The following is a 144,179-nucleotide window of genomic DNA, read 5'->3' as shown; positions in this document are numbered from 1 at the left end:
TCTACAACAAACTAACCACATTCAGCTTGGATAAATGACACCCTCCTCCGTTCTCTTGCCAAGCAGCTTAGATTAGACCCCAGAGAAATAACAGCGGATAAAGAAAGCAGAATACACTCCTTACAGCAGTCTATGAAACCAAACGAGAAAATAACAATGGTATTTTTGAAAACACATCCCATTTTGACCTTGAATATATGTTGTTTATTTGCGACAATACGGTTAGATTCACAATGTTGGCTTTAATATATTGACCTCACTGCCCTACATCACACTGTGGTAATGGTTCGACTGTCCTTGAGCTGTGTTTTATTACATCATACATGTCATATCAAAATTCAACACCGCTGCCATTTCCCGTGGGCCTACGCCAGTGGCTAGCTTTCACAGCCTTCACTGCTGAAACAGTAAACCCAAGCAGTGTTGAGTTTGCTTATTTGGCAAGTTCATGTCCACAAGATTGCTCTGAAACGAACAGTCAACAGCCTACTAAAAGCAAAGCAAATAATCGCAGTGGAACAGAAACGATGATCCTTACTTTGCAAACCAATGCAATCAGAGTAAGAAGAGAAAGACATATGGAAACATAATTGTCAATATAAAATCATATTATTCCATCGTATGTACCATAATCGTTATGTAGGGGGGTTGTCTTGTGGTCTTCGGTGAGGGTTTCAGTTCGAAAGACTATTGTTTTGAACAGTATCACCGATGCATTATTTATCTTTATTTTTTGTACCTGATGAACGTTGTTGAATGTTTTCTTTCCCTACTGGAGTTTTTACTTTGTTAATGCATAGTAATTAAAATATATATATATTAAAAAAATATATATATATATATCATTATTATTATTATTTATTTTTTTTTTTTTTATACATTGGTAGTCAAGGCGGGGCCCTATTGTTGTTAAGCCTTAACCATACAGTGCTGGGGGAAACACTGCAACTTCGTCCTGGCAGTAGAGTACTGTCCATTGAATAGATAAATCGCAGAAGTTTGTATTTACACATCTCCATGGCAACATGCATTTGCGGATTGTATCCGTCTCCCTATTTTTCATTCAGAACTAATGCATTCATCCTCATGGAAACTTGTGTGACCTTTGTGCTCAGATAAAAAAATGCACAAGCAACATTCTGCCAAAGAGCTTAAACTCAAGTCCAGGGGGCGAAATGGTGTATTATGTGATCTTAATGAGTCATTCTTCTTGCATTCTTGTACACTTCATTAAGCAAACTTGCAGTTATTTCATAAACTTTCTATGAAATGCTTAATAATGAAATCTGATATACTTGTAAAACCCATAGCAATACCTCAGAATAATATGGAATTATGTATATAACAGTATCAAATTCAATGCTAAGAAAGGCAGTGGCAAAAAACAAGAAGTCTGAGATTTATAAATCTTATAAGGAACCTCATCCTCATGTAATAGACGATCACATCATTTTGAGAGCAGCACTGGCACCTTACAGTCCGGAACAGCCCACCGTAGCTCCTCCTATGGTGTTGGGAAGGGAGGGGTCAGGGGGGGATGAGGGGAAGGGTCGGGGGGAATTCAGTTGGTTGCAATCTGCAACATCACTACTAGATATCACTAAATAATCACTGCACCTTTAAATAGTATTTTATGGATCTATATAATATTTAAACAACATTAGTTTATACAGTAGCCCAGTACAGGCACACTGCTGTATTTTATTTTAATCTACTATCAATTTAAGTTCAAAGTATAAGGACCTCTACTTTTAAAAAGTTAAGTTGGTCACAATCTGCAACCTCACTGCTAGATGCTACTCAATTCTACACATTAGTCCCTTAACTCATCCTGTAAACCACAAAATCCTCCTTCTTGAAACAGGGCCTAGGATCACAGTGAGTTGAGTTGCTATGGTAACTGAACTGAGAGACTAATCTTGGTATCTAAAACTGAAAATTCAGTCTTTCCACAAACTCAGACTTAACATATCCAATTAACCTGGAATCCAGCTGCCTGAAACAGGGCCCAGGAAATTAACTTTGTAGAGAATGTTCCTGATTGGTATCGAGGTCGCTTTCTGACTTCATTACTTTACGGAAATATTGCCAGATGCTCCTTTAACCTACCTTTTACACGTTAATACTTTACTTTTCACACGTACACATACGCCCACCCAACAATGTAAAGACCGGGTGTGTTTTTATATCCATTTTTAGACAATCAATTTGTTACACTTGTGATGCTAGCCTCAGTCTACTAAAACTGCCATAAAAACCAACCAGCCTTTTTATTGATCCATTTATCTCAAATTACAAATAATACATTTAATGAAAAACACCAGTATATAGGACTGCTGTTCATGGAACATAGAGTAGGGAAGCTATGCAATACAACAACTATAGTAAATAGTATATGTATTATTTAGAATTTGACAGCATGGTAGTACAAAACAGCAGTCATCTACTCCTGTTTTAAGTCCTGGCAATATATAATATATAATGATGATTGTTCATTGTTAATTTATCCAGTGACTTTCACAACTGACAGCATGTCAAGCCTCATTATGATATGATGAAAATAATATTGCATGCAGTAAATGTATCTTGCTATGATCGCTATTGGCTCAGCTTAATGGTCCATGCGAAACCATCTAAGGTCTTTTCATTTTTTTTGTTGCTTCGAGTGTGGTACGATGACATATAGATCTATTAACTCATTCTCAATTCTATCTTGGTGAGAACTATTTGGCTTATTAAAAATGAATGAGTTTTAGCAACCTACTAAAAAAGTCCTGTTTTACCATTATGTTTGGTGTGGTGGTCCACCTGAGCGCAGACTGCAATGTTTGGTGTGGGAGGATGTAATTGTTTTGGACAGCCTCCAGCTCTAAGAAAGCTTGAAAAGGGGCTTGGGTACATGCGAGTCCAGCATTGCAGAGGATCAAATGGGAGCCATATTTTCATGGGGTTCCACTTCTATGACAAGAAGTTCTTAGTTAAATAGCCCAGGCTTACCATTATGTTTTGGGGGAATTTAAATGCCAGCTTCATTCAGAAACAGCAAATTGCTTTTCTGTTTGTTCATCAGTCAAAAAAACATACAAAAACATCTGTCAACAGAATACAAACTTTAATAATTGGATGGGCTGGACATTTGAACACTGCCATTACAAGGCCATGCCAGTCTTTAAGGCAATTTGTGGTTCCAGCAAAACGCCCAATCCCTTTTGATACCAATAATCACATTGTCAATATAACAGGCACATTGCCAGAAAATGCCAGTCCAAATGTTAACGTCTAAGCATATACCTGCATGCTCTGTCACTCAAGATGCGATCAGCAAGATTAAACTTGAAGCCAATGGACACGATCAAATTGTTCCTAATCTGACAGGCTCATTCATCATCTACGAGCCAAACACTTCCCGTCGTCACCAGGAACTGGATCTGGTCTGATGTGCTGAACAGATTAAAAAAAGGTGAGTGCTTTAGTGCTTTGTTGTGTTTTCCTCGTCTACTAGCAGTAGTGATGCTGTTCAAACATAATGCACAACCACTTAACCTGCAAGTAGCCTGCATCAGCAAAAATCGAATTCCTAGCAGAATGTGTGTAGATGCAAAGATTTACCTTTTAGCTTTAATCCACTGTGCGATTTATGTCGCCCAAAAAAAGCATTTTTGTGCTTCCTGCAAAGGCCCACATCGTACTTCAGTCTGGCTGGTGTCTAGCTGGCCCCTGCACTGCCATGTCCTAGCAAACAACCATTTAGGAATTAAATGTGTGATATTAAACTAACCCTAGAAGGCCACTGGGTACACGTCCTGACAATTTCTTTACGACAAAGAAAATTAAAATGTCAGCCAGCAGAAATTATCTTTCTGCTCTCTGCAACACAGATTAGTTAGTCAATTGAAATCCAAAACAGATGATGCACAGCTCTGAAAAAAACAATAGTTATCAAATAATTTACTTACCCTTTTTATATCCTAATTAGGCATATTTATTTTGGCAATAATCATTTTCAATTTCACGCCATTTTAACTTGAAGTTAATTAAAACAAGGCTGTTCATTAGCATCGTTCCAGACCCTTCCCCAGACACGGCACCTGCACCATAATACAATGCAAATAGGTAGCACAGGGAAAGCTAAGTGCTTTTTACATTTACTGCATGAGAGTCTCTAAAGAGAATGGCAGAAATTGGTTGGGTGAGAAACAAACTTTTCAACATTGTTTGACAAAATGCAGCAAAAATGCTCACATATCAGTATGTTTGTGTTCATTTGAAATATTTCTGACCACTTCAAGCCATAATGTAATGCAAATACTGACACAATGACTAAACATGAAATGATTTGGGGCCATATTATATCAAGTTGAAATTGGACTTTCAAGAGGGATGTGCTGGTTTGTCGAGCAGAAAATAAAAGATAAGCCTAACAGACGCATGACATGAACATTCAGAAGTAAAGAATGAAACTGAAAAATGGCTGTTTGAAATTGCTATATATATATAAAGTAGGATGCAACTTTAAAACGATATATCAGACAATATAAATTCCATAAAGGGCAACATACCATTACTGCAGCCACTCTTAACTACTGAAGCCATCACTTTTGTTCAAAATTATTTAAAAGACTGCATGTAGGCACTTTCTGCAGTAAAGAAGTTACAAAGTGCACGTTTAAGTGAATACCAAGTCAAACAAACGATCATTAACCTGCTATGCTATAAAAGTAAAAGAAAGAAAGATAATTTAGAAGAGCAAAACTTCAATACAGTGATGATTAAGTACACCTTGTGGTTTAACGTATTTATACTGTTTACTCTGAGGAATAATCTTTAATATTCTCATGTAACTCAATTAAGCGTGATGTCATTCTGAGAGGGTGTATGTTTTGGATTGAGCACAGTTAAGTTGCCTACTTGTACAAATAGTACACCTGTAATCCGTTGTCTTTAAAGGTAAATTTAGTTTAGGCAGAATCCTTTGGAAAAGGCCTACGTCTATATCTGAAGGAACCCGTGTATTTTTCCAACTCAGTAGAGCCATAACTGTGCATAGAGTATAACAGATTGATGAACAATGATCATTTGGCCTCAGGGTCATTTCATTACTGTTTACACACCTCAGGTATGCACACTGCTGGTAATGGCTCGGTTGCATAAAAACTTCTTTGATGTCTGAATAAGAAAAGGTTGTGGCATTAACGTAGACTCAATAGCATGCGCCCCAATTTTCATTTCTCAGAGATTCGGGGTACAACCAAGGATGCACACTGTTTTACATGAGGAGCCCGTTTCAGGCATAAAGACACTGTCGTAGTGGCTTCATTAGCATGTTTTGGGGGAGGGATTGGGGGGGGGGGGGGGTTAACCAAAGGCTTTGCAGGCCACATTCGTTCCTTGATTGATGATTTTATAAGCAAGACCTTGCACTTCCTTCCCCTCAGGGCTGTGCCCATGCTTCCTGGCATCAATCACTCGTCATTTTCATTCCTGCACCATCGCCCGACAGAAATACTGTAAAGGTGATATATGTGTGTATGCGTTAAGTAATTATTAAGTGTCCAGCAGAGCTGATCAATCTTTCCTTCTCTGCCATTCCCGATATATTTTCTTTGACCCCTTTTCTTCCATCTTTGCATTTTCTGCATCCCGCCTCTGCTTCCTGCAGTAATAACAATGATAGAGAACACCCCCACAGAATCGGGTTCCTTTCTTACCCATTCCAACTCCAGCGGGTTTCCAGGGGACTTTTAATTGCTGAGCCGCTGCTGGTGTGAGGGAGTGAGCTGCCAGTCGTGTTGTGTGGAAGCCTTAGGCTCCTGTGGTGTTAATGAGACGGTTGTCATCAATCAAGGGCTGTTGGAGATGACTGTAAATAAGATCCTAGGAGGTGTTCTGGGCGGGAGGGGTTCTGCTCGGCTCCATTCCTTAACACTTGAAAGGTGTGTGTAAACATATGTCAAGATGACAGTGACCAGTCCAACTCAGGACGAGATTAGAATGCGATTGGAAATGTAATAAGTGCAGGGTGGTCCACATTAGCACTGCTGTTATGGCTAGTTGTGGCTTTGGATGAAAAAAGAGCATAACATAAGCTTGACAGAACCTAAGTGTTCAGTCGATCTCTTCACAAATGTCGAGTTTTTGATGTTTAATGCCAAATCATTTATTTCACAGATATCTTGTTGCTGGGCCAAATAGAATCTCGGATCCTGCCGTCCTTTATTATAGCAGATGTTGTTGGGGTAGACAGCTCAGAACCTGGCCCGGAAACGATAAACTGAAAGGGGCAGAGTAACACATTGTTTCCTGCCTCCTTATGGCAATATTATACTGAGATACTGTGAGACACGTGTAAATGAAGCTTTCAGAAGTGTATTTTTTGCAGTTGCAAGTCGTCACAATGATGATTTCAAACCACTTTTTCTAAGAACCACCATGTCTAGACTAGATATTTTAGCCTTGTCTTCCTACTGGGTAAGGTAAATTAATTCACAAATTTCTTTATTATTTACAATCTTGCTTGATGATAATCCAAACATTAAAGGTCTAAAGGCCTGTGAATGAGGCAGCAATTGGCTCTGCTGAAGACAAAGGTACTAAATTGAGCTTCAAGTTGACTATCCACCAGCATGAGGGGTAACATCATAGGGGGTGCACCTGGGACCCAGGGATCAACGTTGAGCCCTCATGAGATGTCATGGGCCTAGCAATTCAACATCTGTGAAACACGTGCCCACCAGATTAAGTGATTACACCCCCCCCCCCCCCCCCAGCAGACACCAGTTTCAAATGATTGGGATTGACAGTTTGAAACGTTGAATCAACATCATATCACGTATTCAGGTGAACCGTGTTAATTTGACCCATCTATCAATAAGGCAAACTAGTAAACAGAGCACAGATCTGCTCGCATTTGAGTATTTTTTGTGAGCATTTACAGAGCTAAATTCCGAGATTAAATGCAAAACCCCTGAATGTATGACTCAAGCCACGAGCCCAGTCATATTCTGATGCAAATGAGGTGGAAAATTACCTCTTTCACACCGAAATATAAAAAAATTAAAGCTTCATAATTGTGTGTTTAAGCAAATTGAAGATAACGCAAACCCTTTGCTATTTTTGTCAAAATGACTAAGGGTAAAGTATATTGGTTCTAGTTAAATTTTAAACCCGAAATATCTCTGTCATACTGATAGTGATAAACTAATACTTGACATAATAAATACCACAAACTGTAAACTAAACGGGAGGGAGGGGTCTTGGATGATATTTGTAACAACTGACATATGTGTACAGTTTAAACTCTAGAAAACTATCATTGTATAGAGCAAATATTGTAAAAACATGGCATTATAAGAGGATAACCAGGCACATCATATATCTTCCACAACTACTACAAGCTGATTTCAACCAACACAGCAGATTTACTGCTAAGTTTCCTACACATAATTATACAAATGGTAAAATATAGAACTAGTGGAGTATGCTTATATTCTTGAGAAAACAACGTCAATACCCAGTACCAATGTGCATAATTCACAAATAAATCTGTGCCATAATATTGATAACAGCCGGATGGAACAAACAATTGATTTGAGCATTTTCAAGTGGTTTCCAGAAGACATCAGAACTCTGCATTATTGCAACTCTACAGAGAACCTCTACTGTCTGTCCTGAAATCAAATAGAACAAGAACGCCAACCCCCTGATGCTCACCGTTCCACAATGTTGCGCTGCCAATTACCAGCCAATGATTTTTTTGGAAAGCTATATCTTGCTATTCTTCTCATGCCATGCATCATGTGACATGACATACTAGGAGGGTCACCGCCTTGTGCTTCATCCCATGAAGGTGGGAAGTGTTTGCAGAGAGTCGGGTGGTTTAAATTCACACAACAGGCTTTGATGCTTCTTCCTGTGGTGCAAGTGTCAGAGATCAGGCCTCTCTCAATACGACGCTGGGTATCTGAGTGGGGCTGCATGGGGCTTTGCGTGCTGAAGTGTGTCGCTCCTTGAGGTGGGGGACCCTGTGCCACCACTGGCTATAATCAGTCTGCATGGAGGATAGAGGGGGGAGGGTCGAGGACCTCCATCACCCGTTGATTCCCATTAACCACTGGTAGACATCGGCACCCCGCACTCACACCGTTACAAGCGTACTGTAGATGTATTGCGGTACAGAAACACTTCTTGCACTGCTCTCCCCTGGGCACTTGTGTTCGGTCATGCCCTTGTTCTTTCCCTATAGTTCCTGCTGTAATCCCCCCCCCCCCCCCCCCCCAACACGCCCACGACACCTTTGTATCTTCTGAGGTTGCACGGGTGAGACAAAGAGACAAAGACAAAGAAACAATGATTTTCTACAGCTTCCGTGTGACAGGTTGATTTAGTAACCCCCTCCTCCTCCTCCTTGCATGAAGTCTGTGATGAAGACTGTCCAGAGCAGGGCTGAATAAATCAACCAGGCTGGTGGGTCCGTTATGCGACCTTGCCCTACCCTCCCCGCCTTGCATCCCGTCTCCACGGCAGCAGTGATAATGACATCAGCGCAGGTAATATTACCCTTCAATATGACAGCCCCCATCCATACAGATAAGAGGGAGATACAGCCGCCGCGCTCCGTTACCGTGATCAGTGTCCTTTCCCACAAATTAGCAGAGCCACACTGTGCCTTATCTGTGATTATAAACATGGCGTAACCCTATATGGGAGAGGTCTGAATCTGCTTGAATGAGATAAGCCCCTACGCCGGGTACTGTGGGGCCATTAAAAACCAGAATGTTTGTTTAATGTTAATAAAGAGTAATCACCCTCCTCTGCCACGCCGACCCATTCACAGCCAGGTCAGGTCTCCCGTTCTCTGTTTACCACTACCACGTTGAGAACAAGACTTTCCCATGGATATGCGACACTGACATTATTGATGCATAGAAAAAAAAGGCTTTCCCACAAACACAGGGATAATATAGCAAAGATACTACGGGTCGAAAGAAAATCGGCAGAAAGCGATATAAGGACGAATGAAAGGAGCCTGATATCACAACGTTCAGATGTGTTATGATTTGCAACATTGCAACGTTTGGTGGTGTGGTCTTACGCAAGAGGAAAGAGGAAAAATAAATTTAAACTGTAAGACTTTATCCCTTCAGCTACTCTCTGCCCTGCTACACATCAACAAAAGCTGTGTAGATGGTGATTTTCCAGTTCAAACACATGAGGAAAAGGGGGGAAGCCTTAGAATTAGACTCGATTCTTCAGCCGTTTAACATGCCGGGCATGCGCTGCAGAAGCATAGAGATGAGAGAGAGGCTCAAAGGGTTTAGTTTGGGTTGCAGAATGAAAAGAGCTGCGCTGGGTGAATGTATATTAATATAAATCTAGAGGATGGCTCTACAATGATTAGTCAAACGATGCTTCAGTGGGTTTGATAAATGTTGTTTTTCAAATCCATTTAGCGTGGCTATAAATGAAACAGCAAGACAGACAATAAGTCATGCAAACTTCATTAGGCTTTCCTATTGTGAGTGTGATTCTCAAGTAGTATCTTCATTTAACCCCGATACCGATTATGTGATAATGGCTTATTAAATGTAAAGTTCACTGTGGTTGTATGAATTAATTCCAAGCAAGGAGGAAAAACATTTGGTTTGTTTAGATATTCCATGCCTATTTAATTGCTTGACAAAAACAATGAATACATTGCATCATAAAACATGGATTACTGTAAGAACTAGAGACTATTTTACTCCATACAAGGAAACACCTCAAATGATTATTGGTTCTCCAGCCAAAGTAAAGGCTTTAACTGTTCCTGACTAGTTCTTGCCAGAGACATCAATCTATATGTGTTGTGAAATTACGATTTTTTGTCTCACTTATAATTAATCATATTTTCAGAAAGCCGGAGTCATCCTATTTGATCAAGGCTTGTGGCTCAATCTATCTGAACCAACTAACTCTTGAATCCAAATATGTAAGAATGAATGAGCAAATAACTCTGATAGGGTAAGTTAAACTATGAATCAATTATATTTAGGGAGATCGTATAACAGAGATCGTAATACCAAACAAAACATTGACAATTATTTTATATATATTGATATATTACTGACAAGATATTCTTAAGGATCAACCAAAGACCAAGATCTAATCACAGAAACAAGCAAGCAACCAATCAATTCTCACATCACGCAATTTGTGTTTCACTGAAATGATTGTAACATCTTACATGAAAAATATCTGAACAAAGAGAGGCACATGCACATCCCAGTTCGGGAACTGGGGACATCGCTTGGATATGAAGATACTGTGTCGGAGGCCTGCCTCTCATCTCTGAACAGCCTCCTGCTTTGAAGTCATCTCATTTGAAATAATTTGATTTGAAACCATCGGATTTAAGGCCATCTGATGAAAAGTGTTTTAGGTATATAGATAGATGTATACCTTATTGATCCCCGGGCGAAATTCAAAAATCCCCAAGGGGAAACAGGTAACAGGTATGCGTAAAACTGGAAACCACCCAACCCTAACTTGACGCTGTCCGATTTGATGCCTTCAGATTTGCTTTAATGTAGGAAATATCCAAATCTTGTTGGCAGTTGTACTGCAGCTTGGGTATCTCTCTGCATTATTGCCACAACAAATATATACATGTTCATATCTCATCTACATATCTCTCTATTAGTATATAGTCTGCCTGTCCCTCTGATAAGCCAGAACACACACACACACACACACACACACACACACACACACACACACACACACACACACACACACACACACACACACACACACACAGGGGTTACAGATGGCTTGTGTTAGTGGCTTTGCTCTACAAACAAGCTTGGGAAGACGACAGCATGCCAAAACAGCTCATTAAACGCTATTAGCTAGTCATTTCAGCTAAGTGAATCCCCTCTCGACTCTTTTGGTAAGCAAACAGCCCTTGGGTCACAGCCACACGAAGAAATAAAAGACAGGCAAATTACGCTGGGGCCACTCACCCTAATGGTGCTTATGGGACAGAGAGGATAATGTGCTACTGGTGGTAACGATCACAGAGCAAGATGTGAATCTAATTATGCACAAAGAAAACCAATGTCTTTCTTGTATGCTTGTATAGACATGTCATTGACGCCTACGCCTTCTCAGGGTCAAAACTCTACTAAACAGGAATACAAATGAAATGTGGACAGTAATGGAGCTAATGGGAAGTTTTGGTTGCAGGCTTCATTGTTAAACAGTACAACAGTTTATCAAATATATGAGTGGACAACTTTGTGTTAAGGTTCATGAAAAATAATTAAATGTATTGTATGCACAATTTTGAGGTAGACCTAAACTTTCCTAAAACAAAAACAAAAAAATGTATGTTATTTCATTGTTTACATGAATTATGTTGTCCCAATTCTGATATTGCCCATGACGAGAATAAAAGCACAGGTAATAATAAGATAATGGTTAACTTTAGATGCCTTTAAAATATGTGTAAAATCTCAGGAAAACCCAGAAGGTCATTTGGATATATTTTTTCACCTGACTTTGCTAAATACAGTGACCATCATCCCCATTCAAATTGTTTTGGAAGGTGTTTTCTCTGCAGTCACCCGAATAAATCAAGCTGGCTCTACGAAGACAGACCATGTCCCAAATGGATGCAAACAAAAGATGAATTCGGCCCACCTTTTTGATAAAGGTACATTTGGTAAAAGTATGCATCTTGTTGAAGCAGTTACCCCCAGTGTCCTGGCTCTAACTGCAGAAGTAGAGCTGCTATGGATACCTGTAGAACAGGAACTGATGGTGCTATTATCCTGTTGCGTGCATGACAATATTTAGAATGTGTTAATTTCCATTTCGCTATATCCTATAGCCCTCACAAACATTCAACTATAACTTGAAGATTTCAATAGACAGTGGTGACATGCTGATTAAAGGGCTGATTGTCTTGGGACACCGAGGCGTCCCAGGACAATCGGTGGGGTCCTGGTCAATATGGGGGGTTGAACAGCAGTTGCGGACTGCAGTATTTAAAATATGCAAAAAGCATATTCAGAAAGCTTTCAGGAATTAGTGCAAATTACACTGTGCGATTCAAAACACACGCCTGCATCATGAACAAAGGCTTTGTCTTAAGTCTGCAGACGGGGACGGATTGGGCTGGACTCACCAGGACCACATGCCCCACAATTCTGGCAACCTTTACAAGAGGCCAACGCAACATTAATGTAAATGCACTGTGACATTGACCCAGATTAGGAAAAGTTAGCCCTTTTTAACACGGTTAACACAGTACCGTATGGGACAACAAAAAGGAAACGAAATCACCACATACAGAAATACAGAAACAAACTAGTCAGAAAAGTAGCAACAGATTTTTGAGATAGAAGCATCATTCAACAGCAAAAATAACCACACTGAAGAGGAAGAACGCCAAAATAATCGTCCTGGAAATGACCCTTGGCACTCAAACTGTGAAGTCCACCTGGGTCTGAAAATGTAAGCAAATGTACGATCCATCACAATAGAAGGTTGTACAACAACAGCCGTGAGATGTTTCTGGTGTCTTTTCTGCATCAGATTCTTCTTAAAAATACGATTTAAGAAGTAGATCTCAGATTTAGTTGGAGAAAGCATACAGCAGTTCTTCCTTTTACACACATTTCACTCTTTTTGAGCAGTGTAACAAACAATGGCAATGCTCGTATTAATTAAATTTTAGACTCAAATTAAGATTAGGTTCAAAGTAAGATCAAAAGAATGTTTCTATGTTGATATAGTGCACAACATGTAAAACAAGGTTCTGTGAGGTCATGGACAGGACGAAGACATAAGATACGTCTAGTTCAATTCAATCAGTATTATGGCTGAACTGAGAAAATATTATTTATCTTTATTCCAGTTTTTATTCTTGACAATCTTAGTGATGTTTCACTGAAAGAATATTATTTGATCTGGACAGAAACTTGGCTTTCACTCAATGCAATGAAATAAGTAGGGTTTCTCTTTCGAGTTTACTTAGGGATTTCTATGGGTGACACAAGCTTAATTTGCTCTTTGTTCAGCAAGCATTGTGTATGCACAGCCAATGGTGTAGGGAAGTCTTAAAGGTTTTCTTGTTGAATTGCTAGAAAAGGCTTAACAGCATTATAATAATATGATATAATAATGTAATTATTAATAAGCATTTTCTACGACAGTAATACAACTACCAGCGGGATGCTTTGCCATTAGACTTAACCATTGAATAGAACCAAACCTTAACATATTTTGCACATGGAAGTTACCATTTTAAAATATGTTCATTAAAAAGCTGTTAACGGTTTGATATATGCATGTATCTGGATGCATTTGCTTCTTCTCTAATTTAATTAATAGAAGGGGCTGATTGTTGATCCAGAAAAGCTGTTGCCATGAATAGTCAAAAGACCAATTATGCTTGCCCGGGTCAGGAGGCTAGAGACCCCCACATCTTGTACATGCATGAGAACATGATGACATGACCCTGCATGCTCTGTCTAATAAGGTCCAGGTAAGTCCAAAGATAGGAAAATCCTAATTGAAATGGAATTCAGGGTCTATACTTGAAAAGAAGAAAACCTGGATAATAAGCATAGGGCAAAATATAGCCGGAATGGGATGAGGCCACACACATGTGACAGGCCATGTGCTAGCTGTAGGTTTACTTATTCGAGGGGGAGCTGAAATATAAGATTGTATATTATTTGAACATATTTACATTTCTGGCACAATATGAGGGGTGAAAAAAGGGTTGTTTTGACACGGTTTTATTCTGAAACCAAACAGGCAGCTATTTGAATGTCAAGCCAAGACCATTTGTTTTCAAGTAGAAACAAGGACGAAGAAGTGGAAAGTAAACACTCACATCTCTGTCACTGGCACAATATTGGTTGTGGCATCGCCAAGATTGGCTAAGATCAATATGATTTGTTGGAAATTAAATTAAATAAATTCTACAATGTATTGACAATCATGACGATAAAGTCTCATCTGGTTTTGAAAAACATCCAAGTGCAGTGACACTGCCTCCTGCACAAACAGGCGTTTAATTAAACTTCCTTAAAGAGTTAAGGATAAAGTCTTCGCTGCTTAATGCCCCGTCAGCTTGCCGTAAATTTGATCACAAGCTGGGGTTATTTACACCAAAGGGGGCAGAGTTAATCTGCCTTGATGCTCTTGGATCTCTAATCAAATAGAGATTGTAAATATTGCAGAATAATCCACCCAACTCCTGCAGTGAGTTAGCTTCCGGACTTCAGCCATGAAAATAGAAAAAGAGACAATACATAATAAATTATTGATTGCTTTTTGATTTCAACCCTGATATTTAATTGGCATGCAGCCAATAAAAAAAAATTAGACCAGCAACCATAACCTAGAAAACCGAGCAGTTATAAGAAAACTCTTATAAAGCTCAGTCCAGAGAAATAATTCCCTGCATATCTGATGCATTGATAATATAACAGTGTCCGTTGTGGTGGGGGCTTTCTAAATATAAAAAGCAAAAGCAAAGCAAAACAAGGATATTTCAGTACAAAGCAATATCATACACCATTTGGGTTCTTTGATGTGAATTGTGTGCCTTTGTAGGTAGAATAATTGGCAGATCTTTTTGGTCCAAAGACCAATGCAATGTTCAATTTGAACGATTACAAATTGATTGGTAGTTTAAATAAAAATAAAATAATCAAATCCCAAAAGTAAAGCTGGTTAAAAAAAGTTCAATGGGTCAATCTTAGAATCTTTCAGTCTCTATGCATATATTTCTGGGTTGATTCACAATGTGCATATACTGAGGAAGCCTTTAGGCCAAAACCTCTGCTGAAAGGATTAAGTTCAAAGGCAGGCAGGAAAATTACTCACAGATTCAAGGTCTTCAACGGCACAGCAGGCCATCTTAAAGTGACACGACTTCAGCAACTTTCACTTGCACTGTGCTGAGCTTTCTTACATCCTTTCCCAGTCGTGGCCACAGCAGGGCTCCCCTTCAATCCCAGTGAGCATTGTAGATCTTGGCGATGTAAGCAATTAAAAAAACACTTCTATGACCTTTTCTTGTGTGTATGAAGTGTTTCATATGCGTCATACACTGTTCACACAGACCCAGAAACAGAAATCAAAACTACGTCGAGCTGTATAAAAAAATAATGAGCAATATGACACAAAATATGGTTCATCCACAGACAATGGGACGCTTGTGATTGTTTGAATGTTTTTTGTACATTCAAATGAATAAAATCAACGTGTATCCATGATCCTGCAGTTAAAACCACCTGGCTAATTACAGGTTACAACAACTGCATAATCATCTGGCAAAACTGCACAAATTGAATCCGGTAATCTTTGTGAAAGAATACTGACGATTCCCGCAACCAAACGTTAGAAAGATGGAGTCTGTTTAGCAGCTAGCGAACCCCCTTCCACCGCCCATATGTGAAGCGTGTGTCCGTGTCCCATGTATCTCAACCCTTAGAGTGAAAATTCACTGGACACTGGCGCACCTCAGTGTATGGTAGTGACCTTACAGTAAGGCCCCCATGGACAAAATGATTGAGGTAGAGTGTTTAACTTAGCTTAAAACGAGTATTGTGTCCGTAGGAATGTTGCATATACATCTTACATAATACATATTGCATATACACTGTTCCACAGACCTGGAACAGTTAATATGCAAAATGAGTTTTATTTAGCAAAAACTACCACAAACAATGTATTTTGTTAAGGTGCTTGTAGAGTATTTTTGAAACCACTGATTTCCAGTGTTACGGCCCATGATCGTTACACCACTATATTGAGCGGCAAAAGACCCTGTATATCTCAAAACTTTGTTTAAGAACAGACTGATTGGCACCATGTTTACCATGTTAACAATGTAATATTATTCACCTCTTCCCATTCTCTTAAATGTTTATTGTATGAAGATTTAAATGAATATATAAGATAGTAGCCTATTTTATTTGACCTAACGCCGGATTGGTAAAAAAAAACAACTTTTTTTTACATCACCTCACTCACACCAATGTAAATCTAAAATAAACCAACAAAAGTAACATTGACAAAATGTGAACACATCCAATTTATTGTCAAGTGTTTATTTATGAATATTTATTAAGACTGGGACTGATTAAAGAAGGAATGAAAGCACATTGATCAAACCATAATGTTTGTGCCATAATGGCAGGGAATTTGAAAGAAATGGAAGTAAGTTTTAGTTTGAAATACCTATGGCAAACCAAAAATCATTAGATTTATAGTGCCTTTGTTGAAGTAAAGCCACACTTGGTAAAATGTTTTTATTGTAAACAATAACAAGTCCTAGGCAAATAAAAGCACATTTTCTGTTTATTTTCTTTCCATTCATTTGGTCCCTTTCTTTTAATTAAAATCGGACACGGGGGGAATAAACCACATCTGAAAAACAGACTTGGGACTTCTAACACACCATCTATCCTATTTTTTGTTACTGACTTAATAAGCAATTCTGAATTTCTGACATACACTAACAAATATATAATGACTGCAAACTTCTTGAAATATAAATTTCCCAGATTTTTGCAATGACAGTTCTATTGAAAATACATTTGTAGAGACGTGACACTTACTGTTCTAATACTAAATATTACGGTTGATTATTGTAAAACCATTAGCTGAAGACAGAATGAGGGAACAATAGAAAGGTATGACAAATTAAATCTTCACAGGGCTCTTAAAGATGGGTTTAATATATCATGTAACCTGCCTCATTTGAGCCGTTGTCTTTTGTGATGGTCATCCATCACATCCCAATGTCACACAGGTCCAGACCATCTGAGCCCTGCTAAGATCATATTGATCCAGCATGTAGGCCTACCTGGATTTCAATTAGCACGTCCACATTCTATTATGCTTTTTTTTTTAAACAAAACCACAGCAGGGCACAGTCTAGAAAACGTTGCACAAAGACAACCAGTTTAATAGAAAATCTGCTCAAACCAGGATGCCCTATATATATATTGTGACTGATCATAATATCTGTGGGAAAAAGATTGATGCTTGAGTTTCTCCTGAAGACAGGACAGTCCATCTTGCGAATTCCAAAAGCTCTAAAATAACGTCTGAGAGTTCAGTTGATAACAATAGGATGTGATACTGCTGACAATTATTTTCTTTTGAGAATGAAATGTTGGTAAAGACTTACAAATAAAGTATATTTTGCCATCTACCCTTGGCAACTTTAGCAAGGACGTAAAAAAAGAAGTTAATCCTGTATGTTATTAAAAGAAAAATAACAACAATTTAACCATTAAAAATTCATTTGATAGAATCTTAAAACAGATAAAATGTACTCAAATCCAAATCAGCCTTCTTTTTCTTGCCAAGTGTCAAAACGCGTTAAACCATGAATAATTATGACATTTCAAATAATATCTATATTGGCAGATAACACAGTTTGCCAAAGTATGTCAGCCACAAGCAAGCTTTCTGACCCGACTACTTGCAGGATTCCCCCGTCATTTTCATGTGATGACTTGAAGCAAATCGTTTTCCAAGAAATAATAAATGAATATTGAGCAGAATATTTTAATCACAGATAACGAATAATAATGTGTTCTTCAAGGCAAGTCTATTTGAACACATTGTAAACAATGTTAATACACAATCCTCAGTGGCATTCTATTGTCTGTTAGCGTAGACAACAGAATAGAATAAATAATGTCTAATCCTCTCATTCTGTTGGTTTATTACTGCTGCATCATGTGTATATTGAAATCGCAGGACAACAATGCATGTTCATTAGACTGATAGTGTTTTCTAATCTCACTCAATTTGAGTTTTCATATTTTCTACAGTGCCTTAAAATTACCATTTAGTGGCTGTGCTGAAACTCTTACGGTTTTAATGTCTTATAGTGGCAGATACAGCGGGGAATTGTTTTTTTATTTTGTAATTAGTTTCACTTAATTGCAACACCCAGATAATTGATATTCCCATGTATAACCAGGTAGTATCAAGTCAATTATAATTTATTCTAATGTTGTTTTAACTGTTTACACATAAATACAAGGTTCAGCATTTGTGAATGGGCTTCCACAAATTTAAATGCATGATTCTTTTCCTCACTACTACAAAAAAGGAGGTGATGCAGAAATATTATGTGGCAGAAGGACATTAACACCAAGCTGCAAAATGTAAGACCAACCTAATCCACTTGACCAGGGCAAGCCATTAAGAATAACAATAACAACATAACCACAGCAAGGGAGATTAAATGGGCCGATGGGTTGAAAGGAGAGGACAGACGTTCAGAGAAGCAGTTCTTGGTTTTATTTCAGTTTTTTTAATCTATTGACAAGATTAATGATCACTATATTTTGATACCCCCGAAAGAACAGTAGAAAACATAACTTCATGGCCTTTCAGACCCCTGGATAAGTGCCCTTATTTGTGAAGAAGAGCAGACAACTATCCTGCTTAGTTACTTAATGCTGCTCGGGTTTTAGGTTATTCAGTCTCATGCAGGTGAACTTCAGGGCTCAACCTAAAGGGGTCACAGAGTCCCAGGTGGTCCTTGTAGCTGAACAATTGCCCGACATCAACAGGACTGAAATGATACAGCCATGCTGTGTCTGCACTGTTCCCAAGTAAGAACACTGTTATATTGATATGGTACAACAATGAACCATTGCATAAAAGAAAGGGTCAATGTCAAATAACTGTACGGCACCAAATTAACTGACTTATTTAGAGGGGAACATTTCATTTTGATAACCTCACTTCTGAATTACTCCTTTGCATAAACAAGACCCAAGCCGAGGTGCAAACACGCACAATAAGCCAACATGTGACTGCCTTCCCTAAGGATAATGTTGAGTTGGCAGACTCATTCTCACACACCATTAATATACACACCACTACTTAGTCTTTATTCAACACTGAACAAAGACATCTGACAAAGAAAGATTAAAAATGTTTGTGCTGGTGCTGAAAGCAAAATCAGCCATAGGGCCTAGTCATTCAGAAGCTTTCTAAATCTATTCCATATCCCTGTGGCAATACTTCTTCCTTGGTTTTCGATGGGAATTCACACGGGCCCTGTTCTCTCACTAATTGCTTCTTTTTTTGCTAGGGCAAAATGATGGCTGATCTCAGGGGGGAACAGATGAAAGATGTAATAAATAAAACTCCAACATCCCTATAAGGCACTGATGAGTGCCACTCAACCTTGAAACTCATTTGACAGCCTTTCTGACTAGTACCAAGGGGACTGTCTGCTCAACTAGCATCATAAAACTATCAACAATCAGGTTTTTCACATTAGGACTAGATCAGATATTAGACAAGATAAGGCTGTCAATGTCTAGCAACTGTATATGAAAGATGTGTTTTATTTAGCAAAATACACATTCATTCATATTAAATAAAATATATATATAGAGTCACACAGATTGCTACACCACTATATTTCGTGGAAAAGCACATTGGTACATCTAAAACATTGCGTAAGAACAGACTAGTAGACATCACTTAATGAACCAGTAGTTGATAACAGGTTCCTGAAAGTCTACCTAATGAGCAATTATTTAAGTATTGCACCTGATTTATGATTTGATTTACTACAAATTGGGTGGTACATGATACATACATTCAATAACCATTTATTTTTATTGCTCTCCATAAGTTATGATTATTGTGTACATAAAGAGGTGCATCATATGTTAGTAGCAATGCATGTGTATAATTCACAATTTTTTTCCTTGGTAAATTATGATCTGAGCATATGAGAATATTAACACACAGAACACACACACTTCTTAAAAACACTTGTTAACGTACCTGCTCCCTTTCCCTTGAGTGCAGTCAGCATGTAAGTTGTTCATCTAAAACCCATCTAATTAATTATTCAAGGGTATTATTTTCTACATTGAATCTATTTCCTGCATCAGCGATGCCAATAATGGCTCCCGGAGGATTCCTGAGGTGCCACACTTTGGTGTTCCTCAATATAAAACGCATCGCCTTCATGATCGTGTTGCAGGCAGCGTCAATACACGTACACACACACCGAGACACATACACACAAAACACCAATGTTGCAAAGGATTGCCGTGTTGGGAAAAGTACACTGCATTGTAAAAGTTCTGGCATTAAAGAAGGTCTCAACTAACATAAATGGCACATGTATGAACTCCAGTCTCTTGTTACTTGTAATGTAACTAATTTACCATTTGGCTTAAATGCACTGCAACTGTAATGGCTTATCTAGAGCAAATTAAAGCATGACCTATTGAGAGATTATCTTAGTATTCATTATGATCATAAAATGAAAGAATTCACCAGGACCTTCGCTGAGTTATCGCTGAAAAGAGAAGGTGAAGGACCACGGTTGACAACAAAAGGGGGTATACCCTGTGTCTGAGTGATAAGCAATCTTTTCCAGGTTTGTTGAATTTTGCACAATTTGTTTTTCGACCATTTGTTTGCCGTTAGTGAGTGTCAGCCACTTCAGGTTGAAAACAATGGTATCAATTCTTGGAGGTGTTCATTGAAAATTTGTTCTGAAAACGGTCAATAAAAGGATGAGGATGTTGACAAATCAGAGGCACCCTAAGGGCTTCCGTGACAAGCAAAATGCCAAACAGAAAACAAGACATGGCTTGCTTTGTCTGTCAATTTCAATGATAAACTGTGTCGATGTGGACGAGAGATTCCTTTCAAAACACTTTCTGGTGTTGCAATACCTTGGTGGAGATGTAGTGTCGTCTGACAAGCCTTGCTGCTACACTGTGGCTGTAATTTTTTATTGTTGCAAGTACTGATATTTCTGATGCTCACCCTTATCCTTGCCCTGCGCCACTGAATACTCTCACAGCTGTGGTTTGTAGTGCCATTTGACATTGTGTGTCAGCAATTTGAACCCTAACCCTAACTAAAAAATGGAAATTGAAGCATCTAAAGCAAAGTACCAAATAACAATAAGAAATATTTTTGTTAAATAAAGATTAGATCATTCTAGAGAGGTGGCCACAGAATATGACCTACTTAAAGACAATAACAAAATACATTTAGTAACATTTTTCTTGGTTAGACTCATACATTATCTAAGACACAAAGAAGAGATACATTCTCTTATATTTCTACAAACCCGGTTGAACATGTAACCATCCAATAGGCATGCTGTTTGATAATTACCATCTTGACTGCCCCTTCAATCCATGTGATGATTATACTTAGAGGTTGTGATACAAGTAATACACGTCAGTGTTTCCCCTATAATTGTACAGACAGGCCCAAGAGGACCCCCCCCAGGCCAAAAATAATTATTAAAAAAGATATGCTATTAAAAAAACGCAGCATTACTATTAACATCAGACGTGATTCGCATATGCAGAAGCTTACTTTAATAGTCGCGCCGGTAAAAAGACGGATGAAGTTCTCAACCGTATATCCTGATGAAGACAAACTTACCCGTCATTTTACCAAAATATCCTATATAACGTTCTTAAATTATACTGTAATTGTTAAAATTTGAAATTCAAGTGTTAAATTGTGTGCGGATAAGTTGGTCTATGAGCAGTGGGAATGTTTTGGAGACGTTAGTTGCCCTGTTCAATAACTGAAATAGGCTAACCCCCTTGAAAGTTGGTATCCAAAACGAAACTGTTGTGATTCAACGGAACACCTTCATATTATCAGCAATCTATATTCACGTACCGCAGTGCAAGTAAACATTGGCTTGTAGCGCCGACCTCCGTCGAGATGAATGATCAATACATATAACAGATGGCGATAATTATAGTTCTATGATTGTGGTTTACCACTATGGATGGTCATACTCTCCTTGTGATCACTCACACTGATCAGTGTTTTAAGTATTGATACACCAAGTGGACAAACATTTGAATGCAAACATAAATTGAAGCCCGTTATAATGATTATTTTGAATATAACATATCCATATAAAATTGATATTGTTTTTACACGCAAGTATATTTTCTATGCCTCGGTAACTATCTTTCTAAAATGAAAAGGCATTCTTGAAAATGCAGGCACAAAATTTAACAATGACTCATGTGAACATAAATTTGTCAATTATCTCTTCCCCAATATAAACTTTGGTAAAGAAAAACTGTGCAATGCCAATTTCTCCCCAATAATGGCTCCCATAAATAGATGCTTGTTTCATTTAAATGAAGGGGACAAATGAATCAAATGTCCCATTATCGTGGGCTGATTATTTCTGAGTGTGCTCTAAACAATGTTTTTCGCGGGAATTGGCACCAGTCTGCATTCCAGAAAATTCCACCACAAGAATTGCATTGTTATCGCCGTAGCACGGAATGAGCAGTTTATTTATAGAAAAATAAATGTTTTGAAAGATCACAACAGAATTACATGCCTGTGTGAAGACAGATGAGTAAGGTGGTAGAGAGTATTGGAGGTGTGTGTGTGTGTGTGTGTGTGTGTGTGTGTGTGTGTGTGTGTGTGTGTGTGTGTGTGTCTAAAGTATAGAGAGGCAGGATTGGGAAAGATGGTGTTTACAATAAAGGAAATGGGAAACGGACAAAGCCAAACCAAAACTTGGTCCAATTTTAATATACAAAAGGTATATTAAAAGTAGCTCTGGTCTATTGTGATTTAAACTGAAGTACTGTTATAGAAATTGGATGATGAAAGTGGTGACCTCAAGACTCACCTGGAGAAGACTACAGCTTTTTATCTCTCCTTCACGCATAAAGACTAATTTGCATCACAGGAGCAACTTTAATGCTAAGAATGTGAAGGTATGAGTAAAATGTGAACATCAAGACACATTTTGGACAGCTGAACTGGAGCCCTATCTGAATACTTGGCAGAGGTCTTGCAACGTAGGCTGTGAATCAGCAATGGAAATGCAGTATTAACACATTAGCATGCAGAACATTTAAAAAACTGCGCTGTTGGTTTTTCTAACTGGAATTCCAAAGCTATATCTTTGAAATTCAACTTCCAGTGCATTGATAAAAATAGTAAATAATTGTATTTAAATCTGCAGGCAGAGAGGAGATTAGATTGTACCTTCTCCTCTATTTAGCTTCAACTTTATGCATCAGTAACCTTAAGAGCTACTAAGAATAAGCTGTATAACATACCCCCAAGCGTGTAGTCTCTTAGTCGACCCCTGGTGAGATGCCAGAGCAGTTAGGGATAAACCATACAGGGATCTGTGCACAAAAACCCATCCATCCACCAAGGAAACAACCCATCCCCTGATTTCTTACTCATCAAAATATTAAAAAGGTGGCCAAAGGCCTCTGCAATTATGCTTAGCACTGCACCTGCCTCAAGCAAAGTGACTCAAGCCCACTGACCCCTCTCAAAGCCTTAAATGGTAGTTTACTTTGAATAAACTGAAAAACAAGACCTGTCTTCTGAGGACAACACACAGCTTACCCTTAAGGAGAATGTACACCGGTTCCCACACGGAAGCAGCACGGCTGGGGCATTGGATCGTTATGGCTCCGGATCGAGCACCTCTTCCATACGGTATCTGGCCTCGATTGGCCTTTACATTGACCAGGCTAAGGTCAACCAAACACAAGAGAGCTCTGTTCAACCACGGTTATTGTCGCGCACACACACACACACACACACACACACACACACACACACACACACACACACACACACACACACACCAAGAGTGCCCTCTGCTGGGGACAAACAAGTCCACCTCCCAATCCACTCAGGTTTAGCAGGAATAGCCTGAGGGCGTTACATCAGAAAACAAGAACCTCGGTAACATTCATTAACAGAATAACTAATTTAAAGTTGAACTGTCCTCTTACCTGGAACTCCTTTGCATCTAACTCAGAGAGAGCAAACTCTTTGAAGTAGGCCATGGCATTCATCAAGAGATCTAGAAGCGATTGGAATTATACAAAAAGATAAAAATGTAAGAAATTCGGTACCATGGATAAGTGAAGAACATAAAACGCTAGGGACCCATAGCAGCAATAGTGGCACCGCCATGCCCAATTGATCTGTCTCTCAAATATATGATCAGTCTCGGTTCGGTCCCGATATGGAGTTTACAGGAAGGAAGACTGATTTGTTAGTTGGACATAACTATAGTTTGACGAGCCATCATGAGTTATGTTATCATGAAGGAATCATGAGGAAGCATTTCGACGGTTGGTGCCAGCTAAGCAAAAACATCCACGCATCCTTTCCCACACACACCCACACCCACCCCCACACACACACACCTTTAATCTTAATCGCGAGCAACCTGAGGTGCTTGGAAATGATGCAAATATTCACGCCGCTACCCCCCATGAATTTGAGATAGTCTTGCATTATGCAATGGCATGGCTACTGCTTCATCTAGTCACCTCCCTGGCTGCGACAGTACTGAGTGATTGTGTGCGTGGCTAATAAATATTGTAGAAGGCTACATTTTTGACCATCTACCCTATTGCATAAATCACGAATCTTTTCCAACCCACATGATCAAGGTTTCAATTGCTACTGACTGCATGGCTGCCTGCCCCATGGATGTATAATAAGAACTGTCCCCTCTTGACTCCTGCAACTTTTAATGTGGTCTGAAGGACAAATGTCTGTTTTCCCTGCTTTGCTCTCAAGAGACCAAAGAGAGAGGAATGTGTTTCAAATGTGTCACTTCAACCTTGAAAGTCGATATGACGCATTTTAAGGAAGTAATGGTCTAGGTTAATGTCAGGCAGGTTAACGTTTGTTATCTTCAAATAAAAGCAATGATGCATACTTAAGGAAAAAAGCAAACAACCAAATTGTCTGCCAGCATAAATTACCTCGTTGTCTTATTGTTTTTAAACAAAACACTGACCAGCGAACACTATGCATATTTTTGCACTTTTTTTCAAGTTGTTATCGCTGACTGACTATCTCGTTCAAGTATGCACCTCATCCTTAACAGATGCCTGTACATCTTGACATGTGGGCGATACAAGATTTGTACAAGAAAATATGAATCTTCCACCCCCGCAAAACGATGACCGCGACGCCAGCAACATGTCACCGTTTATACCCTTATAGCTTTCTACGGTCTTCCCGTCCCTTTAATCAAACTGATCATTACCCACCCGTGTAAACCGACCCGTCGACGGTACGGCGAGGAACAGGTCTTGTTTGCCCCAAGGTTTATTTCCACGTAAGGGATAAATCACCCAATGGAAATGTGGACGTAGGCTCTTCGAAACGTAATCATCCATGCTGAGGGTAGGACTTTTCTGCCATCAGCGATGGGGGAATCTCGGGTCATTGTGGGAGAACTTCTGGCCTTGTGCCTCGAGAGGATTACTATGGAAAATGCATTGGCCACAGAGCTCGGTAAGACACGGTCTGAGGGGAAGGACACGGGGGTTAGCTTCGTTCCTCCGTGGCATAAATATCGATAAAAGGGCTAAATGCCTTAGGACTAATAAAGGCATAAAGGTCCCAGTGCACATTCGTGCATTTTGAAAGTCTCGTGGTTGATGAGTTCTCGTTAAATTAACCCATTGATTATAATCGTGTGCGTAGTACAGAGGGAATGGTTTTAGAAACCCTAGTCGGATGAAGTGCATGCAATACCTTGAAGCGTATTCCTGTCGCCCTTTTTAATTTCAGGGATTTCCTTCTTCCATTGGCGCTGTGTTTCCTCATGGGCGACCGTAGCGTGATTATTGGCGTCAATGCATTGATGATTGAATCGTGTCGACGATTGATAAACATGTTTCATGATCGACACCAGAGTGAACATCACACACCTATTGTTTTCTCACCCCTGTCCAGAGTTTGTTGAAGTTGTCAAAAACTTCGAGTCAACCAGAAAGAAATGGCTTCACACGGAGCTAGAGATGAAGAAGTATAAGGAGCTCCTCGTCAAATCAGATGTCGCCAAGGCGGCTCTGGAGGTCAAATTGAAACACGCGAGAAACCAGGTGGACGTGGAGATAAAGAAGCGGTATAAGATTGAGGCAGACTACCAGTATTTGGTGAGTTGGTTGCAGAGATCAATGGATTTCAGCCTCCAAACTTTCAACTCTGTTGCAATAACTAGTGATGAAAGATCAACAATGCTTAGCAAAACCACATCTCAGAACCGTAGGCCTGTTTAACCATCTTGGGATTTATGTTTGGGTTTTGGTTTTGCTATTGCGGTTAATGAAAGCCAAATAACTTGCATGCATAAAGGGTCAGATTTTCTTCTTATGAGATGTCAACTAAAGAAGGGTGTTTGGTGCTCAGGGCCACAGCTGTTGTGTGGAGTAGGCCCTGCAGCAATGTACAAGGACACTTCTGCCTTTTTGTATTCATTGTCATTGCAGCGTTAAATTATTAGCTTTGTTATTTTTACATGCATCATTCATGTTTGGGAGAGAAATGGGTTTATTTATGTGGTCTTTGTGTGTATTTTGTCTTGGACGCCACTACATGACATGCTGTTGTTATTGCTGTTGTTTCTGTCCAGGAGCGACAGATGCAGCTAATGTGTGACATCCTTGTCCATGACGGCAAGTCCAGCGCATGTCTGAACGATGAGCAGAAATCACTACTGGCCACTTTTGACCACAAGGGAAAGGGATCCAATACCACCCAGCTCAGGGGTGGTAAACGGTAAACCACTTCTGTTTTTCGTGATTGTCTTCTGTTCAAAAACAGAACAGAAACTTCTGACTTGAAATTGATTGCTTAAATGCTCGGTTCTTGTTTTCCTAAAGGTTTTCCATCATCGACGAGTCGTCCTTCCTGTCACACTCCGACATCAGCTATGATAGAACAGACGACGACTTGGTTTGTTCACTGCACTGTTGTGTACATACCTTATTATCTTTTTAAGATATCCGCTTTTTGGTAGCATGTAAAGTAGACAACCTCACAAAGTTATCTAGAATGTAACTCTTGCCATCTGGCTCTGGATCCATCTGCAGGACCTGGACACAACTGTGATCAAGCCCTTGAGGTCCAGAGCCCGGGAAAAGAGGGTAAGCACTGCAGCAATGCACTGTAGGCCAACGCTGGGTTAACCTTAATGACAACGTAAGGTCACACAATTGCACAGTTATGTTTGTAAATCACAGTTAAACAATAGGTTAATTGGAGGATTGTACTTGCCCGTTGGTGTAAAATTGTGATTGCTTAAGTGTCTCCCAACCGATTGTAAACGGGCACAGCTTGATTGGTTGGCTGGATAGTCAAATAGTTTCCAAAGCCTTAACTGTAATACTTGGCCTACACAGTTCTGTGAACCAACTGCTCATCCCTTTTGTATTCCAGACCTGTCGTTGATCTTTGTGGTAAGAGAAAGAAGTTTTCCAGCGTTTTCTTTTCCTTTTTCATTAAGTGACAGAAGGTAGTCAATTGAAAGCTGATTGTACAAAAGTTGATGAAAAACGGAACAACAAACCAACCGACTAAAACTGATTATTGCCTGCTGACAAGTTTATGTCTTGTAAAGTGGTTTCCCCTCTCTTTCTTTCACTCATTTTCACTATGGCCGGTGGTTTAAAAGATTTCCATTTTTTCATCTGTTCCAACGTGTGTTTTAGAGGTCATCCATGGGACCAATGGCAATAGCGGCGTCTATAGGTCATCGAGGGAGACTGGGAAACATCTCTGAGGATGTTCCAGAGAGAAAAGCTTTGGAAAAGGTAAATGGAAATATGCATGCTTGGAAAATTTGTATTTTGTTTTTTTTGCAGCGTTGCTTGCATGCAAAAATAATTGAAAGTACCTGGAATTTTGTTATGATTATCATATTTTTGTAATTTGGTCCACCTTATTTCATTATTTTGAGGCTGGACATATTTTCTGGTGGTTAACCATATGGGGGGAAAAAAAAATTCATATGGTTCACTCTTGGGATTTGTTTGCACTCCTGGAAGGAGTGCAAACAAAATTCAATTTCAGCAAAACTGTTCAGTGAAGAGTTCAGTGTATTTTTATTTTCCGAAAAAGAGATGGTAGGCGAGAGGACCATAGGCTATAGAAGAACAAGGGAGAAATTGCCTACACACCTCAATGGCGGACACCAACTCACACACGCGTGTCTAATATTTCACTGTGGTTAACAAAAGATTAGCATGTCCCTGGTGTGACAAGACCTCACAGTGATTTTAAGAAATGTTATTCCGCCCCCAATGAATTCGGGCACAGCAAGTTGTCTGTTCCTATTTCATGGCTCATCCATCACATCTTGGTCCACTGTTGGTGACACCCTCCCTCTCTGCAGACGAGCACACCTGTGTGCTTGGACAGAAATCCATCTGGACCACAGCCCAAATGCCGGTCTCCCGCCATTGGCAGATTGCCTGTGTACATTCATAAACACGCCTACCGCCCAGTTATTGAACCACGACCACTCTGTTTAATTTTTAAAGTGTCTTCCTGACGTTCCCGAGTTCACCTGCCCGGCTTCCACGCACGCTAGCTCCAGCCGCCTGGCCCCCTGTCAGTCTGTCATCCAGGAGGCGGAGACCCTTGTGAAGGCGTCGCTCACGACCCCTGAGAACGGAGGTCAGGTCCGGATGGTGATCGCCATCACCCAGAAGACCCCAGAGAACGGCTCCAGGACCCTGTCCCAGGAATGCCTGAGCAGTGTCGGAGGTGAGGGTGAAGTTGGGCTGCCGACCGCGGTTTAAGACCAATTAATTTTACGAACCGCCATTGTAATGCCGTCGATGAGACCGCTTTCCCCTGGATGTACACCAGAATGGCCTTCACAGTTTATTGATGTTCCTCCACTTCACCTCAGAGCAAACCTCTGTGTGGGGGCCTAACGATGAGACGGTAGCGGAGCCTGAAACACTCGCAGAGACTAGGGTGACCCAGGCCAACGTTTACCAAGGGCCCATCTACACGCCCACGCTGGAGAGAACCCTGAAGCATGTTTTCCTCTCTAAAACGGTATGAACACAATTGCATGCTACACACACAGAAATAGATTAGAAATAATAAATTTTCCTGATACCAAATGTCTACAGGTTACTGCAAAATCTCGCTTGTGGTAATTTTATTTGGGATTCATTTTGACAGGAAGAACGGCAGTGTTTCTAAACATCTTTGCATTTCATTTTGAATCACAATGTTGCATTTCATTACAAATTATTTATTTTTTAAGAACAAACCCACGTACAATTGGCAGCTCAGTCTCTGAAACGGGTCTGTGATTTGTTGAAATGGTAGCCGGTCGAAGCTGAAAACAAACCCCCACCGTTCTTCCAGGTGATCCGACCAGAGACGTGCGTGCCGTGCGGCAAGAGGATCCGCTTTGGGAAGATGGCGCTGAAGTGCCGGGAGTGCCGCGTGGTGGCCCATCCGGAATGCAAGCTGAAATGCACAGAATGCTGCTCACCTTCCACCACGCCGAGCAAGCAAGCGGTACTGCTGTCTGTTAAACCCCTGGGCCCATGCAACACTGAAGCATTATAGGGTATATTATGGGATACAAATGGGGGGGCGCGATAACATCCAGGACCAATATCAAATCCCCTAATCCCACTGTATCAGAGGATTACGAGATGACCTCAAACTATATCAGAGACCAGTTTTAGTTCTCATTCTTTATCTGATCTTCGTGTCTGTCATTTATTCTTAGTAATCTGAAAACTATTCAATGAGTTGTCTCCATATAAAACAATTTTGACGCAAGATTAAAAATGTTGGGTGTTGTTTCCCAGACCAACATGTTCCAATATTCATTGATACATATTTTTCGGGTTGGATACTGTTTTGGCATTCTACATCACAGCTTTTTCAATATAGGACCTCAGGTGGGCTTGGATTCATGGACTTTTTATTCTTTGTATTCATCCTTTATTTTTAAGGACACTTTGGACGGCTTTGCGCCTGCAACCCACCCGAGGATCCCTCTCTTGGTCATACAGTGTGTGAATGAAATCGAGAGAAGGGGACTACAAGAAGTAAGTTAATTTCATCACTCAATTACAACGAATGTTACTTCTAAGATGTACATGTTGGAACGCTTTCGAGTTTGCTGCCACCTACAGGCTTCAAAACGACCAGTTTAATAACACAGCCTTATCGGGTTTGATGTGCTACTTTAAAGGCCACCTGCCTAATCCCAGATTTGAATAACATTGCCTCATCCACGACCATCCAATCCAACAAGGATGCACCTGCGCTAACACGAACGGCCTAAAGCTATCACAGCTGCAATGTGGCTCATCCTTCTTTCTTTTTAAAGAAAAGGAGACTGTGTTCCCTTCCTTTGACACCTCCCCCTGTCTCGCTCCGCAGAGAGGCATCTACCGTGTGCCAGGGGGCGACCGGCTGGTGAAGGAGCTCAGGGAGAAGTACATCCAGGGGAAAGGCTCCCTGATGCTGCACAAGGTGGGCGAGATCCACGTCGTGTGTGGCCTCCTCAAGGACTTCTTCCGGAAGCTGAAGGAGCCACTAGTCACCCACAAGCTCCACCGGAACTTCATGCAGGCGGCAGGTAGGGTCTGGATCATGGCTGCAGGTCACGGAAAGAGTGGAAATACGTCTGTGAAAGCATCCAAACATCCAGCCAGGCTCTGATTGTTGTATTAATATCATCATTACCCATGACCAAGCGGAGATGAGAGTAGCCTCACGATTTTGTCTCGGTTGAATTTGTACACAAAACGATAAATATCAGGAGCTGTGAAAATGTATCACGGCTCCATAATCAGCCCTGCATTTAGTCATCTTCACGATTGCAGGCTTATCGTATTATCACCAGCCTATTTTCCTGTGATTGTGGTGTCATTTCAGATAATTGATGCAAGCTTTCTAGCGTTCAAGTTCCCAAGATGACAGTCAGTCGACATTATGTTAAGCACTGTAAATGTTTAGATGCACATGAACAGAAGAACGCTTGACTAGAAGTGTTTCGTGTTTATATTCTAAATACATTGTATTTGATGTGCCGTGCCTGGGTATAAGTTAGTTCTTTTGATCTTAATTTCCTTTCTTAACCGAAAACTGCAATACATAGCTCATTACATTGCCTCCCTGCCCCCTGCTGTCCTAGCAGCGTATTCATTTAATCAGGCGCGTCTACGATGTGAACGCCTTTCTGTGCTTTATTATTTATTTATTTTCTACCCACATATGCTTTGTCTAGGTGATGTGTGGTGACACTCTCATAGTTTACTAAACCGAAGTAAAAACTGCCAAGCAGGTTGGCTGTGCGAGCGGGAGACTGTACTTCGTTGTCTATTTGAGGCATTCATCACACAGTAATGGTTGGTGCCTTCTCAAATGCCGGGGTTACATTTGGCTGGGTCGATCCGGGTGACAAATACACTCTGTCCCGGCATACAAAGTGGTGACATAAACAAAACACAGGAGCGGACTTATCTTCTATGGTAGTATCACTTAGATTACCAGAATAAGCACATCCTGCTCTTGGGTGCATTTTCCTATCTAGACATGACGGGACCCAAGCCGGTCCTCCTGTATAATGCTCCTGCAGCATATTTGTGATGGATGTGTGAACGGAGCGTGTGCAAGATGCTTTGGCGCGCAGGGCAAATGAGAACGCTGGCAATGAGTGGCCAGATCTTGGAGTCCTGTATCACGATGAAACTTGCATTGAAGCATCATCATTCATACTTCTTTTTTTTTAACAAGGCAAATACTTTATTCAAAAATGCTTAATGTGTGACGTCCTTTTTGTGTGATATTTTGTGCTATTATTGGAGCTATTTCTTCAATAATGTATGACTTGGCATTCACGGGATGCGGGTGAAGGGAAGGGTTTATACTGCTCCGTTTATATGGTGCTGTATTTGTCATCATGCCAGTCTCTTGTGCTGCAGAATAATGCATACCCCTTGGGTACCCTGGTAAATCATGGGCCCCACAATGCACCACATCCTAATTGAACCCATGGTGTCCGCACCAGAGATTCCTGATGAGGACAACGCCGCGGCCATCATGTACCAGGTCATCGGAGAGCTGCCCAGGGCTAATCGAGACACCATGGCGTTCCTCATGCTCCACTTGCAGAGGTTCGACCTCATTTATGGCTCGCACCGATTCTCCCCTCATCTGAAAGGACTAACCGGTTATAACCATAAATATTTAATGTACGGGTATCCAGGGAAGTCGATGTACATTATCGTATAGCTATTGTTGGGCTTTGCTTCATTTACTCTTGAACCATACAATTGCAACTATAATGCTGTAGTGTCTTGTAGACTGGATCCTTGATTACGTGACCAAAGTCGTTGCGTTGAAGGTGTTGATATTTGATATATTTATGACTTTTTTTTTATACAGGGTCATGAAGAGTCCTCACTGCCAAATGGACAAGACCAACCTGGCACGGGTGTTTGGACCGACTATAGTGGGCCACGGTATGGCCGAGCCCCCTCCGAGAACAATCCTGAAGGACACCACAACACAACCCAGGGTCAGTCTCCGTCTCCGAGGTCCGGCAAACTTTAGGCTATTGCTGGACTTTTTCCTAGCGCACTCTCGTGTTTTCATTGCGTGTGTGGAATTCTGAGGAAAGTATGCATTATTCATTTGTTATGGAACAAATTGAATGTAATGAGGTTATTTGAATGTTTAATAAGTGTCAGCAATGGGAGAAATCAACTAAATGCAAAAATTCACTTTTCATTATTTTCTTTATCTAGTAAAGTGAGTACGAGCAACATTGTTTATGAAATGTGGTGCGCATCGTGGCATTATACTACCAGTGTAATACAGTGCTAGAAGCGCTTCGTCTGATCCACACATCCACCAACGGAGGCTTTGGCGTACCCTCAGAGCCGACGTCACAGGAAGTACTGGTTGGTGTGGGACTTTCAAAAACATGGGATTTTGCATCCATTTGAATCTAAACTACATCTTAGAAACTGACAAAATGACCATCTTCTTTGATCAAGATCCTATCCTTTAAAACGAAAAGGTTCACTTGCACTTTAAAGGTTGCATGATTGTAGCTGATGCAGTACATTGGCTGATGGGTTTGATTTGGTTATTCCAGGTGGTTTGCTGCATGTTGTCCCTCTCTGAAGAGTACTGGAAACATTTACTGCAGAAGGACCAGGATTTCTCCATGACGGACAACGCCAACAACAACACCCCCAATAACGTCGGTATGCACATGTCGTCAGAAGCCGCATGGTGATGTGCGAATCAATGAGTGTGGATTTAATGCCACTTTGTTTACAATGACGGTTGAAGGATAAAACTTTGCTTTTATTTACAGTGTAAATAAAAAGTGAGCAAGGGAATCATGTAAAGATTTCCTGCAATTTGATAAATGCAGCAATCTGTCTGACACAAAGCATAGTCTCTAATATCCTACTTTGTCAATGCAATTCAGAGTAGAGCAGCCTGCAGGATTTTGGAGGATTCTGCAAACGACTGGTGTTTGACATCGCCAGATATCCCATCTGGCATTAATAAGTACATCTTGTCATGGTTTTTATTTAGCTCACGATACAAAATGTTTAAATTAATCGCACTCAGTCTTGTCTATGTGATTGTTGCAATGTAGACGCAGTCCGACTCATAAACCCGAGCTAGTGTTATGTGCACAATGTTCACCCGTGTTTCAGCGCTTTCCACTCGGCTGTTCATGCCGCTGACCTCCCCTGAGCTGGCCCTCCAGGCCTACAAACCAACCAGCAGGGCCTCCCTCCATGGCCGCATGAGGAACTTTGGCCACACCATCAACAGGTGAGACCAGTCGTTGTGTGTTCGGCGTCGCCGCTGTATTGCTATTACAATGGCCGAGTGATCCGCAATTCATTAGAACGTTTTAACAAACCTCTCTGCACATCAGTGGCAAGGTGAAGGCCGACCAAGAAAGGAAGTTCTTCTCAGCTCCTCAACTGCCAGGGAAATCCCATTGAAGAATATGTATATATTAAGACGGAAGAACTACAAGCACTTTTGTTCACAAGTAGTGTCTCTTAACTGTTGTATGAAGTGGAGCGGGTGAGGGGAGATACTGTTGAGGTAATGAATTCTGTATTGCAGCTGATCTGCAAAGTATTATGGTTTTGGTCCAGTAGGACTCTTAATTGGGTCCTAATGGTGCACTAATGAAAGCAATTTGATTTGTATGAAACTGACTTCATTTCTTTTTAACCACTTAAGAGATGTGCATCCTTGAAAAGCACTGACTCTTTAAAGAGTATCTGTAATAATAAAATATTTTTTGTAATAAAAAATACTTAGAACTATTTTCAGCAATAATGAATTGAAATACGACCTTGTCTACCCACACCAGTTCGACTTGAGATTGGAAACCTTCTCTTAACCGTGCCCCCAAGAGATAATTATGCTCTTAAAAGATATTTTGCAACATAAGGCTAACTAGATGTTAGACAAAGGCCCAATATTTTCATCTTGTAAAACCGCTATAACCGGATCACTTTCCTCTGATTGCAACGACCTCTGTTGTAATGGAATCAAACGCCCCTTACTTTAGCTGCCGCAGGATACCCAAGCACCCAATCCCAGCCCCCCTAGTGAGTTTACATTTAAGGAAGGCAGGCGGCCTTGATTAGCTTTGAAATACTAACGTCTTTTTATTTTCTGGGGGGTGGGACTAACCGTTAAAAGGCCTAAAGGCTTCAATCAGACCCACTGGTAAATTAACTCCTTGTAATAATAACACAAGTTACCAACAATATACTTTCCTTTTTTTTTTAATTATTACAAAAGGCTTTGTGTTGAATTTGGCAAGTTCCCAAACCCTCGTCAGTCACCCTTGCTTGTCCAATGTCTCACTTCCATCTATCATCCAGTCAAATATATTACATGGCTGTGTGCTGTTATTTTAAAAGACTAACAAACGTCATCCTATCCTAATATAAAGTCCTGGCATCACTTCAAGGTGAATCACTATGCATGATTTCACTGCTGTACTCTAGCATTGCTGACACTTGAGGCTTCACAAATATATATATCTATAAAAATCTACCATATGACCCACTTAATAAATGTCCCATACCTCTAGCGTTGTGACATGCTATATATATAAAATAACTCAGCGTTCAGGGCCGGCACGTTCTTTATCCTTCATCTTGACACTCGGTGGATGCGGCAGGCGGAAGATGAACTAGAGAATGATTTGATTCTTGAAGCTGCGGTTCAGGTCTTTGTGCGGGAGGACAATGGAGTTGAGGATGATGACTTCTGAAGGTATGGTCACGTTGCAGCCTAGGAGCACAGGACACGACGGTGAGTTAGTTCAGCTGGTTTTGTAGTAAATCTGTTTGTAAACTGTGAGGATTGCTCTCTATGTACAAAACGTTATTATAGCGGCACAGATGTTTGCCTTCTATGAGAATGTTAAACCTATAGACTTCATTGAGCTTCAAGGTTAAATTGAAACAACTGCAAGTGCAACTGCCAGTCAGCTAACATGTTCTGAATTGATTCCGGAATAAAAGTGAAAAAACATATTTTGTGTACTTTATAGTACGGGGTCAACATTCATTTCACAAGCTTTAAGCAGACGTTTCTGATATTGTACGCTTGCAAAATCATCAGGAGCTTGATCTTAAGTTGCAGAGGCATGCAGTCTCCTGCTTACTTGTGCCATCCAGTGGCACAGTCTTGCAGAACACTCGCAACAATTTTGAACTGGCTGAGGGTTAGATAATTTTCAGAGCATATCTTTCGTTCTTTGATTTGTACCGGATAAAACGATCAAACTGGCTTTTTCAGGCCTTATTTAAGAGAGGCAAACATTTGATTAATGGTTGGCATTTAAAATAGAGATCGTCCCAACATTAGAAAATTAATGATTTTAAATTGAACAATTACGATCGGAATTGTATAACTATAGTAAACCAAATGTCCTTTTTTCTGGAAAAGGTGAGCAGTAATGACAATTTTGCTCTTCTAGTTACCCAGGATGGTGATGGATGGCGTTAGCTTGCTGTCTCTGAAGAGCGTCTCGCTGTCTATCTTTGCATAGGGGTCATTTGGGTTTGGGTCACTCGGGGTTCCCTCCACTCTCGCCCACTTTCCAATGGTGCTGTCCCATCCAACGATGCAGTTCAAAACACAGCAATGATCCTGAGAAGTGTGGACAGGTTATTGACACAACTAAACAAACCTGCCCTCTCAAACAAGATCAATATGAGAAAAGATCTCTAGCTAATCTAGAGCTAGTATTGTGTACCCTCCCTCTGGAGGTGGTTTTAACAATGGATGTCGACATCAGCGCTTCCCAACCTTTTGCAGACCACCTCCAGATGCAAGTGTTAAATTGTTTATACATGCACATGTATTGGCTGAGCAAAGACGGTCAGTGACCCATTTATACAATATAGTTTCTGCAAGAAATTAAAACAAATTAACTTTTTTCTACAATTGTTAAATTGTCAATGGTTTACAAACACTGCTCTACATTTCAGCCATTATGTCACTTTAGACAAATGTTTTATCAATCTCACCGTTTTCAAATCCCGATGTAAAATTCAAAATGCTTGCGTGAACGGGGCCTACGTGTACCTGTGTGGCGGCAGTAGGCCCTAGCTTGTCCGCGTCAGGTCAAGTGTGTTAAGCTGGTCTCTAAGCATGTCTCCGGGGAGCTGTACCTGTAGTGTGGCTCCGTGCAGGATGATGGACTCTCTAACCCTCACTCCGGCACCGATGGTCACCCCCGTCCCGATGGACACGTTGGGACCAAGCTGAGGACGCGGAGACGTTGGTATTGCAATAAGCGGGGGTTGTTGTACATGAAACCTTTATTAATCCCTCTATGCATCTATAAAGGGATTTCTTTTTACTCCCTTGTCTCCTTAATCCTGCACTTCAGGTTTCACACGAGCAGCCTTTATTTATTTCTAGCTTCAGTTGTATAGCGTTATATTGATACTTTGCATTAATTGTGACCATAAAAATGTAATAAAGATGCCACCTGGTAATGGGGCTAGCCAGTGAGTCAGGCCAAGGCTGATTGTTTGACGTTAAGATTATGCATGATTATGTGTGTGTGTGTGTGTTGACTGAAGCATGACACAGCCCATTACAGGCACAGTCAGTATAAAATATCTGGGCCCCTTACCACAGCAGAAGGGTCAATATTGGCCGTTGGATGAATGTAGACGGTACCTGAACACAAACACAGAAATGTAATAATAAATAATAAGCAAAAATACCATTATTTAGGTGAGGAAAGGATTAAAGAGATTTAAAGACTGAAAGGGCAGCCTATGTACCGCTTATTTTGGGCCCTCCTTCCTGGTTGCAGGCCAGTCTCTCTGGGTGGGTTATGTGGTAGCGGTTGAGGTAGAGCCGGCTGGCATAGATGGCGGACCTGTCGGGAGAGACATCAGATCTGCTGGTCAAGAAGCGTTTCTGCCCTGTTTCTTGTTATTTGTTAATGAACCATGTTCATTGAGTTGTGTGAACGCAAAGCAGATACGCTGTTCTATACCACCTAAACCTGAATGTGCAAAAAAACATCTAAAATCCAGAAACACACGTTAAATATCCGTATGTTACCAACAACATCGACTTGTATCACGGCAGATCCTATCCGTATCAGGCCGACACCCAAAAGTAAACACCCTATGAAGTGACGTGAAGGCTATGGCCTTGATTCTGAGAGGTGTGGTGGTGGTGGAGCTGGTCGTAGAAGTACTCACCCGGCTGACTTGATCTGGCTCCAGAAGCTGAGGGTTTTGTACACGTACAGCTTGCCCTGCCCGGCCAGAGCCGTGAAGATGTCCTGCTCGAGGCGGATGGCGGCAGCCCGGTGCCAGCCGTTGGCCGGCTCCTCTCTGGATGAGGCAGAGCAGCGTTAGACACACAGTGGCACTTCCCCCCCCGCCGACATCCAAACCCAGCCGGGCGGCAGGGCTCGTGTTTTCCGACCAATAACCCGCTGCTATGATGTTTGGCAAAAGAATGTGTCAGAGTTGTGCATTCGATTACTCCTGTTTTCCACAACACTGCATGGGTCCAGGCACGCATGCCATCGCAATAATCGTTTTGTTGTTTATCTTTTGGGTTTTCACGACGACAAGGTACAACGAAACAGCTCAATGGTTAAACTGTATTCATTCATTCGTTCATGCGTTCCAGTACCAAATTCACTGTTAGGAAAACAAATCTAAACAGGTTATTGCTAAAAGAGGACAGACAAGGCTAGAGACAACAAACCCCAAGCGTCCTAACCCCCACTAGAAAACAACTGCAAACAAACAGGCTGTTCAGGATAGTGTTGTGTTTGGTTGCAATTGACAGGCCCAGGTGATGTGTCCACTGGTAGTTTAACTCTCTCTTATAAGACCAGGGGCCTCCATTGCAACCCAATAAGCAATTCAAAACAAAGGTGTTGGAAGGCACAAGAGGCTGACCTGGTCTTGTGTCAACGTAGAATAACTCAACGTTCACCAGGAGGCTTACTAATGCATACATGTATCTGAATGTGTCATGGCCGTCTTGCAGTTCAAAGAAAATTCTCCACTGACTCCACTGAATCTGTGGAGATCTCAAATAAAAACCAGAGTGGAAGAGTCTACATACTCCATAGTCATCACATTGAGCACGCCCGCTCGTGGGTGTTAAGAGAGCCCCAAAAGATGAAAGGGAGTGTTAAAATATGGATGAAAGGAATATGATTAAAAATGAGCCGTCAAACTTCCACAATGGAAGTTTGTCCATAGGGATAGCGGCCGAAGGGTGGAGCAGAGGGGGGATGGACGAAGCCTGGAAAAAGGGTTTGAATTAAGCACTATTTTAAAACTTTGTTCCTTAAAGTTGATTTTTTGCTTGATCGACCTCAGGGTGAACCCATCAAGGGTGGTAATAATTGACTGATATAAATGAGAAACACTTCCAGTCGGTTTAATAAGATCATCGATCATCAATAAGATCATTGTTGATGTTTACTCTGCGAGCGAGGTGCAAGCTTCTACTTGTAAACCAAACGACACACCACAGCTAACACTACGCACACTGCAAAACACGCCGCGCATCGCAGCGTCTCATTACTCACCCATCATACGGATACCTGATGATTGTATGGGATGGGGTGAGAATGGGGGGATGGGTAAGGGGGTTGGGGGGGGTGGAGGGAAGGGGAGGTAAACCAATGTAGAGCAGACGAGAAGGAGGAAGAAAAAAGACAAATGAAGTGAATCAAAATAAGGACAAATATGAAACTGGGAAGAGCCGTGTCATGATGGGACACTGGACTGGAGAACAGGCCAGAGGGGAAGAAGAAGAAGAAGAAGAGGAGGAGGAGTGAGAAGATGGGACTCACAACAGAATGTCCTGCTGGTTCTTCTGGAAGACGCCAGCGATGTGCTGGAAGATATCGGGCGTGAACAGGTAGATGCCGCAGTTGATGATGTCGCTCACAAACGTGCCAGGCTTCTCCACGTAGTGCAGGACCTGAAGCGGCCCGACGACAAGGAAGGCTAGATTAAAGTAGGCGCCTACTTAACGAGAGAATTAACCTAAATGAGTTTTCCAATAATAGATTATTATGATATATGATGTATACAGCATCTATGCCCATGATGTATTCAGTAAAGTGTTTAGACAGACATGACTCTAATTACATTAAGATCCATCTTTATGAAATGGCCTTGAAAGTGTAGGAGAGATCTTGTAAAGTAACAAAGAGGCAGCATCAGTACCTCATTGGTTTCCTCGTTTTCAACAATGCAGCCGTAGTTGAGCGACTGCTTCCTGTTTGCCTAGCAAAGACACACAAAAAAAAAGAATTCAGGATCAATCGATCCCTTACAGGGTTACACCATCTAAATATAACAAGAATTATGCTCCGGCAGTTCCCTGCATTGCTGCTAGCGGAGCGCAACTGGTGTTCCCCTGATAGTGGGCAGGTTGCTCTGATACTGGCAAAGCATCTCAGACTCAGATCCTCTTTCATTCCAGCAGCCTAAGTGCCAGCGGCTTAACCTGCTCTACTAAAGGAAAAGATTTACGGTTGTAATGTTATTATATATAATAGGAATATTATAATTATTTATGCATTGTATATAGATATATACATTTAAATATAACTATATATAGATAACATCTCTATCTATCGAGAGGTAGATAGATATGTTATCTTCAGGATCAATCGATCCCTTACAGGGTTACACCGTCTATCTATCTATCTCTCTATCGATAGATAGAGAGATAGATAGATAGATAGATAGATAGAGAGATAGATAGAGATACATTTTTCTAACCACCTACAATCCGCTGGTGTATTTATCTCCTGTGTCACTATGTCTCTTTTTCCTGGTCTGCCCAACCCATGACCACCACGTTACTCAGGCTCCAGAAGGCCTGGGGCTGTTTGGGGGGGCTCACCGTCGTGCCGAGGATGACCAGGCTGCTGGGGTCTCCGTGCTCCTGGTGGAAGGCCAGCATCTCGGGCAGGGGGAACTCGGAACACACGTCCGCGTTCAGGACGAAGAAGGCCTGGGGGCCGCCAGACAGGATCTGGTCTCTGAAGTGGTAGAGGCCCCCGCCGGTGCCCAGCGCTGCGTACTCCTGCAGGTACCTGACACCCAGCGGGGAGACAACAAGTTCAGAGCCGGGTAAAACAGTACCTCGGTTTGTGGTGAACTGGCCGAACTTCCCTTACTATAATATACGATGCAACATCTTATTTTGTTATTGTTGTATAGTTTTTATTATATATAAATATGGCTGTAATGTAATTACTTTTTTTTTCTATGAATTTGTAAATAACAAGCATCGATCATCTGGTGACGTTTAAAGGGGACATCTCATACCACCAGGTGTGAGTGTGATTAGCCATTACAAGCTGGTTTGAAAATGTGCAGCATTGTGACATCACAGCTTGGCGTGTCCATCTATCCGTCACACATCTAGATGGACACGCCCACCTGTGATGTCACAATGCTGCACATTTTCAAACCTGCTTGTAATGGCTAATCACACTCACACCTGGTGGTATGAGATGTCCCCTTTAATAGTGATTAAAGGATGAAATACTTTTACATTATTCTTTAGGTTTTAACCCTTTATATTTTCTCTGTATTGTTGTAGTGGATACTTGAAGACATATGTATTGATACAGCAGAAGATCTGTTGTACTGTTTCCATTCTGTTACTCCATTTACCTTATGGTGATTTTGAATTCCTGCTGGGAAGTGAACAAGAACCTCGTCAGCTCTTCGTTTGGCTGATAAAAGCCAATGAGCAGGATCTCCTTCATATTTGGTACCTTAAATCAAAACAACAAAAATAACACAAATGTCAGCTTGACAAAATGCAGTTACCCATGTGTCTCTTCAATTACTGCATCCAGCATTTCTACATGTGTAAGTTTAAAGCCAGAGATTAGACCTATACAAATTGATGACAATAATCAGAATATTTACATTGTATGTTCAACTTTTCAACTTGTCTATACAATTAATATGAGTTCCTGCTTGCCAGGACAGGACAAGACAAGACATTCGAAGAAGAGTATTTGTATTTGGCTGCCTGTGAATAGAGTACAGAGTAAGTGAGACACCCACCTTGGCGCATGCTTCAATGTGATGCTGGAGCATAGGCACCCCGGCCACTGGAAACAAAGGCTTAGGAACCTCAAATGAAAGCGGCCTGAACCGTGTCCCTGCAGAACAGAATAGGTTAAGTGGTTGAATACTGGCGCTATTTGTTATTCCTAAAGATAAAACACATGTAGGCCTGTAGAGTAAAAGGCTAAAGATGATCCACAAGTGGGTCGGTGGAGCCATTAGATGAGTTATGAGTTAAGAATTGAGAGACAGTAGGACAATCGTGTACTTTATTCTAACCTTTATATTATTTACCAGCTGGTCGTACATGGCCTACCATTGTTGTTGTTTTCAGTTAAATGATTTGAGGCTACGTTACAAATATAAACACGATCAGCTGTTTCTCGATGACATCTACAATGTAACCACAAAGTACAACCAATACCAGAAACTGCCGGTGGCTCGTAGAATCGTTTAACGAAAGTAGGTCATCCTCACCTTTTTGGGGACCTCCAATTAAAATAACCGCCTTCAACATCTTTGATAAAATAACACAGTGGCAGTCCCTGTCAGGCAGAATAGTGCAGTGTCGGTAGAGATTGCATATCCACGTCACACTGTCACAAAGTCCACTTCCTTGTTCCGGTTTGAAGGAAAAAAACCGAACTGGATTTCAAATTATTTTAAATATTGATCGTTAAAGGAGTATGGTTTAAATCTGCATACATAATGATGAATTACAAACGTCATGGTTTAATTATTTGAATGATAGGAATATAAGTACTTCGAGTGAACTCGTTCTAGTGAGTTCCACCTGGCTTATTTTCACTGCCACGATCCAGATCCATTATTTGGATCGTGGCACGTTTTATATTTCACCACCAGGCCACCTCCCCCAGAGCCGCAGAACAAGGATGTTACCTACATGGATGCATTAATGGGACGTGCTTTACCAGAGCCTTCCAGGCGGTGGCGATATTCACTTCAACCGAGTGCTTCAAGCACCGCTCAATTATTTTTATTCATAGGCTTTATTCTTTCTTTCTTTCTTTCTTTCTTTCTTTCTTTCTTTCTTTCTTTCTTTCTTTCTTTCTTTCTTTCTTTCTTTCTTTCTTTTTATCTTAGTTGGTCACTTGGTCAATTTAGTCGTTAATAGTTAATCTTTGTTCAAACATTTAACAGATCAACACACTTTGAACTATCGTAATGAGAGAATATATCTTTCTCTTGATAAACAATAACCACATACTTCAACCCTGAGTTTAACCTAACCAACACATGTCGTGCAGGGAATGAAACAGATTTGCCTAATACTTTACTATGCGGAAATTACTATGTGGACTATTTCTGTAGGACGTTGATATTACGGCCAGATATTGATACCTTGGTTAAAACAAAGTGTGGGGGAAAAAAGTCTGGACTTACAATAATTTTATGACATATAGATTGGAACCACCACTTTGGCCCATGAGTGGAGGTGTATTCTACAATGTGGAGCTCTGAATTTAAATCCGATTTTCTTGGGGCCCTCACTGGCCTGGTCCAGGAAGTACAGGTTGGCGTACTCCAGCATTAGATCGACGACCGACAGCAGGAGAGTGTCTGTGTTGCTGTCCAGCTCACTGGAGTAGTTCTTCACCGGCATGAGGGAGGAGGTGAAAATACCCAGCATCTTCCCTGCCTTGGACATCTACACACACAATATCCATACACACACACACACACACACACACACACACACACACACACACACACACACACACACACACACACACACACACACACACACTCATTATACACGCTATATAGTACCTTGCTAACGCTCTCTCTCTCTCTCTCTCTCTCTCTCTCTCTCTCTCTCTCTCTCTCTCTCTCTCTCTCTCTCTCTCTCTCTCTCTCTCTCACTCTCTAACCATTTTCTTGATGGTTGGGCTCCTGTATACATCCTTCACATCCCCGGATATCATAGCACATGCCTTATCCACCTGGTGCACCGCTGGTGAAGCACAAATGCAAATATGAAGACGGGATTATTATTTGGGAAAATACATGACCTTTTAAAAGTTACACAACAGATAACAACTAAATTACAAGTTAGGAAATTCGCAATTGTTATTACGCACGGCGTAACAACAACAACAACAACAACAACAACAACAACAACAACAACAGGATCACAGGCCATTGCATCCTGTATGAAGTCTATTCCAGGCTCCCTCCGAGATCAGCTTTGAGACCGGATCAAGAACTCAAACAAAATCAAACGTACGCTGCTGTTGCTACTGCTGTGGCTTCTACTTTGATGGAAACCAACAACGCAAAAAAAGTTTTTCATTGTTAAAACCATAAAAAATGTAGGTAATGATTCATACCCACATCTACTTGATCCAATATGGACACAATAAGTTGATTTAAACTGCAATTTCCATGTCATGTGGAAAGGAATTCGAAGACATGAGCTAAAATATAGTTTCCTATTGAAGAAATTTGAAAAATGTATCTTTTTTAGCCTATCAAATATCTTAAAGAAAAGATAGTTTTCTGGCCAATCAGATCGCTCGAAAAGAATAAGAAATTTACCTAGGAAGATTATTATTTCCAATCAGATCACTCGATTTTTTTTTTTTAGATTATATAAAAATAAAATCGATTTTATATATAATACTAAAGGAATAAAGCAAACTAATGAATACATAATTTAACAATACTATAATAATCCTATAATGCACTACTATATAATATATGATAGTTATTATAAACTATAATACTCAATAAATACAAAATGCTAGGTCTACATAATGACTGCAATGATAGCATTGGTTGAAATAACATTGGAATGTTAAGTATTGTTACAATTATATTTCATAGGACTATATCTCCAAAAATACACATTATTTCTGTGTATTTCTATAGTAATGTTATTATTAATGCTATTATTAATAATAATGATTCATAACGATTCATAATTATTCTTCTGATTATTATGCATTGTTATATTCATCAGAAAATACAAGTAAGAAGAACTGATTTAGTCACTTTCCAGTTAAAACTAAATGACAACTTAGTCATTACAAGATATCATAGGCAAACGTGTATTTGTGTAACAAGCGACCATTGCTTTGAATGTCATCTTATTCTAAAAGAAGAAAGTGTGACAAGTTGTCCGGATGTATTTGAGGGTGTGTGCGTCCAGGCATCAGCGTAATCATCCCCTTTATTAAGATCAATTTCCATAGAGCTGCCACCGTGTGTTCACATCCCAAAATAGCAGCAGGCCAAGGCAGCGTGGCATGTGGCAGTCATGGTGCAGTAATACTTTGGCTGGTTTTAGACTATGAGCACAGTGGCGTCGTCATAACAGTCTCACACACACCGAGCCTTTGGAATGCTGCTCTGGAACCTTCCGGGAGAGTATATAAAGGCAGGTGGTCTCAGAGGAAGGGACACACAACAAACCCGACTACAAGTGAACACGGGACCCTAACGTCTGCAAAGGATTTTTCCAACAACGCCTCTGCTTTTTCGATTTTTTAACCCTGAAACTCGTACAGGATGCTCTGCCCCAGCATGTTCCAGCCCTCCCAGGTCAGCATGGGCCTCATGCCCATCATGGACCTGCACTGGCCCATCCGCAGCCTATGGCCCGAGACCAAGCCCATCTTCTACCAGATGGAGCAGGAGATGATCCGCCACATGCAGGAGATGAGGCACAACATGGAGTTTATGGATCGCCTCCACCAGAAGATCTTCGAGGAGATCGAGCAGTCCCACTCTTCCTTGAGCTCGTCCTCGTCCTCGCCCGTCTACATGCCCATCGCCTTCCAGGTGGGGAAGGACAGCGGCAACTTTGCCCTCAGCTTGGACACCAAGGACTTCTCCCCGGAGGAGTTGTCCGTCAAGCAGGTGGGCCGCAAGCTGCGGGTCAGCGGCAAGACGGAGCGGAAGCAGGACGACGGAAAGGGATCCTTCTCCTACCGTTGCCAGGAGTTCAGGCAGGAGTTTGACGTGCCAGAGGGGGTGGACCCCGACAACATCACCTGCTCCCTGGCGGCGGGACAGCTGCAGATCCACGCCCCCCGCGAGAGTATTGGCGACGGGAAGGAGAGAGTAGTGCCCATCCAGTTCACCCCGGCCATCACCTCCTCACAGAAGGACGAGGGAGCCGCCAGCCCCAGCCCAGCCTCCACAGAGACCTCAGCCAAGGCGGACTGAAAACGGACCCTGAACCCCTTTTTGTTTTTGTCGATGGTCATTGTTTTAGTATGTTGTCATCATAACCTAGCTGGCTCTGGAAATGACTCCACTCCATAAACCCCTTGGTATGGTTTGGTAATAAATAGACATTGAAACCGCGCCCATCGCACTGTTTAACTGTGTGTTTTTCCTTCTGTAGAGGCCAAAATATGTTCGGACCTATTGCCTCTAACTCTGTCAAATCAAGCATTCTAGCAATGGCAGAATTAGGTGGTAAATACCTTTTGGGTCCACAGATACTATCCTTTACTATCATATTATGTATTTTCAAACTGAATGAAAACTGAATTAAAGTATAAACTGAACGATATTATGAAGTGAGAAAGCATTTCCTTACACATTTATTTTGGAGAATAAGCCTTTTTTTTTGTAAATTACTTTTTACCTTGTTTTAAATGTGTAAGTCTAGAGTTCTGTTTGGTTCTGTCCTGTTTTGGAAACACAGTTGTTTCACTACAACTGGTGGTAGGCCTACTGCATTGGATATAATAAGTAACTTATATATCAACTATTATCGACTATTGCTGTTGTCTGATCAACATTCAACGATAACAGCAACACCCTTGTTCTCATTATTGTATAACCTCCTTCTGAGTTTACGTACACGACACTGAAGGTGTAAAATGTCGTGCTGAGAGGCAGAGGCAGAAGGGCTACTATATTCATACGCATTGGCACCATCTAGCGGTTACCAAGATAACTTCACCCATGACATCAAACCTGAAACAGTTTCATACCCCTCCACCAGATTGAGCCTCAAAATGCATGCTTCAGTGTTTGAAGTGGATAAAACACCTGTGGTCCAAACCACAGGGGTGGATCAGGGGTTCTTTCCCGCTGCAAGTATTGTAGGGTACATGTATTGTAGACTAACTAATAGTTGACCTTGCCTCAGGCTAACCGCATAGATTGGCTAGGGATTATAGCCTATGATATAGGCCTACCCCCTGATTGTCAGAGTCAAAGCAAGCAACAGACTTTATGTAAAATCCAATGCAGCTGGATTTCATTGCTGCAAAGCATTACAGCACAGCAGAAGGAAACACGGGAAAATCCAATTTTATCACCAAGAAAATCCAGTTATTTCATTTAATTTACAGAACACCTGGCATGGCTCTCTGGCGCCATGGATCCAAGGAGGGCAACCCGGGACAGATTAAAACCTAGTCGTAAAACCTTCATCTTCTTCTGCGTGAGATCGGCTGATGTGTTTGGCCTGGGAAGGATTGTTTCCCCACCTGTCTCTCTGTCCGCCTCACCCAGAGCCTCTGCCAGCAGGATGGAGCATCCCCATGGCAACACACGGTGACCTCATCCAGACTTATTGATCCAACAAGAGCGAGCAACGGTCGGCCAGGGAGCGCCCTGGCTGAACCCGTGTAGACCCAGCAAACACACAACACGTTGTGTAACGTATCTAAAGTAGAAAATGTTTGACAGTTGTCCTACAGGGGGAGATGTTGTGCCAAAGTCAACCTTGAGGGGTCGCTGATGGGGGGGAAAAAAAAGGTTGAGAGAATCCCTGTGAGAGACTACAGTCCTACTGAGTCAAAGTTGGTGTTTAATGTGTTTAAAAGTCTGCCACTCAAGGGTCCTTTTTGAGTTTTAAAGATCAGCGAGTGAGCACTGGTGTAAGATGAGAACTGTTGGCATCGTGGTTGGTCAGGGGGTGCTGAAGCTCGGCTGCTGGCAGTCTGCCTACTTCCCGTCCTCCTTCACCTTCCGGTTCACCTTCAGTACCGAGGGGCTCCGGGTGCGGCGGTGCGCGCCTCCTCGGGAGATATATACGTCAACGTCACGGCCCACCGCACCCGATAGCGATTATACATTGAGCCGTGGAGGATTTGACAGCTTGTTGGAAACGACTTGGGTCCAACCGCTCTCATAAATCCAATTAATGGTCCATTTAATAAATAAGAGGTCCGTCTAGCAGAAGTGCACGACAGTGTAGATCTTGAAGGCCATATCTATACTCCATCTAACATCTCGACATGCTTCGGCAGTGATGGAAAACGCGTTCACCACAATTGGCAAGCCAAAGTGTTTGGACTCAAACTCGACCTACTTGCTCAAGTTACTGAATGCTCAATGTCAACTCCATTAGCAGGATAGTAGCAAGAGCTCAAAGTGTAGGCTGTGTGGCAACCCACGGAGGTCACCGTGGGTTGCAGACCTGGCAGATCATCTGAAATCGACCCGCCCCCCACTAAAAGCAGGGCCTGCTTTTATCAAAGCAGATAACTAACCTGTCAAGTAGAGTCATTCCTCTGTCAACATTTTATCCCATTCAATCAGCTTGAAAGAGATGAGCAAAGTTTAGGCTACTTTGGATCAAATAGAGTAAAATTGATTTGACACACATTTGACCTTAAAGGCATACTGTGCAGGTCCATTTTAATGGTTCCCCTTGGTTCCACTAATCACCACGACAGGCTTAGAGGTCTGCATCGTGGGGGGAGGGCCTCTATGTAATCCGCTGGCCTTACCTATTGGGATGATGATATATATAAATATGACGATATATCTTAAGATCACTAGGTGGCGCCAAAGACTGCTCACTATCACGAGGGGGGCCGAACATGCTTATAAAACGCGTCATAATTCTGACCCCCATGCAAGCTCCTCTAAACCAGATAGTTACCCAACGCAAATGCAGTGTTTTGCTCTTCAACCCCCGTGTTGTGTAGGCCTATCGAGTACTTTTGGATAGATTTACATAATTCATAGCATGATTCCCCTAATTCGGAAACGATGCGATAGGCCACAAAGCCTTTGGTAGACTCCAATGGCTGAATCTCCACGGAGAGTTCGGGGCTCCTCCCTTGATTCCCATCCGGCAAAGTGGTGGGAACCGAGTACGGGACAGACCAAAAAGCGCTATTTTTACGGCGCCGTGCTCCATCTGTATAGAGTGCTGCTCCCCCGGGACTGGCCGCCGGCAGCCACCCCTATGCCGCGGAATTTAACCCGGGACAGCTCCCCCAAGATGTGATGGAAAACATCTGGACAGCTGTTGTGTTCTAGGCCTACAACAAGGCCCAAGTATTCATCTGCACCGGTGGTAGCCACCCTCTCCAATAGCTCTCCCAATACCAGCTAACTGCTAGTACCATTGAGTGACCCAACAGCTCCAGAATCACATAACAATAAACTCATTAAAGACACATTGCAAGGCGGAATAAAAAACACTCTTAGTCAGTTATTACTTATCATTGCTTATTTAATTTAAAAAAAGATTAATAGTAAATGTGATACATTGAGTTCCATTGAAACATGTCCATGTTGATCTCAGCGCAGGTAATTAGGCACACAACATGAATGAATACATCCTTTCTATCCATCCTTCCGTCATACAGTAAACACACCAGAGAGCGAGAGGAGAAACAACCTCAGCGAAGACACAATGGAGACTGCCGTCCACTACAACCCATCCTGTCCCGAGAAGGAAGACCAGCAACAGGTTCCCCACTCCCCTCCTTCACCGCTTGTGTTTTCTGAGGCATTACAAAAACCACGTAAAAACATATATATTTATACTTAAACCATCATTGTTTAAGAGAGGGTATCCCGATAGACACTGATGGGTAGTGCTTCCCCGCCCCACAGCAGGCACCTTATAGGAAAAAAATACACCAGAAAGTGGTCCGTACATTACCCTCCGCCGGAAACGTCCGCGTGAAGATCATCATATTAAATATACTTCAAAACTATAAACGCACACTTACTCGCTGTTCATCGGTACGAAACGAAATAGGTAGCAACACCACGTTTGTACCAGGCTATAAGCATCGGCTAGTCACACTCAAAATCCTGACTTTTGTTCCTCCGTTTGCCAAGAAACACATTGCATTTTTAAGGCCTATTAGCCAAGAGTGGGTCATGCACTACAATGGGAAAAATAACCCCCAATTTCAACGGCAACAACAATAGCAACTCCAACAGCACAGCAATAAGAAACTAGGATGCTCTAGTGTAGAGTGTCCTCCCATGCCATGGCTGCAGCTAAAAGAGCTATATATGTACAGATTATGGTACAGCCAGGGACAGAACTATGTACACAGCACGATTCAATTCTACTGACAATTTCAGGTGTTTTTTTGGCTTTTTCCTCAAAGTTTTGGCTTGTTTTCCATGCTGTGTCACTGTGTAAGCACAATACTTCAGAATGTTCTCTTATTTCCCTTGGGTGGGAGACTTTTTTGTGGTTCCACAAAAGAACCCCAACAACGTTTTGGGATCTTAGGAAATATGAGGTCACCTGCAAGATTCTTGTTAATTTATACATTGATTTGGATTTGGGATGAGACAGATGTTGACGGAGTGGTGTTATTGGTCTATAATGGCACCTGCCATGACAAAGCACCCCACTTAATTAGATGGGGGCATTGGATGACAATATAAATGCAGTTTTGAGATTTTTACAACTGCGCTAAACGGTATGGATCCTGGCATTGGTCATTGTGCTGTAAAGCAAAGCAAAGAGAAAACCAACGTATTTAACGTGCAGCATATAATTATTCCTGTTTCATCTATTCTAACTTTTTGGCATCATTATTAACATAAACACTAACTCAATGCCTATATTGGACTCTAGGTCAGCACTAGAGAAATGTCCACCGGATAAAAACAGATCCATTGAATGGCACATAGGAGTTAAGGATTTTTACGTTTTTTTTTTGCTTGGCAAATCAAATTTGTCAATAATTGGCATTTAAGGGGAATGGACAATATGAATTATCCGGAAAAACAATCAGAAACCCCATCCAAATTGTCTTGATTTCTCTTTTCTTTTCCCATTCAAACCATAAAGAATATAAGTGCAAACAATAAGCCTATCAGAAAACCAATCTTAAATCCCAGTTTGAAAAGCTCTTTGTAAATCTCTAATTTCTTCTTATTTTTGACTCGGTCAGATCACAGATTAGCCAAAGCCAGTCAGGGCTGTAGCGCTTCGCTCGAATCGTCACACAACAACCCCAGAGATATTTAAAGAATGGTACAACTTACAGGTAAAATAATCAAAAGTGATCATCTACATCGTTGAATCACACCACTGTCGCCACATCAGACAGTAAAGTTTGTCTTTTCGACGAAACACAACACGACGATCATACAATATTTCCCACGTAACACCGTTTCTTGGCATGCAACCCAGCAGAAGAGGGCTCTGCTCACCAGAAAAGCGGTGTCTTGATGAACATGATCAGGTGCCGAATAATAATGACGACGGCTATGAAAGAAACAAATAAAAAAACAATAATCACAATCAGTTGAATAATTGCACAGTCATTTGGGAGTCGGGAGTAGAGACTGGGGGGGGGGTGCTTGAGAACAGGGGTTCCGGGGAAAGGGCTTGGTCGTCTGGTTTGATTAGCCGGACTCAAGAGCTACTCCGTTGAACTCTGAGAAGGAGGCTGGGTGCGGGGGATTGGAGGGCGGTCGGAGGGTGGGTGTGGCAGCGTGGTTATGCCGTCGAGGGAACAGACACCTCCAGCAGGCGGTTGTTCTTGCGCTTGCAGGACGCGCCATTGCCGTTCTTCGGCGCTCCCTGCACGAACTTGACGCACACCTTGTCCTGCTTGAACTGCACCAGGAACCTGCCGGGGGGAACACATGATCGGGCCCAATGGTTAACACCCAGCTTCGCCGGAACCAATCACTGGAAGACAAGGACAGCTACTTCTTTCTGGCCCTAAATAGGCAGTTTAGTACAAGTGAAGACACAATTAGAACGAAATAGACCCACAAGAAGACATGTCCCTGGACACTCAATTTCGTACAAGAATTTGGTGCAAGCATACAAATATGTGCAATTTACATACCCTTTTTTGGGGCTGTTCATGATGAATTTGGGCTTGTATATAGTGGGTTTGTGTGTTAGGCATGCATGTGTGCATGCGTGTGTGTGTATTTGCAGGAGCCCTTACTCATCAGAGATGTCTATGTCCAGGTGATCGTGGTTTACGGCCGTGGCGCCCGTGCGACGCAGCTTGGTGATGATCTCAATCAGGTGCTCGCTGCTCAGAAGGAAGTCCCCTTTGGTCGCCCCGGCAGAACCCTGAATGGAAAAATAGATACTTAAAAACAGCCTTGCATCTCTTGTTTGTAGATGTCAATTGCAAACGACATCTTTGTTGACATTTCGCCCAAAGAAATGGATCACTTAGTATATCAATTTGGTGTAGGGTTAATTATTCTCTCCACAGGATAATGACCAGCGGCCACAGCCAATAAGAATCTCTCTCGTCACGGGATCCCGCCCACCTCTTTGAGTTTGAGCGCGAAGAAGCCGTCGTTCTGCGTGCTGACCGAGATGCTGGCGAGGTCGGGCAGCGCCACGCTGGCCTTCACCTGGCCCGTCTTCTGGTCGGCCAGCACAAAGTTGTTCTTGGTCAGCAGGAAGATGCGAGCGGTGCCCTGTACAACGACGACAGAAAACACGATTTCATTCTGCATTAAAGCCAGCAAAAGCTTTTCTCAGATCCTGGGATTTCAGTTGACAGTAAACCTAGGGAGACAGAGTGATTCGTTACAATGTGATTATGCTTCTCTTTCATCTATAATTCATGAACTACTCCAGTGTTTATTCTGCTTGAACCAAGACCACCTGTGACGATGGGTCAGCCACAGACTTTTAAATGAACCTCACAAAATGTTAAAAAATGTCCGAAATGAAGTGGTTTCAGGTAGGTATTTTTTCCTCTGACTCCACTGTATCCACGCTCGTGTGATAGTGCTGCTGGGTTTACCTTGCCGTTGGCCCGGTTTATCTTGTTGACCACGTCGGCCAGCAGGACCTTCTCGTCCACGGCGCTGCTCAGCTTCTGGTACTTGGGGTTCTTGCTGATCTCCAGGTAGTCCCCTCTAAAAGGCTGTCCCACACTGGGGGGAAGATGCAACACCGTTCAGCACTCAGTAGGCACCACTACAGCGGGAACCATGGAGGTTCTGTGATGAGCGTGCTAGGGATTTCAAACGGTCTGAAATACTCATAAGGGTTATAAAGGAGAGACATAGCAGAAAAAAAGTACTATTTTTTAAATAAGCAACCGCAAAAAACCTTCCCTCCAGCTCCACTCCCTCCCTACTTTTCACCGCCATTGCTCAGAGATGCATTCACGCAACTGTGATTCACTGACAAGACGAATTTCCCAAACCAATCAGTAAGAAGCCCTGGTCCGAAATGAGCCGGGAACGGTCTTAATTAAACAGGGTTATGCTCGGACAACCAGAACAGATATTCTCACAGCGCATTTCCTTCACTAATAGCTGACAGATGGCTAGGAGATTTCTAATAAGTTACGCTCAAATTATAGCTCCTAAATCTAACTACAGCAGCTAAACCTTGTATTTCAGAATGAAAAACAGCCTTATTATAATTATTCGGTGTTTCTTCTGATAAAAAAAAACAAGATAGTAACAGTAACTAGATGATAGCTGCTTCTGAACTCCTGTTGAGTTTACAGAGTCTTCCGCTCTGACACTTTGTCTGTAACGATCTAGGGGACAGCGGGTGAAGCTGAGGGGAGCTGGGCGGGAGGCTGTACCTGCTGGGGTACAGAGCCTTCTTATCCTTGAAGATCTCGCTGGCCTGCAGCTTCTCCTCGAACACCGCCTTTCTCTCGTCCGTGAACCGGCTCCTGTACTTCTTGCACTACACACACACAAACAATACACACAAACACAGAAACCCTTAAGAACAGACTTGTCATTCTATATGTCGCCTCAGCTGCTTCGATTCATATACATACAGTATCTATACGTCACCCTGATCATCTGATGCATAGAGCAAGCTAAGCCTCGCAGCATCTCAAACCCTCAAGACCTGATTCTCATTGACTGGCAGCATTGACACTCACAGAAATGTAGATCCAGGTCTGATATGACTGGTCCATCGGGTTTATTCGTATATTTACATCCATGTATTTATGCAGCCCGCAATATATAGATATTTTTGTTAGACATCTGGGCAATTGTATTTAATCGTATTTGACACACGTTTCTTCCTCCATCTGTTTCATCTGTATCTCCCGGTGTACTGCTTCCAGCGTAAGGGCTTTGATTGGTCGGGCTTGCATGTCAGTCAAGACACAGTTAACCAGCCCTGTGTCCCAAGATTCTCTGTGTGGACGGGCTTGCGTCGTGAGACTATGTGACACCCGGCCAAAGTAGGAGAGTGTGTTTGCGAGCACTCCACCTACCCTCCAGTGGTGGAAGATGCTGCGGAGCTCCGTGTGAGCCGTGTCCAGGAAGCGGTAGGGCCGGGTGGGCCAGCTGCTGGCGATGGGGGACATGCAGGGCAGGTCGTGCTTCAGGCTCAGGAAGTACTTCTGCATCTGGGAACACGACGGGGGTGGGGGGGGGCATCGTGAGCAGGCTTATGATCCCATTAGGTCTACGTATTGGAGGTCAAAGTGGAGAAGCCTGTCTGGCTTCGTAGTTATTCTTTTGTTGGTACACCACCAACATCCCCACACCTTACACAACAACACACAAAGTTGTATCAAAGCCTGCTACGTACGACTCTCTGCATGATGAAGCTGTAAATCTTTCTGCCCGCGTTGGCTCTGAAGAACTTCCTGTACTCCCGGCGGACCTGGTGCAAAGATACAAAGCACAGCTGTCAATTACCTCCTAGGAAACGGAGAGAGAAGCAAAGTACCACGCACAGTACCACAGAGTGACGGGTTGACAGTGGTGCATGACAGCAAAATATATCCACACACACACACACACACCGTTTGGTTAGACACATTCGGGGAGTGAATGGGGGTTAAAACAGTGAACACATCAAAGGCAACTCATTGCGACAGGATTAGTCGTAATGAGTTGCTAAAAGTTAGTAAGGCAAAAGCAAAGCAAGTATTTAATTTACTTCAGAAAAAAAAAAAAAAAAGAGCAAATGAACAACACTGAGCATGATAAAAATTTAATCCACATTTAAAATGCAGAGGAGACAGGTTGCATTCCAAAATAACGAGAGCCGGACCCGACAGACAGACAGAAAGACGGACAGACATAGTTAACGCCTCTGAGCTGTGAATGATGTGGACTAGAAAGAGATGGGGTGAGAATATATTGTTAAAAATGGGTTATGTAAAAAAATAAAATTGGCAAGAGTAAGTAGGTAGCAACACCACATTTGGATAGTCCTGACTTTGTTCCTCCGTTTGTCTCATCCTGAACACCCGTCACTCGCTGATGTAGTTAGCCTGACCAGAGGAGAAGAGGTGGTGTGTGTGTGTGTTTGTGTGCATGCATGAGTGTGAATACATCTGTGCGCCCATACGATTTGACAACATGTCTAGTTGGTCAAACCTGGGAATATGCCCGATGTATTAAGCAGCAACCCGCCTATGCCGACTTTTGAAATGCAAAGTTATGAAGACGGTTCTACTCGTGAGGTGGACCTCCATGACACATGCAGAGAATGGAAACACTATAAGGGGTTAGTGGGTTGGAGGGTTGTGGAAGGTCTTATGGTCTGGTGGCAGCCCCAGACTGGCCCTGCCTTGGGGGGGGGGGGCCGGTGGGTACCTTGAGTCCCAGCCAGTAGGCCCAGATGACGGCCACGGCGTGCCTACGCCTGGCTTCCTTCTTCAGCCTCTTCAGCTCCCTACGCGCCTGTGGGAGGACGGTCGAGAGACACAGAGAGACAGAGGGAGAGAGAGGTCGAGATACATGAAGCAGCACTCCGGCTTGGGAGAGAGGCGGAGGAGGCTGAGGCGCTGTCTTGTTGGATCAGTTCACGCGTCAAAACACTGCGCGCGCACACACACACACACACACACCCACACTCGGACACACACGCCACATGACAGCCTTGCTGCGATCTAACCGGCGACAGGAAAAGCTCTGTGGCAGAATGTAAAGAGGTTAGTACTCCGTCAACTGATGTCGACGAGTGTAACACATGGGAGCGTGAGACGGGGGTGACCTTTTCCAGGGACGGCGGGGGACACCGGGAAAAAGGGCAGGTGTTAAACAGGTGTCAGGCAGCGGGGATCCAAACGTCACGCTAAAAGAGGAAATTAAAACAGGCACCCCTGACTCTTCAATTCAGCGGGGGAAAAAAAAAAAATTCAGCATGCCGTGTCTTGCCAAGATGTCGTGCAGAGATGGAGCGGGCGAGAGATAGAGAGGGAGATAGAGAGAGGGAGGCAGAGAGTCGAAGGAGAGCATGCACAGGTTGGCAAATGATCGGGAAACGCACACAACTTCTCCCCCCCCGCGCGCGCACACACACACACCAATAGTGTCCGCGGTTTATGTCCTTGCAGGTGTGCACGTGCGTTGTGTCTGACTCTGACGGGCGGGCCGCACGTACGCACCCCCTCCTCCATGCAGCCCCGGCCAGCCGCCCGCCTCAGAGCCATGGCCCCACAGGGCCTCTAATCCACCGGCTGCATGGCAAAGAGGCTTAAGGTCTTTCCTGCGCTCCAGACCTCCGCTGGCTGATCACCATGCCTCCCTTCCATTAGCCCGTCAAAACTAACAGTGTCTGGAAGGACCGGGCCGACTGGCTTGGAGGTAGCGGTGGTGCTGGGTGGGGGTTGGGGTTAAGCATAAGGGCTTTGCGAGGGTGCGCCACCGTACCCATGCGATGAGCACAGTGGCATCGTGTCGGGGGGGGGGTTAGAGTGTGTGTGTTAGTGTGTGTGTTAGAGTGTGTGTGTGTGTGTGTGTGCCTGCGATGCACGGAGCAACACACGTCCCTGTACATTACGGGTAGAAAACGGTCAAAGTGGATTGAAGCAGAAAAGACGTGCGACTATGGGATTGGTGGGTAGACGGGCGGCCCCCCGGGATGGGAGGGGAGGGATTGGGTTCCATGTCTCAACGGATGGGGGGGTTAAGAGGGATGGTACCGGCGTGACAAACAGACAAAACAATAAAAAAAGACGGGGGGGGGGGGGTCAAGCCTAGGTGAAATACCTTGGTGCCCTGCCAGCCGGCCCAAATGACCGACACGGCGTGCTTATTCCTGGCCTCCTCCTTCAGCCGACGCAGCTCTCGTCGGGCCTGGTGGTGGGGGTTAGGGGGGGTGGGGGTGGATGGTGATGGAGCAGGAGGATGGGGAGGAGGTTACATTTTGGTAGCATGGTCATTGGGTGGCAGGAGGCGTTATGGCGGGGGGATGTTAGTAGTGAGTCAAAGGGCAGTGGATACTGAGGTGACTTGGGCGGGGGGGGCTCTTTTAGGGTCTGACCGGATCTTTAATGGCGGTTGTTATGGTGCAGAGATAGGAGGCAAAAGCCATGTAGGTGTAGAAACCTTGGCCGTTGTATTGGCATTCAGCTGCCCTGGTTCTGCATTGGGAGAAGCGGGATGAGGAATCGTGATGGCTTCCTGGATTCAAACCATATTGGGCCGTTGGGAAGATGGCATGTTTAGTTTGCAGCGAGGGGTGGAGTGAAGTTCACGGCTCATTAGGACTGCTCTCTGATTCGCCGGCGCGGCTGGAGTCCCATGCTTCAGAGACTTTGGACGTGCGAGGGCAGAACAAATGGGCTTACGAGTCATCCAGTGGTTCAACGAACCACTGCGAGCATTCTGCTCTTTATCCTAATTCCTTAAGATTACCCGTCGATAAGGAAGCATGGGCCGGGTATCGTTAATACAACCGCATGGTAGAAAATGGTGGCCAAGAGACACTGGAGAAGACATTAGTCGATGGCAATGGGGGGAGTGGGGTTTAAACCTGAGGAGATTAAACAGATTATATGTGGCTGGAAGGTTTACGAAGTGCGACCATATGTGCCATGAGGGGACCATCTCCCCCCCCCCCCCGTTAGACATGGAATGTCTACATTAATGAACAGGCTCTGGACATGATGCGATGATCCATATTGAGACTGCAGAGATGAACGTGTGAGTACTTTACACTATAGCCACACACAGCCATCATGGGACTGTGAAAGGCCCGCGGGGGTTGCGACCCACGACACTTAAAGCACCGCGGTAACTGGGAACCTCGGAGCAAAATAAAGGCAACAATAAATTCCATCGAGAATGGTTAGTAGATTAACTTCCGAAAAATGTAACATGGACTAGACCAGCTTTGGGAAAAGGGGGGGGGGGGGGCGTTGACTCAGAAGTGACGGGCATTAGGAGCCAGATCCTCGAGGTCACAGAGGTTTTAAAGGGAAGGGGTGGGGTAGGGTTGTTGCTGGTTAAGAGGACGGTTGGGGTGAGGGCTGGGGTTAGGGATGGGGGTGTCCAGTGTAACGACTACTGTAACTCCTCGAACCCGAGCGTTCAAATACCTTGGTGCCCTGCCAGTACGCCCAAATGAGCGCCACGGCCCGCGTACTCGCCGCGACATACTTCAGCCGTCTCAGCTCCACGCGAGCCTTCACCACGGCGGCGGGGTTTGGGTGGGTGGGGGAGATGATCAGAGAGAGAAGGGAAGAGAGGAGTGGAAATAAAGAGTGATGGAGGACGGGGGGGGGGGGTAGAAGAGGAAGAAGCAGAAACATTTGATTTGAAAAATAAAGAACGGTGCGATCAGCCAACAGTAGCAGAATCAAGAGGACAGAGCAGTGATCACGCTCGGAAAGGGCCTGCTCAGAGAAATCACAACGCTTAAGCGCTGCCACTCGCCAGCAGAGATCCATTCTGGGGGGGGGGGGGGTTTTCAAGCAGAGTTAGCAAATGCTCGCACAGGGGGACGGGGCGCTCAGCTGAATTCACAGCGGCGCAGCGCTGAGGGACTGGGCGACGATTAGATGAGCTTGCATTAAAACAGGGCGTTATTAAAAAAAGGCAGCGGGAGGGAGCGTCCGTCCCCGGTGTTGTGGTTCCTCCCTGATAGAGGGAGAGCTGCTGAGTCAGTACCTGGGTGCCGTGCCAGTAGGCGGCGATGGTGGTGGCCGCCTCCTCGCACCTCTTCTGGTGCTTCAGCTCCCGCAGGATCTTGCGCGCCTGGCCAAGGGACACAATGAACGCGTTTTAATTTGCATTTAATGATGGTACTTAGTTATATCTTATCCTAGCTATCTTTGTTGTATACGGGGAATCGGTTAACCTAGCGAATTGTAAGTGCTTTGCACTTGGTTCTATGAACATCCTTATTGTACCGACAGTGATGTATTGTTTCACTTTCTTATGACAAATGTACTTATTGGAAGTCTTTTTGGATAAAAACGTCTGCTAAATGCCCTAAATGTAAATTCCTTACGGTTCATGTGCTGTACTCTGTAGCTCTCTAGTTTGTTTCAGATTTCTTTCGACCTGGCTGTGGTTGCCATGCGGAGGGCGGCGGCCTACCTTCCATCCCCTGGAGTACGACTGCACCATGATGGTGGCGCTCTTTATCTGCGTGTACTTCTTCTGTTGCTGTAGGGTGGGAGAAAAGAACAGTCAGAGACCACCTTGAATCCATTTGGACAGACACGCTAGGCAGGATTGTGTAGTGTGTAGTTGTGTATGTAGTACTAGTCGTTGGTGCGTAGTCGTAGGTGTGTGTGTAGGTGTGTCTCTGTCTGTGTGTGTGTGTGTGTGTGTGTAGTAGTATGTGTGTTTGTGTATGTATGTGTGTGTGTAGTCATATGTGTATGTATGTGTTTGTCTGTGTCTCTGTGTGTGTGTGTGTGTGTCTGTGTGTGTGTATGTGTGTGTGTAGTCGTATGTGTACATATGTGTGTCTGTCTCTCTGTGTCTCTGTGTGTGTGTGTGTGTGTGTGTGTGTGTGTGTGTGTGTGTGTGTGTGTGTGTGTGTGCGTGCGTGAGTGCGTGTGTGTGTTCGATTGTGTGTGTCTGTGTCTCTGTGTGTGTGTGTGTGTGTGTGTGTGTGTGTGTGTTCGTATGTGTGTGGCTGTGTCTCTGTGTGTGTGTGTGTGTGTGTGTGTGTTCGTATGTGTGTCTCTGTGTGTCTGTGTGTGTGTGTTCCCCTACCGCGTATCGGCGGTACCACGCGGCCACCACCACCTGGCTGTGCTTGAGGAGCAGGAAGTGCGTGCGGCACTTCCAGCCGCGGTAGATCTTCTGGATGAGGGCGGCCAGGTCCTCCAGGCAGCCGCGGCGCTTCTCCTCCAGGAAGAAGAGCTGCAGACACACGAGACACACAGGGCTCCGTCAAGAGCTACCTCATTAGCCGGATCCGTGTGCCGAGGGTCTCCACTGTTGTGGTGGTAAATGCGTCCAGGTGTTATCAACGCGAATCAGCACGCTACTGTATCGTCCCCCCGATGTGTCATTAGTCTGCATTTGACAAAAAGGGATGCCCTTTGGGCCTCTGGTAGTATAACCTCGGACCCAGCAGTCCTTAGACCGGTATGTCCAAGCAGAACACCTGGGGGGGGAGAAGGCACAGAGCCTGGGCTGGAAACAAAAACAGCAAGGGGCGGAATTAAGCCTTGTTTCCCGTTTCATTAGGAAGGTATTCTACCGCAGAACCCTCATTTGTGCGAGTGGGCGATTATTTCCGGATTTAAAAAGTGTATTTCTGCAGTGGCAGCGCCACACAGTGCTGCATTTTAAACCTTTACAGACTTCTACAGTTAACGTCTGCTGGCTGAGTTTGCGTTGGCCAATTACACGCTCAAAGATCACCACTGCCAGCCACATGATTGGCCAACACTAATACGAAGCGAAAGAAAGTGAAATTCCCTGTTTACTCCGATTCGAGCTCATCTGCTGCCATACTTTAGAAAATCTAAAGTCTGAATTCTGAGACTACGGTTATTACAACGAAAGCGCCCAGCCTGTTCGTAAAACCCCCCACAAAAGAAGGCTGTGAGAAGCAATACCGATGAAAAGTCCCCCATGGCAGAGACTCCAAACCAGAGGCTCGGGAGACATAACCTCCTCTCCCGAGAGCCAACTGCTGCACAGGGAGAAAGGAGGCGCTCGCATTGTGTAAACCTGGCTGAACCAGACAGACTTAATGGAGGCAGGATCTCTTGTGAAACTGCCACCGGCCGGGAGATGCAGGGCCGAGATGGAGTCACGCAAGGGAGATGAAAATCGGGGAATCGAAATCCCCCCGGGTGCTAGAGCGTGTTCTATGCCCCGGATTGTTCGGCGAGCCCGCAGAGAGGAAGACACTTTCTCCAATGCAGGTTTTAGAAACCAAAAAGGCTAGCGATGAGTATTAAAAAAACATTGAAAAAACATGTTTCCCATGGCGAGTATGTAAGTGATACCATGTGTTCCCAGAATGTTGGTTGTGTTGCTAATTGCTGTGGTGGTGGTGGTGGTGGTGGTGGGGGCAGTTGGGGGCTGTTTGGACCCTCCTAATTTGAGAACACAGAGCACTAGAGCCGGATAATTTCGGCCACTTGAAGCCAGCCCGACCTTATCCAGCGCATGTTCTACGTGAACGGGAACCTAAAGAGTGCTCGGCTGTTTTTCATGGGCCTTTTGCGTTGCTTTACCGTTCTGGGGTTCCTGATGAATATCTTTGAGTTGCCGTAGGCAAATTCTTCCGTCGAGACCTGGAGATCTGCCATGAGCACCTCCACACCCTCCCTACGGAACACCAGAGAAGTCAAAAAGGGTCAGAGGAGCCCTCCTTTACACAGCAGTTAAAAACAACAGAAAGCAGAGGTGGGAAGCAACTTTACTATAACAGAGAAAGCAGAAGGAACATGAAAACACCCCCCCTCCCCCAACCAGAGGGGAGGGAGGGAGGTAGATGAAGGATATATCTTGCACAATGCGTGGGAGAGGAGGACTCCGTGACCCCGTGGAGCTGGGTGCGAGGAGGCCAAGGGCTTGTTTACTAGACTTTAACAACAAGACACCAAATGTTTGGTATCAAAACTGGCAATCAGATAGGACCCCAGCACACACACACACAGAGGAGGTGGCTCCAGTGAATACAAAACAGCCATGCGAGACCAATAGGAGATAGAGAGTAAGCAGTGGACAATGTTTTTATGTGGTCTCCCCCCCCCCCCCAGAACGCCTTACGACGGTAAATCTGTTGCTAGTTATGTTCGTTGCTATGTAGAGCAGACACTACTGCAAAATCACACGTTTAAATGATTCAGTATGTCCGTCATTAGAGGCATACTTCAGGAACATTTAATATTCAGGTCATTTTTGGACAACTTTATTCAGATTAATGAACCACTAATAGGCAAAAAAACCCATGACTCAATAAGGCCCAATCAGATCATGCTTAAGATGGCTAAAGATGACACGGTTTCAAAAGCACAACTGGTCTCCAAGCCAACTCAAAGCCAAAGCACTAAGGCTAAGAAGAGCTAGTACTACAAGGTGTACCCCCCCCCCCTCCGAAAAAGTCCCCAATTGCAGAGGGCTCAGCTCCTACCTTGTGGGACCCTTCCAATGGGGCCAGGTCTGCTTGCAGAGCATCTTGTAGCGCTCCAGGCAGGGCTCGTAGGCCTGGCGGTAGGCGTAGCCGGCCCGCCTCACGCGCACGTTCTCCATCAGGCCCAGGTAGGCCACCTGGTGGCGCACTAGGGAGTCCGTGAAGATACGGGGCGCCTTCTTGTCATTGGGCTTCACGCACCTGTGGGCCGAGAAGAGGAGTTACCAAGAGTAAGGGATCGGGATGAAGTTAAAAACGCACAAGTTCACAATGCACTAAATAAAAAATAAACTGTAGCGCGGCTCTTTCGTTACCCTTCAGTCTCTCTTAAGTCAAGCTCTGAGAAAAAAAAACGCAATTATGTCGGGGAAAATTGGTCCACTGAACGTTGACCGTTAAGTTCAGTTGCATACTACGTCATATGCGAAGGAGACGTACGTTAGCACAACGAGAGACGGGGGGGGGGGGATCTCTGACCTGATGTAGTTGGGGTTCTTGGTCTGCAGGTTCCTCATCAGGGTGCCCACCGAGTGCTTGAACTGGAAGCCGGCAGTGGGGGGCCTCTTCAGGTTGACCTTGGCGGGGTTGCCCTCGGGGAAGAGCTGCTTGATGAGTTTGTGGTTTGCCTTGTACATGGCCTGGGACAGGTCGCGGTACAGCAGGTCGTTGTTCTTGTCCATGAAGCCCTCCACGCGGTACAGAACCTGTGGAGCAGACGAGTTTGAATGTGGCCTCCGTCACACGGCGTTTTGTTTTAGCTCAACTACGTGGTTTTGGAATCAAGTCCCTGTGCAAAGAGCGTCCTTTCGTACTGCTCTCGTGACGACAAAACACACAAGAGCTCAAGCGAGCAGACGGAAACATATCTCGGTACACGGCGGGATATTATCATGGATTAGAACGAGGTTGTCATTTGTAAAATTGGAATGTTCTGAGGATGAAAACGTTGTCTCTGCTAGGGTTGCATTAGTGTGAACAACACTGAGAGAAGATCTATTATAATGTCACAGCCACGTCAGTCACGCAAGAAAGACTACTGTGGCACGATTCTTCCTTCGGTCCCTAATTTCTTTTTGTGGTATGTGACGGGAAAATAACATTGGCATGGAAACCACAGTGATGGGACATTTGCCCGAAAAAGGACATCACGCATTAACGCGGAACTGCTTAAACCATCTTACTAAAAGTCTGATACATCCGGACACTTTTCTGAGTCATTTCTGGAGACATTTCGGAGAATTCCCGGAGACATTTCGACCAGCTACGCTGAGCAGAGCAGCGTACACCGCAGTGTGTCTTGGAGTGTGTTTCCCGGCCCGTGGGGTCTCCCGTACCTTGCCGGCGTAGTGCTGGATGCGGAAGCAGCTGTGGGGCAGGCTGTGGTCCGTCAGAAACTTGGAGTTCTTGCTGAGGCGGCTTTCAAAGTGCTGGTGCTCTGCGCACACCGTGTTCAGCTTTTCCAGGAAGGTGATGTCCGTGACGGTCCCGGGGCGCAGGCACTCCTCGTCCAGCATGGCCAGGATGCCGTTCTGGTTCTGCTCGTCCGCCGAGGACAACAAACCCATCCCCCCGGTCAGAAACATCCACTCTTTAACTGACAAGGCCGCTTTAAGTTCTGTCGCCCGTTTCATAGAGGCTTTTCAAAAGTGCTTAGCAAAGTTAGGCAAAGACGATAAAGAAATAATTTTAAAGGTTAATAAGTGCCAGAAAAATATCGTTCAAAGATACAGAACATACAACTGTGTGAAAAAAAAAGTGGCTAAAAGATCAAAGCCGGCATGTTTTTCACATGAAGGTCATTAATGTCATGTTCATATTCCGATGCACACCCATCTTCGTGTCCCGCACCCTTCGTACCTTTACACCATTAGTACGTCCAGGAAGGCGCTAACCCTATGAAACAGCAATGTGCACACACACCAAGAAACCAGGAAGTACCTCCAGCAGTTGACTTACGTTTTCAATGAGGTCGCAGATGACGGCGTTGTTGAAATACTCGATGTTGGTCCACTCAATGTCCTGTTTTCAGAAGGAGTGGAGAAAGACAAATCCCCGAGGTCAACGCCAGGTTGTCTTGGGTTTCACTTCTGCTTGAGCTCCTAATAAAGCCACTTAGCACTTCTCACCAAACTAAACACCCACTTACACAACTAAGGAGATTAACGGACATTGATCCTAAGTGGCTGGCTCGTTTCGCAGCTATCTCATATAAATTAAAATAAGAAGAAAGGGAAAGCAGCCCGTATCAGCGCATTAAGATATTTTGAGCGATTAAAGCTTCTGGCCACATATCTTTAAAAAGGAAGAAGCTGAGGTATATAACAGCTGAGGTAATGTGATTCAGGCCCAGGGTCTGAGGAGATACTAAACACCACAATTACACCACAGAGACAGCCCTGAATCAGTTCAATCCAATGGACCGCTTCAAATTAGCCAAACAAACAACTCGTGTTTAGTTTCAGTGTTTCAGTGTTAATGAATTCGAAAATTTTGGAAAATGATTGTAGATGTCTATTGGCCTGTTGCTCTGCTTTTGTTGTACCCAAACAGGATATCCTGGTATGACTTATGATAGATATAGAGAGATAAAGAGACAGATAGAGAGATAGAGAGATAGATAGATGGATAGACAAGAAAGCCCAAGCCTTCAAGAGTAGGGGGCACTTGATGAAGGCGTGACCTAAAGTACAGTGTGTGTGACTTCAGCTTCAGACTTCTGATTGGTCGCCCTCTTTTCTTTTTTAAAGCTGCCCTTTGTCCCGATCCCTGGAATTTTCCCATGCAGTCACACTGGATGGAGGCCAGGGAGTGGAATATCATGGTGGTGGTGGGGTTGGGGGTGGGGGGATGTTACGGTGGGGACTTGGAGGAAGAGGAGGAAGGAGGAAGAGGAGGGGAGGGGGGGGGGGGGGTCAAGGGAACAGCACTCACATACTTGGAGCTTTGAAAGCAAACAGAGCCCTGAAGCCTCTTGGGGACAGGAGAGGGTGGGGGTGGGGTTACTTTTGCTGGAGTGAGGGATCACATCCGTCCCCTAGTCCACAAAGAGACCAAGAGAGTGATAGAGAGAACTTTAGGAGAGAGGCAGGGAGCGAGAGCAGGCAAGGCGAGCCCAGGGCGTTTTTTTAAGGTGGGGGGGGAGAGTGATGGATGCAGGTGTGGCAGTAGTGGGGGCCGCATGAGGTAGAGGAAGCAGACGGTGTCTCAGGGTAATAAATGGGAACCCTTGGGGGGGGGGAGCTCAGAGGTTGGGGTGAGGCAACCATCAACAGGCAAAGCACATGTGAGCGGTGAGGAGATCACTGGCATGGACGTGCGCGCTTGTGTATGCATGTGGGTGTTTGCATGTTGGAGGGGGTCCCACCTCGCGGATGTACTCCTCCTGCTCCTCGCGCAGGGTCAGCTCGATGAAGATCTGCTGCAGCTTCTCGTTGCAGTAGTTGATGATGAACTGCTCAAAGCTGTTGTCCTGCGAGAGGGCAAAACACCAATTAGTTTCAACCCAGCTCACAGAGGTATAACGCACGCACACACACACACACACACACACACACACACACACACACACACACACACACACACACACACACACACACACACACACACACACACACACACACACACACACACACCTCATTAGGTTTTTCCCCTCTGGTTGAATAAAGGTTAAATATAATGTTTACAGGATGCTTCTAGAGATGAGACGTGCTTCTTGGTGTACAGTTTTTTCTCACTCAGTTTTTTCCAATTCCTACCCTTCTTAGGTTTGTGGAAAAAAAACACTGAATTTGTTACCTTCTTCATGGTCTGTTCCTACTGTGGACCTAGGGTGAGCCTACCACATTGTCTACCATAAACCCTCACTAGTCAACCTCAAATGGCCCATTACAAAGTAGCTGTGTGAGGGAAAAGTCAACCTGTATCAAATTAAAACAACTAAACAAGCAGTACCAGCATAACATTGAATAATTAGATACACTGCGAAACCAGTTGTGAATCCATTTCCTTATGACCAATTACAACCAATCACAACTCTTGGTTAGTTGGGTTAGTTGATGTTCAGTCAAACCAAAAAAGACCACTCTCAGGCGGGGGGGGTGTTAGTGGCATCTAGTCTAGGAGGTAAGCGGGCTGAAGGACGACGCACCCCTTTCCCCGGCGCAGCCCGCGGGCCTGAAGGACGCTGCGGCACGGCTAGCGCCGCACCGCGGCGCAGCGTGCGTCCTTCCTGCCGGGCTTCCGGGGAAATCAATACGCCGCCTCGAGCCGTCTTCACATCAAAACACACAACGGCAAACGAAAGCGCGTCTACAGGCGTCCGAGCGGCAGTGTGTGCGAGGGCGGGGACGAGCCGGGCTCATTCTGCTACTCAGACTCCCTGAGCTAGGAGGCTACGTCGCTAAAGGGGGATTTCTTAAAGGTGACATATTACACCACCAGGTGTGAGTGTGATCAACCATTGCAAGCCGTTTTGAAAATCGGCCTCTTCTGACATCACAAGTGGGCGTGTCCACCTAGATGTGTGCTGGATAGATCTACCAGCATACCAAGTTGACTGCAGCAAACTATCTATCCGTCATTCATCTAGGTGGACAAGCCCACCTATGATGTCAGACGAGGCATATTTTCAAAACGGCTTGTAACGGCTAATCAAACTCACCTGGTGGTATCATATGTCCCCTTTAAGGCATTCTAGGGAGTGAATATACATGCTGGTGTTTTGAGTCTAAAGTGAAACAAAACTTGCTTCTGCTATTGGCTTTTAAAATTGACTGTTTTTCAGATTTCCAACCAGCTTAATATTGTTACAATATGCGCAGTATATGCAAATGACCAATGGTTGGCGGGCAGATCTGCGTGAAGTCAACATGGAGGAAGTTAAGCATTGTACATTTGCATACACTTACCACATTGTTATGATGCAACGCTGGTAGAAAATTTGGAAAAAAGACGGTCCAATGGCTCATTTCAATGTTTTGATTAGAGAAAACTACAGTCCACCACATTCATCTTACATTAAAAAAAGCCAACAATGATCTTAAGTCGCGTTCTGCACTGAGCCATCGTCTGTTAACCCGCAGCGCAACACTTTGGCTTGGTTTCTTTTGTTTTCGTTATTTCTTTAATATTATTAAAAAAAAAAAATTTGCATGAGGAGCAGAGTTAGCACTAAAGAATGGCCTTGGGATCACAGCATGCAGACTGGGCAGAGCGAACGCCCCCCTTTCCCCAGGACAGATGGTACTTACGCCGTCCTGGTCCCCCAAGACACAACACAACATGACACAACATTCAGGGAGAGGGAGAGGGAGAGAGAGGGCGAGAGAGAGGAGAGCTTGGCGGTGAGTGGGGTGACACAGAGGAGTATGAGAGCTTGCACTTGTGAGACATGCCACTTGAACAAATAAACAGATGGGAAAAATAAAATATGAAAAAAAGTGTGAAGAGTGATTTGGACAGTATTTCCCAACCCTAAAACTCCAAGAGATGAGCTCTCGGACGTTTTATCACAACATGCAAATGGTGGCTCATCCGAAGCAGCTGGAACGCTGTCTCCAAGACAGCGTTTACAAAAGGTTTCTGCTCGTCAGCATCTGCTTTGTCACTCTGAAACTATGAGAGTCAATTGTAAAGGGTAAAAAAAATAATAAACACCACACATTTGGGCAAATCTCTCCTCACCTCGAATATCTCGAAGCCGTAGATGTCGAGAACGCCCATCACCTTGTGGCGGGATTTGGATTGGGCCTGGGGAGAAAGGTCAGAGGTCAAGGTGGGGAGCTCCTGGAAGACCCTTGGCCCATCCAGACAGAGCCCAGGGAGCCTTCACCCTGTGTCAGTATACAAACCTTTATGCTCTCGTTGATCCGGGTGACCAGCCAGCTGAACAGGCGGCTGTACAGGTTCTTGGCGAGCGCGTCGCGGGCGTAGTAGGCCTGCGGGAGAAACGATCAAAACGATTGTAAATGGACTGCATTTATATAGCGGTTTTATCTAAAGCGCTTTACAATATTGCCTAACATTCACCCATTCATGCACACATTCACACCATGCAAGACGACAGCCAGCTCAGCTCAGGAGCAGTTAAGGTTAGGTGTCTTGCTCAGGGGCACCTCAACACTCGGGGAGGAGCCGGGGATCGAACTAGCAACAGCCAACCCGCTCCACCTCCTGAGCTACTGCCGCCCACTTTTTGTACGATTGTACGGCTTAAAACAAAACAAATCCCAGCTTTTTGTGTCACATTGCAAGCTCATCTCAGGACAAAACAGACGGCGGATATTAAAATGCAACGGACTGGGAGTCAGGGAGAAGAGAACCAGAGGCCTGTGATCTCGGAAAGAGGAAGAGAAGGGAGCGCACCGTCCACCGTGACACCCATTACTCTGCTCGGTCTCAAGGGCTTCAAGGGTTCAATAGACTGAGGGAATACTTTGAGACGGTCGTATCAACATTATCGCTCCGATCCCCCCTGAGCATGCTCACAAAGGTCCTGTTGTTAGTCTGCGTCTGCCCGGTCTTTGTTGACTTTATTTTTATTAAAACAAAGCCTGTTAAAACCGGATTTACCTTTCCCACTGAGCAATCGATGGCGGGGATCAATAACAACGTCTTTTTAATACCCTTCATATAACATCAAGATAAAGCTTCAAGTCGGAGCACGCAATGCATTCATAGCAAGCCGCAAAAAGAGACAAACTATTTCCTCTCCACTTCAACAATCAGAGGTGAAGTGGAGTCAAGGAGGGGGCGACACCGACACCTACGGTTGCTCGCTTCCCCCACTGAGGCCGGCGTGACAGCGGCATCATTTTCTGCTCCTCTAAACCTAAAGCCCTATCTGCATCATCTCGCTGCAGCCGCCGCCTCCCCCGGAGATGGGAATGAACTCCCCCCGACCGCCGAGATGTGACCTACATTCGCTCCCGCGTCGCCGCTCATCTTTAATGGAGGACTTTCCGGCGACGGCCCGCCAGTATGTGGGTCGGCGGCCGCTGGAGTGATTCAGCGGGACGTAATGTGCCTTCGACATTTCCTGCATGGCCGCGAGTGTGTGCATGTCTGAATGTGTGTGCGCGCACGTGCGCGCACACACACACACACACACACACACACACACACACACACACACACACACACACACACACACACACACACACACACACACACACACACACACACCGGGACAGGGATGGACAGGAGGGGGAAGGGAGGTGTGGAGGCGAATAGGGGGAAGATTGCGTCCTCGCCTGACCGAGAGAGGGGGACCGACCTGGGACACGTTGAGGGTGGTGGAGACCTTCTCCAGCTTAGCCTCCACGGTGCGGTAGCTGAAGGCGCGCTCCAGCACCGACTGCTCGATCCCCAGCAGCTCACACATCTCCTTCAGGTCTGCAGAACAAGACACAGACACAGACACACAGTTTGAGTTTCTGTTTAGCATGAGCAATAACAGGCTCTGTGGGGGGAGATGGGGGATAAAAGGAAGATAACAAATTGAAGCTTTGTTTGCATTCATCTCAAATAGTCATCTGCAATCAACGCTGTCCATTACAATCAGGGTATCTGTGAATGCATCTCTTAGTTCATGTTGATGGGACAGATATGATTTCAATGAAAAATAATAAAAATAATTGCTCATGGTGAAACTATTCCTGTTAAAAAATGCTGAGCTGATGTCTTGGTAAATATTGTTCTGCTAGTCTGCTTCTAATCGGATCCAAGGTTTAAGGAGGAGAAAAGCCATAAACCATCCCCAAAATCCAAACACCAGTCCGTTTCGTGTCGTCCGGTGAGAGCCTGGGTTAACGGCATGCGTCGATCGCTCTGGTAACTGTAATCTCATTAGTCACCCCATGTAGGAGTCAAGCTAGGCTTTCGGTACTGACCCCATTGAACTTTTAACCAAATAGCCAGTTGTTGTGGCAGAGCAAATAAATACGCTGGAATTTTCCTGCAACAAGCGAACATGTCAGGCTGTGCCGGGGAGGGAAATGCAAATACCCAATTTACCTAATGGCAAGCAGGTGTGTGACTAAGGACAACACTAGGGAGCCACCGGCTAAAAGTGAGGCTCGTAACTAGAGCTACACAGCAGAATGAGCCTGGGACCGGGACACAGAGCCACCCATAGGGGGCAGCGTCTCAACAGAAAGCCAACTCATGAGGAAGACAAGGAGAGGACTGCTGGGGGTGGAGGGAGACTGAACAGGTACGGCTACGCAGCAACAACAGGCATTCTGGCATGGAGCCATCTGTGTGGGATTGGCATGCAAGTGTTGTGAAAACATGCAATGTGTACTGCAGACTAATTTGCCGGGTTTTTCCCCAACGTTTTGAGGATACCTGGCATCCACAAATAACCAAACTAATAGTTTGAAAACATTATATTCCCAGTCGCCGGTCTATCCTTGGTTTTGGCCAGGGTGGAAATGTTTAACATACACGTATAACCGTCGACACAACACCTCCGTGACCCTTTGGCCCTCACCGTTCTTGTCTTTGACGCGGCTCTCGTCGTAGCCGTTGCTGCGAGACTCCGGTTTGAACTCAATGTTTCCCAGCTTCAGCACGGCCGCCACCAGCTCCAGCACCGACTGCACCTCGTCCTCCATGAACCCCACGATCTGCATGGCATTCTGGGAAGGGAGAGTGCCACGGCGGTATGGAACAGCAGTGTCAAGAGTCGTGGATATTTACCCTCACGTAACCTAATGGAAACCTGAAGGTGTTCTCGTTTTGAGTTTCTTGTTTGTGCTTTTGTGTGTTTCTGTTTGACTTCTTCAAAGTAAAGACAAGCCGTCTGTGTGCGTTCGTCAGCCACACACACACACACACACACACAAAGGGGGATGCCTTCATACCCTGACTGTGCGGAAGTTGGCTGCGTCATCCAGACCGTTGACGTTGGCTGAGTCAAGACTCAGGTAGTTATACTTGCTGAAGTCTCGGTCGAGCTTCAGCTTTCCTGGGGAGACGATTCAAAACACTGGGTTTACATTTCGAAAAACCAAATTAAGGTTAGGTCACAGCATGACACAGAGCATATCAGAAGAGCGCGTTGGTGGAGGATCCCACCCACACACACACACACACACACACACACACACGAGTGGCTGCTGAGCCGCACCACTGGACAAAGAAACCGACTAACTAGTAAGCCAAGGCTTTTTTAGGTTGCCGATTCTCCTGAATCAATATCTCCTTATGAAGCGTATCGCAGAGCTGTTTGACGGGGCGGTGACGCGGTGAACACATTACTCAACATAGATTAAATGGATCTCTTTGAAAGAGAGGGGGGGGGGGAGGAAAAGGAACACTATCTGGTATCAAGGGATCTCTTCCTCTCCCCCGCTGTTCACTAGCGTTTGATTTGGAGTCGCATTAAGGGTGGTTAAACCTGAGCCCCTCTGATGTGAGGACCGACTTGAGTCGACGAGTGTCATGTTGTTTGTGCTGTCGGCCGGGGCGTCAAACAATGCCTTTCCATTTCCCAGGAAAGCAAATAGAGGGAACAGGTTCTGGAGTCTTTTGTTCTCGTCCCCGCGTGTTTGGTTCTTTTTCATTCTTGGGTTTGGCAGGAAGATGTTAACGTGTTAAGCACATGTTCCTGAGCACAAAGCGTGCTTTAAGGGGGGGGGAAACTCGAGTTAAATAAAATAAAAGTGTGTTCCTGATGATGTGTTCCTAAGGCTCTGTAACACGGCTACGTCAGCGTTGTGGCTGCTCGCTGAGTCATAGGGACACCACAGGCCTGACTAACTCATGCTATCAACATCCTTTCCAGGTCTCCCAATATTTCGTCCGCTCGACTCTCCGGTAAAACTACAAGTCTTCATGTCCGCGTTGCAACTCACTCAGTGTGTCGTCGGAGGCTCCAGACAGGAGCTGGTAGAAGATGTGGAAGTTCCTCTCCCCTCTCGGCTGCTTCACCACCCGTGACTTCTCCAGCAGATCTAAATAGGGGAGGTGGAAATAATGAGAGAGAGAGAGGAAGAGGGACATAGAGACACAGAAGGAGAGAGAGGGAGAGAGAGAGGGAGAGATCTCAACAAAAACAATGGTGCTCCCAGAATAGCTTCTTGTAGGATATGATACATCTGGAGGTTCCTCAAGTGGTTACGGTATGAGGCTATTGTTCAAACCACATCTGCCCAGATCCAAGTTCAGTTGCACTTGCAACCAAATACTGCAAGTTACCAGGGAAACCAGGCTTTGTGTATTGGTTTGGCCTAATATCGGTGTGCATGTGTGTGTGCGCGCGTGCACGTGCGTTTGCATGAATGAGTAAGTCCCGCCGTCGCGGGACAGGACGTCCCAGAGGAAGAAACAACAAACATGGGTTCCTCCTCAGCTGCTGAATAGAGAGCAGCGCTACCTGATCCAAGCGACCCACTGTGTGGCTGCCATCTACTCATTGAACCCTAAGCCTCTCCTCTGATCCAGAAAACAGGGCTTGGACTGAGCTTTTTGATGGTGCTGCAACACGCCAGCTGTGTATTCAAGAGGCTGACAGACTTGAGGTGTGCCATTAAGTGTGTGGGGGGGGGGAAACGACCATCCCTGCCACAATTCACCAGACAGACATTAAGTGCGGGAGAGCGAGAGAGCCAGAGAGAGAGAGAGAGAGAGAGAGAGAAAGAACGACACAGAAGCACACACACGACGAGACCAACAGAAAGTCCCTGCCTCTCGTGCCTCCCCGGCCCGAGCCGGGTTGGCCCGCTACTCTGCTTGGGCAGCGGCTGGGATCAAGCAGAGCCAGACCACTGGGGCTTAGTCTCCAGACACGCAGCCGGAGGAGAAGGGGGTGGTGGAGGTGGAGAGGGGGGAGAGATGAATACTAAAGTGGCGCCCACAGGCCCTGGGAGCCAGGCCCCTTCCAGGTCCGGGTTCAGACACGCCGGAGCTGCCAGCTTATTCATTATGCGACGACAGCTCATGAGCGACTTGGGCACCCCAAGTGCAGAGCTTTTATCAAAGACTACCAAAAACCTGAAGGACCTCCTACTGTCTCTTGCACTTCACGAAGTTATTTCATGCCAGCCTTAAAAGTTGCCAACCCGCGTGGGGTAGGCACCGCCACGCTTCGATCACAGACGGACTCCCGCGGGCGGCAGGGAAAGCGCTGCGGCAAGGCGGGAGACACTGGATAAACTTTAAAAGACATCCCGACTCCTCCCCGTAGGGGGCTCCGCCGCGGCCCTTCACCTTTTGTCCACTCCTCGTGTTATTGCTTTCCGGAACAGAACAGCTACACACGCTACAGCAGATCCAGACGAGATTGCCGGGAGAGCATTTTGAGCCGCTCAGTTTCACAGCATTCTCATTGAAAAGAGAAACAGGCAGAAGTACAGCGCTATAGGATAGTGGATAGTTACTATAGGGGTATAGCAGTAATCAAAAATGTTAAGCACAGGGATTCTGCAACACAACTTCCGGTCATGAAATACAATAACAATAAAAAAAACAAAAACAAGGCTGGAGAGGGTTGGTGTGTAAAACCACAGAATGCTTCCCCCAGCGTTCTTCTTTCCAGTCTGAAAGCTGTTAAAACGATTAATCAGATAAGCAGAAACGCAACGGTTCACTGCAAAACCACCAGGCACCATTGCCTTCCAGCTTCATTCAAAACAATCTGTCTGTGTCTCGCCAGCCGTCTGGGGCGACCAAAAGTATATGAGTTTACAAAGCTGTTGGGTGTCTCGTGACTTCAGCTCCCAGATGGACGGACAACCTGACACACACACACACACACACACACACACACACACACACACACACACACACACACACACACGTTTGTGGTACAGACACCGGCAGGTCTGTATTTCCATGACCTCAGGCAGAGAAGTGAACACAGACAAAACAAAGTGAACAGAGGAGAGATGGAAGCAGGGAGAAATGATAGAGCGAGAGAGGTGGGGGGGGGGGTCAAAAGTAATTCATTGTCATTCTACGCAACAGCTGGAGTTTCATTGTTGAAGAGAAAAAGGCCAGACAAAATGACGAGTTGATGCAGCACAGGTCTATGTTGTGGACAATTTTTGGGTTGTTTGTTTATTTTTTTTTTCGATTTTCAATTTGGGGGTCAACTGCTCCAGACAAACCCGGCAATAACGTCTGTAGTTACCAACTCGCTGGGGGCCCCGCCTTCTTCTCCCTCCATCCACTGTGATTGGCCAATGAAAACCTTGACCCAGTGGTGTCACCACTCTTTCTCAACTCTGCCGCGCTTATGTCCATCAGGAGTTTCTAGTGTCTGACCCCACGTCCCAGCGACTGAGTGAATGAACGAGTGCTGTTGTGGGCATGCCCCACGACGGCTCTACAGAATATAAAGACAATTAAATAAAGGTACTCACAGTTACTAATAACTCCTCCCACGGGATCTCCTTTGAAGTCAAACTCGATGTCCATGTATTTCCCCTTTGGAGAGAAAAAGTGCAGTTAAAAACCAACCACCATTATCATACTGAATGTAAATTGAAGAAAAAACATTTAAAAACACAATGAGGACCCAGTACAGCGTTGACATTTTACACAGACAAAATGAGAAAATAAGGACTGCTTGGACTGGACCGGTTGTGGCACAATCAGTAAGGACGGTGCTTTCAAGGCCTTTAATGTCATAAGTCTGCGACTTCACCGGCAAGAAAACATAGCACACACACCTCGGCCACACACAGGCCTTTGAAGACCCAATCAAAGGGCCACTAGTACAACAAAGAAGCAGATACGAGTCCATCTCAAGGAGATGGCGGCGTAGTTACGAAACGGCAGCCACTCACATGGTTTCCCCAGAAGTAATTGACTTCTGTGGAGGAAATTAGTTGTTGTTTTTTTCTATCTAGTCCTTTACAAAAAGCAGTAAGACAAACTATTGGAGGGATTGTCTGCCTTTTCGATGCGAGACTTGGGAGCCCAAACAGTGAGTCCAGTGTCTCAAACACTAACTTTTTTTTCTTAAATGTTTTTTATACCACCCTCTTTTTTTCCCACTTTACTGTGGTATTTATAAACAGACAGCTGCCGATTGCCGCTGTGGCCAACGGCTTCCTTTGGCCAAAAAAAACTAAACACAGAAAAAAACATTCATGTCCAATTCATGACAGAGGAAGTGACATCCTACAAAGAATCTTCCGGCCCTTTTTTTCTGAACATTGAAGAGGCCGTAGTGACTGAAAAGCATCTGGTGCGGCGTGAGGTGCCCATCTGCCCTTCCTGTCAAGGTTACCCATATATAAGCTGATGAAGGACCCTAATCCGTAATACTCCCTGTTATGGCTGCATGTAAGCCCCGAGCTGTGACGACACACAGAGCTCTTGGTGCCATTTCAGAAGGACAGGCGTGCCTCTCATTTTTAAGTATGTCAAAAAAAGAAAAAAAAACACGGCTGCAGTTGAGAAGTAATATTATTGGCACTTTAGCCGGTGCTTGCTTAATGACGCTCCATTATACCAATGATTAAAACAGTATTGGAGCTTTGGTTATAGTTAGAGCCTTTTATAGCCTGGGTAAAAGTTAAACTACTAAAAACTCCGCCAGCCTTTCGAAAAAAAATGTTTTCTTCTCGTTTCGGTTTCGTGCCGCCGCATCACTGCTAGGTTTCTGTTTGACACGCTGTAAAACGTGGTCGAACTGACAGACTTGTGCGTTGTTGTTCGGCACCGGACGCCTGCCCCAGCCGGCAGTGGATGAGCAACAACAGGGGTCAAAGGCTGTGAAAGGACTCGAGGTCGCAGCTAATCCCCCCCTCCCTCCTTCAACCAACTATCTGCCAAGATTGCCGGCCCGCTAGCAAAGACGCTGGCCAGCTTGTGCACAAACGCCAATATTATGAAGGCCCGTGGCAGAAGGAGACAGTGGCTGCTCTGTGCAGAGGACAGAGGCTGGAGTCATACCGTTGGAAATCCGAGATGAGCATAAAACGAACAGAAAATGAAAACAGGAGACCAAGAATAGCTCCCCGAAACGCTGTAATGCGCTGCCAATGAAGTGATTGGGTTGCCAAGGCACTAAACGCCTGTCGTTTTATCACTGTTGCATGGAGATGAGGCCTAGCGCTGCCGTGGGACTGTTTGACGGGACTTGCACACAACTAATAGGTCCACGATTCATTATTGTCGTAGAATAATGTTCAAAAATTAAAATGAAAATAGTCCCAGAGTCCTCTTCCAGCTCAAAAAGCAGATAGAGAGAAGCAGCAACAGAGTAGTAACAGTGTGAACAGTTCAACTGTGGTCGGTCCGGATCAGAAACGTCAGAGCCCTGCTTTAATCCTCCACAAATGCAGCCTAATTTGAAAAGGGTGCAGACACTAAATTGAATGGAAACACACACACACACACACACACACACACACACACACACACAACACAATGACACACAAATATACTCACAAATCTGGAGGAGTTGTCGTTCCTCACAGTTTTCGCATTTCCAAAGGCTGAAAATGAAGGGGGGGCAGAGGATTAACTGCAATGTTAAGCAAACAAACCAGTCAGACTAATTTCACCGCAATGCAAAAGCCATTCCAGAGCCCAAGACCTAATAATACTTGATCCCGAACCATGAGGCACATCACCCCAAATAGCCTTCAATCCCAACCAGGCTTGATCGTAAAGCCATTTGTATTGATGAAGCCTCATGATTCGGGTTGGATTAAGCAAAGTGCTTTGGTTTACCGGCTTAGGGAACGGACATGCGCTGATGCGGCCACATGAAGGCCAAATTGTTGCATTCACACAACAATAGAAAACGTGCCGTCATGGTGTAACAAAGACTTTAGCCAATGTCTGTGTTGAACTAGACCAAAGTTTTCCCATGCAGGCTCTCTCTCGTGTTCTCAAGCAGGGAATGTTCTCTTGTTATGCCTTTTCTTTCCTGTCACTCCCCCATCCAGCCCGTGTCTTTAACATGGAAACTTTGTTAGCGCACTGCAATATGAACTACTGCTGAATTAAAGCTGCTATTCAGCCCAAAGAGTAGAACACAATACTGCCTACGTTTCCTAAAAGTCTGATGACCTTTGAATGTTAGTTTGCAAGACCTTGATAATAGTCAAGTCAAGTTTATTTGTATAGCCCTTCATCTCATTGACAGTCTCAAATGGCTTTACAGGCCAATTATTTATGACACCCTGCTTACCCTGGCACCCTAAGGGCTAGAAAAAACTCCCTTAATTAACAAGGAAGAAATCTGCAGAAGGAACGCACAGTCAGTGATCCCTCCTTCCAGAAATGCCAAGAGTGCAATGGGGGCCATCATTAACATACATAGATGTGATACAAGCATACTTTTAAAGAAATAATTAAGGGAAGGTTATTGTGCACGGTGTTGGGGCTCTGTATAATAATAATCACGTTAAATAGCTATGAGAATAGTCAGGAGGCTAAAGAGGGGACGGCATTAACCCTCTTGAAACAAAAATCATAAAGATAAAGACACCAACTTGGAGTGGACGGATTTTGCGCTCGCTAAGACAAAGCAGCGTAGGCCGGTACACTCCATTCTGTGAGCGGAGGTGATCCCTGGGCTCTCCCATTCCCCGGTTTACGAGCCATTACAGTGGCGACGGCTAAACTCTTGCAGATGTGCTGCAAGAGTTTCTGCCTGTGGCTCGGCCCTTGGCACACAGCTCTGTCGTTCATGGGCATTTCCTGTCTGCTTGCCCCCCCCCGCAATTAAAACACAGCTGTCCCTGTGCCAACACCGGGCTGAGTGCGGCTGCAGGCCAGGGTTTCCTACATGTGTGGCCGAGCACGTTGTTGGGGAAAGATGTACCACGGTGCGATCAAAAGGCCTGGTGTTGATGACAGGATGAAGACGTTGCATAATAGTTTTTTTCCATAAAGAAAACATCCCTGTTGTCAATAGGGTGCGATAATTGTATATTTAATGAGTATATCCAATAGCTTAAAACACTTTGGTGGAATTGCACTCTGAAAATCCAACAACAACCTGGGAGCGTTTGACTTTATTTTGTTTTAACTCAACCTTGTTTCCGACTTGCTACCCACCAACGAGCTCTGTCGCGGTGACGCGGGGCGTGGCGTCACAACAGAGCCTTTACTCTGGGAAGTTTTGCTTCTTCCCCAGACCCTGTGGTGTGGTACCGTGCCAGCCAACACGGAACGCGCCAGACGGATCATCACTCACCCTCCAGCACAGGGTTGGACTGCAGCAGCTGTTCTTTAACCTTGTTCACCTCCTGGCCCTTCCCACACACCGCCGCCACATAGGACATCACCAGCTTACTGGCCTCTGGGAAGCAACACACACACACACACACACACAGACACGTTTACATTAGCACAACCGTCTCCCCGAAAGTCCCCCTTACATCATCGCCCCAGAGCCCCATTTGGTGCAGGGTGGGGCGCACTGGACTTGTCTGGAGTGCAGAACGGGGGGAAGAGGCCCCGCACTTTCACACGGCCCACCGACGCCCTGCCTGTTTGCTTAGATGGGGATCATTATTGCATCAGATCTTCATCATCATCATCATCTTTAATTTGATGAAAGTTCGATGGGAACCAACGTAATTCTAAACAGATGCGATTACCGGGTTGGGTTGACCTCAAGGCAATTTGATTGCAGATATTAAGTAAACACATTAGCTGCATCGTTATATCTCTAATTTAATGAAGATTTGATTAGATGTTATAATAAAATCTCAAGTCAAGCACAATGAGCACAAAAATTTAGACTCCATACATACACCGTAAATGTTTGAAAAAAATATACATTACATCACCGCCAAGCTATACAGTTTAATCTGTGCATCACGATGCATTTATAGACCACCATTTCATTCGGCTGGCTCAAAGTAAAAACCGAAGAGTGAGTCAGGGCCAAAATCACAGGCCACCGATGTCAAAGTCAGGAGATTTTGAGAGTTTTTGATTGCAAGATGACATAGGGTCGCCGGGACATCTCGCGCTGTCTTGAGCAAACGTACATGACTCATAAGAGGTGCCTGCCAAAATCTGGGGTTATCAGACCGTTGCACGCGTCACCGTCGACCCAGACGCATGACACTGGTGACAGGCCGAGCGAGGCGCGGGGACTTGGCCCCGACGGGCGGAGACCACGGATGGGCATCGACAGCCAGACGCGTCCAGACACACTTCACATTCTTCACAGCGTGGAAGACGATAAGCCAAACAAAACGACCGCGATGAAAGACAGATCAGATGTCGGGTCTTACAGAAAGGGTAAAGAAGAAAATAGACATTGTTCCTCGTTCTTCCAGGCAGGAATTTGAAAAGTTAAAAAAAAATAAGATTTATCTCGCTTTACCATCTGTCTGAGGCGAGCGGCTTTTACAACACTTGCCCAAGGCTATGCGGGCATCTGCGAACAGCTCCTGATAACATTTTTGTCCAAACTCCACCACCCTAATCAGTGGAATCTTAAACCTCACGCAGAGAGAACGCTGCCAAAACCGTACAGCGATGTCGGTGACCTACAGAGAACTAGGCAGGTCATCTTTGGCTGTCCCGCATGATGGGGAAGATTACCCTAAATCCAAACTGGTCTACTTTATGGAGCAAAGTTATTAAAGCTTTAATGAAAACTGAAATGTTCTGCACCACTTTTAATCCGAACTCATGTTGGGTCACTTGTAATATTTGTTGTTAATTTCGTAGAAATTCGATGATGTGCTTGGTAAAAGGTTTTCACAACATCTCGCCGACTGGCTCAGCAAAGGGCGGCTCATCTGACCTGCATGTTCATTCTGCCACCACTCCCCGCCCCATATCAACAGCATCCACTGTCTCAGAGATAAACCGGTTCCCCGAGTCATCCTCCATGTTGTGCTTAATCCTTTATTTTGGTTTACCAACTCTGGTGATATAAAGGCCAGCCACCGATGACATTTTACAGAGGGCCATATGGGAGTGTCACAGGACAAAATGGTGATTGTTTTTATTCTGCTTTGGGGAAAAGGTCTGTACAGTGTTGAAAAAGTTTCGGTCTGACTCTCTTGTTCAGACAAGCAGAGGGTATAAGTTTAGTACAGCATGATCGTGGGAACTGTTTCAAGATGCATAGATACACATAATTCTTCCAATCTCAAAGGGAAAAATACATTGGGTTCTTTAATCTTCCCTCGCTCTTGTTCCTGTGAAACATATTATAGTTTAATCATGAAATTGTCAAAATGTAAGAGGATATTCTGCTGTGTCGCTGCAGTCCAATAGACTTGGAATGTAAAATAAACCTAATCTTGCTTTAACTTGGAAAGGCTTCCCCTACTGGAAGAGTGATCTTGTCCGGATAAGAAACTGGTAAGCTGAGTGACCGAGTGTCATGCAGTAGGAACCACGCCCTTGAGTCATATGTTTGGAAGTGATACAAATAGACACAACAGTGTCTATAAATGGTGGCGTCATATAGAGCAGACACTGTATACCAAGTTCCTTGAAGTTCAATCGTTTCATCCACATAGAGAGAAACCCTTGTGCTTTTCATTTTTTTTTCAGCATTGGCGTATCATGATTCAAATAAGACATGATGTTCAAGTTTCCCCAAGACCTAATTCGCCTTACTAATAACCATAATGAACAAAAAAATACACCACATACAACAAACTAAGTGTACAGACTGTATGTCGGTACGCATATGTCCTCTGCAATCCAGATTGCTTCCTTCTTCAAATGATGTTTATAGTTGTTTTGCAATGGGGGAGGGAAGAAACAACCGAAAACCAAACCATTATCTTGGTGACCTCAAGGCGAAATCATGGCCTAATCTCAGTCCTTGCAGCGACATATTTCCTTATCAAACGGTGGTGTGGAAGCCACGCTCTTGGCAGGCCTTACGTCACTTTGAGCAGGTGGCTGTTGTTTGCAGGCAGCAAATAACAAAAAGGGGCCAGCGGCAAATTCAAGGCCTTCAGGGAGCCATTAGCTAGGTGGTTGGTTCATCTTCTTGGGTCCATCATTGTAAAACACAGCCATTTCCCTCCCAAAAACCAAAGGACAAGGGCACATTTTATGGATGAACAGCAGTCTGTGGTGTTACAGGAGGGGTGAGCTCCGGCGGGTGACTTACCAGTCTTCCCAGCACCACTCTCCCCGGTGATGAGGATGCACTGGTCCTTATCCTGGTCCCTAAGCGAGCGGTAGGCCTCATCTGCCAGAGCGTAGCTGCAACCCACAAGAGCATTCTGTAAGTATACACACTGTTACTAGAGTCTCTAGGCAACAGGGGCCAAACAATCAGTTATGTCATATTGATGAACAAGGCTGGAGCAAAAGCTAATTATTAATTATGTAATTATTAATTATGTTGTACCGTCATACCATTGCATCAGGAAGCTTTAATGAGCTCTATTAGATAAGCGTTTAACTTAATAGTTTCTCCTATTGATAGTGTGTGTGTGTGTGTGTGTGTGTGTGTGTGTGTGTGTGTGTGTGTGTGTGTGTGTGTGTGTGTGTGTGTGTGTTGTCATGTCATCCATTGTCACACACACATTCCAGCAAAGGCACACAATGGGGAAAGTGGGACAATTGGACCACCCGCTAAACATGAACCATTGGTTATTGTGTTGCCCTTCATGGGAACCGTGCATGCTGATTGTTGGGAACCTGGGTCTCCGGTGTCACATCCCTATGGCAATATCCTCATACAATCATCCCGGGAACCAGCTAGTATGATGCTACGAGATGACGCTACGAGATGACGCTAAGAGATGATGCAATTGTACAACTCCCCTTTGGCAGGCAAATAGTCTGCTTCAGAAGCTTCTGAATCCGTGTTCCAGCTTTCTTTGCCGGGAGCCCACAAGACTTCAAAATTGGGCTGTGAGGCCTGCCTTTTTTCCCCCCTCGTCTGTACTTTTTTTGCGACTTCATTTCTCAGGAATTCTTTCCAAAGCCACGACTAATAATAGCCGTGATTGTTGGGAAATGTAGAATGTCGTTTTCGACTTCGCCCTCCCGATTCCTGACAGAACTCAAGTCCTGTCCTCGGTTGAGGAGCCGGTGATGGTTGGAGACGGGGATAAGGACCCTCTGTCAGTAGGTCATTGTCAATTCTTGACTGAGCTGTCCATACTGGCAGAGCAATGCCACAGCAGGGAGGTTTCAGGGAGAAGTGGGTCGAGTGCTCAGAGGAAAAACTTCTATCACACAAAAAAGTCCCCCTGAATGTGTCCTTGACTCCTTGGGCATGATCAAATTAAAAGCTACAAGGAAATGGGAAACATTAGCAAGGTAAGCAGTGGGGTCTTATCTAGGTCTACAGTTTAGTCTTAAGGACTCAGAATAGCTGAAATCATAAGTCTGGGAGGTTATAACGTATAATAGCATCGAAACTTAATTTGTCACGTGTCAAATCTAAGGTGTACTGTTGTGTCCCAGTGTACCAAGCAAGTGTCCTTAATTGAGTCATTAGCGTCCCTTGGAATCTTACACTGAGACAATGCTTCATGCTTTTCGACAAAGAGAGGGCCTTTCAATCATAATTACATGAGCTCCAGTTGACAAGATGAACTGATTGAGGTGGAGGTTTAGAGCCTCTTTGGAAAAGTGAAACAAAAACCAAGAGCAGCCGGTGATACTGGGACGATAAGTAGCAAGGTCTCGGGATGGAGAGCCTTCCAAAGTGTGAGGTATGGCTAGAGGGACGGATAAAGCATGTAATACTTTAAAAGAAGGCTGAATGTTCATTGACCCCCATTGAGGAGCTGCTGATTGTTGCCAAGCAATTTTAAGGACACGGGAAAGCCCGGTGAATGCCTTCCAGACCTCAGTATTGGCCTGGCTAATTGAGCTTTTGGTTCTGCAACATCACACAGCGTTCTAGGCCCCGGACCACCAGCCTCATACATCTTACCCTTTCTAATTTCAACCCCTTTACTTCCACACCCCAACCGTAATGTCCCACACACATCTCATCAAGCAAGCCCATGCAGAACTGAGGAAATCAGGCCCCAATGTCATCCCCTTTGAACCAAATGTACCGCGCCCAATCACACACAGCCACCAAACAAGGCCAGCTTTAGCCCCTTCACTAACCAAGCTTTTACCCCCGTCCCTCTAACCCCTGCTTTTGTGTTTCACTGACAGGCAGAGGGGGTGGGGGTGTGTGTGTGTATGTGTGTGTGGGGGGGGGGGGGGGGGGGGGACCATCACGTAATCACTGAAAAGTGCCGGGCAGTAGAGCAGATGTCTGCTTTGTGCGACAGCCTTGTCGTCACAATGAGCAAACATCACGCAGACACATTATCCTGCCCTCAGAGAGCGGCTGGGGCCTGTGTGGATAAGGCAGGGCGAGTGGGGTAAGGGGGAGGGGTTTGTAGGAGTAGGCGGCCCCCCTCTTCTCCATCGGTGAGCCTCTATTGGCCGCACGGCACTTGGCATGTCACAGCCAGAAGGCCGTCCTCCGTCCTCCCTCCGCCCCCAGAAAAAAGATCACGCATAAACAACAGCAGAGAGCAGGTCTTATGAATGTGAATGGGCTACATTAGAATGTGAATCGACCAGCAAGCTGCTGGTCTGTGCATTGGGAGGTCCCAGTGCAGGCAGGGGCTGTCCAATCAACAGCCAAACCTCGGCATGACGAAATGCAATTAAAAAAAAGGGGGTAACTAAGCATAAAGGGAGCGTTTTGTGTGCGTGCAGTATAGCACGCACCGGGCGTGACCGGAGGGAACAGGGGAGGGAGGGACACCGCGCCGTAGACCTTGAAAACCCAGTGGGCTGAACAGCAATTTGTACGTTAAAATAATGACAAAGAGCCGATCGGGAGCAACAAAGAGGTACACCTTACCGCCGGCCTTTCATTGAGAAGACCTACATGTGCTTGGGATAGCAGTGGAGGTGAGGGGGGGGGGGGGGGGGGGGGGGCCTTCTGGGTGAGGAGTGGCGCCTGGCAGCCGCCCTTCATGCCAACCAACGGGCTGTAATTTGGCTCGCTCGTGGCAGCGGTCGAAGCAAAGCCACACACGCCGGGGCTACGAGGTAGGCGGCGGAAAACAAGCAACCTCGTCTGGCCCCGGGGCCCCAGCTGGGAGCCGAGGAGCAGGGCTCGGCGTAGGGCCACGGTAGGGCGGAGTCACCACCACCACAGCCTGAAGGCTTGATTTATAGGGCTTAATGAAGTAATAACGCACGGAGGGAACGGAGCCCGGCTATTAGGGGCTGCTGAGTCAGGCGGGGACGCGGAGATCGTCCTCACGGTTCCCCGCAGGCCGCATGGCTTTGTCAGGCGAGTTAAGCAGAAGAGAGAGAGCAGAACCATGACGGACGACACGTTTTGCCAACTTACATGAAAAAAAGTGGAAGGCTCTTCTTTTTTTTTTAACTAAACATATATCTAACCGGTCTGCTGGTGTACAGTGGGGCTACAGGGGGAGCTGTCCTTTTGTACAGTAGCTGGTGATCTCATTGTTAAGAGGTCGCTTCTCCGGAGGCTTCAGGAAGTCCGGCTGGAACGCAGATCCTGCAGACCAGGAAGAAACTCTTTCCTGAGGCTGGAGGGCCAGGTGGCAAGAGGAGGCGGAGCTCAGCACTCGCTAGACACCACACAATCGCCCTGTCACACAAAGTGTTTGTAAAGACATTACTTTAAAGGGATAACTCTGTAGTCTTTCAAATCGTCTCGGAGGTGGATTTGTGAAGTCAAACTGTATTGTCAATATCGGCCAGCCCATCAGACTACAGCAGCAGAGTACTTAAAAACACATTTGATTTACATGTGCACGTCAAGACCCACACACACACACACCCCCACTGAAACACAAGAAGAAGAGGAGAATATGGTTTGGACAGACGGCGTCCATCTGTGGCAGTCCTGCTATAAAAACTCAGGGAGGGGAAGCCTCGTCAGCAAACGGGACAGGAAAACTATAAATAATCAGGCAGCACAGCATCATATAAACCATTACAGTCACAGACGTGGACTCCCAACAAAACACAGGGAAGCTTTTGTTTGTCTTTCAGCAAAACAGACAGGGCAAAGTACCTCTGGCCCGTAAGCCATCTCATATAAAGATTGCTGCTTAAATGCTTATTTAGCGCCCCACACCGCGTCCCCACTCTCTTCAGCTGACCCCCATATGACTCAGAGGGGGTCCAGGGCTTTAGACTAGTTCAGTGCTCAGTAATTTTGTTTTCTGTGGCCGGGGTGAGCACACTACTTAGAAGTTTCTGGGTCGGCTTCTTGAAAAGAGAGAAGGAGAGAAACAGGGAGGGGGGGGGCTGAGGAATCCCGTCACTTGAGCAAAACAGAGTTTTGACCAGTAGACAAAGCAGGGTTTATTCTACGAACGTGCAAACGTGTGCGTCTGACACTTGATGGTTTGCTGAAGACGAAAAAAAACTTGGGGCACATTAAACAGCAGAGCTGCAGATATAACGAGGCGATTCGTCAAACCGCCCACCTCTCCGCTTAGTGCTGATCACAGCCCTTTAAAAACAAAAGAAGAGCTTGAAATCGAAGAGAGTTGGTTGAGCGGCGCCATCATATGTCTGCCGGTGTCTTCCACCCAGCCACCGAACCCCACCGCCTTGCTTCCCCCCGAGTGCAGGAATCCAGACAACTGCCCCTAAACGACAGAGAACTGATGTTCTTCACAGCACAATTGCCCCAGGGCTAGGGGATGGCGTGACAAGCCCCCCTGGGAGCCTTCAGTCACATGGATGCACAACATACAGCAGTAAAAGATCTTGAATGCAGAGCTTGGGGATTCAACATGCACTTGCCTCCTTTTGGTCTCCTTAACCTTCAGTCTCCAATACTAGGGTACAAAGTGAAGCGGAAAATAGCGCAATACACAAGTGCCAGATCCATTTATATGCCTTGTGTAATAAAGACTTGCATGCACTTTATATAACCTACTACAGGACTAAATGAATGTCAGAATCCAGCACACAAGAAAGAAAAACCTGAAAATAATGGATCCGCTGAAATATTCCGGTAATACTAGTCCCTAGGGACCTGGTATTTTAGCTATATGGGAATGGCAATCTCCTTACTGTTGGAACTATACAGTAGATTAGATAAATAGAATACGAGGTCAATTGTATATACAATAGTGCATTATATTGCTCAGACAGGACGTCACTCCATATTTGAGTACTTTAGCCTTGTTAGTCAGAAGGATGTCTACAGCTACAGCTAGACACTCAGCCATTAAGAGGGCCTTTGTAGGACAGAGTCTCTGGACATCTTGGGAGGAAGCAGTGGCCTCGGGACGACCCAGCACCAATTACTACACAGTCCAGACCAACAACAAGAGGCTCTGTCAGGCTAGATGCTGAAGCCATTATGGGTACGCCAGGCAATACCGGATTGCCTGCTGTACTATTAACGGATGTGGGTCTTCCCCTCACACCCAGTTTCCCTTGTAGCATTTCCCGAAACCCACTGGTAAGGTAAAGCAAGCAATAACCAGGCACATTGTTTCCTTCACCTGAAGGGTGACATGGAACAACGAGAATCCGTCGGGAAAAAACAATCTGTGGTGAGAAAACGAATTGCAATCCCGATTTCGGATTTGCTCAAATTGGTTTTGGTCGAGTTGATTGGAGGCCTGTGACCGGTTTAATTTCTGTTGTGAACAAAATGTGTTTCAATGTTTGCTATATGCACTTGGCCCTTTGGCATCAACACCCAAAGATTAGACAAAGTAACAGGATTTTTTGTGTGTTTCCAAAACTACCACATGTGTAATTTACAGTCCAAGTCATGGTAAATACTTTAAGGAATGTTATGACAAAGAAAACACAGCACAGCATTCATGATAGGGGAAATAACTGTATAAATAGACTCATTTTTTCCGCAGACCGCGTCAAATCGAAAAATCAGATTATCGTCCGAAGACTGGATTTAAACCTTTTGTACCTGTAATGTGATATATAGTACACAATTAACGATCCATTTGACCTTTCCACCAAAAACAAAATTAATCTTTGACTTCATCATTTTACTGTCCCTTCTGGGTAGATTGCAAACAGTTAAGACCTTGGTTCTCAGCTATGGATCTGGCATTTGATATTGGCTTGGTTAATGTTTTACCCAACTTATAATAATGCTGTCAATATCTTCCCGTTAGGGCCATGTCACATGGTTATATAAGCTGTGTACACAGATAGTGGCTGCCAGCTTTTGTTCAGGCTTTGAATGGAGGAGGTTTAACATAGATGCCAGGCGATCCTGGCAACAATAGAGAATCCATAAACCATCCCCTTAAGATCACAAATATCAACCAAACAATGGAGGCAAGGCCCAAGGGTAATTACAGTGCTGCATTTAACAACGGGGAGACACACAGTATGGCGAAAACCGTATGGTGCATTTGTATCCCTACTTTAATTTAATATTTGTCCATTGCCTTGTCCCAGCCAACCAAATAAGTTTACAAGAGGTAACCTCACAAATGGCCCTCCTACATTTCAGTTGCCACCCCAAGCTATGTGCACAGTTTTTCAATCATTGAGGAGTCGATAAACAAATATTTAAACTGTGGAGAGGGAAAATCATCACTGTTCAGGTCCATACTTTGAATATATATAACAAGGCTTAGTCTACAAACTGATGTTTTTTTCATATAAAATAGATATTTGCATTTCATTATCACACTTCAGAGATAAGGAAAACTGTTGGGGAGAAGACGCACACACACACACACACACACACACACACACACACACACACACACACACACACACACACACACACACACACAGCTAGGTCATCTAACATCCCGCCATCATATCTCATCTATTATGCAATTCTCTCTCGCTCTCTCACCCACTGTTCCCATCTGATGGCAATATGGCCTTTCACAAGAGCCCAATTCAAACCACCTACATGCAGCCAGGTCTCACTGTAAGCACAGAGAAGATAATGCACTGTGTGGGCAGCCTCAAAGTCAAAAGCAAATGGTTGTTATAAAACACCAAAACACAATCACACCTCACAGCAGGACTGTTGCAGAACATCCACATATTAATCAAATGAGGACAAACAAAAAAAACAGTAGGCAGAGCTTTTGACATTGTCAGACGAAACATTGCATAGCTTTGACATTGTACCCGACCAAAACTGTGTGTGAAACCAAGGAAGCAGATTACATTTTCCATCAGTGTGGTGATTACAAGATAATAAAAACAATGACGAGAGTTTAGCACCTCTCCCTTGATGCCAGATCAGAATAAGAAGAGAATGACAATAAAAAAGGATAACCAACAGGTTAACGATTGCATTTATGTGATCCTTGTTCCCTTGGCGGCACTTTATGTCCCAAACCAGAACACTGGTGTGCAAACAGAGGTGTGAGGCTGCGACTCCATAAACAGGTCCAAAGTTCATTGTAAGTTAATGTGGCCGGCCCCCAGGCGTCAATGATCACGTGCACATAATGCCTCTCCGCTGTTTGAAAACCCTCAACATCATCAGACAGATCTGGGGTTTGCCCGATGAAATGAGGCTTCAACTATCTGCAACGCATCAACTGAACAAAGATGCCAGGAGATTACAGCTGCAATATGGCCAAACATCTTGCAAACACTCCTAGATAAGAGAAGAAAAGACCGCCCTCCCCTGTGTGGCGCATACGTGCCATGATCACATTAAAAAGACAGATGCAGTAAACAACAGACACACGCCAGTCTTTTATATTGGGTTGGGAAAATTAATGAAGAAATTCCATTATGAACCATCATGCAGATGAAAGATAGCCGTTTCTTATGTAGGTTTATCTTGGTTTTCCAGAAAAATAAACAAATATAAATCAACGACAAAAATATAAAAAAAGGTAGTTTTCTCTTTTACAATATTTGCTCTAGTCTAATAATGACACTTGGCCAGTGGCCACAATGCAAGGCAAAACAATAATCCTGCGATTCAGAAGGACTAGCACATCACCCCTTTGTGTGGGTGCACTGGATGAGTGGGATCTACAAAGGGCTATTAAAAATCACCCACACAGTGACACGCAGTCAAGTTCAGAACAAGAGTGCCCCCGCCGTGTGATCACAGCTCCCAAGAACCGGCAGAGCAGGTGAAGGAGAGAAGCATTCGCTGAGGTCTGTTCAGTGTTTATGTAAGACATTTACACAGCCCTGGCTTTGGGTTTTCTACCCACTGATTTATATTTGTAAACACTGGAATGGTTAAATTCTTTGACATTTTTCATCTCAGTTGGATGAGATGAAGAATGGGGTGGGGAGGTGGGGGGGTAATGTAAATTGAAAAATTAGCATATTGAGATTTTTGGTCATATAAGCATAATGCATTATGCAGATAACTTCTCTACCCTGTCTACAGTTGCATTAGAATGTAGATAGTGAACATCTAATTGCTCAAGATATTTCATTACAAATAATTAATTGAATAATTCATCCGTGTTTCACAACAGAAGGCTTCATTTAATTCTGCGCGGTACAAATTCATTTTTGAACAGAGAACCTACGCAAACCTCAATCCCGGAGGTGCTTCCACTTGGGAGCCTGACCGGGGGGGGGGGGGGGGGGTCCAAACGCTCATTACACATGGAGAAACGAGATCCTACCCTGGAGACACACACACACACACACACACACACACACACACACACCCACCCCTTGGGCAATAGGTTGCTGCAGGCCATCTGCACGCGCAGCATTAATGAGAGGCCTTGTGTGCACAGGGGGGCGTTTGCCTCAATCGAGCATAGGATGTTCAAGGGGTTGAAAGGGAGTGACTGACGGACGATACAATACTGGAGCGGTTAAAGGCAACAGAGACATCGGACCCATCAAGCGCTCCGCATACTGACTCCTACAGGCTCTTTGAGACCACCGCTGGCCAAGTAATGGCCTCTGATCCAACGAATAAGGGGAACTAGTCCATTAACAACCTGGGAGGCCATCTGCGCACGCGCACACCCACACACACACACACACACACACACACAAACACACACGTGCATTTGTTTAGGCTAACAAATTAAATCAAAACCCTTTTGTTGTTGGAAAAAGTGCTAGTTGCGCGACCCCTGATTTGAATCAAAGATTTATTTAGAATTTGTTACCAACCGATGCTGTGCCACTTCTTAGAGAGCCATTCTATTTAGACGTCTAGTAAATTCATGTTCGTGCCTCTCAACAGGGCTTTTCCCAAATTCTATTCCACACAGCAAATGAACACTTTCAATTGACACAGCCTTGTCATTTACCCAGGCTGCATGCGTCTGTGTTTATAGGGTGTGAGGGCTGCTAGTCCAAACGAGGCTCTCGCTATTTGTCCTCTATAAAACGCTCGGCCACACGCACACACACTCCAACCCTTTTAACATCATATTTGTGGGTCAACAAGCGACAAACAAATTTTTGAGGAGGTCACAAAATTGATGTCCCCGTTTTGAATAAAAAAAAAAAAACACTAAACAAGTAAAACCCAATAAAATCATCCCCGGAGATGGCTTTGGGGGTGGTCCACCCCCCCCCCCCACCCCACCCTGTTTCACCATGGGCTGCTTGGAGCTTACAACCCCAAGGCTGCAGCAAGTACAGAGTAACGTTGCGTAAAGGTGCTTTAATTAATACGTGCATGTCATCCTCCATTCATGTGGTAAGGGTTCCTTTTTAACTGAGAGCTTTGAACCCTCTGGCAATGGCAGCCACGGTAAATTCCCTGAACTGTTCAAGGCCCCCGTTTCTCTCCTTATGAGAAATGGCAGAGAAAGAAAAAGCACACTCATTAAGTTTTGCATGAGGAATGAATGCTACAAAAATGTTTTGGTTAAACACAATTAAAAATGAATGCCAAAACCAGCCTGTTTGGTTGAGGTGTCTTTAGACAGAAATGAGAACCTAAGGTGGACAGGCCCACCTCCCCCACACACACCGCATCGGTGGGACTTTAATTAGTGTCTCCCTCTGACGCTCGCCAGAACATCTCTGGCCGACCCCCCCCCCCCCCCCCGTGGAGACTCTGCATCGCTCAGCCACTTCATGGGATCCCGCAAAAAGAAATGGAGAACATTTAAAAAGCAGGAGCTCCTTGGGAACACAAGGGAAAAGCATCTTTGACCCTTGACCAATAAACATTCATGGTGATGTCATCCCAAGTTAGCACTGTCACAACTAGCAAATATTTCCATTACATTTGCTTACATTCTGCTTTCTATGTCCTGATTTGCATAACATTGTAGTCACCAGTCAAATAGTGAAAATACTACACATGTTTAGGCGGGCAAAATTTGGGCACCAGCGCACTGATAAAATAAATGGATTTAAAGAAAACACTGGAATAACTAACAAAGTAGAACACTACTTTGATAAATGGCAACCTTCATTTAATTGATGAAAGGCCTACAAATGTCATCTTTAGTTTTATAATGGCCAGAATATAATACAAACAATAGGCATGTAGATCATATTCAAACTGGGAAGGAAACTATCCAACTTCGGTAGGGTTGATAGCACGTTTTAGCCTTGGTTTTGAGAATTCAGAATGTCTGGACAGGAAGGAAGGTTTAGTGTTACAAGGGGCCTAATGATGACACCAGACAAGCCTGGTGCAGATGGTGTGACAGGAGGGTCAAGATCAATTTATGGACCATCTCTCAAAAAAAAAAATCGGCCTCTTGCCGGGAATTCAGTGCCATTTATTGGGCTTCAACAGTTAAAGAAGCCTTGAATCTTCCCCTTTCAAAGAGTACTGTCACAAAGCTGAGCAAACTGGATCCATATCTCAGAGATGGATCATGAGCCGACTGCTGAATCACCATTATAATCGGGATAATGTGTAAATCAGAGATTGAACAAGGCATTGGAAACGGTATCACCTTTGTAAAATCATCACATAGTTGTCGAGTAAGGAAGGACTCACGTCAAGCTCAGAAACCGCCCAGCGCCGGGTCAGCGTCAGAACTAAACCTTGGGTCGGCTCCACCCCAGGCGCTGACACACTTCAAGATCCAAGAGCGGCATGCTGGGGAGAGCCCATGCTCAAATCCCCCAGTTTTTAAATAGTTTCAAGTTTCTCGCTGACCTATGGGCGGCCATCGCCACTAATCAATCACATTTGAAATCTGACTGTGGCCATCACATTATTTAATTTTTCATATACGTTTTTATGTAATAATAATTTATTTCATTTTTAATTTCATTTTATACCACTACAGTGTCAGACAGCTATGAAAAATAAATTGTTAGAAAAATGTATGGATAGTTCGCGTTTCTAAACATCGTGTTTTACTTGAGATTGTGTTAGGTGCTCTCCATCTGGTGATGAGTTGCCGTCAGCACCAGTCTAAACCAGCCTAGCCCCTACCCAGGCAGTCTCGCACCCCCAACCTAGCACAGGGGCTGGCTGCACACTTAGTGCACATTTCTGGTTGTCTCAGGAATCCTAGGATACCATACGATAAAGATCTCAGACGTGGGCCGAGAGATGACTTACAGAGTTTCGGTTCTTGTAGTTTGACCAACATGGTATAAGAGAAAGTAAAATGGTTTTCAACTAAAACAAATATGCTCCATGTTGTTGCCCTTGTAGAAAGTATCGGAAAACCAAAACACCAATTGCATTATTTGAGTGGGTTTGAGACATGGAGAGGAGATGAGGTCGATAAAGGTGGGAGCGAATAGATATCTGCATAAGCCAACAAGGAATCGAGAAACAGGCAGAAGAAGATCTTTCCTCTCTCAGGGTCAAGTAACGTACAAGCTCCAGGCTCCATGAATCAATAGCGCAGAGGATACGGCAGACTCCAGCCATTTGGGTAAAGATAGTTCTTCAACCAAAACCGCCCGCCTGCCGCTTCCCCCTGTAGAACCAGTCCGGGCTGCGGACCAGCCTATATCCCCGCGGTCCAGAGAGTCAGTGAGGGCTAATTGCTTGTCTTTTGTTTTAGCTCGGCAGAACGGCACTGGAGCTTGCCAAGCATGCTGACGGACAGACGGCCGCCCGCCGTGTGTGACATGGGCTACTGAATGGCCCCACTGTCACTCTTACCGCCCGAGTGTACAACGCGACCCGGTGTAGCTTAGCACCAACTCTGGGTGTGTAATTAATTACAACGTCCAACCGATTAGCAAGCCGTCTACTGCGTACAGCAAACCAGGACGCTGGAGCCAAGCGGTGCTGCCAAGACCCTTTGTCCTTTAGTTGTACTACATGGACGAAGGGGTTGTGTTGATGTGGACATGGTTTGAATGTCCAACCCTTCTAAAAAAGGAGGTTATTAACATGCCCATAAATTAACTGAAATGATTGTAGTCTTTATTGTACAACTAGGCGTTGTTTTTCCAACTAGTCATCAAAGAATGATTTTATTTATAAGGCCAAATATGGCATCGTTAATTCAAAGCTGCGAGTCACGTCCAACAAGGAGGACTTGCTGCTCCTGTTCTGCTCAGAGGTTGAAGGAACTGGATCAAAATCCCTAGCAAGCAACACGGGGAATCAAAACCAAAGACATACTAAAACAGAATTAGGACGTCCACTTCTGATACCAGAGGGCAACAGAGGGGAAGGAGGTGAGGCTGGGCGCGGGACTCACATGTGTGGACTGAGCTCGTAAAAGTTCCTGTTGCGGTACTCCTCCACCTTCTCTGGTGTGAAGATGGGCAGGGACCTGTAGGGGTTCATAGAGATCACCACGCTGCCGATGTACGTCTGCAGGAAGATGGGGAGAAACACAAGAGTCAGGTTGAAACCATGAACTATTTATTATTAGGAATTCAGCTATATAGATAATGACCTGTGTTTTCGTCCATCCAATGTCAAGATTCTGATCAAAGATGGATAATTTATTAGATTTGATTAATTTGGAGGTAGAAACTGACAGGTGTGGCCTGGGTGTCAGTTTCTTTTTTATTCTATTCTGCAATATTCTCTCAATATTGGTCCAAATCCCTACTGTTGAGCGAAAAAAGTTTCACATTGGATTTTTACTATGTATTGGTGGAGACTCAAAACCTTAGTACTCATGGCTTTTGGTGCATTATTAAACGACATGGAATGATGGATAGATAGTGATACAGTGTTCAAATCCAATTTTCTAACCCAACTGAAACACAGTGCCTTAGAGAAACTAACAGTGTATTTGTGATCAAATAAATATTAAATGAGTGACAGTTAATTAAATAAGACACTGGCAATCCGCACGCCGCCCCTTCATATTGCACAATATAGCACCCTGATGTAACCAGAGGTGTGAGGAATTTCAGCTTCCGTCAGCTCGCAGCAGCTGGGAATTCCTGATGTTTTGTTCAGGCATGCGCTCCATGGAGCCATGGGATGCGGAGAAACAAAAGGGAACACCGTCCGTGGGATTACTGTAGAGGGCACCGAACTGAGGACCACGGGGCGGCCATCGGTGTCAATAGATGTAATGACGCCCGGGTCAAAGTGCAAGTACTTATCACAAAAGATACAGGGAAAGTAAAACCTAACCCTGAATCTAATTTAATTAGACAAAGCAATAAAGTCGTCACTTCTGAAGATCAAATGTGACTCACTCCCTACAGATTGATAGGATAGATATTTCCAGCCGATGGGTTAATGGCCGTTGCATAAATCACTCTCACGCGAGAAGTGCCGGACCCTGTTCACCCCCAGCTCCCACGGCCTATTGCTCAGAAGCCACTGGCGAACACCACTGAATAAAATCATTAGGTGTTCAGGACAGAGACAACATGGCCATCCGTGCATGTACACGGACAAACAAATCCATGATGACCACTTTGGAGCTAGATTTTATGCGATTGAACACCCTATTTAAAACAATAATTGTCCTCCATCTAACCCTCCCCCCCTCCAAAAGGAACATGGAGACAGAAAAGTACTGCAGTATGCTAATGATTCTTATCTTTGTTTGTATAAGGGCAATAGTCAGTAATCATTAGCGGAGTTGTGCAATGTAGGCAAAGGGCAAGAGGATTTCCAGTTAGCTCCTTAAAAAGAGAAAGGTTATTCAGAAAAAAAAAACAATGGCTACTAAACAAAACAAAAACACCTGAAGCTCATTTCAAACATCTAGCAGGGGTTTACAAAACTCTGTCCTACTGTGAATGAGTCCTGTGTGTTAGCGGCCCTTCCATGCAGAGAAGTGAAGTCAGAGAGCATATTGGAAAAAACTACAGAGGGGGGTGGGGTAGGGATATGATCTCCATGCAAGAGTGTGTAATTACTAGCTGCACGGGAAAAGGAAGGGAAAAAAACCCAGACTACGTCTTCAATCAAAAAATCTACACTTTTAATAGCATGTCGAAGAGCTACATTCAGAACCCATTGAGAGAAATATTGAGCCATAAGGCAAGGTCAGACATACAGAGCAATACAACTTGTGCTGGGCAAATCTCTTGAGTTTCTATCCAGCTGTGACACATTGTCCCGGGAAGAGAAAAGTAGCCATGTGCCTTCATGCTATGGAAGCATGTCATATGATACGTGTGACTGCGAGGGGGGAGGAGAGAGTTTTAAATACATTTACAGGGATATGCTCCACAGATCATGAGGATAAGTGTGGGTTCAGGAATGGTTTTGAAGAGACGACAGGTCACCATTTTAGTGGCGAGGCATCTACCTTCTATGAAGCTTAATCAGCGCAACGCAATCAAAGTGTTCTTTTTGGGTTTGACAAGTATTAGCAAAAAAAAAAAAACTAATTTGCCAAAGCTAAGGTGGATAGAGATAAACACATACATACACACACTATATTACATATTACTACACAAGTTACTTGCATTATACAAAAGAGTATTTACAACCCTGCTATTACACTACCATTGGATCACAGTCAAACTGGAAATGCTTACACTTTTAGAAAAGGAAAACGTGGTATCTACAATGTCAAAACAGAACCATCCAAGCGCATAGGCAGGAAGTGGCTACAGCTCGACAGAAAAAAAATGGATGGAGCTAGCCGAGCCAATCAGGGTCCTTTGTGGTGACATCATTTCACAGGGCCCCAGGCCCTTCTGGGCAAATGGGATTGAAAAGCAAAGCTGTAATCATGGAGGCTGGTGTCTGGAGCAGCCAACATGCAGAGCAGAGTGCAGATAAACCCATGGTGTAGCATAGCACAAAGCCCGTAGGCAACATGCTGATCTCGGGTCCCCAGTTCACACACAGCCGGGCCAGCACTCTGCAGCGGGAAAATGGTCAGGCAACAGAGCTGGGGATGAGCTGCTTTGTTTAGAAGGGGATCGTCTACATTCCATGGTGATAGGATTTATTGAATGGTTGGTTGCTTGGTTAGTGTGGTCGCACCATTCGAACCAGCGTTGTTTCCTTGTGTATATTTAGTGTCAAAAATGATGACGTGACAAACAAAATGGAAATTAATGTTTCCGTAAGGGAGGTTTCGAATTGTGCCCGTTTAAACATTCGGGATAGAGGGCAGACTGGGACTGGTGCCGGATGGTGAAGTAAACGTTTCAGTTGAGACACATTAGAGACAGGTTTGCATGCAACGTAGCACGCGGTACACAGGGACTCACATAGATCTCGTTGTGGTCGAAGCGGTTCCTGAGGTTCTCAATGAAGGAGTCCTCCGTCAGCGGCTCGAGGAGAACCATGTCGCCGACCCCGATCATGTTATCTAGGAGTGAAGTCTTCACCTCCATGTTGGCAGCTTCGTCTCCCCCCCTAAAAGAGAGAGAATCAATAGAGAAATGATTACATGTATATATGCAGGCGGAGATGAGCCTCTTATTCCAACAAAGGGCTGTTATTTGAGTAGTCTATTAAACCTGGTCGAAAAGGCAACACGGAAAGACTTTGTGATCAGATAGAAACAAAACACTAAATATAGCCTGCACAAATATACTCTAGGGAAGCCATGTTTGTTCAGTGGTGGTCTGAGGGAGTAGCAGTATGATTACTTCATACAGCCTCGGCTAGCTGTGGATCTGAACGGGTCCACCGAGGGAATTGTGTAACAGAACTCTGCTCTTGACCTCCCATCGCCCAGCTCGGTTGGGGTCTGCTGCTGCTGCATTTAGCTCCCGTTTACATCTAAGAACATTCCTCAAAATCCTCAACTACAGTAAACTATTAGCCTATGTATCCATATCCAAACAGTTGTAGGGTTATATTTTGGGGAAGGGTCACGGCCCGAGGGCCACAGGGACAAAGACCCTGCTTGGGATGGCAGTTTTCTGGTCCAGTGTTTCCCCCCTGGCCGCTCTGGCTCAGTAATCCTGGAGCTATAGCATTGGAGATAAAAGAGGGGCACATTCAAGGCCTGGTCCACAAAACCCATGCCTGCTGTTGTATCAGTGGGGCCTGAAGCTCATCCATCATTGTTCACTGCGGCCTTCAGCAGAGAAAAGAAAACACGCTCTTTTTAGTTCGGCAACAGCAGTGATGTTACTTCAATGGAGCCACATAGGAGCTGGTGGCATGACAGCCTCAGTCAAGGGCTATAGAGATAATAAATAAGGGTTGAGGTGTTAGGGATCTTTTATTATATTAGCATGTTAAAGATGCAAACATCAATCTGAAATTACACAATGAACATTTTGATACATTCTGAAAGAATATTAGGAAAGTAAAGGCTTTTTAGAAATAGCTTTTCCTCTGGTAAACTTTTTAGATGATGATCAGGATATGACCATGCCAAAAAATCTCATTCCTTTCTTAAATGCTAAGAACTAAAATCAATTGTTATCTCTCACAAGTAGAGGGTTGACCAATATTAGCATTTGATAGCTCATTCTGGATGTATTTAGGCCTAATGCATGTACAAATGGGACTAGCCAACTGTCAATTAAGTAAAGATTTATGAGGCAGGGCTGATCCTGGTTATTACATGGTTGGAGGGGAACTCCTGCAAGCTGGCACTGAAGGAGAACAGGATGAATATCACAGCCCTCATCCCAGTGCCTTATCGCTGTCGACACAGACGTCAACAACTCGGAGATGGGATATTGGAATGTTGAGATGGCCTTAGTTCATTGTGAGAGCAATAAAATGTAAAGAGTATCTAGTATTGGGTGTTTAGACCCTGAAAACAATTAACACTCTACTACTCTAAGGGCATTTTGGGAGGACTCCAAGGTTTATTTTTGAAGTGTTATTTTGTCCAAAAGTTCTGTCCAAAACAAATCTAGTCCCTATGACTTCTGTGCTACTGGAGGGCACAATGTTATGAGGCCATAAAGAAGGTTTTCCAGTTCTTAGTAGGGGGGCCAGATTCTACTTTCAGAGCCAGACTCATACTCAGCATGGGCACAAGCCCATTTTTAAAAGGGTAGCAAGCTTCTTTTTTTTTTACTCTTATGCTAAATTTTCCACACAAAAAAGCCTAAATCCTTATAGGCCTTACACATTTCTCAACTGACGGACCCAGACGAGAGGAACAGAATATTCTTCAATGCTGGTCTCTACCAATTTATCCCTGTTAAGAAACCACACACACACACACACACACACGCACACACAAAAAAAGGCTGCTTAACCAGAATGTCAAAAAAGCGGCACCAATAGAAAAAGTATAAAACATGCATTTATCCTAATTCATTGCTTGGTCATAATTTAACCTTTCAATTTAGCAGCACTGAATGGAAAGGTAGAGGCAGAACGTCCTGGCGTCATGCACACTTATTCATGCTGGTCAATATCCACCTACACAGAATAGGTAAATGTTCCCATGAAACCCTGTTTTTAGCAATCATGGTTCAGTTGGAGAGTTGGAGACCCTATAAATCCCTACCTATAACACAAAGTGATGGACGTTCAGAGGCTTTCCATAAAGAAATCAACAGACCTGCACTGAAATTGCCTTGGCACTGCAGCATATATAAGCTTACCACTCCTATATCTGGCACAGCCATTACCAGAAGTCGTAGGCCATTTCAATGTAGTTCAAGAAAAAGTTGATTGAAACGGAATGTGCAGTGTTAGGTCTAGTTATTGAGACAGCTGTGTCCAGAGAAACAGCTGTGCTTCCCCATTAGCACAACACAGAATCATTTGATGGAAATGATTAAAAAGGGGATTCAATCTTCCGGGAGCAATATACAGCATTACTCCTAGATTTCAGAGTGACTACATACTTAATAATAGTGCCTTGAGTCTGGACACACCCCTGGTCGTCCTAACCCACTAGCCCAGATTAGAAGGGAGCTGCCATGCAGCCAGTGACACAATCCCATTAATAAAGAGTGTGTGGCTGCATGAACTTCCTGCCTGTCATGTCAAATCCTGCAAGAGAGAAAACCTGACAGCAATGATTAAATTCATAAAGGATTATCAAGATGGCTGACTGGTATGGAGTTCACAGCAGACCATCATTGAGGTGCATCAGTTCATATAAGGCTAAATTGAATTTCCATACTGATCAAATATTATGGATTTTGAATATTTCAGATTAAATATGTTTGCTTTTGTGAAAATATTTTTTTATATTTATACCAAAATTCACAAATGAAAGCATTCAGGCAAATGGATATTAAGGCTGCTCCTCTTCATCATCTCAGTCGTCAGACGATGCAGTAGGATGCAGTTCTGGCCATAAACCCATTTGTGACACGTTATCATGCTGAAAAGATCTATAATTCCTACAGATTAATGTGCTGTGGTTATTGAGGGTGCATTGGCCCCCAAAGAAGATAAAATGCCTGTGTTATTGACAGAATGAGTGAGCCGATATTACCAAGTGCGTCATCAATGGATTTAGCAACATGCTTGTCTTCTGTGCCCTGACAATGACTCAGATTGTACCACATGGTCATCTTGACCAAAAAATATACAATTTTCACATACTGAACCAGTCATGCATGCACCGCCATCCTTTTTCGCAAGCAAAAGGCGCCTCTAGAAAAAATAAAAATAAAAGAATGCAGGCACGAAGATGTAAACAACTAATCCTTAACTGATAATAATGGAAGAGTGAGTGTATCATAGGTGCTGGGAAAGGCCAGACACAAAATAAATATTAGGAAACAAAAATTTGAGCCTGAGAGCAGCTGTCTGAGAACACACACACACACACACACACACACACACACACACACACACACACACACACACACACACACACACCCGCCCTTTCTGATAGAGATTGGCCAAAGAGCAGGTCAGAACACAGCTTTAGAGAGTGGAGAGGGAAAGGCGGCTGCCTGGGATGACTGACCTGCTATCCAAGGGCGCCACGTTTAAGGGGAGTACATGTCTGTGTTACACAGTGGACTCCTTCGGCTGGTGGCGTCTTACCGAGGGAGCTAACCTTTGCAGCTAATCGTTTAAAGATAGTGGAGAAAGGGCACTATGGAATTGGTTTTGGGCAAGTCGCCTACTCTAAATATAAACTTTGTCCAAAGTAGGGCTGGTGGAGAATGTTTGAGAGCATCCAGACATGCGTGACAGTCAAACATCAAGGATAGTACTCTCTCTGCTGCATAAGAAGTTTCAATCTGGTGAATGCCTTGTCAGCAACTGATTTGAACTAGTCAGAAACAGCAATTACAATAACTTAACTGCTTCTCTTAAAAGACAGCAACCCCCACCATTCACTGGACACAAGGGTACGACAGTGGTGGAAATTCCTGGGCATTGGTAAAAAAATAACCGGAATGCAAAGTTAATAAAACATAACTTACGAACAAATACTTTTCTCTAACTGGCTTGAAAGCTACTTCCTGCATGTTTCTCATGACTGTCTCACTCCTCGTTCATGCGTTTCAAAGTCCCGGCAATGTTGGGAACACTTGCTGTTAAGTTCCACTCTGGGTAGTGCTGGGTAATGGGGATGTTTGGCTCTGATGTTCCTTTATGGAATATCCTTACATCTCCCTGGAAGTTTAGTCGCATGATGCCTCAACCTCAACCGTTTAGTGCCTCTGCAAAAGGTGCCTCTGAATTTCTCAGGTTTGTGTGTGTGTGTGTGTGTGTGTGTGTGTGTGTGTGTGTGTGTGTGTGTGTGTGTGTGTGTGTGTGTGTGTGTGTGTGTGTGGATGTACATAAAGCCCCTTTTACTTAGTTGTTCAGAGAAAATAACAGCTCACTACACTAAGACAATCGCAAATATAAATGATCAACATAGCAATGGTTGGATGATTCAGAAGGCAACATCACTTTGGTTTGTCAAACAACTGTGAAACTTTTCTGGGTTAGGAGACGGCGAGAGTGAAAGCTGACTTCATAGAGACATCGTGGCTTCTTTCCTACTGGCACTAATGAGCACATAAAGAAATGTTGGCCATTGACAAAATAGGCTAAGGAAGCTGGATATTTGATCTACTAGGCATCTGTTATTAATGTCAATATTCTTCTTTGTTAAATAGAAACCATACATAATCTTTCAATGATGTTGTTTGTTTGATCCGCAATGATAAGCTGTCCCAATCTGCTCTACTCTGATGATAAATGAATGCAAAAACCAAAAAAAGTACTGCTCAAAGAGTTAACTGTGCTGGGGGACATCACAAAAGACATTGGTCACTGAGATAAAACAACCAAACATCTGTCTTGAATTCCATTAATCTAATTATAGAGCTCAAAAAAATAAGGTGGCATGTAAGCAGTGTTCGTCGTTGCCATCATACAACTATTCCATTAGCAGTGGCCACAATACCCCCAGGACTAGTCTGAATGATGACATCATGGGCCACTCATAATAATCATCATCCATCAGTCAATTTTGCAGATTTTTAGTAAAATAAAATAGAAATTCTTATTATACATTTCTAGAATATCCATCAGCCAAAATCCAGCATTGAATTTAGGTAAAGGTCTATAGCAGTAGAAAGATTATTTTAGAATGATTATCTTATAATCCTAACTTAGTCCTTAACTTAAGTTCCTGCATTTGAGCGTCCTCTCTTTCCATTGTCAGCAAAGGTATAAAGTGAAAAACTAGTTTTTAAACGTAGGGTTGTTCATGTCTTGAATCGTGTTAGATAAGGAAAGTCCACTAATTCAAGGATGGGATGCTACAAGTAAGTCAGGGAGTCCATAATGGGGATCATTGAGTCTCGGCCAAAACAGTGAAAAAGTTTTTTTTTTTTATGCTTCTGAGTGGACATGGGTTTTATTCCTACTGCTGGACCTTTTCGATTGCTCCGAACGAACAAACTTTCCAGTTTAAGGCAAATGAATACAACAAAAGCAACATAAAGTTCAATCCTCAAACGCCGACTGTCCTCACACTTTGACCCACATCTTTGTTTATGTCTAACGTTATCTTAAATCTTTCTTGAACGTGATGTACATTTTCCTGCCGACATTACAGACAAGCAACATCAGCAGAGTTTTTGCCCCTTTGTGGAGTTGTACTGGTTGTACTGGGATCTCTTGGTGTCCTACTGGAGATCAGAGAACGCAGATGTTGGCAATTAACGAGCCAGTCGCTCAAACACTTTGATTTGGGTGTGCAAACCCCGACCAGAGACCACATTCCACTTTCTTAAGGCTTTTTTGTTGTTGCTGTTGATGAACGCATATCCACAACCCTCCTACTTGCACGCAGCCTAGATAGATAAATGAATGAATCAAGGCAATCGTTTTACTTTGTGAGTTAAAGTTAGGAACACGTTTTGTTGAGAAACTGCAACCAAGTAACAGTGAAGTCGGCTAGCGACTGCCGACAGCCGCCACCCGTTTTCAACGGTGCAACAAAAATATTTAAAAAAAAACGTGTCTACTTGCCTTTTTTTGTATCAGAAATGTACGCCTCGTATTAATCCGTAAGAATCCCCGGGGTATATAGTCAGGTCTGTAGTGGAACCCCTTCCCCGCTGTATTGTTTTAAGTTTGACTAGTCTGGATGAGTTTGGACGCGTCTCCCATCCGGCCCTCAAGACTTTGAATGGAGCATAGGGGAGGAGGACTTGAGGTCCAGAGGCACAGGGAGTGGCTCAGGCTGGGGCAGCTTCTAGGATCAACGTCCCTAATCACCTTCTGCATGGGAGGAGGAGGAGGCAGCGGTAGGGATTTACATTTTTCATTGACTCTACATCTATGGCACATGACGGCACAACACCCCCCTCCTGTGTCATATTCGTAGATCGCAACAAAGTTAGTCATTTGCTTGATTGTCATTGCTCTGTATGTGGTTCACGTCATGTATGGGGAAGCTAAAATAGTCTGGTCAGACTGGAAGTTTAACTAGTAGAAAATTAGATAATTGTAGAAAAACTAACCTTTGGTCAGTTTTTACTCCATAAATTGAGTGAGAAAATGGCGAGTAATTTGTATCTATTCATAAAGGATTCAATGTATAAGAAAGTAATACGGATGTTATACAATCATACTTATATTCTAAAGCGATATCTTAATAAACAAAAAAAAAAGATTTATTATAGGAAAGATAAAAATCCTAACTCATTAAAAAATAAAAATCCAGGTCTACTTCTCCTAAAGTGTTTTATGAGTTTATAGATGTGTAACGTGAAAGGCCGTTGCATGACGCATGCGCAGTGTGAACATCCATTTCCTTCTAAATCTGGGTCCGTGCTAGCCATTGTGTTGTCACATTCATTTGTGTTTTCTCGACAGTTTTTGGACATAAATAGGATTTAGGTAAGTTGTACCTTTGTTATCGTGTACCGTAGCAAGTATTCACAATACATTTAATTTTGAAATGTGATTGTATGCAATGAAACATGAGGTGGAGTTGTCTAGACACAGGGCTTGGCCTAGTCTAGCTACTGAATGTAGCCCGGACGCAACCAAGCTAGCTCTTTTATATGCATTAAAATCACCATGGAGTAGGCTGTGGCCCTCATCGACATCCAAAAATGTATTTTTATCGTGTGTCCTAGACATGTGTATTGGATGGCTAAACGAAATAAAGCGTTTCACCGGGATTCAGGGGTTATTCTTAGGAGGAAATTAGTTGGGTGGATACATCCCTAATATCGCGCCGGACACACAAGCACATGGTTGTCTTTTCATGTTAATATCGCTCCTATTTTTTTTTATTTCACTAGTTTTATTATTTTAAACAAATTTTATATCACAGTGAAGCCTTTTAAATGAAAGCACTAGTTTCACTGACTTAAAGGGGCTACTTCTACAACTTCATAATCACTTCTTATACCCAACATATACATAAACACATATTTTGTGTCTCTTAACAAGTCATGGTTGGACATATTTTTCTTTATACAGTACTACTTGGGTTATAGAAAGTTCTGCGCAATGTTGTGCCAAAGCCCAAATGAGGCCTATTGTCCAAACGAATCTACGTATGCCCCACGTGTGACGTTTCTCCCCGATTCTTTCATTTGTCTTCCAGGCCGTCTTTTATGAGTACTCAACGGCAGCAGAAGCCTACGCTTACAGGCCAGCGTTTCAAAACGAGAAAAAGAGGTGAGAATACAATTTAACATTTTACACTACAGAAATTGAGTTGTAAATTCATTAGATACTAAATATCAATTGGCTTTATGCCATACGTAGATGAACTCATGTATGCGCATGGACGCTCATGTACTCCCTGCCTCAGTTACACTGAGTTTCAGAATGGGAAGAGGCCGTAGCTCATTGGAACAAGGAGAAAAACGACAACGGACAATGATCGTTGATCCCGGATAATTTGTGGATAAGACCTATGGAAATGGTCAGGATCAAGTCCTCCGAAATTCAACTTCAGTATGCAGAAGGTCTTCTGACAATGCACCACTTATTGGACTCTGTCTTAAATGGCCTGCGACAGCTGAAGTCCATGTCAAGTGCCAATGTTGTGTGCTCCTAGGGCGCCTTAATGACATTTCTTCCTCTCCTTCTGTTGAGCACGACTCTTGCTAATGACGGTATCAGGTGTTAATTCATTATTTTGGTAATTAATTTTGGCAGTAAATGGAGGCACAGATGGGATGCTGCAGATTCATTCTTAAATGAGATGTTAAGCACTTGAACAATCATTGCTCTCAATTATTCGGAAGATGGATATTAATAACCTCCCAGTGAGGTGAAGCTCAACAGAGGCTAGCCCAGAAGTGGGGGACAGATTTTGGTTCACAATATTTTTAAGTTCTGCATTTGTTTGGGTGGATATTGTTGTTGAATTGATACCACTAGCCTTCTGAGACCATCCATATAATCAAGTTTGCATTTCACAATGAATATCAGTTTGGGTATTAATTGATGTCCACAAATGGGCATGGCGTTATGTACTATAAAAATACTCTAGCCAATCAGATTAAAAGACTTTCAAGAGCGATGCTCTTGGTGGCTCTTACCAAGCCCATCCTGATCTGACAATAATTGCCAAACAGAAACTTGACTATGTGGATGGCCTCAAGAGGCTACCTCTCCATTCTTATGTAGATTTTTGATCACCTGACTTGGTTCTTGTAGAATTTGAAATTTTGGCTGCTCTGAGGATGCACTTTAACCCAATTTTCCTTTCCACAGATGAAAAGGAGAGATTTGACCCTACCCAGTTTCAGGAAAGTATAGTGCAAGGTCTGAATCAAACTGGCTCTGATTTGGAGGCTGTCGCGAAGTTCCTCGACGCCTCTGGCGCCAAGCTTGATTACCGCCGCTATGCTGAGACCCTCTTCGACATCCTGGTGGCTGGCGGAATGTTGGGTAATTATTTCCAATGTTGCTTGTGTTTGCTTTCACATTAACAGTGCCATTGAACCTGAGTTAGTCTCCATTTCAATGGCACTGTCTTACCCATAGTTCTTCTAGGATCTTGGAATTAGTATTTGCCATTATGGCACGGTTACTAAAATAAAACAGGAAAAATAACTGGTTTGAAATAGTATTTTTTTTGTCACTCTCCGGCAAATGATTTGTAAACGCTCTACTCCGCTCCAAACTCGAGCCTGGTTATTTTTTCGTGAAGTGTCTCTTCGGTGGCACTTCAACGTCACTGAGAAAGCACACCCACACCGAAAGGGTACGCTACTGCTGTCGTCTGCGTGGTACTTCGTTTACAATATCGCTCGTTAAATCACTCCCACTCAGCTACGCGTATTAACAAGGGAAAACTTAGCCGTAACCATGACAATATCACGTTTCTAGAACTAACAGCCAAAAACACATGAGCTTTTCATGAGCATCATTCCATTTAATATTCATATTTATGCTATTCCTTTTGTGTTCTCAGCCCCGGGTGGTACTTTGTCCGATGATCTGACACGTACCGAGTTCTGCCTCTTCACGGCACAAGAAGATCTGGAGACCATGCAGGCGTATGCACAGGTGAACATGCCTAATGACTTTACTTTGACTTATCTTCGCCTCACTGGTGTGATGTAATTCTGCTAATATAAATGCCACGGTTTGCACCTCTTTATTCACCAACCCGCTCCCTCCTGTCCTTCAGGTCTTTAACAAGCTGATCAGGCGTTACAAATACCTGGAGAAGGGGTTCGAAGAGGAGATTAAGAAGGTTTGTCTGTTTTTGGAGCAACATGAAGGCCTAAAGCACTCCTTCTCCTCCCTCAAAGAACTTATTTGACTGGATTGACAAAAGCATTTCAATGTCTTTGACAAATGTGTGACTTTTTCTGCCCAAAAAGAAAATTGAATGTTTATGTTGTTTCTACCTCCTGCAGCTGCTGCTGTTTCTCAAGGGATTCACTGAGTCTGAGCGCAATAAGCTGGCCATGCTCACTGGCATCCTTCTGGCCAACGGCAACATCTCCGCCCACATCCTCAGCAGCCTCTTCAATGAGAACCTTGTCAAAGAAGGTAGGCACTGTCACTGTCAGCAGGTGGAATCAGCACATGCAACATTCACCAAATTATAATTTATAAAGGGACACCCACGTCAATTGAGATATTTTATTTTTTGTCCCTGGCGTGTGTGCTTCTCTGGTAACTTTTTTTACTAAAACCAAGATCTATATTGTGCACATTCATTTTGATTTTAAAAATAAACTTGGTGTGGAATGATTCACAAAATTCACGATGGGGCTATATCACGGTTTTGGGGGTCATTGTTTTTTGGTTCGGTACGTTTTTGGTAAAGAAGAGACTGGCACAAGTGCCTATTGTAAAATAAATCTGTGTATATTTTCAAGGGTTCTTCTAGAATATAAAATAAGGTTTGTTTAACGAAGACAAACAGTCAATTTGAAAAAAACGTAATCAAATGATCGAAAAACTAAGAAGGTGGTTTGTACTGTAGTTTGAAATGCACTGTCGACGACTGAAAGCCACACAAGAAAAAAGGGTCTTAACTGGAGTTACAGTTAGTAGGAAATTGAAAATCGACACCGACTACATATCATCCGAGACTGAGAAGTTTCACTGGGTACTGTTATTACTGCACACACAAAATAACGGAACCCGTAGGTTTAGTATTCACGGTTCAGGCGCGAAGTGTGGCTAGCGAACTTAACGTTGCCAAATTTCTTTATTTGAACCGCGCGATCCCTAATACAAATGCATGTTCTTTGTTTTTTTACACATTTTTTTTTTAAGGACGTGGAGGGATGTGTTTTTTTAGTGTGGTCCGAAGTTGACTTTTTACCAAAGATTCACACTTCCTCAATCTAGTGAAAAATAATAAAACAAGTAGTTTTTTTTTTTTTTTTATCGCCACATCTCCATGTGGCTGGTTGTGCTTTTACTTATTTTTTTAAATCATGGAGCATCAAACACAATAGTGCGTTACTAAGAACCTTGGTGCCCTATTTGGTCCAGCAAGCATAAGCTCTCTGGGAGTTCTGCGCAGCATCTTACCTGATAAAGACTCAGTTGTTGAATGGATTTACGAAAAATGTTTTTTTTTAACATAAGACGGGTGCTTGTTACCGCTTGTTTGTTTTTTTTAATTTTTGGGAAAAGGCGTGAAAGTACATTGTGCTGCTTCGTTTTGATGACAAAATCAACAAGATAGCCCTGACCTGTTATATTGTGTTTTTGGGGGACAACAATGATTGCTGTGGCACCAATGGTTAGCCCCTATCTGCTGCTTGCTAGACTGAGCATATTCTACTAGCTGTAGAAATCATTGCAGCTTTGATTCTTTATTTTTTTTCTCATGGTGGCAATGGGCTATCCAAGATAAGAAAAGAAAACATTGAATAGTTCTATGAATGTCCTTTCTCAAACGAGAGAAACGCTTGCTTTTTTCTAAGGAATTACTGCTTCACAACCATCTACAATTTGCATTCATCATTGGTCCGATGCGGATGAATTGTCTAACTTTTCTATTTTCTTTTCTATTCTTTTTCCTTCTATGTAGCATTACTCTTATATTAGAAAATATTGCACTTACGACCGTTTCCTTTTCAAGGCTTTGATTCTACAAGCGGTATATATTTTTTATATTTTCAACCGGTAGCCTTGGTAATCATTTTTCTGCTGTAATGTGGCAAGTTGTCCACCTTGAGCACTGACTCAGCCGCGTTCCACAGCCTCCACATGACATTTACAGCACCCCCTAATTTGTATTTGTCTTTGATCAGACTCCACTGGTTATTTCTTTATCACTGTTGATCACTTAACCTGGATAGTGTTCGGCCCTTGAACAATGAAAGCCCTTTCCGTCAGCCAAACAAGCATGTTGCACATTAAAGTGCCAGTGAACCCAAAATGGTCTTCTCTTTTCTTTTATGCAAACTGTTTGCCAGTTACCCAGGGGTTCACTTACACTTCAAGCCGTTATGACGACGCAACAATTTGCACATTTCACTGACGCACACACTTTAGACGTCAAACAGTTTGAAGAATATTTAGCTTATAGTTCATTCATTACTTTTTTTTAGCTCAGCGGTTATTTGAATGTTCCTTTTTAGATTGGAACTCTTTCTAGGTCTGCATTCCGATCTCAACTTTTTTGCTTCCAATCACCATGGTTTTAATCGGACCGCCGAGACGCTTCCCAACGCCCTCTTCCTCTGCCGTCTAGGTGTGTCAGCAGCCTTCGCCGTGAAGCTCTTCAAATCCTGGCTGAACGAGCGGGACATCGGCTCCGTCGCTGGCAGTCTCCGAAAGGTCGGCATGGACAACAGGCTAATGGTGAGCATACAGATGCAAATGGGATGTCCCAAACAATCCTCAACGTGGCATTTGAATGCCGCATGTCTGCGCCTGCGTGTGCATGCGCTGTTTGACTTTCCATGGCAAAAAAATAAATCCTCAAATGGCGGCAAGCATCCCAGCGATTGGAGAGGCTGATCCGGAGCCAGGGCCTAATTGTATAGGACAACCCTTGTCTCGTCGTTCACCGTGAGTCTTAACCTTCCCAACCTCCGCCGTCCCCAGGAGCTGTTCCCCGCAAACAAGCGGAGCTGCGAGCACTTCTCCAAGTACTTCAGCGACGCCGGGCTCAAGGAGCTGTCGGACTTCGCCAGGAATCAGGAGTCCATCGGGGCCCGCAAGGAGCTGCAGAAGGAGGTCCAGGAGCTGATGTCACAGGGGGAGCCCATCAAAGACGTGAGCTGAGATGTCTTTTCTTTTTCTTTTTTTGCGGTCTCCTCTTCATTACTTTCTCCTTATCAGACTGCTGTGCAGAACATTTGAGATTGCTTTTACTTTATTGTCCTCCCCCCTCCCCCTATTTGTTCCCTGAATCGTGGTTGGTGGTTATGCAATCCACCGTACCCATTTTGAGTTTTATCAGCTCCTTATAAAAAGGCACTCTGTTCTCTTCACAAAGCTTCATATTCTCGGCTGTTGAAAGTGAATAGAGATGCTGCTTACCACTTTTGTATTGTTCATCTATAATTGGCCTATATAATCACTTAGTCTATAAACTCTGAGTAATGGCAATCCCCATTCCAAGTTAACGGAGCCAAAAGTGGCTTCTTAAATGTGCTTTTCTTTTTTTCTTCCGAAGAGCAGAGTTGGTTCTATTGATGGAAAAGAGTTTATTTGTAAAAACTATCGAGTAAAAACTATTGGGCAAAACGATAATCAACGTCATGGCCCTACAAATGAACAGCAGTACAATTCTTTTTTTTTTTTTTGGCCTTCATTATCTGTTCTATCTTGTGCTCTTTTGCAGATCATTGTGTACAGCAAAGAGGAGATGAAGAAAAACTCCATCTCTGAACAGACCATGATCAGCATGCTGTGGTCCTGTATAATGAGCTCTGTGGAGTGGAACAAGAAAGAGGAGCTGGTAACTGAACAAGCCATCAGACACTTGAAGGTAGCCATCAGCCTCTTATTATTTATTAAATTATTGTTCTGCCTCCGGCCCTCATATCCCTCTCTCTCACGCTGGGCAAGGCCAATGCCAGTCCTTGGTCTGGTATGCTGTTTCTGAATCTGTAATGGAACCAGAGATTGATTTGCAGGCACATCTCCAGCATGACTCTGCACGAATCTCCTGTGACCACTGGAGACTGTCTGCGTCTGACTTGCAATGTGTTTGCAGCTAGTCATGTGCCAGTTGGGCAACTAGGAAACAAGCATCAGACAGGGTTGCAGGGTTGTTGATTTGAAGACCTCTACACGCGAGGCTTAAAGGAGATGGCGAGAAACAGAAAAGGTTTCATATACTAATGCTAACTTAATAGGAAGAGTTGCAAAGTGGGACTGCACCACTTGCTCTCGGTTAGTTTTCCTCTAAAGATCAATTAAGTCCTGTAATGATATGTTAAATAATTCACAGGTTTTAAAAGGGCCGGTTCATTAACACACACACGTGGCCTATTTAGGAATTGGCCACGTAGGGCGTCAGGTCAACGTGATGCAGCCCAATGGGCTTGTCTTCTTACAATGGGTCCAGTGCTACCCGCTGCAAAGTCTCCTTACGCAATTCAATGGGCTTAGGCGTGCACTGTCCAATTTGATTCACTGAAACGGTCACAGGTGGTTCTCCAGACTGCACCCTCAGGGTCCAGACAACTCTATCCCTCATTCTTCCTCCTACAAAGCCAATGCTGGATGCTATTTGAAGGTTTTAGGTTGCACCTTAGCCTGGCTGATGCTGTAAAACCCGCCGCAAAGGACTAACCTACCTCGCTGATGGAACCGTTGGGTGGTCTTGAATCGATTGTATGACCCTGGTTAGGTTTTAAAATTCATCACAGGTTTTGTAATTCAAAATGTCTTTCTACCGCTCGAGTGTTCGTTCCTCTAATATTTTCTTGTGTTGGCCACGACGTAGGAGGACAATAGAACTCGTGTCCACGGAAATTGTTAGAGATTTTCCACATATTCGTGTGCCATTCATTCTGTTTCAATGCCGGATCATAGTGTGCAACTCCTTCCTTGACTCCCTGTGTCATCATTTGGCTTTTTGTGGGTCTCTTCTGTCCTCAGCAATACAGCCTTCTGTTGAAAGCGTTCACCTCCCAGGGCCTTTCTGAGCTCACCCTGCTGCTGAAGATCCAGGAGTACTGCTACGACAACATCCACTTCATGAAGACCTTCCAGAAGATCGTGGTGCTGCTTTACAAAGGTGAGAGTCGTCGTTGAGTTCAGTTCCCCGACACTGAGCGATACTACTGTAATTGTCGTGAGACAAAAGTTAATTTTGCGGGAAGAACATCGGTTAGAAGAAGTGAATCGCACCAGATGGCTCGGGATTATAGCCGAAGCCGCATCTTGATTGATGCACTGAAGCTGCTGGGCAGCGTTTGTTGTTTTAGTTGTTCAGGCACCTGCACATGCATCTGTGTGTCTGGCGTTGTTGTGAATGGATTATGAATAGGGTGGCTGTTTCAAAAATTAGAAGAAAAACAAGCATAACATTTGATTCTTTTCTAGCGGATGTGCTGAACGAGGAATCGATCCTGAAGTGGTACAACGAGGAGCACCTGGCCAAAGGAAAGGGCATGTTCCTGGAGCAGATGAAGAAGTTTGTGGAGTGGCTGAAGAGCGCAGAGGAAGGTGAGCGGGCCCACTTTCCATGATTGTGGATATGATAGGATTTGACTCAATGTTTTTTCGATATCCTGGCAGAAATGTAGAAGACGCCGCGTCAACGAAATTACAGATCAAATCGAAGTATACATTGTGGCTTCTTGAAATTGAACGATGGCAATGTTTTTTCCAGAGTCTGAGTCCGAGGAGGAAGCGGAGGACTAAGGACCTCCAAGCCAACCACAACATCCATTCATCTCCAACTTTTCTCTTTTTTCTTTCTCTATAGAGTGTACATAACCGGAAGCGATAGAATGTTTTGTTACAGAAATCCCCGCCCCTCCTTTTAATTAGAATTTTTTTACTATGTAACCTCTGTGTACAAAACCATCATGTGGTCTACTTTATGTAAGGGCTTTTACATCTTCAGTTAGGACAGGCATCCACAATCTTTGGCTTTGTTTACTCCATCCGATCATAACATGGTCGTTTTGGGTTGTCCATTGTTTTGATTCGATTGCCATCTTATGACACGTGTAAGACTACATTTGCCTAGAGGCCATCTTGAAAGTTTTGCCATGCTACTTGGACCTCTGTCAAGGCAAAATGTCTCCTCACATCAATGTAGAATTCTGCAAATAAGGTGACAACAAATTGAGGCCATATGTTAAGCTCCTTTCGTAATTCCTTTTGACTGAACTGTTCCAGTTTTAACTCCAAAGGTGCTTGTGGCAATGCCCCGTATGAAACAAACTAAATGCGTTTTACATCTTCTGTAACATACATTCTACCTTCTAGATATGTTTTTTTTTTTTTCCTTTTACCCCAAAATATGACTTTATAAATTAAAAATAAAATAATGGTTTTCATTGATGGTGTATTGTTTGACTTATTCGAGCTGGACACCAATCGGTTTGTGATCACAGGAGTCGTTCTCCGTAGAAGTTTGAAAGACGAGGCCAAGAGCGGCACATTCCTTGGTGCTCTCTGGTCGTCCACCTGCAGCGCAGCTATCTGAGTAACCAAGACAGTGGGGCAGGCTCTGTGACGACGTGAGCAGCAAAACAACCAGGCCGTCCAAGCACCACTTTCTATCTCACTTTAAATGGTAATTACTGCTCAGTCAAGCATGCAAACACCCCGGACCAATTTGAGATGTTATGAAAACAAAGGGCACGCTCGGACATCCCCCACCTCGCAGTCAAGAGTCCTCGTTTGTAATCTAGACATTAAAGGTATTCTAGATGTAGCTTCTCTGGCCCATACCTGGGGACAACGATAATGCTGCCTTTTCTTAGTACGTTTAAGCAGTTGAGCGTGAGTGACTATTTCAGAAAACGTGGAGCTTGAGTTGCTCACTGGGAGTGGCACATCACAAGTGTCTGATAAGGGATAAGCAGTCTCCTGGTATGTATTTGTTTCCTTACTTGAGTCTTCGCACCCTTTTCACATGTTCCAACATCAATATAGAACACCCTTGCGATATGAAGGCATTATGTGAAGCTATTTTACAAATTTTAGTTGTCGGGCCCACAGAGACTGTTGCAAGCACCTGAAGAATTTCAAACTCAGGCTAATAATGGAAGTTAATTCCATTAGGGATGCTTTGGGTGACAAGGCTCCTTGCATGAGAAGATGTGTGGAATATTAAATGTCTTCAGAGGGAAGTGAAAGTGGTCTACACAACACAGTCCCTTTTAAGAGGGTACAGAGATAGTGGTCTACACACAGTACCCTTAAGGGTAAAAAGATAGTACCCTTAAGGTGCAAAGATATTGGGCTATACACACACACTGTCCCCTTTAGCGGGTTCAGAGATAGTGGTTTACATGCACACTGTCCCCTTTAGAGGGTACAGAGATGGTGGTCTATATGCAGTCCCCTTAGAGGGTACAGAGATGGTGGTCTATATGCAGTCCCCTTAGAGGGTACAGAGATGGTGGTCTACACACAGTCCCTTAGAGGGTACAGAGATGGTGGCCTACATGCAGTCCCTGGACATTCAATGGAGAAGATATTCACTGCTTGAACTGGTCCGTAGGAGCACTGGGCAGACACAGTGCACTTCCTGCCTAGGTCCAGACTCCAGGTTTCAAGCCACTGCTTTACCCTAAAGCCCCTGCAATGACTATTGGGTTTTGGTCTATCCAGAAGTGCTGCTTGATGATTGGCCCCCTATCCATCACATCCCACCCCAAACAACAAATAATTGCAGATTTGAAGGCGCACCACATCGTGCTCAAATTAAAGGTAGTCATCATGAAGTGTTTATAAATGTTTATCGTTTACTAATACAGATCCTGAGAGAAATGGCCATTCATTTAGCAATTCCGTTATTGTAGAACATACCTTCAATATATGAATGGGCATGTCTATGCTCGATATTATAGTGTTTGTGTGGCCACAACGAGAGTGCATTTATTTGACCATTGAGACCAGGATTCATATGCTTCGTTCCTTTGTCTGACCTGGTGCGATTCGGAATGATGGCCAAAGCACATGAAGCGAACATGGGCGAGGGTAGCACAGGTTTCTGCTTCTTGTTTCCCTGCGTACCAATAGATGGCAGTAAATCCTTATAGAGAAGGGGACCGATGCAGCCACGCCAGCATTCAATTAAAACTACGAGAGAATGTGGAGAACCTGCCTTTCCCTCCCACTCTGTCAGAGTGGGAGGGAAATATTCACCTTTTTTAGTTGTATTTAAATGTTTTCCATACTAGAGAACAGAAACAAATTGTTAAGGAATCGAGGAGATACAGCAACCAAGTTTTTTGAAATTACGTAAATGAGCCTATAGTGCTGCGGGGTTTATGTTTCCAGCCTTACTAAATAATGTATGGAGTATTTGATGGCTTCTATCAGTAGGGGATAGTTTTATTATAAACATTTATTCTCTTTCACAGAGGCGTCATGGTAGGAATGGTGCTAATGCATGACAAACACAGGTGTCGCTCAATGCTAAATATGGGTCTGCTCCATGATTGTGTCAGGGCTAGGGTATTCATTGGGTACCTACCCACCCAATGTTAATGGTCCGTGCAAACTGCTGCTGCCGCACCCTGCTATGACAACTCTGATGTGGGTCTATGGTCAATGATTGTTATCTTATATAGTTTGTATGGCCTGCTACATACAAGGCAGCAGCCCCATGATTAGTGTTATGAGCGACACCTGTGTTAGTCCTATGGTTACAGCTCTGTGAAAGGGGTCTAAAATCCAATTATAGACATGGATATAATTGTCTATAATAATCTATAATTCAGAAATGTTCATATTTCAGAATTTGGGGTGAGTCACTATTTATCAAACATCTATTTTTTTAAACTTGGATAAGGATAATTCGGTGTACCTTTTATAGCGATGGCTAGTGCTAGGGTTACAACACATGTCAGCGGCTCTTTAAAATAGGGTTAGAAGTAACAAATGGGTTTGGTTATGGTGGCTATTTACCATTTGCAGCAATGCCAAGGTCTTTAAAAGACAGACGGACAGGGGTGTGTGTCTGAAGAAAGAACATTGGATCAGATCCAAAAATATCTGGCATATGTCATGTCACTCTACCGTGTCAACGCCAGAAAAGGACGACTTTGAGAGCAGGGTTCCAATAAAAGCCCAATAGTAGGGTTCATGGGGAACAAGGCTTTTACAGGAAGTCAAAGTCACAGGATATCCGAAGTAAGCAGCAGATCCTCACTATGGGCTGTCAACAAGTGAGGCAAGAGTCGTGACATAAGGGAATAGTAATAAGAGGGGTGCTAAGAGCATGAAAAGAGGAATGGGGTAATTATTGAGACTGATGCACATAATAATGGAAAAAACACGTTCACAGATTAAAAGATGTACCAACCTGCTGTGCAGTCTCATTGTTGGATATCATGGCTGGATACTTGGAAGTGGGAATGCATCGATTCTGGCTCTTCCTCAGACCGCTATTAAAACAAAGGTGAGTCCAGGCCAAAAGGTTCTTCTGCTTCTATACAATCAAAGTTCCCCACCTGTACCGTACTACCGAGTAATCTGTTGATAACTCATGTTCCAAAAATAAGGTATTCCTTCAAAACAAAGCATTTAATAGGAGAACTATCGGCCGACCATCTAGCATTGATCGTACATAATCAAGAAGCCTCCTGCGATTGTATGTTATGTGCTGCATTCATTTTTAACCATCCACATTACTCAATGACACACCCTGCAATATATAAAATGCAAATACAAAAATACAACAAAATTCAAAAATTGTAGATGATGAACGATAGCCATACTTGCACTCTCTTACTCAGTTTAATTGATATTATGCCTACTATTTCTACTCTAATTCAATCTTTCACAAATGAATGCTATAAAATGATTGCGACAAGGCAAGGGTCGACTATGTGGTACAAATAGAAAATATTGTGTATGTTCAGGTACCGTGAAGTCAAACGTGGAGATTGTTGCATGCACTGTGTAAGCATAGGGCGAATCGGGCAAATATTTGACAGTTTTGGGATATTGTATAATGTTTGTATTATGTCAGATGTATATGTAACATGAGCGTTTGGCTGAACCCAAGTGCACAGACGGGCGAAGAGCGTGGAACAGTGTCAATCGTTTATTCGGATTCAGGATCGGCAGGCAGGATAGTCAGACAGGCGGGGATCAGGAGCAGGCAGGGTAGTCGGACAGGCGGGGATCAGAAACCGGCAGAATAGTCAGACAGGCGGGGATCAGGAACCGGCAGAATAGTCAGACAGGCGGGGATCAGGAGCAGGCAGGATAGGTGGTAGGTCAGGATTCGAATCGCGGGAAAGCACTGTGAAACACAAGACACAATCTGGCAGGGAATGTTTGGGAGGAAAGGACTGATATAGGGGAAACACAGGTGAAGGTGGTTGGGTTAATTGGGAGTGATCAGGGTGGCAGGCAGGTGAATGGGAAAACCAGGGGCGGATCATGACAGTATATGCTATAGCCAACCTGGCAACAACGTCATATTGCTTTGTGTCACATATTGAGGTTAGGTTGGTATATTAAATTATATTCATAAACAAACAATCTTTCAATCGATTGAACATTTTCCACCCAAAATACAATTGTTAGAATTTTGATCACCAATTGAACAGCCGTACTATCAGTATTCTATACCTCGTTCCCTTGTAAAAACTACAATAGCCTCTTCATCGTCTTGTAAAAACAGAAAACTTTTGCATTGAGGAAGGGTATCCCACATGTCGTTTTTGAGACCACTTGTTTCAGGTTCATCCCGGCATTTTCTGCATCTTCTTCACGTCCAGGTGGATGTCCTCTTGTTTGTGTCTCATGTGGTGTTAGACCTAACAGGTCCTCATGGAACGCTTCGTTCTCTTCTCAAGCTTATACTACATAAGCCCTAACCTATAGCATTGTGCACTTAGACTTGCTTCAGCCAGCGGTGCCAGTATATACTCCCTATTTCAGTCATATTTGCTTTATTTCTTTCTTGTCTTGCATCACTCCCTAAAAAACCCCTGTTCCAAGTTTAGAGAACATCTATTTGCACGTTCTTGGGCTGTGGGTGAATGAGAGCGGTTTGTCGTGTTGTACTGTAAGGTCGTTTTTCGTGGGTAACTCTTACTGAAATGTACATATTTGCTTTGAGAACAAAGCCTTCTGTCAATGCGTAAGGAAGTAAATGGGTCACCTCTGAATCTTAAAGTTACAGCTAGTAGGTTCCTTGGGTTCGTGGGGGCTTAGGCTATTAAAAGTTTATGTAGTGGTCTTTTATGAGAAGATGACACTCGTTAAGCTGATGGGATGGAGGTAAAAATAGCATTCAAATAGGCTTCATTCATGTCTTCGCGGGACAAGAGTCGGGAGATGCTTAAGGTGATTAAAACAGGCGGGAGTAGGCGTCCTGGGCTGCACTGTTTACACGCTCCATGCTGCTGCACTGATTAGTTCTTCATTCATGGCAAGCCATGCGGATGTGGCTCGTCCGCTCTCGCTTCCTTCTGTGACATTGAAATCCGCTGAGTAGCAATAGAACACATAAACATCCCCAAAACAAAAGAGTCCCCCTGCATTACTTCCACTTATTTCTGGAAATGTCTTTCTCGGCGACGGACTTCCTGCGTGGACGGAGCGTAGCTGCGCAGTGTGCCAGCAGACGCCAGGGGAGTTGAGGAGAGCAATTATGGTGGATGTCACACTGCAGCTTTAGTCAGTAAACATGAATCACACCGCAATGCAGAACTCATCTGAATACCGTTGTCAGGAAATACAGGCAGACGGGGCAAGGGCTCCTTTGAAACGAAATGGAGAAAGAGGCTTGAGACAATTAACACAACAAAAAAGAGACTACCGCCTCAGGAGGAAGGCCGGATACAGAGGGGGGGGTGGGGGGGGGGGAAAGGAGGTGTTGCGATTGTTTTCCAAAAAAATTGCCGGTAATATCTGTACAATGTGCACTTCAAGCAGCGGGCAAGTCCACCTGCCTTTGCGCTTCTCCCGAGCCGTTACAGTAGTTGTTGTTTTTGTTGTATTGTTTTATGGCATTTCAACCTTTTGTCAGGTCTGCAGAACAAGCAAAGCATGAAAGCAAATATAAATGTGTTGGCTGGCCAAACGCCGGAGGAGGATCCTTGGCAGCGGCTGGCGTGGGGGGGGCCTTTAGCCCGTCTTCCTGAAGCGGCGGCGTGACCTCCCGACGTGGGCTTGGATGCTGCACAAACAAACTTAACGCCTCACTAATGAGCAACTCTCCAAAAAGTCATCCCAGCCCAATGGGTTGTTGGGAGTTGTAGGACAGCGTTGTCGATGGCCCGTCTCCGCTCCACAGTAGAACCGTATCTAGCCCGGAGGTGAGGTCGCGGCAGTCCTCTTCGTCTATAAGCTTTGTCTTTAGGGAGCAGGTTATGCAAGGAGTAAGGCGTTGCAATCCTAGCTGTGGGGTATATACCATTCCAGAAAAAGGCCTTTCCACTTGCCCTACATAGCATTAGCCCAATAATAAAAGATGAAGACAGGCCTTTCTTTTGGCTTGAAGGCCGTCGCTGTTTCCAGACGGTGCCAGCTCACATTTGTTTTGCTGGAACCCATTTGTCTGAGCTCTTCACAGTCGCCAAGAAAGGGACATTTGTCACTGCTCGAATTATGTAAATGTTTGAGTTTAGTGTGGAAAATAAATAAATAAGTCTAGGGCTGTCTCTAAAGACCTATTTACAGGCATTGAGTTCCTGCAATAGTTCTCAAAAGATATGCGTCTGCTATCAAATTGAGATAATCTCTGTCGGCGCAGGTAGTGGCAAGAAAATGACTCGGCTGTCACAAAGCAGATAGACTGAAAGAAGGCAAACAGTGTGAATCTCAGGGGACCTACACACTATGTTGTAAGAGGAGAATTAATTGGTTGATGTGGGGTTTGGTGGGGTGTGTGTATAGAGGGAGCATCAAGTGTGTACAATGTGCAAAGTGGGTTAAGAGAGCCAAACAGTCAAAGATAACTTCCGTACTTTAAGTCTTTCTGGCGTCAGGAGACCATATGTGTGCGAGCTTGCGTGCGTGATGCATGTGTGCGTCAACGTGCATGTGCATGTCTGAAGACCTGACTGGTGAGAGTCTAGGGGACGGAGATAGGGAGGGAGAGAGGAACCCTGAGTCAACACTGCAGCTCGTCACAAACATCATTACTTTTTCTCAGCTTGTCGCCACTTCTCTCCACCCTCAGCGGCCCAGAGCGGCTGTCTCCTGTGTCAAGGTGGCGCTGGTGGGGGGGAGCGGTGTGGCTTGATGGGCCGATGGCCCGGTTTGTTAAAGAACCTCGAAATGAGGACTCAAGGAGCTCCTGTTTTACTCTGGATGTGCCAAGGGCCCCTGGGCCAACACGGTGCCTCCAAGTCCAAGCAAGCAGCAGTCTCCCAGGATCCAATGCAGGGGCCAGTGTCTTTGTGCCTGTGTGTTGGACAGAGTGACCGCATCATTAGCGCATCCTCCTGTTTTCGCTCGGTTTCAGGAGGGACATTCTGAAAGGCCTCCGCTGACGCCCTCTGTGACTTTCTCGAAAAATGTGAAAGAAAAAAATGTAGAAAAAGGATCACAGCAGGACAGATGATACCTTTCAGTGTAGCAACATAGCTGAGTATGTGGTATCAGTGTCGGTGTGCTAGTCAGTGGAGTAATGCGTGCACGCCCCATTGTGGAGTGAACGAATGGAATGGAATTGGAAAAGGAGAGGGATGGGCAGGGAGGCCCCCTCCCCCCCCAGCTACAACCAAACATTTGGCTGTGACAAACGGCGATAACTCTCAAAGGGAACAAAAGTTTAGATCTCCGCGATGTTTCTTTAATGAGTCTCCCCAGAGAGCTGCCTAATGAGTGACCCCAGTATGGAGAAGGGGGAGTGGGTGAGCTGCGTTGAGAAAAAGTGCAGGTCTGAGTACTATGGCCGCGTTTAGCGTAATTTCTTCTTCTGCCATTTTTGTTTTTGTCATCAGTAGCTGGGGCAGGGTAGGGAAGCGGGAGGGTAGTTTCCCACAGATACACCCCAGCCATGTGAAGAAACATGTACAACATTTATTCATTAGCGCGGATATAATTGTGCGTGTTCCGTCTGAAAAAACAATATACGAAATTTCCTACAAATCAAAATATGCTATAATATCGGCATAAGCGGGGTTGTCAACTGCGTGGTTCGTTATTTGTTCCATCATATAATTACATAATTAAAAAGGTTCATGTTTGGCCATTGTTTTTATCTCCTACCTTACTCCTAGACAATGACGGTCTTTTCTTGTGTAACCCCTCAAACGCAAAACCCTACAGCCGTTGTTTTGTTGGAATAATATCAACTAAACTTTCTGTCGTTCCTGCCGTTCTGTCATGTGGCATAATATCTACTAAACCTGGTAGGCCTAGTATGTCTTATAGTTCTGATCGCAACGTATAGGATCTGTATAAATACATACGACTTCTGTAAGCAAGACTGCAGCTTGAGATTAAACTAATGACTGTGAGTCTAATGTCTTAGTTAGAAATGTGTTCTCAAAATGAAAAAAAAGTGAAAAAGATTATGAGCCAGCAATCACATGAATATTACAGCACCCAACTTGCAAATAAAATAAAACGATATATATATATATATATATAAGCACACCACACGGTGCGCCGTCATGGTCCGATCATAGGCCCTCACACAGGGATTGGGTAAATCGGTCGCACATAGAAGACCAAGCACAACGCTCTGTTGTTGGGAGTAAAAAAAGGATGATGGATAATTTGCAGAATGTTTATTAGCCCGACACGCTTACCTGTCACTACACAGTTCCTTCAGGGGAAGTGACCCCCAGGGGGGTCATCCATATCCAGACAAGCCTCCTATATGGAATCAGCAGCTGGAGAAGAATTATATGAGGCATGACATGACTGTAAAATAAAAAGTATGAAAGGATTAACTGCTATATAGCGTTAAAAGAATACCAGACGTATTCCTGAACACTTTAATGTGACCGTTTTCTCCCTTTAGACCAATACAGTGACGTTTTCGTAAGGATCAGGTCTTATTCTTAAAAGCAGTCTCAAACTCAACTTTAAAAGGTTCAAACCAAAAAGGTAGTCACTTAATCTTTAAAAGACAATTACAGGAACAAAAGCGACAAGCAGGAGAAACCGGCAGATTAACCAAACATAAAGGTAATCAAACTAAGAGGGTTAATAATATACTGACTAGGCTGGGCTTCAGCAACAAGGCTACAATCAGACAAAGGGCAAAGGAAACTGGTGGGCTTCTTAAATACACTTGAAAAACAATTAGCAAATCGACACAGGTGGAACACAATTAAGGATAATGAGGGGGAAGAAAAGAATAGCCGAGGACATCTGGAGAAAGAAACAAAAACTGCATGGATAAGACAAACAGGCAGAACAATCAAACAGTGACAGTCTTTCTCCCTTTCCTTCCACCTCTATTATTGAATAACCCGTATCAGACAGAGGGCTTTATCTAAATGTCAGGTAGCCACTCTACCTCACTTTGTTTTTCGGAAGGGAGAATGAATCTATTTCCTAGTAATTTGCAGAGAGCAGGTAGGAATATCCAAAGGCTAGCCAGAAACCCAACGGAAATGCATGTGAAGATTCGATCGGGGAGATGAGGGAGGATCAGCAACCACCCACCCGCATTTGTTTGATCCTTGTTTCCTTCTTTCATCTTAAATGATAGATGGATAAAAATGTATATTATGTATGGTGGGCTTTGTTGAGTGTTTCAAAGTAGTTTCAAATCGCTACATTCAATAAACTGTATTTGGGCAAAATGTATTTGAATTATTTCAACTGAATGTGAACATTGTGCCAATTTATTGCCACAATCGCCTCACTTATATTTTTATATATATATATATATATATATATATATATATATATATATATAATATCTCTCTATCTATCTCAGTAGCTTCTTTGTGACTAAATTTTGATGCAGATTTCTATGATGCTTATGGTGGACAAAATAACCATTCAACAAGTACTGAACTAACTTTCAAGGTCATCCCAATTCACAACAGCTGGGCTCAGCTCGCATACTTGAGGGTCTTTATACATACTTTTATTTACTATGCACCAGCCTCCATAATGCGGTAGATTCACAGTATGCAGCATGTAATCTTTCTGTTTGTATGTATTCGAGGAGATCAATACTGGGTGAGCTGGGTGAAAGTGTGTCAGGGGCAGCTGCTTTCAGCCACATTTATTTGTAATAGAACATTTAATACACACGACACATGTTTAATCTGTCCGCCTGACTGTTGAAGAGGCTTAGCACCTTGAGACCAAGGCACCGCTAGTTGCTTAAGTGTTGATGTGGCAAATCTGTGGCCCAAACTGAGATGCTGCATTGGAGTAGTTCCTTCCATTTATGAGCAAGGCTTCTTGCTCATAAATGTGCTGCTATTTGAATGCAACAAGCTCCAGTTATGTTCTTCTTTTTGCATATATAGATTTTTCTGTGTATTGTCACTTTCTGTATTGTTCCAGATGGCTAGGCAGGCAGTTAATAGAAAAGGTATTCCTATCTACACCACATAATGTTACAGTTGTCTCTGTGGTAATGGGGAAAAAAGTTCTCAGTTATTTTAGCTCTCATAAAGCAGTCAAAGGTGTAAACAGTCTGGATGCACAATTTTTTTTGTTGTATTTCAGGTCAGAGAATCCTCAAGTGAAACTGTTTTTTATTGAGTGTTTCAGAGTAGTTTAAAAATCGCTATATTCAATAAAGTTAATTTGGTCCAAATGTATTTGAATTATTTCAAGTGAATGGGAACTTTGTGCCAGTTTGTTGCCTCGACCAACAGGCACATTATTTTATCCCATATACCTGTGCACACGATCCAGGACAACTAAAAGACAGATTTTTGGAACACATTATACTATTTTTGTGCCAAAGGATTTGTCTTATTCATCCCTAGTCACAAACCTTGCATGTGTTAACATGGCTACTCTCAACAACAAAGACGACGACAACAGCAAAAGCCTCAAAGAATTAAAATGTGTTCATCGTCGTATCAAGTAATAAGCCCGAGCCGCGCGGCTTCTCCGAGCAGATCTGCCTGCCGGTGGAGCGCCGCTGCCCAAACAAAACCATGTCTACATCTTGTGTTTTCCTTCACCGTGGGGATGGTGATGGAGGTGGTGGTTTGGAATTAGAATAACCGCTGTAGCTTGTAAGCTGGGTAAAATGTGTCGGGAATGAGAATAACCCGCGCGGTCGGCGTCTCGGCTGGCCTACACAAGGCTTGATTTATCCCCGCTGGCGGGTCGAAGTCATGCAGAATATGTGCATTAAAAGCAGGCACACCTTGGCTTCATAAACCATGTCTACTGAAAAATACAAACAATATATATACAGACATGATGGGCTGCTTCCAAATTTTCTGCCCCGAAATCCGTGGTATGCGTAGCTGGGTGCGCAAGTGCACAAACACACCCATGATGTACACACACGCAAACAAACACACATGCATACACACACACTAATACGCATACGCTGACACAGTTAGGTTGACATCAGTGAAGTAATTTGTCAATGGTAATAGCTCAGAAAAAACAATTTGGAGCCGTTTTGAATATGTATATATGATGTATTTAGATGTATGTATATATTTGGAACACACACACACACACACACACACACACACACACACACACACACACACACACACACACACACACACACACACACACACACACAGAGACAGAGACGTTAATGCATGAATAAGCCAGTGGTGTGTGAATGTGCTCTGTGAAAGGGTTTGTGAGGACTCCCACCTCATTCCGAAAGCTAAAAAAGGTTTCACGACCCTTCATGGCCCTTAACTGACAAATGTTGCCCAGAGCTGGAAATTCCAAATATGAGAGAGTTAATTATGTTGCCTTGGTTACTGATTGGAATACCTTTTCAATAATGCGCAGGCTTAGTGTTGCATGGCCTGGTGTTGAAGTCCTAATGAAAGCCCTGTATCAGTCAAAAGATGTGCAACATGCCTGGGTCTGTGGAGCTCTGTTTTGAGAGAGGCTGACATTGTTAACCTCCAATTGGAATGTTATCATTACAGAGGCTCTGAAAGATCACAGCGTCCTTCTTCAAGTGCACTTGGAACACCATGAACAGAATAGCAGATCTTTCAGTTCCATAGCACATACAGGAAGAGATGGTGGGAGAGAGAAAGAGTGGCTAGCAGGATCAGGCCTGGGTTAGGCCTGCTCCTGCTAGCCACTCTTTCTCTCTTTCTATCTTGGTTAGGAACAAAATAATCATTAGCTTCTGCTTCTGTGACTATGGCAAGATGACCCCCTCCCCACCCAACCCTTTGAATAGAAAATTTTCTTGCTAAAGGTGGTTCTTGGACTGGCATCTGTGAATTTATCAGGCCTGGACAGAGGCTTAAAAAATGTATACAGCCGACTCGTCCTAGCTCCCCCGTGTGGTGTTGATGCCCATCAGATAGGAGATGGAAAAATCATGGAATATATGTGTGCCTTTTAATGTCTGAGATGGAGTTTGCAGGAGTCATACTGTGGCCCCAATCCAAACCCTTATCTAATAAAGATGACTGTATCTACAGTATATAATACAATCCATACTGAATTTGTGCTATTTTCCACGACTTCCAATAGTCTCTATGAAACGATTACATATTGAAAATTTCCTCCTAGTAAAAAAAAAAGACCACACAAATCAAAGAAATTGAAAATCAGCAGAACAAAGTCAAATTGAACACTTTGATTATCCTGATTGTTTCATCAGATAACATTCTTTGTGCTTGCAAAGCCAACCAAACGGCAACATTTCCCCAGGCTTCGTAACAGGTAGCTCACCCTAGACCAACCCAGTACTGCTCCGAGGACTGAGACATGTTCACGGCAGAGGGTCATTACAGGGAGGATGCTGCGCTCCTGTACATATTGGATCTCATTTCATGCAGTAGAAACTTTCAAGCCAGCATGAGGCTTTTCACTGGGAGCACAAGTACAAAGGAAGTGGATAAATAGTCAAACATAACACCATTAGAAATTCAGGTATCACAAGATATTTGAGACACCACTAAGCTTCAAGATCTGTGTTGGTTGGTACCTTCTTTTCTTATTCTTTCTTGGCCAGACAGCCATAACAGAGTTATGTTTAAATCGGTGGCCGTTCAAGGCTTGCCTTATTAATTATTTAATATCATATCCTTTATGTCTATTCCTAGCTTCAAAACTTTGTTAAGCTTTGCCTTACCCCTTCACCTGTTGTGAGACTAAATGTGCCTTTGTATTTGATTTCCTTTCTTCCTTGGAAGAATTTCCGAACCATATCCATGGTTGATGTGTTTGACTGAACACATCAAAAGTCCCATGCTTCTGAAACGTTTTATTTAATGTTCCATGCTTTGAGATACTTTGGCTTTGCATGTCAACGCCACGAATCCTCCTGAAGAAAGTAGGCGGCTAAAAGATGAAGTTAGATGCCAGAAAACTCCCAGCTCTTTTTTTATATCTGGCAAACAGGACAGAAGGAGAGCGCAAACAATAGCCTACGGTTCTCGAATTCCAATATCTTCCTTTGTATGTCAATATTCAAAAGACTCAAAAGCCATTACATTGACTCACATGATAGCACAAGACAAAAAACAACACCAGTCGTAATAATACAACACATCTGGTGCAAAGTCACAACGTTTGTTGGCAGGATCAAAATGGAACAATAATACATACCTAAACACATGCTACCGACACAAGACCTAGTGTCGGTAGCATAGGCCAATTTGCTTGGCGGAGGTACTTTAGAAGTGGTACCTTAAGGCTACACTGCTAGCTAGTTAATGTAATAGACTGTCCTGGGTGCATGGCAAAGAGAAATTACTACTCCAAGAAGCACTCCATTAAGTTTCCATTGTTTTCCCTTTTACAAGTGACACAGACGCAGCCCAAAATGCAAACATTGGTTTTGTAGTTAAGGCGGGACACTGGTGGTCTAGTGTTCGTGTCTGAATAATAATCTGTAGGATAGCCGATGATTTGATTTGAAACTGTGGGAGTGGGTACACAGAGGATCCCAACGATGGCAAATCCTCAATTTGCCTATGATCATGTAACATTATCCAAATTGAGATTAATTTAAAAATCAAATCATACTTATTTTCACAGACTCTTTGCACACTAATCTTATGCGCAATGGGTCGGTCACTAGTTGTCTGCTCAGCAAGAGTTCTCCAATATTGACCTCGAGCCCTCTCTTGAAAGCGGACCCATCGGTTCATAGAAAGGTGTTTTCTGTCGATGTAAGATGGAACACACTATTTACCCATTAGCGGTCGTCTTGGCGTTGAACTCATGTTCTCAAAAGCAAAGGGTGGTTGAATGGATGTGTGCCGCTGCAGCAAAACATCCGTCCTCCGCAATACAAGAAATGATGCCACCACCCCTTGCTGGAGAACTTCATCCCCATATGGTGGAGCAGATGCTTTTGGAGCAACTTGCCAAACGACTCGCACAGAGCGCTCACGCCTCAAAGTTTTCCATGCTTACATCACGCACGGCACGTGCACAGGCTTATTTATGAGCGCCCCTGCCCTTCTAATGAATATAACTGTTGATAAATGCCTGTGCCCTGTGCCACTTTGCACCCACAGCAGAGGAGAACGTACGGTCCCACTCCGAAGACCCGTGTAAAGATGGGAAGATAAAAAAACGAACAAGGTATTTCCAATTTCAGCACAAACTAAAATACAAATACAGGTTATGCGTGTGATTGACCTATATACGGTAAGCGTAGTAATAATTCTAGCTCATAACATCAATATGGGGACTTGTTTGTGTAAGTGGCGGAAATGCACTGTAAAGCACTATCCTGCTGGATCCTAATTGGCTGAAAGGCTTTAATTACACTCGGCGTCTCACACTTGACTAATAGCCCTGTCCCATAGTACCTGCCCCTTCTCAACGATCCTCCCCTGACTTTTCGGAGAAGTCAGCATTCCCTTTACAAAGGAATTCACTTCAAAAGAGAGCACTTAACACAACCACTGTATACAGACTGCATGCCAACGATACAGAGAAAGCCACAGACAAATCCAGGTCAAGGTTATTCATGAAGCCTCTTTAATAACGACGCGGCTCAATGTAAGCGAACAATGGGTCAACATTTTGTGAAGGTAAAGTTTCTATGCTGTCATTACACTTTTTCCCCAAAATTATGAATGTATTGAACATTATATTGGGTATTCTTTTTTCCTACTACTTATTTTTTAGGGAACAAATACTTTACCATCCACCATAAAGACAGTTTTAAGTAATAAAAAGGAAAGGATCCTGCACTGGGAATAACTATAATTTGTTATCTTCAAAGGTGCCCAAAACTTACTGGTGTGCAAGCTTTTTATGTTCTGTGCTAGTGAGTCAAATAATAGTATTCTTCCTGCTGCCAGAAAAGGCACTTAAAGTGAATGCTATGATTTTGGAGGTCTGGGTGTTAATGCCTTGCCCATATATTTAGTAAACTGTAAAATTATGAGATCTTTGTGAACACTCTCTTCAAAAACGCATCCAGTGTCTGGTAACCTTTCGAAAATTGCAAACTATGAGCCGAAATGGTTTACATAGGGGGCATCTGGTATTGGATAATTCACTCCACACACAAGACCAGTTATTCTTCTTACTGCCTGGCACTTAAAGAAAAGCAAGCCTGCGCATGAAGAATGTATCATCAGAATGTCATTACTTTACTATATTTGTATCTATATATTTATATCTAGCTAGCAAGGCTGACTGCACTCTCCACCTTCTCTCCATGCTGTAAAAAGTACATCAGGATGAATCTGAGGGTGGGAGACATTGCGCTGTTAACTTTTAAAGGGATGGTGGAAACTTCAAGGTGTCACGATGGCGGGGTCCAATAAGCATCTTGTCCCCCTGTAGGGCTCCATGAAGCTGTGTAATCCCCCTGATGTACTGTATACGAGTTCCTTTAAACCATCTAGTCTTCTGGATGCTATCCATCTTGTTAGTTGTAACTTATAACTGTGTCATATTTTGGAATGATTACACATTTTGCGTATTTTTTTTCCCCATCCCGAACCCAAACACACATTGTCCATAGCAAATGTGCTGTGTTCATTTTTTCAAGAACATTACGGGATATTAAATCGGCGCTTATCGGAACTCAAAACAACTAAAGCACTGAAGCTGCTTTACTTGTGTAGGCTACAAAAGCAGGGAGGAACATAACGTAGAACGTGGAAACATTTACGAATGTTTCAAACCGTACTTTCAGTTTTTCTTAGCAGCTAAACTCAGTCTAGTCTCACAAATCAGACGTTAGATTAATAATCTTAAATGTCACGGCAGACCAGATAAATTTGGGTGAACGGGGTGTTGACTTTCTTTCTCTTCATATCTGTAAGCATGTCATTGGCAAACAGAAACTGCAGCAGAAGTCAACTGTAAAAAAGTGTCAGTAAACGGTTATTAATCAGCACCATGTAGACCAGTCACTGTAGAAAAATACCCTGATCAAACCACCTTTTAAAAAACGTAATCCACTGTCTAGAAATAGTGAGGAAAAACATCTCTGTAGCGAAACAGTAAACAAGGCCTAACACAGCCCCTGGCGGATCTTGATTTCCGGACCAGGCTACGTGTCATCTCCCCCAGAAGTTCCGTTTTAAAATCGTAGGATAGCTAGATCCAAGATTAAGTACAGTCCAATAGGCCTTTGTCACAGAGCTGTACTGTGTGTCAGCATACCAGTTTCTGTAGTTGCCGTCAGAAGATACACCTTTAATCACCCCTACTTACACCCCCGGGATAAAGACTCTGTTAAGTGCCCCCTTTGGTCCCTGTTTTAAGCAGATGCTTTGACACGTAGTGACTTTAGAGAAAGGAAGCTTGTATTATTGCAATATCTGGTCATGTGCATACAAACTGAAATGAACAATGCACTTAATCATGTTTCAGTTATGTGCGTTTTAATGAAATATGTTTGAAAAAATACGTTTTAGCTTTGGGGGTTTGCTATTTCTGCTGGTACAATGGTAGGTTTCAACATCATACAATGATTGTATGATGTGGCTGTATGGCCATAAACCTTCTAATCTACTGCTGACAGCACCTAACAAACACTGTGAGATTTTGTGTACTTTTAGTGCTGAATAGTTAGTCCAAGGTAAAGGATATCTACCCTTTTCACTTTAGACATTTGCTGTTCTACACACTACACTCTCTCTCTCTCTCTCTCTCTCTCTCTCTCTCTCTCTCTCTCTCTCTCTCTCTCTCTCTCTCTCTCTCTCTCTCTCTCTCTCTCTCTCTCTCTCTCTCTCTCTCTCTCTCTCTCTCTCTCAGACATTGGCTGTGTGGGTTCTACGCTCTATGACTACATTATCTCTCTCTCCCCCCCATACATATTTGTGAGTTTTCCTGACCAGTTATTATTTGCTGGCCGGGGGCAGACGCTCCTCATCTGTTGATGTACATCCACACCGTGCGTCGTAGCGATCCCTGTGTATCAACGGAGACACAGGGATTACTGCAAGCTTTCTCTAAGCCATGCTCTCCATATGCCAGGGTCAGGTGTGATACACTTGCTCTGTCGCTTTTATTTATTCCCAATATATACCCCTTCGCTGAATAAAATGGAGACGGGTCTGCCCCCAGTGGGTTCGGAGGCGAAGGGGGAGGGATGAGGGGGAAGGGTTCAAAATGATGGAGGTGCAAGTCCATTGACCCAACCATCGATTGCTCCACACGTTGAATGTTGAGCTGGAGTTTAACGTTTAACATTTTGCGCTTTTGCCTGTAGGAGATTGCTGATTGTGAATAACTTCTTGTTCCAAACATTACAAATTAGAATATAGCAACCACGTTTGAGAAATGTTCTGCTATTGATTTCCCTGCATTTTCTCATGACACACTCTTTTGCAATGCTTTGACTGCCTTCCATGCATTTTTTTATTTATTCATTTTTTTCATTTTTGCAACACAATTTGGTCAACCTTAAGAAGGAGTATGCCGTGATGTTAAGTGACCATCATCTGGACCAGGGGTCGGCAACCCTAGGCACGCGTGCCACCACTGGCACGTGGCAGCATAATTATTGACACACTTAAAAAAAATTAAAAAAAACATATTTTTTATTTTATTAATATTATTAAAAAGTTTCACCGCACAATAGGCCTACAGCAGCATAATTATTACTACCGATTTTTTTTGCACTTTATTCTGTTTTGGGCATTTCATCCCAGTGCAAATGAGTTACTGAAAGCAGTGTTCTGAAATGGGATCAATTGAGAAGAAAATATTTAAAATATTGTTGCCTGTGTGCATCGCCTTCACATGGTTTTGCAAAGCTGTACATGTCTTAAAGATATTGATGTGGATGGTTCCAACATTCTCATCTATTCTTGTTTTTTACATTTCTCACAGTGCAAATGTGCTTTTGAATGAGTTTCTGAAAGTGGTGTTTTAAGATGGGACATATGTAATTATAATTTGTAAGCCCATGCAAATACAACAACAAAAAAAACACTTAAAATGTTGATGCATGATTGTGGACTATATGGAAATAATACAATTCCAGGTCTTCTGCAAATGTTTTTGGTCGCTGTGTTATAATTCAGCTTAATATTTAATATATTGTTGCTTAAGGCACACTCATTAACGAGAAAATGTCAAACTGGCACTGCATGTTGAAAAGGTTGCTGACCCCTGGGCTAGGCAGTGAAAGAGCTTGTGCAGCTCATTTTAAGGGAAAAGCAGAAATGTAAGCCAAAGATTGTACATTTACATTAAGCAGTCATTAAGCTGACGCTTTTATCCAAAGTAACTTAGAAGTCAGGCCTATTTGGCCAGAGAAGGGCTTTTAAGCACAGGACGAATTGAGGTGCTAAAGGAACATTTAAAAAATCATTGATGTGCTTTCTGCCGGGAAAGGCAGGGCGTGGGACAGACTTCATTTGGGTATGACTTCACATGCCTTTATCACTAGTAAGCTTGATTACTGCAATGGTCTCCTTACAGGTCTCCCAAAAAAAACTCTAAGGAAACTTCAGCTTGTTCAGAATGCTGCTGCTAGAGTTCTAACAAAGACAAAAAAATGTGAACATATTACACCAATTCTTAAATCGTTACATTGGTTTCCTGTAGATCAGAGAAATGATTTTAAAATTATGTTGCTAACCTATAAATCCCTACATGGTTTAGGGCCAAAATATTCAACTGATATGCTTCCACTACATAACCATTCTAGTCCACTAAGATCTTCTGAGACTATTCTGTTAATTATCCCCAGAGTAAACACAAAACATGGGAAAGCAGGATTTAGTTACTATGCAACCAGTGGCTGGAATAAACTCCCTCAGGATTTAAGACTTGCCCATACTCTGACCTCCTTTAAAACAAGACTGAAGACTTTTTTGTTTGCTTTAGCTTTGTGCTAAATCTTAAATACATTGCTAAAATGCTTTTATAACCTTCCCTTTATTTTATTTTATTACTAAAATGCCTTTTTAACTTTGCCTTTATTTTCTATTTTTACCAGAAATATACATGATCTGATACCAGAGAGAAAGGACAAGGGTTTGAGACCCAAGTTCCTTTAGGTCAGGTTGGAGTCCCAGAGAAAGGACCAAGTTCCTTTAGGTCGGGTTGGAGTCCCAGAGAAAGGACCAAGTTCCTTAAGGTCGGGTTGGAGTCCCAGAGAAAGGACCAAGTTCCTTTTAGGTCGGGTTGGAGTCCCAGAGAAAGGACCAAGTTCCTTTAGGTCGGGTTGGAGTCCCAGAGAAAGGACCAAGTTCCTTTAGGTCGGGTTGGATTCCCAGAGAAAGGACCAAGTTCCTTTAGGTCGGGTTGGAGTCCCGAAGTGGGTACCAGAGAGACTGTTGATCTGATCTTAAATACATTGCACTTTCTAAAATGCTATTTTACTCATTTTTTGCATATGTTTTCTTTTACTTATCTATGATTTTATTTTAATGTATGACAATGTTTATATGTTAAGCACTTTGAGTCTGCCTCGTGTATGAAAAGTGCTATATAAATAAAGTTGCCTTGCCTTGCCTTGTGTGTGTGTGGGGCTGAAAGGAAACAATGGTGGGCAAGGCATAAAAACCATATCGTCATCGATCCAGCGATGTAACTTGGACGGCCATGCTGTCGCTGACACAGGCACGCGCACACACACACACACACACACGCATACACACACACACACACACACACACACACACACACACACACACACACACACACACACACACACACACAGGTGCACACTAATGGAGTGTGAAAGTGGAGAAGATGAAGAGTAACAGATGAGGAAAAATGAAGCTGAACGGGTTCAAGACTTGAGATCCATTTTAACGATTCCATCGTGCCAATATGTATTGCTGTGGACCCTAGTAGCCAGCCCGCCTCGTTAATATGGAGACAGCGGCCCGCGGCGACCTTCACAATTACCTAGTTTCCTTTCAGGTGCTTTCTGCCTCATAAATATATCCCATTTAAAGACGATCGAACACAGAAAAGAGCAAAACAATACAAGACTGCAACCTTTCTTTTTTTTGTTCTGATTTCCCGGGCAGACAGACCTACAGATGCCAGCGTTAATCTTCGATGATCCTTCTGTGGCCGTTCAATCAATTCACAGATTTGAGTGCATCTGCCACGTATGGGGGGGAGGATGTGTGTGTCTCTGTGTGTGTTTGCATGTTTGGGGTGTGTGGGGGGGGAGGCGGGGCGCTGAGAGAAGGGCGGCAAAGCTGTTGACATGAATCGCGTCGTGATTTGTGCTTCTCTCAGTGTCACAACAAAACGAGAGCAGGGGACGTGAGGATGGCGGCCCCCTCCACTCCCATCAAACCGTCGCTGAGGTCCTCCACCAGCTCGGAGCCACCTCCAAATCAGTCAGGCTAAGGGTTCAATCAGAGGGACTTGTTCGATGATTTATCAGCGACTGAGCGACGGCGGAGAGCAAGGTGGAGAGGAAATGAAGCGGCGTGTCCTCACCAGCACGGACAGTTTAAGATGGTGCCATTGTCGTCCAATCATGGGCCCCCTTTTCCTTTTCTTTTGGGTGCATGGTGTCTGTGTACGCGTGCATGTGTGTTTGTGTGAGGGTGTGCATGTGTTCTAACGTGTATGTCTGTATGTGTGCGTGTGTATGTGTGTGTGTGTGTGTGTGTGTGTGTGTGTGTGTGTGTGTGTGTGTGTGTGTGTGTGTGTGTGTATGTGTCGGGGGCTGTCTGATGGGTTCAACATAAGTCTAATCAGAGCTGCACCCTGTAGGAGAGGAGAGGATGAGGAGAAACAAAGAGAGCGGGGAGAAAGAGAAGAGACGAGACAGGAGGAAAAGACAATGGAGAGGTGAGAGGAGAGAAGAGGCCATGTGGGAAGCTTATCCACACTCGTCTTGACTCCCCAAAAGTTTGCCGTCGCCCCGTATCCTGCCCATCTAAATGGAAATGGCCCGATTGTGCTTGCCGCAACGCTTGCAAATCTGCAGCTGAAGGATTGGATGCACATGGGCTATATTTCCGCTGGGATCACCTTTCAATTCAACGTCTCCACAGACCGGCAGAAGCAGTGGATTCTCGAGGAGAAGAAGGACAAAAAAAATAAACCTTTCTCATCAAATCTGAGCCTCATTCTGCGATCATGTTCATTGTCAGCAGGACAGCTAAGCGACAGTGACACACAGAGATAGAGTTTCTAAGTGGTATCAATAGTACAAAGCCCCTTCTGGCATTGTTGTCGCCAAGCCAGGGAGAAGTGTTGGGAGTGCATTTTTGAATAGTTGATGAGCGAGAGCCCCGAGGCCTTAAGTCAGTTAGCGTCTCGGCGGCCAGATGGCAGGAGTCAAACCAGGAGATGTTAATTAATGATGACTCAGTCTGCCTGATCGTGGCGAGACAGGTGAGGATGCCGTGCCACAGCGCCTCGCAACGCAGCACTGAAGCCCCGCGGGGGAAGGGACAGATAAGACTTCCCCAGATCTCGGTTCTACTACGTTTGATCTGCCGGGGTCCTTTTCATCTATGGCTTGGTTTCATTTTCCCGCCACGTGGCTGGGATAAAAGAGCAGCCGCCTCTGACGTGGGCTCCACTGCTGGCATCCGGGGGGAAAAGCCGGCGTTCGGACTGTGCTTACCCCTTTCATACTGGGAGACCAAAGACCTGAAAAACAAAGGGTTACATCTATGTCAGGATTCAAGTGGGGTAGGAAAACAGATCTCAGGGATCACCTCCCGTTGGACAGTGTGGGTCCGCAGTCTGAATGCAAATCTATGTCCTTAAAGACGTCTTCTTCATGGATGGGCTCTGCGGTAGAGGGACAATAGCGTAGAAGAGCAACCATGGCCGTCTGCGGCATAGCGTTTTGTGAGATAGCCGATCCAGGCATCGACAAGTTTGAATCCTTCCAATGCCTTGATTGGGGAGAGCTCAATAAGTAATAAGGTAACTCCACAATTAGCCCCTCCTAAAGCCCAGAGGAAATATAAATGATGCAAAGAGCTGATCACAGGAAGGTTACAGGAATCTCTTGCTCGGTCTGTGATAAAAGCTCCCAGGCATAGAGAAAGCGCCAACCGGAGAGGTCTCAGACATGCTGACCTTTCAGTTCCCCGCCAGCAATATTTTCAAGGGCTCTTAAAAGGGGTGAATGCAAACGCCCTGGAGATTAATAGAAATCAGCTCTTAATGAAAGCATTCCTCAGGCGGCATTCGCCCGCTCCCACAGAGCGATAATAGTGATCGCGAGATGCGTTGTTTCAAACCTCCACTACTCTTGGTCGATGCTGCAAAGTATGGCAAAAGAGAGGCATTTATTACTTTACAATTAATCAACGCTAAATTAAGGTATTTCTATTTTGCCAAGGTCATTTTCAGGACGTGTATACAAAAAAATAGCATTTAAAGTCTAATATTTCTGACAAGCCTTGAACCACTCTACGCCTATCATCTGAGAAAAGATTACTTCCATACGCTCCCTCACTAATTCCAGTAATCTAAACACGGCGAAACCGAAATGTCAGCCAAAGAGCACATTATTTGAGACACTCCGCCAAGGCATGGGCTTTTTGTGAGTGCAAATGACGTATGGCTCATGCATACGCATAGAACCTATTTTAACTCAGAACATGGACTTCAATGCGTCTGTACTTGTTAGCGTTGCCTCTTGAATTCACTTGCTAAATCATCCTGACAAGGACAACGGATCTCTGTGTTAATGGGCATGCAAGTTTATGATGATTCTTAACGTTCAGCTCCTGGGAAAGTTTCTTTTTTTTCTGTGGTTTAATTCTGTTTGTGTTTGCCGTGTCCAAGTAGGGCCTAGGCAGTGATGTCGTCATTTGTGCAGTGGGTGATTGTTTCATTGGTGAGGAAGAGGGTCTTTCTGCACATATTGCTGCCACCCGCTGCTCCACAAACTGTTAATTCTGCCGACCAAGGGCATAACTGCATAATGCGACAGGATTTAGCCAAGCAGGATACAGAGGTATGAACGTTATTGCGGATGCATAAGACAATGTAATGAAAAGCAGGAGCATCATTATAACACGTACCGTTGAAGCAAACAGCCCAGCTGCGTATGCTTCGAAGCAATTCTTGCAGCCATTTCATTACGAACAAAATCAGTCGAATAGGCTGCAAGACATCAAACGTTAAACAGGCAAACATATCTCCCTAAAGCACAGTGGGTTTTGAGTGACCTTTTAAAGCTATTGGGGCAATGAGGAAAGATTACATTTGATTTAATATTTGCTTTTCATTATAGTCTGAAGTCTGAAGCATTACCTTTTTATCTTTATACTGAGGTCTAGTTTACCAGTCATTTCCTCATTAACATGCTGCGGTAGGAATGTGTGAATGTGGTAAATGTACACCACAACCTGTGCATTCCAGGACGAGAACAAAGCAAGCCCACCAATCTGGGAATGCCGGGAAAACACACCAACTCCTCAACTGCGTTCATTACGAGGGAAAAGTTGGATCTCGCATTTCCCCAAACAATTCCAGATGGCATCACAAGCACGAGAGAGGCATAATTCATGCAAAATGATATGCATCCCCGCCTCCCTGACAATCCCTCTGTTCCTCCTTTACACTTTGTGGATCCCCTGCATGGCTTGTTTGCTTACCTAGAATAGCAGGCATAAGGAACGGCATAATCCGGCTCTATACAAGCAGTAGCTTCATGCGCTGTTTGCATTGTTTTGAGGGTTGTTTCGTCTGAGTCAAACGATTGAAAGTTTGCAGAGAAAGCAAGGAGAAAAAAAAAAAACATCGGCAGGCGTCGCGGAAAGTGCCAATGAAACTAATGGCGGTAGGCCTGAAAAAAAAAAAGAAGTGTGTTAAACCATTGAGTTGTCAGATTGCTGCCTGATATAACATTTTTGGCTGAAGACGAACGGGAAAAACGCTCATAAAGCAAAATGCAGCAGTCTATCATCACAGGGAGATGAGGAAGGGAGATGCGTTGCATGCAAGGTCATAGCGAAGAAAATGTGACATTAAAAACAGCTCAGACGTTAATTCATTCTAAATGTGCCATTTATATGCCAGGGGGAGCTTACCTGGCAGTATATGCCTTGCGAGGCATTGTGTAAAAAGAGGTCATTCGGAAGTTTCTCCGTGCCATTTCAGTGGCCAACTTTTAGAGGTGTTACTCTGTGAAAAAGCGTTGACATGAGACATCATCGGAATAACGTCTCACGGCCCACCACAAACTCACTCCTGGACAGTTAGGATATTAGCGGTGCTTAAGAGGAAGTGCAGCGACTTTTTGAACGGGGTCAGTAAAAAGGGTTTGAGTTTAATTATTGTAGTTATTTCACCGTAATTTAAGGTTTGCTCCTGTTTTTTGTGATATTGAGTCCCATTTTGTAATGTGTCCTTGCCTTGTGCTTGGTTTTGTTGCTCTCTTAATTGTCTTTATTATCTTCATTATTACAATTTATATAATAAATATAATTAAAATCTTTAATTACAGATTTACTTTTTATATTTTTGAGTTGAAATGTTCATTTTAATGTCTGTATTCAGAAAAAACTATCTGGCTGTGTGCCAGTTGGCACAGCTAATGGGGATCCAAATAGTCAACGAATAGTACAAACAAATAATAGTTATTTTAGAATTTCATTATCCGCTCAAACACCTTTCTAATTAGGAAAGTCGTTTGTTGTCTCAACTTCAACCCACACCTTCAATGTTGTGTAACATTATGCCAGTAAGGATTTATAATGCAGTCATATAATATATAAGGCATATAAGAGTTTCTTGAAGACATGATAGTAAAACTGCAATATGTGCGGCTCTATTGGTAAAATCCCAATGCACCGGTGTACGTGGTATGTTGAAATCTCTCACTTTGAAATCGGTTGTCATCCCAACAGTAGTTCTACGAAGCCAAATCAAAACTGCTTGCTGTTGATAGATGCCTACGACAATGGCGGTAGAGTCTCTGCACGGTTCTTAGAGGAACACCTGCCCTGTGAAGCCCCCTTCTCGTAATTGGTTAACATTCAGGAAACGTTACACACACACATACCATCGTGAGCCTGAATAAACACCCAGCCCCATAGTGATTGGTCCCACCAGAGCACCACCACTGATGGCCGGACACCCCTTCTTGATCCCACTGAGAGTGTGTGTCCCATGGGGGTAAGCAGCAGGGGGGGATGAGGTGTATGTGTGTGTGTTCGTTTGCAGGTGTGTTTGTATCCTTGTACGTGTGTGGGGTACAGGTCAAGGAAGCATGGCTGTGAACGCTGCTGGACGTGTATGAGCTAGACAACTCCTGCCCCCCGCCCCCCAACCCCCATCCTGAGCGAGCTCGGTGAAGGGGCGCAATCCTCTTGTGAATAACAATGAAGGAGTGCACAAGTGGCAAAGGCAGGAAATGAAGCAGCTGACTCCTGGTGTAACGTTGAGTCCCCGTGCGCGCCCCGGTCCTCCTCTGCTGTACTCTGGGCCTGCTTCTGTGTTTGGTCGCTGCTTTTGTGCCCCGTTTCCTGCATTAGCTTTCCCAATCGCAATGAATGGATCCCAATAAGTGGACAAGTGGTGGCAGAGTGAGCCTCGTCGGGATTGGATTCAAGCACTGGCAGCCTTGTTGAATGATCAAACATGGCTTTTTTGGGAATGTTTCTGAGCGGCTGAGTCGATCATCTAGGCAGGTGGGGGTGCCATTGAGGAGAATTGGCTCTTGGTTTGAGGTTATTCATCACCCAAGTGCTGCTCATCAGCCTTTGAGCAGGAATTGATCTTGCTAGTACCTAAGGCACTTATAAAGTCCAAACTTTGTTTTAGGACTTACAATGCAATAGTTGTATCAAGAACTCACTTGGAAATATAAATAGGGGGTCACTGGTTGAATTCTTAAAGCACTTTGAAGTGAAAACTATTTCATATGCAGGGTTTTATTAAACATTGGAAGAATCCATATAAAAAATGTGTACACTGTTTTCAATGAAGTAATGCATGCATGCCTTCGGGGATGGCAAGTTGCATTTACATAATATAGGAATGACAACCGCAACGTGGCAAACCTACAATTCAGGCTTCGGAAATAAATCAGCTTCCTACCCCATGATGCCCCGGAGGAGCCGAACAGCAGTGGGGGAAACACCTGATCCTGTTTATGTGCAGCACAGATTTGCTTTAGCCTTTTATAGGAGGGACCCAATCCGCAGTGTTTTATTCTGATTGTGGGGATAAGCAGTACTGTGGGCTAGAGGACCATTGTCACAGATTGGACCGGGGATGGTTTTAAAAAACAAAAATCCAAATGGTTGGAGACGGGGACGATTTGCAATCGTTTCCGAGTGCATGAATTTCCCTCACCTTCTTGAACATTGCCGCTAAATGATTTTAATATTACATGGATCTTCGGCAGGCTCGGGGAGATGAGCTATGCATTTTTGCTGGCTCGATTATGGACGCAGCGGCTTGTGAAAAGTACCCAAGCAAGTTTCCCTATTTGTAATTAAAGTGCTTGAACCCCTGTACTTTGGGGACATTTTCAATGCATCTGCTCTCGCTGTCAATTTGCAGAATGCTTGAGTCACCATGAAGGGACACCGAGGGAGCGTCTCGCAGGGAAATGAACAGCGTGCTCCACCGCGCTGACGGCGCATTCATAACATGTTTCCATGACGCGCTCATAATCGATGGCCCCCCCCCTGTCTGCTTCTTTACACATCAGTCTTGTTCAAATGCAAACACAATTGAAAACAAGATCCCTCATTCCTGCTGTAGGTAGCGCAGGCTTATATGTTGTTGTTGTTGGGGTTGGGAACCTTTTCATCGAACCGATGTGTCTTCCTGTGTTTTGTAAAGCGTTGGTTAACACAAAATCAATGCACTTTCTATACAATTACGTCCTGTTATGGTTGTATTTTCTTTTACGGTATACCGCTTATATATGTCACACCATTTAGTTATATTGACTATTAAAGTGAAATCTGAACATGCAAAATGTAGTCTTTATTCCATCAAAACTTTACAGACCTTAAATGTTGAAAATTGTATATGCATTACATTATTAACAGATACATTGTACCTGTGCCCTGAATCCTATTTTGAAGCATGAAGTTATGAAAATCGAATGTGTTAAACATACCATCAGAAAAATCACATTAACATGGCCCAGTATTTCCCATGGTGTACCTAAATATTTAAAGAGAGACGGTTCAGGGTTAGAGGTCAGGCTGTGAAATGAGACTCGACCACCAAATGGTCTCAAAGGAGTGCAAAATAGGCAGCAGTCCAGTTAAAGATAAATACCCCTTTTCCGAAGTCATTTTGGACTGTCATTCAGTCACTGGATTGGCTCTCTCCTGCGGGAAACGTTCATTATGCACAAGCCAGGGAGGATCACTGCTAGGCTCAGCCTCTATTTTTAGAGGTCATGGATATCGATGGAATCAAGGGGAATGACACACATCTTCATTGCTGAGTGGGGTGTTTTTAGTGGTGGGTACATCAGATGAAATATGGAATGGGTGCTGCAGAAGACCACCATATCTCGTCCTGGCTGCCTTCAGTAGCATCTTCCCTTCTCTGGACAGTTTTTGTCTTCTTTCTTTCTTTCTTTCTTTCTTTCTTTCTACCAAGTTGCCTTGACGTGAAAAGACAGCTGTGCAATAAGCGACGAGGCCGCCGGCGGACATTTTGTCCCTGCCATTTTCCCCGCGTTGCCTAGAATCTGAAGGAGACGGAACACGTTAATTTGCCAACGAACAGCCAATGTTAAAAAGACGTGTGTAATTGAACATGCTGCGCTAATTTCACAATCAGGTCAAATCTTGGAGGCGGCAGAGAGTTGCTTAACAAGATTTAGACAAGATAGGATGGCAGCTACTTCAATGTTGTGGTTTTGAGAGCATTAACAGCATAACAAAGTGGTCAGAAACTGAAGCACTTATGGTGTGATTACAATGCAACAATGCACTGTTTGTTAAAGGTTCAACATGGTTACGTTGAACATTTAGTAATGACACAGTAAAAGAAAACTAAAATGGCTTTTTATTATTTATGCTCTGATTCAAGGTTCCAATGTTCATTCCGGCTCAGCTAATAAGGTTCACTTTGCTCTGCTTTTTTAGCCACACAGAGCCACTGAGACCTCTTTTCCTTCAAGAAAACCAAGCTCCAGTTTGCTTTTACTTCTAACAACATCAAGTGTGGAGCACAATGCATCAGTTTTTTTGTATGCGTTCGAAAATGGTTTGAGTATTTTTCAATGGTACAAGACATTCACGGACAGCTTGTGTGTTGAAGTGCTACGACAAACACACACACACACACACACACACACACACACACACACACACACACACACACACACACACACACACACACACACACACTGCAGGGTGTCCAGTCTTCACAATGGCCGAGGTGGGAACCACTTTAAAGAGACAGAAAGACACACACTTACACACACAGACAGACAGACAGACAGACAGACAGACAGACAGACAGACAGACAGACAGACAGACAGACAGACCGCCGCCCTCCTGGCCTTTCTTTGATTCCAAATAATTACTCTGTGAAATTGTAAGGGAGAACAAATGGAGCCTTTTGGACCACCCTGGCTTCACGTACAACTGCCCGACGATTAACAGATAAATCAGCACCAGTCTGGGCAGAGATCGAGCCTTTCCATTTCATTTCAGTCGTTCTTTGGTTTCTTTATAAGTAATACACGTGTGTATTTTCAGATAATTGTAAGGGAGAACATAAGGAACCTTTTTGGCCCTACCTGGCTTAAGGCTAACAAACAAGAATATAAAGAAAAAACACTTTATGCATACCTTTATTTTAGGGTGATTAAAGAGAAATTTCTTTCTATTTTCTTTCTATTTCTATTTTCAGATAATTGTAAGGGAGAACATAAGGAGCCTTTTTTTTTGCCCTACCTGGCTTTAGCCAAGCAAACGAGAATAGAAAGGGAAAAACACTTTATGCATACCTTCATTTTAGGGAAATAGGATGAAAGAGGCGATTCTACGGAACCCGTAAAGGGACATGGGGTAAAAAAAACAACTTAAACGATTCTCGTGAGCACGAGAAAGTATCTCTAAATGAATTGTAGACCAAACAGTCGCATGGTAGATCCATAGATCTGGTAGGTCGGATGGTTTTCCACCTCAGCTGAGCTACGAAGCTGTCCATGGTGCTGACATGGCAAATGCGGCCCAACCAACTCTGCTTTCCGATATTTCGTTTATTTCCAATAGCCTAGGCCAGAGTCCTGCACGGGTCCATTTTTTGAGACCTGCCCCTGCCCACACCCCCAAAGTTCAGCACCAGATCAGACCTGTCACTGGTGATAATATCAAGTAGAAATCCGCACCCGCCCGGACCCTTTAATATTTGGCCCGTTACCCGACCCGTGCCCGCGATAAATCACACACAAGCTAAAATCATTCAAATAAGGTTGGTGGTTTGTGTTACACCTGCTTACACCAGGCCTATTCAACTAGCGGCCCGTGGGCCAAATACGGCCCCTCTTAATTTTTTTCTGGCCCGCAAGAGGTTTCATGCAAAAAATAAATAAAATAAAGGAGAAAAATAGTTGCATGCAAATCAGGTTTCCGTGTGTAGCCGGTGATACTAGCCAGTATCAGTACCCCACAATCAGGAACTGGCATCACTTATTCTGACAATGTTTGGCTCAACCGATACGTGTGAGTCTAGCTTTTCTCATATGAATGCCATCAGAACAAGGGCACGTTGCTCCATGACCTATGAGAAGCTGCATGAGTGTCTCAGGATGAGCCAAACTAGGCAAACAAGGCAGTGCAATCTTTCTCACTGACTGGCTCAAAATGTCTTATATGCACAGTAGTTCTGTTTTGTGATGATTCAAATAACATTGTTGAATTCTAAATACGTGTCCAAAATATGTGAGAACAAAATCTTTTATAATGATACGATTAAAAGTGATGAAGGAAGGAATGTGTCTGACAAGTTTATTCCATGTAGTAGTACTATATATATATTAAGTTAACACTACTTTAAGTCATTGACGTAGTTTTACTCTATGTGTGGCCCATGAACCCCCAGTGGTTTTCCTTTTCGGCCCACTTGTTAAGGAGGTTGAATAGCCCTGTGCTACATCTTTCCAGCTGTCGGCTCCCAGACCGTAGTCGAGGAGCACAGGGGAGACGTTCCCTCCAGGGCCAATGCTCTCTCGGGGGTAACACCCTTCACTTTGACCGACAGTGAATCTGCTTATAGGTCGGAACATGGTCGGAATGAAGCTGCCACAGATTCTTGACAGGCTGGGTACTTTATTCTTACACTCAACGGGACTCGTTCATTACTTCACTAAACTGACACGCTACCGCTCGCTCTCCTCGCTCGTCCACTCACTCGCTAACGACACTCACACACACACACACACTGCCATATGCGCACAAGGTACTTTCTCGTGCTCACGAGAACCCACTCATGCTCATGAGATGCTTTCTCGTGCTCACGAGATCCAACTCATGCTCACAAGATATTTTCTCGTGCTCCCGAGATACTATCGCACTCACAAGATACTTTTTTTTAACTCAAAAGATATTTTCTCGTGAGCACCAGATACTTCCTTGTGCTCACGAGAAACGTTTAAGCTTTGTTTTTTTACCCCATGTCCCTTTTCAATTCTGTAAATTATTAGTATAAATATATTTGGACACTATCGATTTTCATAGCTTTGACTGCTCACTATAGCGGAAATAGTGAAAAGGACATATGGAGGTGTATGCTTCCATTAATAATCATTATTATAATGATAATTATTATATTTTTTGAATAATTTTTTGAATAAAAATAATACAATAACTTATCATTCATATGATTCTTTTTTATTTGTATCATTTTAAATGGCAACAAAAAACAAAAGCATGGAAAATGTTGGCTTGTAGTCATGAATAAAGACATACCAAAAGGGAAAAGGGGCTTGTGGCCCTACTGTTGTTGTTATTGGTGATGAGAATATCTACAGAGAGAAGGAGGGGGGCAGTAGGGGGCCAGTGGGGGAGGGAGACAAGGCTGTCTTCCTCTCAGTCTGAGAATCTCCTCCTCGTGTACCTGTTCCCTCCAGCTGTCAGAGGAGAATGATGGAGTGCCATGCACTTTTAAGAATAGAAAGAGACACTACAAGATAAAAACCACATAAGACACGCACACACACACATACAAGCACACACATACACATACACATGCACACACACTTACACGTTCACACGTGCACACATACAACATTGTGAGGACAAAACTGCCTTTTGGAGATTTACCCATGCAGACGATGCAGCAGTCTACAAAAATCTCCTCCTTCCCAGGCATACCCTAATGGTGCCAAGTTATAGATTGTTTTCAAGTTTTTCATTGTTAAATATTGATCCGCCCATCCAGTGCACTTCTAATTCCACCTCTTCACTAACTCCACTGGTTTATTTTTCCGTATTCAGGACTCCTTCCTGTTCCCCTTGTCTTTATTATTAGAGGGCTGAAGGACCCTTC

The 144,179-nt window shown here is 43.8% G+C and overlaps 5 protein-coding genes across 8 annotated transcripts; 3 read left to right on the top strand and 2 right to left on the bottom strand.

Annotated features, from left to right (window-relative positions):
- Positions 1–25,171: 25,171 nt before the first annotated feature.
- On the top strand, positions 25,172–34,100 carry LOC307073507 (rac GTPase-activating protein 1). Of its 2 annotated transcripts, XM_079733374.1 has the most exons (16): positions 25,172–25,347; positions 25,792–25,994; positions 26,471–26,616; positions 26,721–26,793; positions 26,931–26,984; positions 27,549–27,650; positions 28,380–28,605; positions 28,754–28,905; positions 29,224–29,379; positions 29,826–29,921; positions 30,259–30,457; positions 31,892–31,997; positions 32,269–32,401; positions 32,984–33,095; positions 33,561–33,681; positions 33,788–34,100. In XM_079733374.1, the coding sequence occupies exons 1-16, from the start codon at positions 25,260–25,262 to the stop codon at positions 33,855–33,857; spliced, it is 2,037 nt and encodes a 678-aa protein (XP_079589500.1). In that variant the 5' UTR covers positions 25,172–25,259; the 3' UTR covers positions 33,858–34,100. The 2 variants fall into 2 exon arrangements, 1 of the variants encoding a protein (XP_079589500.1); XR_013811732.1 differs by having other exon boundaries at positions 26,721–26,814; positions 32,984–33,681; positions 33,788–33,800.
- A 542-nt stretch (positions 34,101–34,642) lies between these two features.
- On the bottom strand, positions 34,643–42,084 carry LOC307073575 (mannose-1-phosphate guanylyltransferase regulatory subunit alpha-A). Its single transcript, XM_079733460.1, has 12 exons — positions 41,961–42,084; positions 41,481–41,578; positions 41,079–41,182; positions 40,300–40,492; positions 39,615–39,674; positions 39,236–39,366; positions 37,614–37,748; positions 37,185–37,282; positions 37,031–37,077; positions 36,561–36,653; positions 35,868–36,036; positions 34,643–35,172 (listed from the first exon to the last, which is right to left on the bottom strand). The coding sequence occupies exons 1-12, from the start codon at positions 41,998–42,000 to the stop codon at positions 35,072–35,074; spliced, it is 1,269 nt and encodes a 422-aa protein (XP_079589586.1). The 5' UTR covers positions 42,001–42,084; the 3' UTR covers positions 34,643–35,071.
- Positions 42,085–44,956: 2,872 nt separating this feature from the next.
- hspb9l (heat shock protein, alpha-crystallin-related, b9-like) lies at positions 44,957–45,845 on the top strand. The gene has a single exon (XM_079731454.1). It carries the CDS (start codon positions 45,015–45,017, stop codon positions 45,672–45,674), a length of 660 nt encoding a protein of 219 aa, XP_079587580.1. The 5' UTR covers positions 44,957–45,014; the 3' UTR covers positions 45,675–45,845.
- A 3,076-nt stretch (positions 45,846–48,921) lies between these two features.
- On the bottom strand, positions 48,922–102,762 carry myo1b (myosin IB). Of its 3 annotated transcripts, XM_079733952.1 has the most exons (31): positions 96,448–96,591; positions 93,504–93,619; positions 81,059–81,153; positions 78,158–78,262; positions 76,399–76,445; positions 74,361–74,424; positions 71,853–71,951; positions 70,860–70,963; positions 70,487–70,634; positions 69,269–69,387; positions 67,845–67,931; positions 67,678–67,743; positions 65,360–65,464; positions 63,952–64,014; positions 63,330–63,530; positions 62,473–62,699; positions 61,996–62,196; positions 61,094–61,187; positions 59,613–59,762; positions 58,986–59,054; positions 58,554–58,640; positions 57,983–58,069; positions 56,652–56,738; positions 55,254–55,340; positions 54,238–54,312; positions 53,918–54,052; positions 53,264–53,370; positions 52,466–52,598; positions 51,981–52,133; positions 51,644–51,774; positions 48,922–51,313 (listed from the first exon to the last, which is right to left on the bottom strand). In XM_079733952.1, exons 1-31 carry the CDS (start codon positions 96,571–96,573, stop codon positions 51,181–51,183), a joined length of 3,501 nt encoding a protein of 1,166 aa, XP_079590078.1. In that variant the 5' UTR covers positions 96,574–96,591; the 3' UTR covers positions 48,922–51,180. The 3 variants fall into 3 exon arrangements, with proteins under 3 accessions (XP_079590078.1, XP_079590076.1, XP_079590077.1); XM_079733950.1 differs by lacking the exons at positions 56,652–56,738; positions 57,983–58,069 and adding an exon at positions 102,599–102,762 and having other exon boundaries at positions 96,448–96,595; XM_079733951.1 differs by lacking the exons at positions 55,254–55,340; positions 56,652–56,738; positions 57,983–58,069 and adding an exon at positions 102,599–102,762 and having other exon boundaries at positions 96,448–96,595.
- A 615-nt stretch (positions 102,763–103,377) lies between these two features.
- On the top strand, positions 103,378–112,546 carry LOC307073565 (eIF5-mimic protein 2-A). Its single transcript, XM_079733447.1, has 12 exons — positions 103,378–103,471; positions 104,190–104,263; positions 105,311–105,487; positions 106,014–106,108; positions 106,233–106,298; positions 106,465–106,600; positions 108,768–108,877; positions 109,124–109,294; positions 109,866–110,012; positions 111,131–111,269; positions 111,578–111,700; positions 111,867–112,546. The coding sequence occupies exons 2-12, from the start codon at positions 104,200–104,202 to the stop codon at positions 111,896–111,898; spliced, it is 1,260 nt and encodes a 419-aa protein (XP_079589573.1). The 5' UTR covers positions 103,378–103,471; positions 104,190–104,199; the 3' UTR covers positions 111,899–112,546.
- The last annotated feature ends 31,633 nt before the right edge of the window (positions 112,547–144,179 follow it).

This window comes from Pollachius pollachius (genome assembly GCF_949987615.1).
Source record: "Pollachius pollachius genome assembly, chromosome: 3".
Taxonomy (NCBI): Eukaryota; Metazoa; Chordata; class Actinopteri; order Gadiformes; family Gadidae; genus Pollachius; species Pollachius pollachius.
This window is presented reverse-complemented; position numbering and strand designations above follow the sequence as displayed.

Coding starts and splice junctions, on each gene's coding strand:
- LOC307073565 (XM_079733447.1), top strand. CDS start 104,200: ATGAGTACTCAACGGCAGCAGAAGCCTACGCTTACAGGCCAGCGTTTC. Junction 108,878..109,123: donor GCATGGACAACAGGCTAATG/GTGAGCATACAG, acceptor CGCCGTCCCCAG/GAGCTGTTCCCCGCAAACAA. Junction 110,013..111,130: donor AAGCCATCAGACACTTGAAG/GTAGCCATCAGC, acceptor TTCTGTCCTCAG/CAATACAGCCTTCTGTTGAA.
- LOC307073507 (XM_079733374.1), top strand. CDS start 25,260: ATGGGGGAATCTCGGGTCATTGTGGGAGAACTTCTGGCCTTGTGCCTC. Junction 27,651..28,379: donor AGAGAAAAGCTTTGGAAAAG/GTAAATGGAAAT, acceptor TAATTTTTAAAG/TGTCTTCCTGACGTTCCCGA. Junction 28,906..29,223: donor ATGTTTTCCTCTCTAAAACG/GTATGAACACAA, acceptor CCGTTCTTCCAG/GTGATCCGACCAGAGACGTG.
- myo1b (XM_079733952.1), bottom strand. CDS start 96,573: ATGGAGGTGAAGACTTCACTCCTAGATAACATGATCGGGGTCGGCGAC. Junction 93,620..96,447: donor TCGACCACAACGAGATCTAT/GTGAGTCCCTGT, acceptor ATCTTCCTGCAG/ACGTACATCGGCAGCGTGGT. Junction 81,154..93,503: donor TACGAGCTCAGTCCACACAT/GTGAGTCCCGCG, acceptor TGTGGGTTGCAG/CTACGCTCTGGCAGATGAGG.
- hspb9l (XM_079731454.1), top strand. CDS start 45,015: ATGCTCTGCCCCAGCATGTTCCAGCCCTCCCAGGTCAGCATGGGCCTC.
- LOC307073575 (XM_079733460.1), bottom strand. CDS start 42,000: ATGTTGAAGGCGGTTATTTTAATTGGAGGTCCCCAAAAAG. Junction 41,579..41,960: donor AATTGGAGGTCCCCAAAAAG/GTGAGGATGACC, acceptor TCTGTTCTGCAG/GGACACGGTTCAGGCCGCTT. Junction 36,654..37,030: donor ATATTGACCCTTCTGCTGTG/GTAAGGGGCCCA, acceptor CCGCGTCCTCAG/CTTGGTCCCAACGTGTCCAT.